This window comes from Artibeus jamaicensis, unplaced genomic scaffold (assembly GCF_021234435.1).
Source record: "Artibeus jamaicensis isolate MK-2021 breed Jamaican fruit bat unplaced genomic scaffold, CSHL_Jam_final contig_700, whole genome shotgun sequence".
In the NCBI taxonomy this organism is placed as follows: domain Eukaryota; kingdom Metazoa; phylum Chordata; class Mammalia; order Chiroptera; family Phyllostomidae; genus Artibeus; species Artibeus jamaicensis.
Window position 1 is genome coordinate 6724811 of NW_026521930.1, and position 108712 is coordinate 6833522.

Sequence of the window (108712 nt, forward strand, 5' to 3'; positions counted from 1 at the left end):
TCATCCACCAAACTTCCTTTTCCTTTTGTGGTGTCTATCTCAATGAATAAAATGACCATTTACTCGGCCTCAGCTTTATATTCGCATTTTGTGAGACTTATGCCACCAGGAATTTCACAAAGTTTGCATTTTTAAAGGCTTCAGGATTTTTTTCTCCTCAATGTCAAATATGGACCTTAGCTGCTCCACAGGAGATATTTGTGACTCAAAATAATTTGTTTGAATCTTTCTGTAATTTTTGTTGTTTCTACAATAAAACTGTATTACTTGATTAATATTTTATTTATTTGTTTGTTCATTTATTTCACTGTTGTTCTATTACAGTTACCCCATTTTCCCTGGTTGCTCTGCCCTGCCCTGCCCACCCCTTCCACCCCTGCTCCCACAGTTAATCCCCACCCTGTTGTCCACGTCCATGGGGCATGTATACTTGTTCTTTAACTAGGCCCTCCCCCTTCTTTCATGCCTTACTTCCTTCCCCTTCCCCTCTGGTCCCTGTAAGTCTGTTCCTTGTTTCCACACCTCTGGTTCTATTAAAAATATGGAAGCTCGATGAATTTGTGTGTCATCCTTTTGCAGGGTGACACCTGCAAGATTTTTTACAGGTCTTCTCTGTATCATTCCAATTTTAGTATGTGTGCTGCCAAAGTGAGCACTACTTGATTAGTTTTTAAAAGTGTTTCAGAGTATCGTCCATATGTAAGGGATAGCTCTATCTTCACCTTCACATCCAAATTCCTCAAGAAGTGTTGTGGGTCCTCACTTTCCATTTTCTCACCTCCCACTCAGCAACAATGCCCAATCCAGTACCTGGGAGTTAATCCTTGAAAACACCCTTTCCCTCCCTTTACATATTCAATTCATCACTAGGTGTCTGCAACATAAAAATAAGAACAGCTTGAGTTTGTTGGGCACTTACTGTATACGTATCAGGCACTGCTGAAATGCATTACATGTATTCATTTGTATACCATAGCACATCCACTTTTCATCTCTACCACATCCACTCTAGGACAAGGTGCCTTCGCTCTTGGCAGGAGAAGTGCAGAATCTTTTTATTTTTTATTTTTATTATTTTTTAAAGATTTTATTTATTTATCTTTAGATGGGAAGGGGGGAAGGAGAGAGGGAGAGAAACATCAATGTATGGTTGCCTTTCGTGCGTCCCCTGCTGGGAACTGGCCTGCAGGGAACCGGCCTGTAGCCCACGCATGTGCCCTGACTGGGAATCGAACTGTGATCATGTGGTTCGCAGGCCCGCGCTCAATCCACTGAGCTACACCAGCCAGGGCAAGAATCTTTTTATTTTTTAAAAATCCTGCATGCAGAGGTTGAACTAATCATTTTTAGAGACCTTCACCTGAGGATATTTCTTTGAGAAAAAGAGAGAGAGAGATCAACTGGTTGCCTCCCATATGTGCACAGACCAGGTATCAAAACCATAGCCTAGGTCCTAGGTATGTGCTCTGACCAGGTAGGGAATCAAACCTGCAACATTTTGGCATAAGGGATGATGCTCCAACTAACTGAGCCACCTGGCCAAGGGTCATTTCTCACTTTATGGCATACTATCATCATTGGGTTTTGCAATGGCTTCTCTCTTGATTTATATGTTTATAGTTTTTTATCTCTTTTTTTCTATTCCTGTCAGCTTCCCCAGTGTTATGTGGGAGTGTCTTTGGGCATGTGTTTTTAATGTACCTAAGTGGTATTGTGCTATTAACCTCACTCTATTTCTTACTCTTTCCACTCAGCACCATGCTTTTAAAACCTGTCCTCGTTGCTGTGTGTATACTTAGTCTGTTACTTGGAACAACTGTGGAATATTTCATAACATTTTAGTTATTCAGACCTGTGATGATGGACTTGTGACAATGAACACCCTATGCACGCTCCCTTGTGGCCTGTGTGGAGACTTTTTGGGGATGTATTGCAATACACCCACTAAGAGGACTGAATAATAGCCTATTAAATTGTCTCCCCTCATCCATTCTGCCTAGGGAAATCTTAAAATGCAAGTGTGTTCATGTTCATCCTGCCCCAAAGCCTCCTCTTGCAATCCATTCCCCCTTCCCAGTCTTCTTCAGGTCTCTCCCACCCGCCACATCCCTCCTCTCCTGGAGCACATTTCCCAGCACTTTCCCTCCATATCTCCTTCTCATTTCAGGTCCCCCTGCCTGGGCCAAATCCCTCTGTTATAATCTTTCAGAGCAAGTGCAGATTTCCTGCAATTGTGACAATTTTACATTTGTGATATAATCTGATTTATGTCTGTTCTAACTCTCATGTATTACATTATGAACTCTATGAAGTATCTTTAGTACTTTAGTATCTTTTAGTACTTTTGTACCTTTAGTACTTAGCCTAGTTCCTGGCAGAAAATATAAATATTTGTTACATGAAAAAGTGAATGAAGATGTAATCTTTGCCCAGGAAGGGCTATTGAGGGGAGAACATCTCAGTAGAGTGACTGCTATAGAATTTGGTCCACTGCTCTGCAGAACCAGAAATTCCGTTTTGTCAGCAACATCTCAGAATGGATGGCTACTGATGCAGCTCACCAGAAACTGAGGTATAAAACAGGAGCCTGAGTCATAGGGGAAGAGTTAGAACTTACAGAGCCGACCAGAACTTTCTTGGTCTGGGCAGCACAGTCCTTTCCTGAGAGAGAGCCACAGCATGGCAGAGAAATCTGGGACTTCCTGGCCTATTAAGTCTCGTTGCTTCAGATCATGAGACTTGGAATGCTTTTCTGAAGAGCCTTGAAAAGTCATAGGGAATCTCCACTGAAGTTTTTTCGAGAATATGAGGAGGAAGTTACATAACCTCCTAACAATCCCTTTACAAATCCTTCCATTCATCTAATTCCACTGCTGAGGGCAGTGCTCACATCACTCCCTCTTCTTTACTTTCTCTCCCTTCAGAATTGACTTTTCGAATAGTGGCTTCAGGCACCATCTGCATAAAGCCAGCTAAACTTCTCTCAGTGTGTCCCTGTTCATGCCCACCCATCATCCACTTGAGGAAAACAAAGAAGTCTCTCTTTTAGGATCTGACCTCCCATGGAATGCAGGTGGGGAAAATTGTAACTATTTACATTTAATGGTATTGTGCCTAACACATGCGACAGAAGCCATATCAGAAGGTGGCATAGTATGCATGAAACCCAGTGGAGGAAGGGGATGAAATAAAGTAACTCTTAAAAGTTGCAGCTTCCAGCCAAGATAGAGGCATTGGTAGATATACTTTACTTCCTTGCACAACAGAAAGAAGGATAACAACCAATTTAGAAGCAAAAAAACAAAAACAAAAACAAAAACAAAAAAACAACCAGAACGCCAAAAAATCAAACTGTATAGAAGTCTGATAACCAAAAGAGTTAAAGAAACATTCATCCAGACTGGTAGGAGGGGCAGAGACGGGAACCTGGAGCAGTAAGGATGCGCAAGGAGGCAGTGGCTGGCACACTAGGATATCCCACATTTGTGTATCAATAAACTGGAAGAAACAACTGGGGAGCAAGACAGACCACATAACCCAGGATTCCAGGGCAGGAAACTAAAGCCTCAAAACCTCTGGCTGTAAAAATCTCAGGGGGTTGCAGTGGTGGGAGAAACTCCCAATCACAGGAGAGTCTATTGGGCCTATAGTAGGGCCTATAGTGTCCTAGAATGTACACAAAGCCACCCATTCAGGAATCAGCACCTGAAAGTGCACAATCTACTTGTGAGAAGCAAGGGAAGTGACTGAAAATGGGGCAACAGCAAAACAAGCAGCATCATTCCCTCTATGACCCCTCCCCCATATATAGCACCACAGCACAGTGAAGTGGGTTGCCCACCCTGGTGAATACCGAAGGCTCTGACCCTGACAATGTAACACATGCACTAAGACAAAGAACTATGGCCCAAATGAAAGAACAGATTAAAACTCCAGAAAAAATTATGAGACTAGGAAATAGCCAACCTATCAGATGCAGAGTTCAAAACATTGGTTATCAGGATGCTCACAGAAATGACTGAGTGCAGTCACAAAATAAAGGAAGAAGTGAAGTCTACCCAAAATGAAATAAAACAAAACATACAAGAAGTGAACTCTGAAGGGAAGGAAATTGGGACTCAGATCAACGATTTGGAACAAAAGGAAGAAGTAAACATTTAACTAGAATAGAATGAAGAAATAAGAATTCAAAAAAATGAGGAGAGTCTTAGGAACCTCTGGGGCAGCTTTAAATGTTCCAATATCTGAATCATATGGGTACCAGAAGGAGAAGAGAAGAGGAAGAGCAAGAAATTGAAAACTTATTTGAAAACTTATTTGATTTGAAAAAATAATGAAAGAAGACTTCCTCAATTTTGTGAAGGAACTAGATATGCAAGTCCAGGAAGCTCAGAGAGTGCCAAAGAAGTTGGATTCAAGGAGAAACACACCAAGATGCATCACAATTCAATGACCCAAGATTAAAGATAAGGAAAGAATCTTAAAAGCAGCAAGAGAAAAGGAGGCAGTTACCTACAAAGGAGTTCCAATAAGACTATCAGCTGATTTCTCAAAAGAAACCTTACAGGCAAGAAGGGGCTGGAAAGATATGTTCCAAGTCATGAAAAGCAGGGACCTACAACCTAGATTACTCAATCCAGCAAAGCTATCATTTAGAATAGAAGGGCAGAAAAACTGCTTCCAAAATAAGGTAAAGTTAAAGGAGTTCATCACTGCCAACCCATTATTACATGAAATGTTAAAAGGACTTATCTAAGAAAAAGAAGAAGACCAAAACTAACAACAAACTCACAACTATCAAGAACTGAACCTAAAAACCAACTAAGCAAACAACTAGAACAGGAACAGAATCACAGAAATGGGGATCACACGGAGGGTTATCGGTGGGGAGGTGGAGGGGGGACAATAAGGGAAAAGGTACAGGGAATAGGAAGCATACTTAGTAGGCACAAAATGGACAGGTGGAAGTTAAGAATAGTATAGGAGGTCTGGCTGGAGTAGTTTGGTAAATTAAACATGGGGTGTGAACCAAAGGATCACCACTTCGATTCCCAGTCAGGGCACATGCCTGGGTTGCCGGCCAGGTCCCCAGTGGGGGCCCACTGAGAGGCAACCACACATTGATATTTTTCTCCCTCTCTTTCTCCCTCCCTTTACCTCTATAAAAATAAATAAACAAACTCTTAATTAAAAGAGAGTAGTCTAGGAAACAGAGAAGCCAAGGAACTTATATATGTATGACCCATGGACATGAGCTAAGGTGGGGGAATGCAGGGTGGAGGGGGATAAAGGAGAGAAAATAATGGGACAATTGTAATAGCATAATCAATAAAATATACTTAAAAATTGCCTTTTCCACCTACTTCTAAAATAGATATACCCTGTGAAAAAGTCAAACATTGCAGAGATCTAACATCTGTAATGGAGAAAGTAAAAGTTCTTTACAACCCTAGTCTAGGATGTAACCAGAATTTTCCACGGATGTTTAGTGAGAGTTGTGGTACCATCCCATTGCCCTCTCCTCACAGCTGCGCCCCACTCTCCCACCACCCACTCAACTTGCAAGGAGCTAGTCATCCCTAGCAAGAGATTATTTGAGTGGATTTTCCTCTGTAAGGATGGAGTAATTTTCAGACTGAATAAGCCATGAAGAAGCACTCAAAGATCACCCTGACAGACCCCAACAATCCTTTTGACATTCCTCAGGATGCACCTTTGAAGACCAGTCCTCCATAAGGGGCTATGGGACCATATCACCATCCAGGTGTGGCCTACTGAAAATCCACTAGAGCATCTGAAACCCAGATTGGCATTTATACAGTCAAAGATTTCCCAGGAAACCTTCATAAAAAATTAGTGATAAAAAGGCCCTGGCCGGATGGCTCAGTTGGTTAGAGCATCATCCTGATACTCCAAGGTTGTGGGTTTAATTCCCAGTCAAGAATCAAACAACGATCCCTGGCTGGTGTAGCTCAGTGGATTGAGTGCAGGCCTATGAACCAAAGGATTGTGGTTCGATTCCCAGTCAGGGCATGTGCCTGGGTTGCAGGCCAGTTCCCAGCAGGAGACTCACGAGAGGCAACCATACACTGATATTTCTCTCCCCGTCTCCTCCCTTTCCCCTCTAAAGATAAATAAGTAAAATACTTTTTAAAAAAAGAATCAAATAATGAATGCGTAAATAAGTGGAACAACAAATCGACGTTTGTTCTCTCTCTCTTCCCCCTTCTTCTCTCTCTAAAATCAATAAATTAAACAATTAGTGAGCAAAAGGTAAAGGGATGAAGCAAAAGAAAGAAAGAAAGAAAGAAAGAAAGAAAGAAAGAAAGAAAGGAAGGAAGGAAGGAAGGAAGGAAGGAAGGAAGGAAGGAGAAAAAAGGAGAAAGAAAAAGAAAGAGAAGAGAAAGAAAGAAAGAGAGAAAGAAAGAAAACCTCATAGACACAGACATCAGCATGGTGATTACCAGAGGGAAAGGGGATGGAGGGAGGAAGAAGAGGGTAAAGGGGGGATAAGTGGCAAAAGAAGGAGACTTGACTTGGGGTGGTGACTACACAATACAATATACAGATGATGTTCTATAGAATTGTATGCCTGAAACATCCTAATTTTATCAACCAATGTCGAGGCAGGATAGTAAGAAGCCAGGGAATTTTCTTGACAAGTGGAATAAGAAAAACAGACAGAATAATCAAACAAGGCCAAACAATTTGAGCAATTTACATCCAGCTAATGAATCACAAGTTTTTATGTTCCCTAAGCAAGGACACTTAGGAAGAGAATGGTTTACAAATTCCAGACTGTCCTGGGGCAGGCTGTCCTCTGTCTGGTCCCTCTATGAGGATATTCCTTAAAAATAAAACTAATCAGAATATAACCCTGACCCTTCAATACCCACATTTTGATTAAGCAACATAGTAAAGACACACCTGGAAAGCTAATGAGTGTTCTGTTAAGACCCTCCCCTGAGACCTCCCTTGGGATTCCTGGTGGCCAGAGAAAGATAGAAACTTCAAGACGCAGGACTCACAGTGCTCTTTCTAGAGCACACCCAACACCTTGTATTTCTGCTCTTCCCCACCCCAAACTCTAAAGGTCCCCATGAGACTTACAACCAAGGGCCCAGCAGGTGGCAGAAGCTCGTTTCCAGCTAACCCCTGAACCTGTCTTCAAGGCTCCCCTTTTTCTCTGACTTTCTAGTGAGCTAAAAGCAGCCCTACCTAGACTCTCTCCTGTTACTTCTTTTACCTTATGCACTTCCTGAATTTCACTGTCCCCAGCTCTAATAAATGTATTCTCAAAATCACCTAGACTAATGTTGTGAAATCCTTCCTACATGAAGTTAAGAACCCACAAACTACTGGCTGGCCCAGGGCTGACCCAGTCCAGGGCCAGACCCCATCTGGTAATAATGTCACCCCAATAAACTCAATTAAAAAATTAGTGAGATGTTGTCCACCCATTTTTTGACATGCAGCAGGACATCAACAAACTACTTCATGTTTACTCCACTGAGCACATGCAGGACTGCCCAGCAGAAAAGGTGAGTGAGAACTGCCCCTGTTGAGCCTGTAAAAACAGAAGGGACAGCATCAGGCACCCAGATGCCAGTGGCATGAGCTGGAGAAAGATTCGAGACTTGAGAAGATGAGACTCTTAATTGATATATGTGCTGAATTATCACATACTGGTCTATAGACGAAGAGAGACAGGTAGTATTTTATTTTTTTTATTTATTTATTTTTATAAGTAAATGACATTTTTTTAAACATTTTTTTAAATTTTATTATTTATTTATCTTTAGAGGGGAAGAGGAGGAAGGATAGAGGGAGAGAAACATCAATGTATGGTTGCCTTTTGTGCGTCCCCTGCTGGGAACTGGCCTGCAGGGAACCGGCCTGCAACCCAGGCATGTGCCCTGACTGGGAATCGAACTGCGATGGTGTGGTTCGCAGGCCCGCGCTCAATCCACTGAGCTATACCAGCCAGGGCCAGGTAGTATTTTAAAAATGGCACTGAACTGGGGGACAGGAGACTACTGCCTTAAACCCAGGGCCAGAATTCCCTTGTCCTCCAACTATTTTTTAAAAAATATTTTATTTATTTATTTTTAGAGAGAGGGGAAGAGAGGGAGAAAGAGAGGGAGAGAAACATCAATGTGTGGTTGCCTCTCACACGCCCGCTACTGGGCACCTGGCCCGCAACCCAGGCATGTGTCCTGACTAAGAATGGAACTGGCAACTCTTTGATTTGCAGGCCAGTGCTCAATGCACTGAGCCACACCAGCCAGAATATCCTCCAACTCTTGCGGTTAACTACGTGCATTGCCCTTTCCCCAACTTTGGCCTTCCTGGAACACTGTTCTGTGACTTTCTGGTCTACCTGACTTCTGCTCATTTTTCTCAGGTCAGTTCACACATGACCTTCTCTGGGAATTACTCACAACCCTGTATTAGGTGCATTTTGAAACTTGAACATGCACTATCACCCACTAACCTGTCAATGAGCCCAAAGAACATGCTGTCCTTTCACTGTTCATACTTTTTATCTTCTTTTTCTTAGATAAACCCAGTTCTGCTTACTTTTATATCCCAGCACCAAGCAAGTGTCTGCCTTATGGTTAATGCACTAAACATTTGTAGAGTGGAAAATGTTAGCCTCTGTGTTTCTTATTTTCTGGTCTGTTAAATGAGGGTGGGTTTTGTGATCTCTAGGAAGACTTCTAGTAATAAAATTTAGTATTACAGATTCTTATACTATTGTTTTATCTGGCCATCTATCTTCTTTAGTGAACAAGAAAAACATGTGACCTTTATATTATACTGAAAAAATGTGCTGCTCACATCTGTATTAGTTCAATAATTTTAATGCAAAAATTAGAATTATAGTGTACATAATGTTTTGCAATTTGCTTTTAAAAAAGTCCAGTATATATATCATGGACAACTTCCTCATCAGAGGTAGAGACATAGCTTTTTTTCCCTTTTTTTCTTTTTTTAATACATTTTATTGATTATGCCATTACAGCTGTCCCATTCCCCCCCTTCATTCCCCTACACCCTGCACACCCCCTCCCACCCATGCTCCCCACTTTAGTTCATGTCCAGGTGTCATAACTTCTTTAGCTTCTACATTTCCCACACTACTCTTGCCTTCTCCCTATTTTCTCTCCACCATCTATGCTACTTATTCTCTGTACCTTCTTCCCCCTCTCCTCCTCCTCCCATTCCCCTGTTGCTAACCCTCCATGTGATCTTCATTTCTATGGTTCTGCTCCTGATCTAGCTGTCCTCTTAGTTTGCTTTTGTTTTAGGTATGGTTGTTAATAACTGTGAATTTGCTGTCCTTTCACTGTTCATACTTTTTATCTTCTTTTTCTTAGATAAGTCCCTTTAACATTTCATATAGTAAGGGCTTGGTGATAATGAACTCCTTTAACTTGACCTTATCTGAGAAGCACTTTATCTGCTCTTCCATTCTAAATGAAAGCTTTGCTGGATAGAGCAATCTTGGATGTAGGTCTTTGGATTTCATGACTTGGAATACTTCTTTCCAAGAATACTTCTTGCCTGTAAGGTCTCTTTAGAGAAACCTGCTGACAGTCTGATGGGAACTCCTTTGTAGGTGACTGTCCCCTTATCTCTTGCTGCTTCTAGAATTCTCTCCTTCATTTTAATCTTGGGTAATGTAATAATGACATGCTTTGGTGTGTTCCTCTTTGTGTCCACCTTTTTGGGGACTCTCTGAGCTTCCTGGACTTCTTGGAAGTTTATTTCCTTTACCAGGTTGGGGAAGTTCTCCTTTATTATTTGTTCAAATAAGTTTTCCACTTAAGCTTTTCCTCTTTCCATTTTTGCTCTTCCTCTTTCTCTTTCCCTTCTGGTACCCCTATAATTCGGATGTTGGAGTGTTTAAAGATGTCTTGGAGGTTCCTAAGCCTTTCCTTATTATTTTGAATTCTTCTTCATTCTTTTCTGTTTGGTTGTTTCTTCCTTCTGGTCCACTCCATTGATTTGAGTCCCAGTTTTGTTTCCATCACTATTGGTTCCCTGTGCATTTTGCTTCATTTCACTTAGTGTAGCCTTCATTTTTTCATCTAATTTGCGACCAAAATCAACCAAGCAATTGGGATGCTCAGTTCTGTGAGCATCCTGATCACCAGTGTTTTGAACTGTGCATCTGATAGGTTGGCTATTTCTTTGTTGCTTAAAAGTATTGGCTCTGGGGCTTTGATTTGTTCTTGTGATTGAGTCATTTTTGGTCAGGTCATGCCTCTTATGTGTGAGGGGTGGAGCCTTAAGTGCTCACCAGGGTAGGTCAACTTAGTCATTGGGCTGTGATGCTGTATGTGGGGGCAGGGCCGGAGGGGAAGCAATGGCACTTGTTCTGCTCTCTCTTGGATTTCAGTCCCCTGTGCTGCTTCCCACAAGCTGGCACCTTTTCAATTGGTGCTTTTAGGCTTCATTTCCCATCGCTGGGCCCCTGGGGCCCTGGTTTACATGCTCTGTATTGCTGCCTGTTTTTGCCTAGTTTATCTGCGCTCGAATGTGTGACTGCAGTCAGCCCTGTGCTGCCTGCGCTCCCAGGGTCTGGCTGCCACTGCCTTTTCCTGCCACAATCTCTCTCCACTGGCCGCCAACTCCGCCCCTCTTACCGGTCTGATTGAATGGTTGTCGGACTTCTGTACAGTTCAATTTTTTGTCTGTTCTAGCATATTCTTCTTAATGGCTACAGAGTATTTCACAGAAGGATGCTGATCATCAGCCACCTACTGATAGCTACCTAGGTTGTTTTCTTTTTCTCACCTACAATAGGTGGGGAACATTTTGGTAGGAGATTCCTGTAAGTGGAACTACAATATCAGAGGGTATGTGGATTGAACATTCTTATCAGTATTACAAAATCATCTATTGAAAAACTACATTCATTTATATTCAAGGTGATGATATCACACCAAGAATAACTGCAAGTGCCGCTGCCAGATTTGAGGGTTTCTCTGGACTGGGTGGGGGTCATACTGACACGTCTTGCTTCACCTCACTTAGGTTTCTTGAGTCTGCCAGCTCTGCATTCAAGAGTACACCTTGATTATGTATCCTGCCTTCAGCTGGTAAGCTCCCAATCCTTTGGGCCAAAGACTTCTGCACATCCCTCAGGCTGTCCAGGCTTTCCTGACTTGGATGGTTTAACTTCTGGAGTTGGGCAGGCCTTGCTGTCCTTCTCACTGTCATTCCTGTTCAAATTTCATAGCCTCCAGGAAGTCTGCCCCAATCCTCTCCCCAACCCTTCCCCCATCCCAACTCTCCTGCAGGATAGGTTTCCCTCCTGACAGCTGCTCCAGCCCTTGTGTTTGTTTATTCCAGGCTGACCATACTGGGTGTGTCTAGCAATCTCCTGGAATGACACAAAAGTAGTCGTTAGCAGAAAGAAAGAGAATTCCTCATGGCTGATTCTACACACACCTGGAGGTCTCTTGCGTGTGGCTCTTGGCACTTCTTCCTATTCATTGCCACTCTTTTACCCTACATCCTCCCATGGCTAACGGTCCCGGTTCCCTGGAAGAACTCCGGAGAAGGCTCATGGCAGTGCTGTGACGTGGAGGAACGTGGCAAATGTGGGAGAGGACAATGCAGTCATGGCAGGAGTCCAGCCTTTCAGAAGGAGCCTTGTTTAGAAAATGTTCCCTTGGCCACCAGCATCTCTGTAGGAGAATTTATTTCAGGATTCAAGCAGGACTGGCCCTCTTATGGGAGGTAATTTAATTCCACATTGATTTAAAGGACTTTTGGTGTCCATGGTAACTTAGGAAAGTATGCCTCCCCTTAAAAAGATTATAATGTGCTTGTCAGTTCCTTTCTCCTAGGGAGCAGTCAATCAGATTGCTTTCCAAACAATTTAGTGCAACCCCTCCAATGGGGGTTACAGCACAGGGGAGAAAGCCTAGGAAAGGGGAGGAAGAGAGGCACCAAACGTGAGCCATGTTCAGACTGGGTCAGGACCTGCTCTGCTGAATTTTTTTCCTGTGACCTCATAACCCTCCTGAAATTTGTCCATCTGTCTACTGCTTCCCACAGGGACTCACATGCAGTTTCCAAGACAATGAAAGTCAAGCCTGGCTGCCTGGGGACTGCGATTCCCCAACACCATGTGCAGGTTTGTATGCACCGAGGAGGGAGGGAAAGGGGTGGAAACGCAAATTTTTCAGTAATTGATTTATTACATTCTTAATTGAGAAAAAATAATGAAGAGTAAAGATACTAAAATAATATGAAAAAGGAGGGAGGAAGGAAAGATGAGGAAGAAGGAAAAAAGGGAAATTTTTATATTCTTATCATGCAAAGAAAATTACTTTAATAGCTAGCAAATGGCTGGCTAGTCATATAAATACATACATTTTTTTAAACAAAAATAGGGGTAAATTTTGACATATCATTTTGTTACTTAACTTTATTGTTGAAAAATCTTGGGTGACTCATCTTCCTGGGTTAATTAATGCTGACATAAACCATGATTTTTTAAAAAAGATTTCATTTATTTATCTTTAGAGGGGAAGGAGAAAAATATCAACATATGGTTGCCTCTTGTGTGTCCCCTGATGGGAGCTGGCCTGCAACCCAGGCATGTGCCCTGACTGGGAATTGAACCGCAATCCTTTGGTTCACAGGCCTGCACTCAATCCACTGAGCTACACCAGCCAGGGCATAAACCATAATTTTTAATGACTGCATAGTAGTAGATAGCATGCTTTCACAGCTCTATAATCTTTTTGTTAATCAATAGATGATTTCTAAAATTTTCATTGGTAAAACTACAATGCAAGGACTATGTTGTAGCTAAAATTTTGCTCCTTTTCTTTATTATTTCTTTGGGCTATATTCCAAGAAACAGAATTTGAGTATATGCATCTATGGTTCTCTGTATAGGTATGCAGAGTTAGAATGTAACAATTTATATTTTAGTTAGTGTTACATGTAATTGCCTGCTCCAACTATGGTATCCAACTATGGTAACCAACTGTGGTAACCATTTATGAAGCTCATTTTTAGTATCGTCTTTCATTCTGATAACAATTCTGTGAAATAGATGACAAGGGCCATGTCCTGCCCCCCTGCAGAAGGAGACTAGATCATCAGTATCAAACCCACCAGGCCCACAGGCATCTTCTCTGGCTACGTGGTAAGGAATGTGTGCTCTGTCCCCTCATGGGAACATAGGGCTCTGAGAGGGGTGAAGAGGGTTCCCAAAGTTATGAATTTCCCAGGAGGTATTGGCAAGGAGTATCCAGTATCTTAAGAATGGGCTTTGCCAAGAGAAAAGACTGGCAATTCACCCCTGCCATCCTTAACCTATCACTAAGATCTTATCTGAAGAATTATGATCATTTGAATACACCTTTCCACCCACAAGAAATGTTTCATGGAAGAAAGCTTATTGCCCTTGAACTACATATGGCAGCATTTTCCCAAGGGCCCTCCTGCCCCTCATCCAAGTATCGTGTCCCTATTCTATGCCATTGATCCTCTTTAGAGCCATGTTAGACACAACACATTGAAACTTCGCCATATATTTGGAGGCATTCTTATCTTCAAAGTTTGGAATGTTAGGGACAGATGATTTAGAGTCAAGTTGCCTCACTTTAGAGGTAAGAATGAGAGACTACAAGACTCATGCAAGCCCACTGCTATTGAAAATATTTGAGGAAAACCTAAAATACTAAATCAAATAATAAATTAAGTAGTAACAGTTGCTTTCATTTGCTGTATGCATACTACATGATACTTACATTTCTAAAGCACTTCACATACATTACACTCATTTAATCCTCCCAGTGACCTTATGGATCCTTGGAGCCAAGTTGTATGAGTTCAAAACCCTACTCCATTATTTACTGTGTGAACAAGTGACTGTCCGCTCATGCCTCAGGTTCCTAACCTGTAAAATGTGTATTATAATCTCAAAGCATTGCTGTGGCTATCAAAAGGCATTACTACTTGTGAAACACTTAGAACAGTGCTATATAAGAGTATGTAAAAGAAAAGAATTGCTGGAGATCTAAATGACCACTCCCATTATACAGATGAGGAAAAGTGTCCCTCAGAGGTGAGGGCACAGCTACACCATGCACTTCTGCAGGCATTTCCTGGATGTGGTCCCATTCCATTTTCACCTGCCAATGAGGAAGCTGAGGTATGGGATTCTCCCCATTTGACAGTGCAGGAAACAGAGTGATTTATGGCCCACAGAGATAATGCTAGCGGGGGCCGAATGGTGACCAGGAGGAAGAGTCTAGGTGAGGGCCAAAAGATTTGACTACAGGTCTCAGTTCTGTTATCTGTAATGACTAATTGGCTTTGGACATGCCTCTTGATTTTTTTGGTCTTCAATACCCTTCTTTTTCAAATGAAGAAGCTAGCCATTGAACTCCTTATGTCATCTTCAAACCCAGTGACTGAGCATCCATCAGGGAGCCCACAGTCCTGCACTTGAACAAGATACAGAGATGCACTAATACGGGGTGAGCCCCCAACCTTCTCACTGTTCAAGAACAAGTGCCTCAGCTGAAAAGAGGGGCCCAGCCATTGCAGAAATATGCACACTGGTGGGGCCCTGGGGGCTTGCTGGTACGTTCTAGAACTTTCAAATATAACAGAGAAGCCAAGAGAAATGTCTAATAAACCTTTATCCCTTTAAACGGTGTCATGGAATGGAGCAGGGGTTCGGCTGACCACTGAAGGGAAGGTGGATTCAGTCAGGAAAAATGCCCTAGGGCGTGGGTGAGTGAATGCATTGATATTATCACTTAGACTGGATCCAGGGAGCAGGGAGGAAACTCTGGGAGGAATAACTGAAATAAAGGGGGAGATCCAGTGCCACCTGGGGGCTGGGGTAGACAGGTTCAGGGCAAGCCCACCATGATAGTTGTTCAAGTTGTAAAATGTGCAACCTGCACATCTGTTCATGGCAGCCCTGGACCAGGACTTAGGCTTTGCAGGCACAACGACTGTCTTTCTGTGGTCACCAGGACAATCCTGATAAGACAGCAGTCAAAACACAAGGGGATTTTTGGCTCAGAGAAGATCGGGCCGTTGGGATAAAGATGGATGTTTTGATCCTAATGGGGAAGGTAGATGATAACATTAACTCCAGTGGGTGAGCTTGGTTTCTGGGATGGGAAGGGTAATCTGGAACTTTAACCTGACTGATTCTAGACTTTGGGGTAGGCCTAGAGGTTGTATCTTCTTCTCTGAAGGGCAGGTTCTTCTACAGGTACTGGTTGGACCTACTCATGGAGCACCCTGCTGTGGTGGAAATGACCCAGACTCCAATGAAGAAGAGGTGATGTGGGAGCAGTCACCTGGGGGAGGGCAGATTTAAGAAACAAGGGCATATAGTGTGATGATGGTTAAGAGCATAGACTTGGGGCTGGACAGCCTAGGTCAAAATCTTGGACCTACTGCTTACTAGCTGTGTGACCTTGGGCATGTTACCTCGCCTCTCTGAACCTCAATTTTCCATCTGTAAGATGAAGGGTTGCTGTGATGATTAAATGTGTTGTTGATATTTGTAAAGTGCCTGTAATAAGATCTGGCACATAGCAAGCACTTCACAAGGTGTACTAATAAAGGCACTTGAATCAGAATCTGATCCTTGACCAGAAGAAAAGAGGAGGGATTTGAGTCAAAATATAGAGTTCCTGAGTCATGGGATTTACAGTGAGAATATGGGGAAGGTGAAAGACCCCTCATAACGCCAGGGCTATAAAAAAATCCAGATGGAGTGCCACAGAACTTGGTGCATGTGTGGAGAATGGTTAAGGTTCAGAGATGTGGGACAATGTCCAAGTACATTTCTGCAGGGTGCAAGTTGACAATGGCATCGTATCTCTGGCAAGTATGGGACATATCCCCATAGAAATCACAGGTGCCACTAGGCAAATGGGGCCCAGAGAGCACCCTGTACTGAGACAAGTCTGTGTGCGAAGCCTAAAGCTAAGCCAGGACATATGTGATTTCATTGTACTTTCCATGAATTAAGTATGACAATTGGATCTCCATTTTATAGATGTGCAAACTGTGGTTTGGAGAGGTTAAACAGATCATTCAGGTTTATGGTCCTCAGTCTTTTTCTTCCTCTCTTCATTTATATCTAGTTTCTTCCTATTACTCTCTATTGTCCCTGGAATATGAGGTGAGCCAGAGCTTAATCTGCAGTCATAACTGCCTATTCAGTAAACTGTTTGAGAGAGAATTAGACTCTTGGCCATTATTATCCCCAGTTACCTCATTTCCCTGGCCCCAAATATTTGGAGGTACAATTGAGAGGGTATAAAGGTGGTGGCTGTGGTAGAAGTCTTAACACTGACTTTGCATTATCCCAGGAGATGGCAATGTGCTTGATTCCTCTTCTCTTGGCCCTTATCCTCATTGCAGGTGATGAAGGCATTTGTGGTCCTGGCATCCCATGACACAGGTCAGCTCACCAGGAGCTGCAGCAGCACCTGAAGTCAGTGACAGCCCCATACGAGTATGAGAGGAAGGTGAGAGTCTGAGCTCACCAAAACTGAGGAAGCAGAGATGACCTCCTCTAATATATCCCTCCTCCAGCTGTGGATAAGGACTCTCAATTTCAAAGTTCTGCCTGCCTATGACCAAGAAAGCCCCAAAAGACCATCCAGCAACTATTATAGAGACCTGAAACTCTGCTTGAAAATCAGATGCTCCCATAAGAACAAATTCTACCCAATATCCAGCCTATATTCCCACTCTCTGCACTAAGGTGTTGCTATATTATGCAAGACTCTCTCAGCTGCAAGTGACAGATATCCATCCAACTTGAAGTTCATTGTTCACACAATCAGTAAGTTCAGGGTGAATAAAGCCTGTCATGCCTGGTAAAAAGTCATTCAGATGATGTGATCAAGGATGTCTCTTTTTGCTGTGGTTATTTGGGGTCTTTTGTAATTCCATATAAATTTTTGGAATATTTGTTCTGGTTCTGTGAAATAAGCCATTGGTATCTTGATAAGAATTGCATTGAATCTATAGATTGCTTTGGGTAGTATGGACATTTTAATGATGTTAATTCTTCCTATCCATGGACACAGTATATGCTTCTACTTACTTGTATCTTCTTCAATTTCTTTTTTCAGTGTCTTATAATTTTTTAAATACAGGTCTTTTATGACCTTGGCAGAAAAAAATTGGAGGAATCATGCTACCTGATATCAAACTATACTACAAAGCCATAGTAATCAAAATACCACGGTACAGGTATAAAAATAGACACATGGATCAGTGGAACAGAATAGAGTGCCCAGAAATGAACCCATACCTTTATGGTCAATTAATATTCAGTAGAGGAACCCTGGCTGGTGTAGCTCAGTTGACTGAGTTCCAGCCTGCAAACCAAAGGGTTGCAGGATTGGTTCCCAGTCAGGGCACATGCCTGGGTTGCGGGCTGGGTCCCTGGTGGGGGGTGTATGAGAGGCAACCACACATTGATGAGAACTCTCTTTCCCTTTCTCTCTCCCTTCCCTTCTCTCTAAAAATAAATAAATAAAATATTTAAAAATATTCAACAAAAAGAAACAAGGACGTACAATGGGGTAAAGATAGTGTATTCAATAAATGGTGAGGGGAAAATTGGACAGATATATGCAAAAAAAATGAAATTAAACCACCTTGTTACACTAGAAGCAAAATAAACTTAAAATGAATTAAAGACTTAAGTGTAAGACTCAAAACCATAAAAATCCCAGAAGAGAACAAGCAGTGAAATTTTGGATATTTCTTGTTGCAATATTATTTTCTTTTTTTTACATTTTTAAATATATTTTATTGATTATGCCATTACATTTGTTCTATTTCCCCACTTCATTCCCCTCCACCCTGCACACCCCCTCCCCCACTATTCCCCCTCTTTAGTTTATGACCATGTCTCAAGTTCTTTAGATTCTATATTTCCCATACTATTCTTGCCCTCCCCCCTATCTATTTTCTACCTACCATCTATGCTACTTATTTTCTGTACCTTCTCCCCCCTTCTCCTCCTCCTACTTCCCTGTTGCTAACCCTCCATGTGATCTTCATTTCTATGGTTCTGCTCCTGATCTAGGGCTTGGTGGTGATAAACTCCTTGAATTAGATCTTATCTGAGAAGCACTTTATCTGCCCTTCCATTCTAAATGAAAGCTTTGCTGGATAGATCAATCTTGGATGTAGGTCTTTGGATTTCATTACTTGGAATACTTCTTTCCAGCCCCTTCTTGCCTGTAAGGTCTCTTTAGAGAAATCTGCTGACAGTCTGATGGGAACTCCTTTGTAGGTGACTATCCCCTTATCTCTTGCTGCTTCTAGGATTCTCTCCTCCATTTTAATCTTAGCTAATATAATGATGACGTGCCTTGGTGTGTTCCTTCTTGGGTCCAACTTCTTTGGGACTCTCTGAGCTTCCTGGATTTCCTGGAAGTCTCTTTCCTTTGCCAGATTGTGGAAGTTCTCTTTTATTATTTGTTCAAATAAGTGTTCCACTCATGGCTGTTCCTCTTCCCCTTCTGGTACCCCTATAATTCAGATGTTGGAGCGTTTAAAGATGTTCTGAAGGTTCCTAAGCCTCTCATTTTTTTGAATTCTTGTTTCTTCATCCTTTTCTGTTTGGTCACTCTTTTCCTCCTTCTGGTCCACTCCTTTGATTTGAGTCCTAGTTTCCTTGCCATTACTATTGGTTTCCTGTGTATTTCCATTCATTTCAATTAGTTTAGCCTTCATATGTTCCTCTAATTTGTGACTAAAATCAACCAGTTCTGTGAGCATCCTGATCACCAGTGTTTTGAAGTGTGCATCTGAAAGTTTGGCTATTTCTTGGTTGCTTAGATTTATTGGCTCTGGGGCTCTGAGTTGTTCTTGAGCCATGTTTTGATCTGTTAGTGCCTGTTATGTATGAGGAGCAGAGCCTTAGGTGTTCACCAGGGCAGGGCCACCCAGGTTGCAGGTTTGTGACACTATGTGGGGGCGGGGTCAGAGAGGAACAATGACAATCCCTTCTGCAGCTTCCCACTGCTGGGGCCTGCATGGTCCATCTCACTGCTCACCCTTTCAGTGGTTTATCTGCACGCGATTGTGTGACCTCGGTCAGCCCTCAGTGGGTCTGCCTACTGCTACTCCACACTTGGGATCCACCCATGGCAGCTGGTGCACCTGGGTCGTGCACCTGGGTTGGTCTGGTGGATTTTTCCTGCCCGATCCCACTATGCTGCTGGCTCTGCCCCTCTTACAGGTTTGGCTGAAAGGTTCGTTGTTGTCAGACTTCTGTGTAGTTCAATTTTCTGTGGTTTGGTTGTGTTTTTGTTGCTAAAACTTTGTTGTTTTTTGTTGCATCTGCCGTCACAAGAAACAGAGGTTTGGAGACTTTCAGAATTTTCAAGATGTTACTTTATTGGCCAAGTTTTACCTGCGCAGGGGCGAGCTCTCTGAGTGTCCAACGACACTATGCTCAGGAGAGCTGCAGATGAGAGCCATGCCCCGGCGCTTACAGCTATGTCCTTATATAGGGGTATACAAGCAAGCTTTGAACAGAAGCAGATGTGGCTGTTAGCTATTGGCTAGCTCTAAACAGCTCTGATTGCCATTGGCTTATTAGGGAAATTCAAAAGGCTATTTGTGTAGTTGGCAGTTAGCCCTTTTAGGAAGTAAAAATTTCCCTGTTCCTGGTCAGCCTAACTTTATCCGGGGCTCGTTCGGGATTGTCCCTTTTCAACATCTGTTTTGGACCTCAACATTTCCCCACTTCTTTTGGTCGTGGATCAAACCCTTGATTCCTCGTCTATGGGTAGGATTGTATAAGGTTGGGACAAAACCATTAGCTTTCTTTAAACAGTAAGAGGGGACTTGCTATAGTGGATATTAGCATTGTCAGCCAAGGGGAGGTCTTTCAATTCCTCCCCCTGGGGTCAAATGTCCCCTTGAGACTATCGTTTCACAACCCCAGCTTTTACAATAATAGTCACTAGCCCCTCCGCAGTCCCTTGTCCATTTGCTGGGTGGTTCTGGACACCCATATGCTCCTGAGTAGTATAAGTTCTTGTTCTTCTGAGATGCATCACAAGCAGGGCCTTTTCCTAAGGCCATCACAGTTTCTCCTCCGAGTGGTCCCTTATGTCCTTCACTGCCCCTATAGCCTAGGGTAGAGTCACAGATAGAATCACCAAACAGTTTAGACAGATCAGTCTTTAGAGTGACGGGTTTACCTTCTGCCTCTGCCCACGTGTAGTTAGTAGCAACTACTGTTCCGTCAGCTGTTCTTTACCTGACACCCAACTGAGGAACAGTAGTCCTAAACACGTGAGAGAGTGAGCTTTAAGGGTTTGTCTGGGTTCCTCTCGGCACGCCATTCTCTGGATGTCTCACCTGGGTCTTCTGCTGGCTTTATATGAGAAAGGTGTATCCAGTATGGTTTCTCAGCCACACGAACAGCAGTGAGGGTGCTTAACAGTACCTGAAAGGGTCCAATCCACCACGGCTCTAAGTTGTCCCGCCTGTGGTTAAGAATCCACACCCACTGTCCAGGATCAGGTGGCTCAGGTTTCTGCGTGCCGGCCGCTGGGGTTGGTGCTGATTGGCTTCGCAGTCTTCTCACCTCGGCCCGAATTTGTTGCAGCGCCTGCAGGGACTTGAGGAAGTTATGGTTAGACACTTCTATCTCCTCTCTAGCAAGATGAGAGGTAATTCTCAGGCTGGCCAAATGCTTGAAACATGATTTCATAAGGTGTCCACTTATCCAGGTGTGGGGTACATCTTACTCTAAACAGGGCGAAGGGGAGTAGCTCTGCCCAGTTCTCGCTGGTCTCCAATCTTAATTTTATTAAAGTTTCTTTGAGAGTCCTATTCATTCTTTCTACCTGGCCTGAGCTCTGGGGCCTATATATGCAGTGCAGCTTCCATGAAATTCCTAACCTAGTGGCTAACTCTTGTGAGACCTTTGATATGAATGCTGGGCCATTGTCTGATCCCAGGGCTACTGGGATACTGTATCTTGGCACTATTTCCCTTACTATGATTTTGCAAACTATGGAGGCCGTCTCCCCTTTAGTTGGGAAAGCTTCTGCCAAGACTGAGAAAGTGTCTATGTAAGTACTAAGAGATACTTATATCCTGATTTTCCCCGAGGTCATTTCAGTAAAGTCTATTTCCCATAGCTCTCCTGGTGTTTTTCCTCTATCTCATGGGGTGAGGTAGCCTTTTGTTCTGTGCGTTCACTCTTGCACAAATGCCGCACCTAGAGACTACGGAATGGATAATGTCTCTGATGTTGGGACCTACATAATATTTCTTAATAAGTTGTTCTAACTTGTTTTGCCCAAGGTGAGTGCTGGTATGCAAATCTTGGACTATTTCTCTGACTATCCCCTGAGGTAGATAAAGCCTAGTACCAGGAAGTTCTATCCACCCCTGCTGATTTTTCTGCCCCTTAAGCTTCATCCCTTCTTGCCATTCCTCTGGGGTGTACCTAGGATCCGGAGGTAGTGCTGGTTGAGGTAGTAAGGGGAGGAGGCTTCCCTGTCCCTGGGTAGCCGCCTCCCTAGCAGCTGAGTCTGCTAGATTGTTGCCTTTTATAATAGGGGAATTCCCTTTCTGGTGTCCTTTACAATGTATGATGGCAACTTTGGGGCCCTTTGTGCAGAGGTTCTGGCTGGTAATCCTTTTTGCCACAGGACCTTATCTTCTGTGGTCACTGCGGCCCCTGCACACCACTGTCCATCCTTAATAAAACTGCTGCTGTCCGTATACAGGGTCAGGTCAGCCCTTTCATATGCCTGGTCTCTTAGATCTGGGTGAGAGCCAACCACTGTGTCCAATATCTGTTTGCAGCTGTGGACCAAGGTAGAATTGGGTACTGGCAGTAGGGTGGCTGGGTTTAAGGCCGTTGTCTTGAGGAACTGCACAGATGGTGGGTTGAGCAGTTGCGCCTGATATTGAGTCAATCGGGCATTGGATAGCCATCTATCAGGGGGTGTTCGGAGCACTTGTTCTATGTAATGTTCACCAATCACTTATATATCTTGACCTAAAGTCAACTTACTGGCCTTCTTGACCAGAATGGAGGTGGCTGCAAGGGCCCGTAGACACGTTGGCCATCCTGAGGCTACAGGGTCAAGCTTCTTGGACAGGTAGGCCACTGGCCTCTTCCATGGTCCCAGCTCTTGACTGAGTACTCCTAAGGCAACTCCCCTCTTCTCAGCTACGAATAACTGGAAAGGCTTGGCCATGTCTGGCAGGGCTAGAGCAGGGGCAGCTACCAGTGCCTCCTTGAGGGCTTAGAGTGCCTGTTTCTCCTTGTCCGTCCATATAAACTGTTCCTCCTTCCCTCTAGTCAGTTCACGTAGTGGTCTGGCCAGCTCTGCAAAGCCTAGAATCCATAACCTGCAGTATCCTACTGTGCCCAGGAATTCCCGCACTTGCCTCTTGGTAGTGGGCTCAGGGATCTGCAGGACTGCCTGGATTCACTGAGAGGATAGGGTTCTCTGCCCCCCTTGCAGGTTATACCCCAAATCACGATTTGGGCTTTCCTGGCAGAAACTCGGTATCCCATCCGCTCAAGGTCTTGTAGCAAGTCTAGCGTCGCTGCCTCGTTGCCTTCAGCAGCTATGAGGAGGTCGTCCACATATTGCAACAAGACTATAGATGGATGGGCCAAGTGAAAAGCCTGCAAGTCTTTGCTTAGTGCCTCATTGAAGATGGTGGGGGAGTTCTTGAACCCTTGTGGTAACCTCGTCCATGTGAACTCCCCCACCAATCCATTCTCTGGATCGTTCCACTCGAAAGCAAAGATCTCTTGACTTTGGGGTGCCAGTGGAATGCAGAAAAAGGCATCCTTTAAGTCCAAAACTGAGTAATAGGTATGGGTTGGGGGCAGAGAGCTAAGCAGGGTATACGGGTTAGGCACTGTAGGGTGGATTGTCTCTACCCGCGCATTTACTTCTCGCAAGTCCTGCACGGGGCGGTAGTCCTGGGTCCCTGGTTTCTGGACAGGGAGCAATGGGGTATCCAGGCCGATTGACACTCCCGGAGTATGCCCGCCTCCAGCAGGCAGCGCAGGTGTAGCGCAATATCTTGTCTAGCGCGAGACGGGACTGGATACTGCCTGATCCTGACTGGGCTGGCGGTGCTCAGTAATTGCACCAGGACTGGTGGTTGGTGGGCGGCCAATCCTGGTTGATTAGTTTCTGCCCAGACTCCAGGTACTCTGGCAATTAAGGCATCCGAAACCCCCACCTTTTCCTCCTGACCTCCTTGCACGGTGGCAAGTAGGTATTCTTCAGACAGTGGGACAGTTATTTCCAGGCTGACCTCCTTCTCCTCCTCCTCGCTCTTTGAGGGGCTTTCTTCATGTCTGAAGGTGATGGTGGCCTGGAGCTTCTGTAATAAATCTCTTCCTAGCAATGGGTAGGGGCAGTCAGGAATGACAAGGAAGGAGTGGGTAATGGTGCCTCGGCCTAAGTTAGTTACCCTTGCTGTAGCCCATGGGTAGGCCTCCACTTTGCCCATTGCCCCAACTGTTTTGGTAGTTGTCTTTTGAATTTGTCCTTGGGGTTGTTTGAGGACCGAGAAGGTGGCTCCCGTGTTGACCAGGAAGTCTATTGGCTTACCTTCGACCATTAGGGTGACCATGGGCTCCTGGGAGCCAATGGAAATGGAGCCCTGGCCCCGTCAGTCTAAGGTTTGGAGCAGGACCTCAGGAGTCTGTCCCTGCTTATAGCCGTCCGCTCTCTTCTTTGGACAGTCCCTCTTCCAGTGTCTCTCTCCTTGCAGTAGGCACATTGGTCTTTGCCTATTTGTGCCCCCCTGTTATGGCCCCTTGGCTGTCCTCCTCTGTTCTTGTTCTCGGGGGTCTTCTGTGCAGCAAGCAGGATCCTAGCAACCTCTTTAGCTCTACCTACCTCTGGATCCTCCCTGTTTATGTATACTTTCTGTGCTATTTCTAATAACTTACTCCTATTCTCTCCCTCAAATCCTTCTATCTTCTGAAGTTTCTTCCTAATGTCTGAAGCTGCCTGAGTCACAAAGGCGATGTTAACAAGTCTCCTATTTTCCTCTGCTTCAGGGTCTAAAGGGGTATATATCCTATAGGCCTCCATTAGCCTCTCGGGGAAAGCCGCTGGGGATTCTTCCCTTCCCTGAATGACCTCACTAACTTTACTAAAATTAGTTGGCTTCCTCGCCGCTGCCTTCAGCCCTCTAAGTAGAGCCTGGCGATACTGGAGTAGCGCATCCCTTCCCTCTGCAGTGTTGGGGTCCCAGGCTGGGGGTTGTGAGGGAAGGATGTCTTCCATTTCTCTTCTCCCTGCAGCCGTGTCTCCCTCCTCCCCCATTACGGCTTTTGCCGCCTCTCGATTAATTCTCTCCCTTTCTTCTGGTGTGTAAAGGGTCTGCAAAATCTGTTGACAATCATCCCAGGTGGGTTGATGGGTCCGAAAGATGGTCTCGAGGAGGGAGATTAAACCCTGGGTTTTTTTCAGAGAAGGGTGGATTCTGATGTTTCCAATTATAAAGATCACTAGTAGAAAAAGGAACATATATCAACCGGGGTGGTGCCCAGGGCGGCGCATCGGGCCCTGGTTGCACACCCAGAGGGGCAAAATGGCGGCACCTTCCTGCGGAGGTAAAATGGCGGCCGTTCCCGCCGGCGCCGTTCCTCCTCCTCCGCCGTATTGTGCTCCCCCTCGTGTGTGCGGGGGACTGTTGGGCCCACTACTGTCCTGCCTCGTCGAGTCTGGCTTCTCCCTGCGATGATATGGCAGAGGTGCATTCATCGGGCTGCCCAGGCAGGACTGGGTAAAGTCGAGGTCTGGCCGGGGGTTGTTTTGTGGCCGGATCTTGACAAGGCCCTCGGTTCCTGGCCGTTTCCTGCAGCCAGGCAGATGGCTCTCCTCCCCCTCCGATTTCCCTGTATACATTGTCTAATATAACCTGGGTGCTCCGTGGCGATATCTACCCAGACATCAATATACACAAATTGATCAGGGTGGGGGACTCGGTAGACGGTGGCTCGAACAGCGAAGAGGACGGGCAAATCAAAAAGTGCCCTCGGCCGGCCAACCGACATCAAAGGTCGGCCATTCAAGTTCGCTCAGGGTCCGGAGGAACTCGGGGTCTGGCAGTGGCCCACCATATCCCCTCGCTCGTCTCTGAAAGTCCGAGAAGTTGTTCAGCAAGCAATCTAGCGGAGAGCCAGGCACGGATTCTCGCTGACCCATTTGTGCACGCCGAAAAACCTCAGGGAGCTTGGAAACGAGAATGGTAACAACAAGGGTAGACACAAAGACAAACAACAACATATACAATACACAGTCTCTCGACATAAAGCCTAACTCTGGTTCGTGGTGCAGCGCAGTGTGGAGGGAAACAAAACCTGACGTGACCGGTCACACTTTCTCCGAACTGAACTGAAACCAGACCCCGAGGGCGGCGTCCCAACCCTGGGATTCCTGCATGGACTACTGGCGTGTCCGCCTACCACCTCAGGCTGCCTTGCTCCGGAGCTCAGAAACCAAAAGAGGATCCTCGCATTTACTTACTCAGCTCCAGCCGTCCTACTCATCTCCGACCTGAAACTCCCCAAGGGAAATCTCGCTGGGGCCTCCAAAATGTTGCATCCGCCATCAGGAGAAACAGAGGTTCGGAGACTTTCAGAATTTTCAAGATGTTACTTTATTGGCCAAGTTTTACCTGCGCAGGGGCGAGCTCTCTGAGTGTCCGAGGACACTATGCTCAGGAGAGCTGCAGATGAGAGCCGCGCCCCTGCGCTTACAGCTATGTCCTTATATAGGGGTATGCAAGCAAGCTTTGAACAGAAGCAGATGTGGCTGTTAGCTATTGGCTAGCTCTAAACAGCTGATTGCCATTGGTTTATTAGGGAAATTCAAAAGGCTATTTGTGTAGTCGGCAGTTAGCCCTTTTAGGAAGTAAAAATTTCCCTGTTCCTGGTCAGCCTAACTTTAGTTCCTGGTCAGCCTAACTTTATCTGGGACTTGTTCGGGATTGTCCCTTTTCAACATCTGTTTTGGACCTCAACATTTTTAAACTTGGTTGTGCGAGAAAGTACAGTGCTTCCACCTACGCCTTCATCTTGGCGGAAGTCCCCTGAAGTTTGAATTTTAACTGAATATTTCTGAGGATCCGTGGAGAGGTCCTATCACACAGTATAACAGTGTATTATTACTCAATAGATCATCAATAGATATAATAATTATTACAAGTTTCCCCTGTAGAACTTCCTGGGCAACAGGTTCTCTCATCCCTCTCTTCTCCCAGGGACCATACCTTTCTGCTCCCTTCTTCGGGATATGCAGGGTCTCTCTCTTCTTGGCATTAAACCTGGATCTCCTCTGTGGTTTTCTTCTACTCTCCACCTATATCCTGGGGCCAAATAGTAAAAATTTTAGGTCATACTGCCTTTGTGGTAACTACTCAACTCTGCCCTTGTAGTGAAAAAGCAGCCAATGACGATTGTAAATGAACAGGTTTGGCTGTTGTTTCAATAAAACTTTATTTACAAAAACAGGAGAAGGGCCATATTTTGCTCACAAGCTATAGTTTGCCATCCTCCCTGCTGTATTCCACAGTGATTTTAACAAACTCTTTCCTTAACAAAGTTAGTCTTGCCTTATGGCAAGTCAGCTGCTGAGATACTTTTTCCCTATCAATATCTCTATTGTTATTACTTTTCTTAAATCCCAAACCACCTAACTTCTAGACTAATGTTCTGGCAAACTGAACCATATAACCAGAAGAATTCTCTTCATCAACTATATTTTAGGATTCAGGAATACTAGAGATGGAAGTGTCCTCAATACCAAACATTCTTCCCACAGGTGAGAAAAGTGAAATTGGAGAGGTTTTTTAGTTCTGCCAAGGACACACCAACAGGAAATAATGGAGATGAAATCCAAAACTAGGTTTCTTAACTCTTAAATGTCTACTGTGTCTAGTCCAGATTCATAACCAGATTCATAGTCCAGATTCATAATCATGGATGATTTTTTGGAGTGTTTTCCGATGCTGTTAACTCAGCCTGTGTAATCTCATTCTATCCTCACAACACCTCAATAAAGTTTCTGTTATTTTCCAGTTTACTCAGTGGGAAAATTGAGTCTCAGAAAAGCCCGGTGACCTGTTCAAAGCCAGGTAAATGGTAGAGAAGAGACCTGAGCTCAGAGTCTGAGGTGAAAGCTCAGGTGTCTTACTACTGTGTCATGTCAGTTCACTGCACTGCTTCTCTGTCTTGGAGTGTGTCGGAGACCAGTTGACTGACTTATATGTCTTATTCTGGTTATTTTCTTTTTTTTTCTTGTCCCAGAGCACTTTCTGAACCTTCTTATTGCACAGGGGGCTGCTGGGGAGTTTCCCAGGCTCAGTGGTCAGTTACATGAGGGCACCAGCCTCAAGAGCTTCCCCTCACCCTGCAGCAATTCCTCAACCCTATTGAGGTCATGGATGGCCAACCCTGGACTGATTCATCCCAACTGATGGAGTTTGTCTTGGGATTGGTGAGGGCTGTCTCAGGGAAAATCCTGTGGAAGAAGCTTTGAGATAAGGAATGGAAGAGGTCTGGGCCAGCCAGAATCCAGTGAGACCTGCAGGAGGCTTTTCTTCTGGCTCTGCCCTTATTCCTCTTTGGGTCATCTGCCTTCCTATGAAGATATGAGATTCTTTGTGACAACATCTGATTTTTGTTTCTCCCTGGTTATTAGCTCAAAATCTTGCCATGTTAGATGTTGAAGGAGGAAAGTGAGGGCAGGAATGGGGGTGAGGAAAGGAGAGGGGTATAGAGACAAAGAAAAGAAAAATGAGAAAGAGAAAGATTAAAGCAGCAATTGAGAAAGAAAAAGAGGAGAAAAGGAAGTTGGATGGAGGTAGAGGGAAAAGACAAAAATAATTAGAGGAGAGAAAAAAGAGAAAAGGAAAAAGGAAAGAGGGCAGTAGGAAAGGAGAAGAAAAGAAAGAGATCAATGAAAGTAGAAACTGATAAAGAAAAGTTATAAAGACAGGAAGGATGAGAGAGAGGGAGGAAGGGGAAAACATTATTATTCCCACAAGTGGACAGATAGATAGTAACAAAATTGAGTAGAAAATTGGATTTTAGGAAGGAAATAAAAGGCCATGGGTCCTCATCTCACCCCTTGAACAGGATCTCCATACAAGCTCAAGAATGATTGATGATAGAAACCCACACCTTTAGGGGAAATCTGTGACCTACTCAAAGTTCTGCCTCTCCTCTCTCCACTCCATCTCTTCTCCTTATGGCTTATATGAAGCAATCATAATATTCAGTCAATATAGTTCAGCTAAATAAACAATGCCTTACTATGACTACAATGAAATCATCAACTTTTGTCTTCTTTAGGCTGAGATAAAGCTGGATCACCTGTCATTTTCCCTGTCCTTGTCTAGTAAAAGCCTTTAAACACCCTCAGAATCAAGAAGTAATGTTTGCCAAGTATCTGCATCACTCCCTGGACAATCTAGAGGAGGTCCAGACTAACTTGGGTATATGTTGATGGCATGTGGTGTCCCAGAATTACTGCTACTATTCACAGATAGAAGGTGGAGCTTACTCTGGAGAAGGGCAGTCTCCTCACTTACTTGCAATATTATTTCAACATCATATTCAAGTTGTGAAATGATAGAAGTGGTGGTCTTTATATCACAAGATAGAGTCCTGACTTTTTCTGGAGAGTAAAGAACTCAGTGAATGATTAACTTTTCTTTTAATCCTCACCCAAGGACATGTTTGTTTTAGAGGGAGAGGGAGGGGAAGAGAGAGAGAGAGAGAGAGAGAAACATAGACATCAATGTGATAGAGAAACATGGATTGGTTGTTGTAACAGTCCTAACAGACAAATACACCTACCCATCAGCTATTCCTCAGCACCTTCTGCATACCACATTGTTCCTTGCTAAAAAAGAACCCTGATTTTGTTCCGAACCAGAGTGAGCTTACCACTAGGGCATAAATTACAATGAGATTAAGCTGATCCTTTTCCATTTCTTTTAAATTAAGTCAATTAGAAAGTTTCTAATTCTACATCTTCTATTCCTGCATGGTAGAGTATATTTCTTTTTATAATTTTTTTATTTGCTTATTCTTAGAGAGAAGAGGAGGGAGGGAGAGAGAAAGAGAGGGAAAGAAACAGAGATGTGCAAGAGAAACATCAATCGTTTGCCTAACCAGGGATCACCACAGCCCGCATGAGTGCTGACCCAGAAATTGAACCAGTGACCTTTGGCTTTGCAGAACAGCAACAAACCAACTCAACTACACTAGAGTAGTCAAGGCTAGAGTATATTTCCTACTCAGCAAATATTCGCACTCTGCCCACCTGCCTGCTCCCTACCCCTACTCAAGGCACGAATATAGTTCTTCACTCTGTGAAGCCGAGCTTGGTCCGTTAACTTGCTTGGGCCAATAGAACATTAATAAAAATGGTGCAAACAGAGGTTTTAACCATGCTTGTGTGGTTTGCCTTGTTTTTTTGGTGCTTTTGCCATTCATCACAAGAATAACATGGTCTAGAGAACTGCTGGTCCCAGAATAAAAGGCCCATGAAGTGGACATAACCCAACCCACAGCCTGACGCTGAGCCTCCCAGACAATGTGCAGATGTGTAGGAAGAATGAAATGTGTGTTGGACTAAGTCATTGAGACCAGGGGGTTGTCTGTTATGCAACATCGTTATAGCAAAAAGGAACTGACAAAAGCTTAATTCCCCTTTTTAACAAAACAAGACCAAGATTAGTATCAAATAATCATCAGGCAACCATATCCTAATGGGATTTAAACAAATAACAATGTGTGCTTTCATTGTATTCATTTTTTTGTTTTTTCCATTGTAGCTATTAAAATTAACTTTTAAATTATAGTAGTGGTATAGTTGCATTTGGATGATTAATATTTTTGTTTTTATTTAAATTTCCAGGGAATCAAAGTTAAGAAAAATATTGAGTAAATAAGATTATAGGTAACAGTTGGTTATAGCAAAAAATTGAAAAAAAGACAAGAAAATGAAGGTGAAGCATGCATGGCTGGAGTTTGAGAAACACCAGAGAAGAATGGGGTAAAATTACAGAAGAGAAGGGAAGTTTGGGGACCAAAATGAGAATCTGAAAGAAAAGACAAGTTGTGTCATTTCGACTAAGTGGGAGTAGCCAAGGATCAAGGAGAAAAGTGTCTGCTAACCTTTGGAGTTGAAGGCTATGAGTTTGAGTGCTAGTTCTGTTACTGCAGGGGAGTGCCTGGCTCACTCTGTGTCCCGGTTTCCTCATCTGGCAAATGAGAACACCCTTATCACAGGATGTTGTAGCAACTCGTAGAGATTATGCCTGTGGAAGCGGCTCTCTGGGTTCAGGCAGACAATTAAGAGGAAATTAACATTTGAGAAGCACAGGTGTAAGGGCAGAGATAGGGACAAAAGGGTAAACGCTGCCTCCATGATCAGAGGTGCATTCAGGGTGGGCACTACAAAGTGGTGCGTACAATCTGAGCAGAAATAACCTCTGATGTAATTTTTGGTACCTTTACTAAAACGTCAGTCCACCTAGATAGCCAGTCTGCCCACAGAAAGAGATTTAGAAGGAAGGAGTGAGCAGAGAGGAAGTGATTGCTCAGAAGAGCAGGGGTATTTGTGGAAATGAAGACCCGGTTGTCACCAAGGAAGGGCTGGCAACCCAATGCTCGTGAAAGCCAATACCATAACACCAGATTTTGAGAAAGAAAAAAAAAAAAAAAGCTTTATTGTGAAGTCGACTGGCAAAGAGCAGGAGACAATCTTGGATTCCATCTCCCTGATCCAGGCTTTGGGGCATGATTTAAGAGGTCAGCACTGAATCTTCCTAGATCCAGAAAGGGCCTGAAAGGGCTCCAGCATTGAGGTCCTGGTCACGTCCCTGTCCTTTGGTACTGTGCATGTGTGTGTGTGTGTGTGGGGCAGGGATGTGGACTTTTGTTCCAAGTATAATTGGCAGCATATTTTCCTCTCCTATATGACTTGCAGTTTTGTTCTGTTGTCTTTGAAAAATAACTCAGTATCTTTTAAAAACATATTTCATCACATAAACAAAAGCAAAGACAAAAACCACATGATCATATCAATAGACGCAGAAAAAGCTTTCGATAAGGTACAACACCCATTTATGATAAAAACACTCAGCAAAATGGGAATAGAGGGAACATTCCTCAATATAATAAAGGCCATTTATGAGAGACCTACAGCCAATATCATACTCAATGGGCAAAAACTAAAAGCTTTTCCACTAAGATCAGGAACAAGACAAGGATGTCCACTTTCACCACTTCTATTCAATATAGTATTAGAAGTTTTGGCCACAGCAATCAGGCAGGAAAAGGAAATAAAAGGCATCCAAATAGGAAAGGAGGAAACAAAACTGTCACTGTTTGCAGATGACATGATAGTGTACATGGAAAATCCTATAGACTCTACCCAAAAACTGCTCCAACTAATTAAAGAATTTGGCAAAACAGCAGGATACAAAGTTAATATCCAGAAATCAAAGGCATTTTTGTATACAAACAATGAATCAGCAGAAGCAGAAATCAAGGAAAAAATCTCATTCGATATAGCAAAAAGAAAAATAAAATATCTGGGAATAAACCTAACCAAAGAGGTAAAAGACCTGTATGCAGAAAACTACACAGCACTGAAGAAAGAAATCAGGGAAGACACAAACAAATGGAAACATATACCATGTTCATGGATTGGAAGAATTAACATCATCAAAATGTCCATACTACCCAAAGCAATATACAGATTCAATGCAATACCTATTAAAGTACCAATGGCGTATTTCACAGACATAGAACAAACACTTCAAAAATTTATATGGAATCATAAACGAGCCCGAATAGCAGCTGCTCTTTTGAGAAAGAAGAACAAAGTAGGAGGGATCACAATACCTGATATCAAACTGTATTACAAAGCCACTGTAATCAAAACAGCCTGGTACTGGCATAAAAACAGGCACATAGACCAATGGAACAGAACAGAGAGCCCAGAAATCAACCCAAACCTCTACAGTCAATTACTATTCGACAAAGGGGGCAGTAACATAAAATGGAGTAAAGATAGCCTCTTCAGCAAATGGTGTTGGGAGAACTGGACAGCTACGTGCAAAAAAATGAAACTTGAGCACCAACTTACACCATACACCAAAATAAATTCAAGGTGGATAAAAGACTTAAATATAAGCCATGACACCATTAAAGTCATAGAGGAGAACATTGGCAAGAAAATCTCAGATATTCCACGCAGCAACATTTTTACTGATATGTCCCCTAGAGCAAGGAATGTAAAGGAAAGAATAAACAAATGGGATCTCATCAAAATAAAAAGCTTCTGCATGGCTAAAGAAAACAGTATTAAATTAAAAAGACAACCAACTGTATGGGAAAACATATTTGCCAATGATACCTCAGACAAAGGTTTAATCTCCAAAATATACAAAGAACTTACACGACTCCACTCTAGGAAGACATCGAACCCAATTAAAAAATGGGAAAAGGACTTGAACAGACACTTCTCTAAAGAGGACATACAGAATATCCAGAGACACATGAAGAGATGCTCAATATCGTTAGCTATCAGAGAGATGCAAATTAAAACCACAATGAGATACCACTTTACACCAGTCAGGATGGCTATAATAGACAAAGCAACAAACAACAAATGTTGGAGAGGGTGTGGGGAAAAGGGGTCCTTAGTTCACTGTTGGTGGGATTGCAGACTGGTACAACCATTATGGAAAACAGTATGGAATTTTCTCAGAAAAATAAAAATTGACCTGCCTTTTGACCCAGCAATTCCACTGCTAGGATTATACCCCAAGAATCCTAAAACATCAATTTCAAAGAACCTATGCACCACAATGTTCATAGCAGCACAATTTACAATAGCCAAGAGTTGGAAGCAACCTAGGTGCCCATCAGTAAACGAATGGATCAAAAAATTGTGGTACATATACACAATGGAATTCTATGCAGCAGAGAGAAAGAAGGAGCTACTACCTTTTGCAACAACATGGATGGAACTGGAAAGCATTATGCTGAGTGAAATAGGCCAGGCATTGAAGGACAAATACCATATGATCTCACCTTTGACAGGAAGCTAAAGAATAAAACAAACAAGCAAACAGAATAAAAACAAAGACGCTGAAATAGAGAACAAGTGGGCAGCGACCAGAGGGGAGAGGGAAGGGAACTTAAGGGGAAAAAGGGGGAGGGATTTTGAGGAACAAGTATGAAAGACACAGAGATGAGGACTGGGGGGGGGAATGGGAGGGAGGGGGGAGACTGGGCGGGGGGCGGGTGGGATGGGAGAAATAGATTAAAAAAATGTACTTGAAAAGTAACTAAATAAAATTTAATATAAAAAAAGAAAAATAACTCAGTATCTTTTAAAAACATATTTTATTTATTTTTAGAGAGGGGAAGGGAGGGAGAGAGAGAGAGAAATATCAATGTGTGGTTGCCCCTCACATAGCCCTCATGGGGACCTGGCCTGCAACCCATGCATGTGTCCTGACTGGAATCAAACCTCAACCCTTTGGTTTGCAGTCTGTGCTCAATCCACTGGGATACACCAGCCAGGGCTAACTTGGTATCTTTTAAGAAATAGGATAGGGTCAGTCTGAGCTGGTTCTGTGGTTAGAGTCATGACTTTCTTTTGTCATTCTTTTCTACCCACTGATGGGTATCATTCCATCTTCCACATCCACCTAGGGTCTTGGTACTCTAAAAAGGAGAGGGTTCTAGGATAAGAGCACCTTGGGGCCCCGAGCTGAATAAGGAGTCCACAACTCTGCAATTGGTTTGGGAGGTTCAGATTTCCCAACAAGTGTCATAGATGATATTACAGAATGTGGTATCTGAGACCAGTAAAACAGAAAGGGCCCTAAAGATGTAACAGTGAAAAATTGTAACAGTGGGGAATTCTAACCCACCCCACCATTCTTTTGACATTGTTTCTGTAAGTGTTGACTCTGACCGATACGCAGCTTCTCGACCAGGGATGTCAAACTCATTTTCTCCAGAGGCCACATCAGCCTCACGGTTGCCTTCCAAGGGCCAAATGTAATTTTAGGGCTGTATACATGTAACTACTTAACTACTCCTTAACAGTTAAGTGAAAGTTTGGTGCTGCCACCCAGTAGAAACAAGGTGCCAGGCCAGATAAAACAACACTGGATTCAGCCCGCCGGCCTTGTATTTTTCACCTGTGTTCTGGATAAACAGTATGTTTGTACAAGAATCCTAGCAACTCACTTCAAAAGATACAGACCCCAACCTTCAGGCATCCCAGCTCTGGCAGATTTGCTGACCTTCAGCTGCAGAGCCAGGGTGACGTGAAGCGGGGATGACGCACACCGGACGGTCACTTGCCTCACAGGAATGGACTGTGCTTGTCCACACGTGGAGAACTTTTCGACCACCTCCCTTGACCTCTTTGCCCTGTTCCCTTCTCCCTCCTTGTAAAAACCCCTTTGTCTCTACTACTGAGAGGAGGAGATGGGCTTTGTGACATGAATCCCCCGTTTTCCATAAAATGGACTTTGAGGCGTGAGTCCCCCAACTTCCCAGAAGGTGGGCTGTGAGACACCAGTTCCCCATATTCCAGGTGGCCGGAACCTAAAAGTAAACCGCTTTCCTTTACAACAGTACCTGCCTCTTGAGAGCTGACATATATTGGCTTTTATAGCTGGCAGGCAGCCAGACCTGCTTTCCGTGGTACACACAGCACTATCCTGAAAGAGCCTTGTTGTTTCCTTTTATCATGTAAATGTTGCCTACCTTTGCAAATGTATAATACCAAAGGCGTTCTGAAAACTGTTCATGGGCATCTAGTGGGCTGCGATGGGAGTAAAAGACAGAAAACTGTACTTGAACAACAATTAAATAAATAAATAAAAAAAAAATTCCCACGGCCAGATCAGTTCTTCTCTTTAGAGGTAAATAATGCCAATTTTTTTTGTGCATCCTTTCAAAGATACCTGGGCTGGGGGGGGGGGGCGCAGTTTCATTGCTATTGGTGTCCTGTGCAATTCCATTCATTTCAATTAGTTTTGCCTTCATATATTTGTCTAATTTGTGGCTATAATCAACCAGTTCTGTGAGGATCCTGATGACCAGTGTTTTAAACTGTGCACCTGAGAGTTTTGCTATTTCTTCATCGCTTAGATTTATAGGTTCCGGGGCTTTGAGCTCTTCTTGAGCCATTTTTGGTCTGTTCGTGCCCTTTAAGTGTGAGGAACGGAGCCTTGGACTCCCAGGTCGCTGGGTTGTGACGCTGTATGTGGGGGCGTGGTCAGAGCAGGGAAATGGCGACCCCCTCTGCTGTTTCTCACAGCTGAGTGAGGATTAGCGTTTTAGGTGGTTCACCTGGGCCGGGCCACTCAGAGTCGCTGGGTTATGACGCTGCATGTGGAGGTGGGGTCAGAGCAGGGAAATGGCGCCGCCCTCCACTGCCTCTTGCCGCAGGGACCCACCGGGCCCCGGTCCAACCGCCCACTCCGTCGCCTGTCTGCCTGCGCACAAATGCGCGACCACAGTCAACACGCAGCACCGCTCCCCCGCTGTCTCCCCCGAGGTCGCTGGCCTTGTGGCACTCTCGGTAGCTCACTAGGTCCAACCCTGAGCCTGGATTCCGCGCGTCTGGATTCCGCGCCTGAGTCCGACTGTCCGAGACCTCCTGTGCAATCCCGCTTCACCAGCCGCTGGTTTCGCTCCTTACTGGTCAGGCTGAAGAATTTGTTGTTAACGGACTTCCGGAAAGTTCAATTTTCCGTGTTCTGGCTGTGTTTTCTGTTGCTAATATTTAGTTGTCTCTAAACTTGGTTGTGTGAGAAGGCACGGCACATCCACCTATGCCTCCATCTTGGCGGAAGTCCGGTTTCTTTCCTTTCTTTAAAGGAAATGTTCATTACATTGCTCTCCACTCCCCACCCCATTAAGAGACTCAATGTTTGGGGAATGCTGTCTTTGTATTAATTTTTTATTCCTTTTCTCTTATGAAAGACTAACTCAGGGACTTCCGCCAAGATGTAGGCGTAGGTGGAAAAATTGTGCCTTCTCGCACAACCAAGTTTAAAAACAACAAAGTTTTAACAAGAAAAACGCAGCCAAACCACAGAAAAATTGAACTATATGGAAGTCTGACAACAATGAACCATTCAGCCAAACTGGTAAGAGGGGCAGAGCCAGCAGCAGAGCAGGGTCGGGCAGAAAAGATCCACCAGACTGATCGGAACGAGAGACCCAGGCGAGCAGGCAGCCATGGGCAGATCCCAAGTGTGGAGTACCAGTCGGTGGACCCACTGAGGGCTGACTGAGGTCACACATTTGCGTGCAGATAAACCAGTGAAGGAGTGAGCAGTGAGACGGACTGCGCAGGCCCCAGCAGTGGGAAGCAGCAGAGGGGACCACTATTGTCCCTCTCTGACCCCGCCCCTACATACAGCATCACAACCCAGCAACTGGGTCAACCCACCCTGGCAAACACCTAAGGCTCTGCTCCTCATGTGTAACAGTCACAAAACAGAACAAAACATGGCTCAAGAACAACTCAGAGCCCCAGAGCCCATAAATCTAAGTGACCAAGAAATAGCCAAACTTTCAGATGCACACTTCAAAACACTTGTGATCAGGATGCTCACAGAACTGGTTGATTTTAGTCACAAATTAGAGGAACATATGAAGGCTAAACTAATTGAAATGAAGGGAAATGCACAGGAAACCAATAGCAATGGCAAGGAAACTGGGACTCAAATCAAGGGAGTAGACCAGAAAGAAGAAAAAACATGACCAAACAGAAAAGGATGAAGAAACAAGAATTCAAAAAAAATGAGGAGAGGCTTAGGAACCTCCAGGACATCTTTAAACGTTCCAACATCCAAATTATGGGGGTACCAGAAGGGGAAGAGGAACAGCCACGAATGGAAAACTTATTTGAACAAATAATAAAGGAGAACTTCCCCATCCTGGTAAAGGAAATAGACTTCCAGGAAATCCAGGAAGCTCAGAGAGTGCCAAAGAAGTTGGACCTAAGAAGGAACACACCAAGGCACATCATAATTACATTACCCAAGATTAAAATGAAGGAGAGAATCCTAGAAGCAGCAAGAGCTAAGGGGACAGTCACCTACAAAGGAGTTCCCATCAGACTGTCAGCTGATTTCTCAAAAGAGACCTTACAGGCAAGGAGGGGCTGGAAAGAAGTATTCCAAGTCATGAAATCCAAAGACCTACATCCAAGATTGCTCTATCCAGCAAAGCTTTCATTTAGAATGGAAGGGCAGATAAAGTGCTTCTCAGATAAGATCAAATTCAAAGAGTTCATCATCACCAAGCCCTTACTATATGAAATGTTAAAGGAACTTACCTAAGAAAAAGAAGATAAAAAGATGAAGAGTGAAAGGACAGCAAACTCACAGTTATTAACAACCACTGCTAAAACAAAAGCAAACTAAGAGGACAGCTAGATCAGGAGCAGAACCATAGAAATGAAGATCACATGGAGGGTTAGCAACAGGGGAGTAAGAGAAGGAGAAGGGGGGAGAAGGTACAGAAAATAAGTAGCATAGACGGTAGGTAGAAAATAGGGGGCAGGGCAAGAATAGTATGGGAAATATAGAATGTAAAGAACTTGAGACACGTGATCATAAACTAGAGGAGGGGAATGGTGGAGGAGGGGTTGTGCAGGGTGGAAGGGAATGAAATGGGGGAATAGAACAACTGTAACAGCATAATCAATAAAATACATTTTAATAAAGAAAGACTAACTCAGTAGGTATATATGATTTCACTCCTTACTAATAACTGGAAAAGAAACTAAGGAAATGGGACTCTTTAGATTTTATGATAGTATAACTTCATAATCTCAAATTGACCTGGTAAATTAATAAGGCAGATGAGCTTACCGGGACTGTTGTTCATGTTATGATTCAAAATCACTTTCCATTGTGGTACTTATTATAAGTTGGTGTAGGGGATGGGTTTGATTTGGTCTGGCAAATGTGACTCAGCTCTGTATGGAAAACCTACAGAAGTGAGGTGGTGGGCAGGGTCCAGACCTTCAAACCGAGTTTTCCCATGAGAATCAGGCCTAGAAAATGCATACAGACTGTTATGGCTTGCTCTTGCCAAAAATTCCTCACCCTGGTCTGAAACAGTAGAAGTGTATGTCTATCTTCCAGGTAATTTCCAAAGCCTGTGTGAATTTTCCCAAGGACAGAGCTAATCAGCTTGCAGCCTTTTCCTTCTGCATGTGTTACTTCCATTTCCTTGATTGCACCTAAACTATAGACAATAATATTCTACGTAATAGATAATAAACCCTTCTTTGATGTAAAACCCGAGAAAAACAACAAAAGCCTGTCCAGGCAAGGGTCGGGGTGCTCTCCCCTTGAAAGAGTGGCCGTGCTGTCCCCCTTTTCTCCACAGGGTTGCTGTAGCCTGTGCATTCATTCTTGTCTTCAGTCACAACAGGTAGACTCTGCTGGCCAGAGTCTGCCACAGGATGGTTAAAAGGATGGTCTTTTTTTGATGAGTTTTGTTGTGTCTTGTGAGTAATCATTACTGTGTCCAGTATGGGAATGGAATTATCACTATGTTATAAGTGGGTGTTTGAAGTCTGTGGTTCCCTCAGTATTACAGCCTGACTTGTAAGCAGTAATAAATATTTCTTGATATTTAATGTGTGAGACATTTATTTATATTAATAAATATTTTTCAAAAGAAAAAAACAGAGTTTTTGTACTTTGATACTTTTGGTGTTGAATCTTTAGCTTATTGTGGCCAGTCAGCTAGGCCTGCCTTCTCACTTACTCCTTCCCATAAAATAAAAGCCTGTCCTGAGCTGAAAGTTCATCATGAATGAATCAATCAATCAGGAAGAGCAAGACCCACGTCTTAGAACCTAGAATTCCCCTTCAGCCATGGCAGGGGTGCTCTCAGTATTTCCAGTAACCCTTGGTGGTGACTTTGAATGGTGGAATTCCTCTCCCTGGTTCAACAGAGTGTGGGAGGCAAAATGTACTGGGAAAGTTGGATCAGAAACCTGGAGATTCCTCTTCTCACTAAACAACACACCCCAAATGGCTCCAGTAGAAAACTGACAGTTCAAGTCACTATCTGTGACAAGCCAGGCTTATTCAGTGCCACCTCAGTATCACCTTAGCGTGCACAGGCCTAGCCAGGTATTCTACAGGCATTACAGCATGCAGTCCTTTCAGAGATGCCATGGGACAAATTTATTAACAACATCCACCCCTCCCTTCATTTTTCAGATGAGAAGACCAAGGTTAGAATAGGCAAATGGCTTGCACATGGGCCATCTTATAAGTGGCTGAACCAGAATTTAAGCTCCGGACTTAGGAATTCCAAAGATCCCTCGTTTTGCTAGTACACCAAACTTTCACTTAGAATCCTAAACCGATAAAAATAGCCAACCTAGATTATGCCCAGCATTGTGCTGTGTGCTTTCACAGACAATTTCCTCTCATCCAAATTACAACAGCACAACCACAGGAGATAGGTGGCACTACTGTCATCCCCATTTTACAAATAAAGAAACTGAAGCACAGAGAAAGGAGGTCAGCGAAGGTCAGAGAAATGGTAAATGGCAGATCTGGCTTAGACTCAAGTATTTCTGCCTCCAGAGCCCTGGCTTTAGCTGCTTACTAGGCACACTATCACTTGGTTCGCATTTAAATGAAAACATTGGAGGCACACCGCTGGGCAAGGGGAGCAAGTTAGCCACAAAGAACAGCGAAACTGGTCCATTTGACTTTATTTGTTCATTCACACTGCAGGTCATCCCACGAGGAATTGGAGGTGACCTCACATAGTTGGTTTTTTTAACTGGCTGTCTCTTCATGAAGGCCTGTGATTGCTCTCTGGCCCATCCCACCTGAGTATCTTCTTCCTCCTGAATCACCTCATTCCCACCAAGTTCTCCACCCTGTCCGGCAAGAGTTAAGTTTAGTTATGTACACATTATTAGAAACTGTTGATCCGAGAGAACTTGCAAAGTTCCCTTTTTCACACCTGTTCAAGGCCTGGCCCAGCTGTTTCCAAGACAGAACTTAGTCCTAGGTAAGATGAAGGCAAATGAGAAGTGAATGACCGCTTCTTTGTGTGAGTGTGTGCGTGTGTGTGTCTGGGGACAGAGCCCTGGACTTAAAATCTGAAAACCCAATTTCAAGTTCTGGCAATGCTGCTTACAGATTAGCTGACCTTTAGCAAGTCTCTTAACCTCTCTGATACTTCACATCAGAGAAAGAGAGGGGGAGAAACATCAAGGTGTGTTTGCCTCTTTCATGCCACCCACTGCGGACCTGGCCCGCAGCCCAGGCATGTGCCCTGACTAGCAATCAAACCAGAGACCCTTCAGTTCACCGGCCAACACTCAATCCACTGAGCCACACCAGCCAGGGCTATTTTGTACATTAAAAAAAATCCTTACTCAAGGACTTTTTTTTTTTCATTGCTTTGAGAAAGGGGGGAAGGGAAAGAGAGAAACATCGATGTGAGAGAGAAGCATTGATCGGCTGTCTCCCATATGTGCCCAGACCAGGAAGAAATCCCACAACCTTTTGATTTATGGGACGACACTCTGACCAACTGAGCCACACTGACTAGGGAGGCTGTTGTCATTTTTTATTTGACAGTCTAAGGGAAAAGAGGCCAGTGCTCCTGACTCAATAGTCAGCTACTGCATGTTTTTAAAAAATGCTTACTTATTGCCCTGGCTCATGTGGCTCAGTGGACTGAGTGCTGGCCTGTGAACCAAAGGGTCACTGGTTTGATTCCCAGTCAGGGCACATGCCTGGGTTGCCGGCCAGGTTCCCAGTGGGGGCATGTGAGAGGCAACCACACCTTGATGTTTCTTTCCCTCTTTTTCTCCCTCCCTTCCCCTCTCTCTGAAAATAAATACATAAAACTATTTATTAATATTGAGAGAGACAGAGAAATAGAAACAGGGAAAGAGAGAGAGAGAGAAACATCAATTTGCTGTTACACTTATTGAGGCATTCATTGGTTGATTCTTGTAAGTGCCCTAACTGGGGATTGAACCCTCAACCTTGGGGCATCAAGACCACACTCTAACCAACTGAGCTACCTTGCCAGGGCTATTGCATGTTTTAGAAATTCTTGGGCCACATGAGTGCACCTCTTGCAGCAGGCACACGGGCTAGAAATTGCTGTCTTAGACTGTAAACTCCAAGAGGGTAGGAACTCTTGCAGCCTAATTAATCTTTGATGGTATCTGAAACCATATGTGGCATAGTAAATATGTGATGAATAAAAAATATATTTATCTGTAATTCAGACATTCTGTAAGCACACTGAATTTTCTCTTCCCAGTTTCCATCTTTTAGTTTTCTGAATTATGACAAAAAGGGAAAATATAACATTTTGTTGAGTCCCGATGTGTCAGTGATTGTGAGGAATAGGTATACATATACATATACAAATAATTATAGATATAGATGTAGTTATAGATATGATAGTTATAGATACAAATAATGATAGTAGATATCAGCATAGTTATAGTTGTAAAAATCATACTTACAAAGAGAGATATACATGTAGATAGAGATGGACATATAAGTATAGGTATCTTAGACTTTCAGTCTTCTTAACACACTGAAATTATGTTCTTAACTTGTTAATGCAGAAGGCGGACATTGCAGGTGCCCATGCTCAGGCATTTATCCCTGTTCCTTTTCATTAGACTTTAATTCCAAAGATCAGGCAGCCATTTCTTTTTCTGAAGCCTAATCATTCAGTGAGAGTTTCCCCGGAGAGAGTTTATTAACAGTAACTCCCATATCTGAAGTACTCATCTGTGCTGAGTCTGTGCTTTCGTACTTTATACAGGATGTTTGTCATTTATTAACTACCACAACTTTAGGAAACTGGTGTTGCTAATATTTCCATAGTTTAGAGAGAGGTTAAGAAATTTGCCTACGCCCTGGCCAGGTGGCTCAGTTGGTTGGAGCATTGTTCTGTACACCAAAAGTTCTCTGATTTGATCCCTAGTTGGAGTGGGTCCAGGAGGTGACCAATTGATGTTTCTTTCACACATCGATGTTCCTTTCTCTTTTTCTCGCTCTCTCTCTCCCCCCTCCAGCCATCATCCTCTCTCTAAAATCAACAAATATACCCTAGGAGGATAAAGAAGGAAGGAAGGGAGGGAGGGAGAGACGGAGGGAGAAAAAGAAGGAAAGAAATAAATTTACCTAAAGCTGTGTTATCGAGTAAAGAGGCTGCAATTTGAACCTTGCTGTTTGGCTCCTAAAGGGCATGCTCTCAGCTACACAAACTGGATGCTTGTGGTGTTTGGCCCATTCATATGATGAAGATTAGATTAGAATTTCAAACATATTAGTAAGATAATGCCTAAGTAATTTCTTTTTTATTTGATTAAAAGAGGTACATTAGTCTTTTCGGGCTGCCAGATAAAGGCCACAGACTGGGGGACTTAAGCATCAGAAATTTATTTTCTCACAGTTCTGGAGGCAAGAAGTCTGAGATCGAGGTGTCAGCAGGGTTGGTCTCTCCAGAGGTTCAGCTCCTTGGCTTGAAGATGGCCGTCTTTATGTTCACATAGCATTCTCCCTCTGTGTGTGCCTGTGCCCTAATCTCTTCTTATAAGGACATCAGTCATACTGGATTGGGGTCCATCTAATGACATCAGTTTAACTTAATTACCTCTTTAAAGATTCTTCTTCCAAATACAATCTCATTCCGAAGTACTGGGGGTTAGGACTTGAACAAATAGATTTTGAGAGGATGCAATTTAGCCCCTAATAAAGGATTAATTCATTTCCTTGTTATGCCTCTCCATTTGGTTTTGGTCTTCAGCCACTTACTGAGGGGTCATTTGACCTGTTCTTTTTAAGGAAGCTTCTGGGTCATTTGCACACCTGGGTCTAAAAATAGCAACTGAGTCTGGTATTCTTTTTTTTACCCACGGATATGCTTAATGATTTGACGGGGGTGGGGTGGGGTGGGGTGGGGTGGGGGGTGCATGGAGGGAAAAGACAGAGAGAGAGAAACATCAATTGGTTGCTTTTTGTACATGCTCTGACTGGGGATCAGACTCACAACCTAGGTATGTGCCCTGACTTGGAACTGAAACCGCAACATTTTGGGATATGGGATGATACTCCAAACAACTGAACCACCTGGCCAGGGCGAGTCTCTAGCCATTAATCAGAAACATATTCTTGCTTTAAATCAGTTCTTGCCTGTGGAGGAAATAATAGCAGGGAGGGGAGGCTTCTAGAACCACCTCTGCTACTAAACTTGCCTTGCAACTTTGGAGAAATTCCTGTCCCTCTTGGAGTGTTGGCCTAGATCAGGGTTTTAAGCTTAAATGTCCACGGAAGCTGAACAGGAGCAGTAAGTGGAGACGCAGGGAGATGTGGCAAAATGAGTGGTGGGAACCCTGTAAAGTAGAGGAACAGCCCACTTAAATGAAGCAGACAGTTTTTCCTCCAAAAACTAAGGGACAAAGGAAATATATCTGAAGACCAGGTCTGGACCAGCTGATATCTCAGGACTTTTCTTTCCTAATGGTGCTCTGGCCAAACAAAAGATGCTACTGTTGACCGACAGGCACTAAAAAGGAAGGGACATATTGTAGTTTATGCAGCCTACAGACCCATGCTGACAGGCAAACTCAAGGGGTGAGTTTTTCATGTCTATGCTTGTTTCTGCAGACGGTAACCCAGTTATTTATTTGGCTGTGGCTTTCCTACTGGGAATGTGAAGCAGGGCCCTGAGGACGGCATCACGATTAAGTGAGGCTGGGTTATTATGGGTCAAAATGGCTTGGAAACAAATCGAGTCAAGTTTTATTGACGTATTCTATGGGTCTCTTGTCAAATAGTATTATCGTACTTCTGGAACTGAGGGACAGGACGCTGAACTGTGCTTGAATATCAAAACTGTTTGTGAGGCGGCTTCCCCTCAGTCAATATTCTCATGGAAAGATTAATTCTAGCTTAAGCCAATTTTTACATTCAAATTTCAAGGAAGGCCCTAGTAAATGAGATTTTGCTCCTATTTTATGGGCATTTGTTGGGACCTTCTTTAAATAGCAAAGAAGTTTCATGGGTCAAGCCTGATGGATTGGTAGTAGCTTCCCGGAACTGGAAGCTATTCCAGGGTCTTCCCCAATAGCTGTCCTGGGGAAGACCCTGAGACCAGACCCCGGTCCAGTAGAGAATGTGCTGTGGTATTAGCCTTGTCTGTCCTGAGTATGGTGGTTTGTATTTACCAGTATCCTTATAGTCTCAAGTGACTGAAACTAATCTCAGGCAGGAAAAATCGTTGGCTCGCAGAATCCAGGACAAGACATTGACAAGAGAGGTAGAGATGCAAAGGGGTCTCAGAACAATACGAACCAACCATGGGAATGCCTCTGAGATGCCCTCTGCCCCTCAGTTCCTCATGTCTGCCCATCAGTTTCCCTCTCTCGTGCAGAGCAGTCATCTCCGCATGACAGTCCCTTAGATGTATGCTTCGAGCCTTCTGCCAGAGACTGCCTGTACACTCTTCAGGAACAAGCACAGACACAAACAGATTTGGGAGGGGAACTATGAGTAGCCCGGTCTGGATTTAAAAATTGTAAGGAGTGACTGCTCAACCCTAGACCAATCAACTTTGGGCAGGGGCTGGAATCATCTAAAAATATAGTAGCTTTCATGAGAACTACACAGTTGTCTCGCAAGAAGAGAGGTCTCCAGAGCAAGGCTGGTGTGGAGTACAGGACTTTCCAAGGGTGGGTTTCTACCACAAAGGGGCTGGTCACATGGCTGCCAACCTGAGTTTGAATTCCAGGGGGTGAAAGAGAAGAAGACCCTCAGGAATGTGTACCTACCTCAGCTAGTAGCTATAATCCCTCCCCATAATCTCTACCTTGTAGTTCCCGAGCTGGGAAGAGAAATCCTAAATCCTAAACCAGTAAATTGTACCTTCCAAATACGGGTCACCTGGAACAAAGCTCTAGCCATTAATCAGGAACCTGCCTTCATCTCATGGAGGAAACTGCTGCTCCATGAGCAACCTATTAGCCATTTCTTCGCAAGGCAGGTGGCGACCTGAGAATTCCATGCCTGCTTCCTGAGGACTGGTCCCCCTGCGGTGGCTGATGAGGTTCCAGATCCTTTAGGCTTCCTATAAATCCTACCAGGGCTTCCACCCTGCTCCTCGCCCCTTGTGCTGCCAGTCTTTATCAGCAACTGGAGCCCTGAGATGGAGTAACCATGATATACCCTAGGAATTTAACTTTGTGAGTGATGTAGTGGACTACTGGACTGAAATGGAGAAGGTGAGGAGGCACCTGTGATGGGGGTGAGGCCAGGAATGGCCTCCCTGGCTCATCTTGCTCCTAGCAAGTTGAGGGCCACAGAACAAATACAGCTTCTGCCTCAGCTTACCAATATCGTGGGAAAAACTTATATTTGGGTGTTCAATTCTCAGCCTGGGCACTTCTTCACTTCGTTGAGCCTTGGCAGTTTTATCTATGAAATGGGGATAATCTCATTTAAGAAACAAGATAGCAGATAAAAGTATCTGGTACACAGTCAAATAATTGTGACCAAATGCAAAGCTCTAATCACAAGGCCAGTCAGTTGATACTAGTCTGAATTCTGAGCTTCCACTAATGGGACTGTGAGTCTAACTAGAATTCATCACATCAAACTTGGACCTAACTTCAGGCTATACCCAGAGGGAGGGGACAGACCACCTGACTGCACACAGGAGCACCTGACACATAGAGCTAAGTCATGTCATCCATCTTCCTATGAGGACAACAAGTCCAGCTGAATCCCCCCATCCACTTGCATGTGGCATTAGACCCTACACAGAGAAACCAGTTCCTGTAGCTTCTGGAGTTTACATGTCTCTTCAGAAAAAAACAAGCACTTATGGTCCCCCCCCCAACAGACCAAAAGAGAAGCAGTGATGCCACCAGGGGCTGGGGTAGGCAGTGGGTAGTGTCCAGCTACTTAGTCCAGCTGATGATGTTCACAGTGTGAAAAGTTACCCAACATTATCTTTGTACAAAGAGAGAATTCACCTGCGATGAACTAAGAGAGTTGATAGAATTTTTTAGTTTCCCATGAACATGCATTCATGTGTTAAGATTCAAGGCTTATGTGCCCTTCATGGAGGCTTTCTTCTACCTCTTTCTTTTTCCTTTCTCTGAATTTTCATAACAACTCCAAGGAAAAGAAAGCCTTTGGTTATGAAGAGCATTCTTCATAAGCCATGTCAAGCACTTTGCATTCATTGGTCTGATTACATTGGCACTTTTATTATTCCCATTTCCCAAATGAGAAAATTGAGGCTCAAAGAGTTTTAAATAATCTACGGAAATCACTTACTTAATAAGTAAAGGAGCAGAATTTGGGTCTAGGCTGTCTGATTCTAAAATCCGAGATGTGACCTGGTTCACAATCTGATGACACCTTAACATCTCTTCCCTCAAACTGTGAAATGACTTTCATTTCTGCCCAGACCAGAAATCTAATGAAGACCTTTTGGACTGTGAGATGGCTTCACACCTCACCTCGTAAAACCTTAAATTTCAAATCCAGCTTAAGGTTATGTTTTATCTTCTCAAAAGCAGCTATATATCAATATCACTATATCAGACTAATTCTTAGCACAAAAATACATAACTGCTTAACCAATATCTTCTTCAAGGTGCAAGAATCGGGGTCTAACACACTATCTGGATTCTGAGCAACAATTGTTTTCTATTTTTTTTAAGATTTTATTTATTTATCTTTAGAGGGGAAGGGGGGGAGAGAGGGAGAGAAATATCAATGTATGGTTGCCTCTCATGCATCCCCCGCTGGGAACTGGCCTGCAACCCAGGCATGTGCCCTGACTTTTTGTTCTCAGGCCCGCACTCAATCCACTGAGCTGTACCAGCCAGGGATGTTTTCTATTTTGATATGCCAGCTTGTCCATCATTTTTAAAACTCCTACAGAAATGTTATATACTATGCTCTTCTTATATAAGCAATACACTGCTTGTCATAAATACTTATTATTATTTTTTAATCATCTGGCAAGAAGTTTTTTCATAGTGCTGATTTTTTATAGATATAAAAACACACATATGTATATGCACATATATTAATCTTATCTCAGATGAGACACACTCTTTTGTTCCAGTCTTCTGAGTCAAATGTAGTGGGATCATGTTTGTGTACCTGTGGGAAAACAATTGCTGGAAAAATATACACTAAACCATTTTCAGTGCTAATGTCAGGGAGTAAAAGTGTGATGAGAAATTTGAAGAATCGTTTTTGTTTATAAGAACTTTTTCTGCTCATGTTTCTGTATTTTGCATTGCCTCAATCTTTACTCTGAATATGTTTTGTTTGGGGAATAAAAAAGTGTGTGTGTGTGTATGTATGTGTGTTTTTAAAAAGCTCATTCTAGAAAACTTGAGGGAAATAAGACAGGCAATTTAAAGAAGAAAATAAAAATTATCCATATACATTTAAAACCACTTGTGTATGTGCATATATATGTGTCTTGTTTACCATTGTATACTTCTGGTCTAACAACAGTACCTGAGAAATCATGAGAACTTAGTAATATTGAATGAACAAGTGAATAACTATTTTTATTTATTTACTTATTTATTTATTTATTTATTTTAATTATTATTCTATTACAGTTGTCCCATTTTCCCCCTTTGCCCTAATCTGCCCAACCTAACCCCCCACTCCCACAGTCAATTCCCACACTGTTGTCCGTGTCCGTGGGTCATTCATACGTGTTCTTTGTCTAGTCCCTTCCCCTTCTTTCCACCATTATCCCCCTCTCCCCTCCCCTAAGTGAATAATAATTATTGAATTTCAATTAAAATATAAATATAGTCTTGCTTTTATAAATTGCTATTATCTTATTAACATTTTATTGCAAAGAATCTGAATTTTTATTTGTTTTATTCTATAATTTTATAGACAGATACTGTCTACAGAGAGTTGGATACTGTTATTTTTTTAATGCATTCTGTCAATCTTTGTCTTTTGATTGGGAAATTTAGTTCACTTATATTTAAAATAATTACTGACAGGAAAGGACTTAATATTAATGCCATAGCTTTTATTTTTGTCCCTCATTTTCTTTTTTTACATCTTTCTTTTGTGTTTAGTTGATTTTTTTGGTAGTGATATATTTTGATTTTATTCCCATTTCCTTCTGTGTGTATTGTGTATATTACATATGATATCTTAAAGTCTAACAGTCTAAACTAATAACAATGTAACTTCAGTTGCATACAAAAACCTCATTCCTTTCTAGGGACATCTCGCCCCCCTTGAAAGTTGCAAACGAGTTTCACTCTTTTCCTTCCGTCCAAAGGAGAGGCTGGCAGTCGGGTGGCTTTCTCCCAACCAGGCAGCACCATGGTCAGAGAAGGGGTGGTGCAAAAGTGAGCAAAAACATCACAGAATGTCCTGCCATTCTGAGTATGGCCTTAATTATTTGGGCATTTGTTGACTGCTGCAGATCCTTGGCTGTTTCGAGAGCTCCCACAAGGCTACTTTAGTCTGTTTTCACTTGATGTTTCTCTGAAGGAATGGGGGGCCTGGAGCTTCCTGGTCGGCTTCTTGTAAATTTCACCTTTAGAGGTAACTTAATTTTAAAAATAAATTCTCCCAAATATTCAGAACTTCAATCAGTCTCTTTTACTGTATAGCAATGATAATAATAGTAATATTTATTGAGCACCTACTTGTGCCGTACACTGTTATATACACTTTACTCATTTAAATAACTCACTTAGACATTACTACTTTCTGTGTAATATTTCTGTTCCCACTTTATAGGTGAGAAAACTGAAGCACAAAGAGGAACCCCCTGTCTATATGGAACTAAAGCAGACACATGGGAGGATGGAGCTTTAAATCTTCAGTTGGTGACATGAAGAATATCCACGGTTTTATGTGACTTGAGAGGAGGTGGCTACAGCAGACCAAAAGTTGGCTGGATCACACCTCACCCCTAACTCCTCTTGGCTATCTAAGTGATTTAAAGTGGGGTCTCAGTCCCTGAGCTATATTCTCAATGGAATGTGACACTATGACAGTGGGTTGGGGGGAAAAGCACCCTTTTCCTTTGGAGCAGGAGGTAACATATAGTGTGTGACCTGGACCAGGAAGGCAAAAGAGGCCCAAACCCAGTCCTGTGGTGGGTGAATGGGCAAGGAGACCAAGTAAAGTGGAGGTTCAGAGAGGTGACCAACTCAACCTGCTGTGCAGCCAACGTCCTCACACAGGCCTGTAGCCTCCAGCAGGGAGACCGGCCAGCCTGGATGCTGCCTCAAGTACCTGAGTGGTGGCTCGTGCGTGGCCCTGGGCTGCATACGAACAGGTCAGCCACTCAGAGAGACCTCTAGAGACCTCAGGAACATCCCAGAGCCAATTGGTTCTGGGACATTAGGTGCTTTTTAACCCCCTACATTCTTTCTTCTTCTCAGTCTTTTTCTCAGACTCCTTCAAATATTTTTTACTCCTTCTCACTCACTCTCTGCCTCACACTCACATGTGCTCAAATGCAATGTCGTAGTTCTCTTTCATTCTCACACACACACACACACACTGTGCAACTTTCTCTTGCACAGTCTCAGGTTTTATTACTTTTTAAAGAGTCATCAATTGTTAACCATTAGCCATATTCGAGCTCCCCACCCCCAACTGAGATATTTAAGAATCAGTTGCCACCACTGTGACACCCATAAATGCCATATAAAAACCCTTAAACACTGGGTCCCAGACACTTCCTTCACATAATCACAAGTGACTCCTTGCACAAGAAGTCTGACATTGATACAATATAGTTATCTGATACCCATTGTCAAAGTTCCTCAATTGTGTTAATAATGTCCTTGAGAGCCATTTCTTTAAGTCCAAAATCCAACTGAGGATCATTGCATTTAGCTATCATGTCTCCCCAGTCTGGCTCCCTAGCCTTTTCTTCATGACGATGACATTTTTGAAGTGTCTAAGTCAGTTGCTTTGCAGGAGATCCATCCAAATTTGTATTTCTGACTCTTGCTTTATGATTATATTCATGGTCAACATTTTTAGCAGGAGCACTGGGAGGACACTGTTGTGTCTTTTTCAGTGCATCACATTGGGGGTGCATGAAGTTGTTTTGTCCTTTCGTCACTGATACTGTCTTATCTCATTAGAAAGGTGGTATTCATCATTGCAGAGACATCTCTCCCCTTCGTAATTAGTGAGTAGTAATCTGTGGTGTCATACTTACGGGACTGAGTGAATATCCTGTTCTGACTGCCTTTCACCCTGTGGTTTGAGTGTCCACTGCTGATTCTTGTCTGAGTCGAATCTTATTATGGTGGTTTTACATGGGGATTTTTTGTTTGTATCCCCCCCTCTATATTTATCAGTTAGCATTCTTCTGTAGGGACCTATCTGGTTAAGTTAGCATCAGCGCAGGACTCATGGATTCTTTCTGCAATCGCTTCAGATGAAGCACACATTGTTGCAGGGCCGCACTGCAATCTGCTCCTGCTCTCGGTTGTATACTCTTTCTCTCTCACAAATAAAATAGTTGATCAATCCATCAAGGTTACTTGGAGTAAAAAATGACAACAGAAGCCTTGGCTGGTGTGGCTCAGTGGACTGAGCATTGACCTATGAACCTAAGGGTCACTGGTTCGATTCCTGGTCAGGGCACATGCCTGGGTTGTGGGCCAGTTTCCAGGTTGGGGGGATGCAGGAGGCAACCTGTTGATGTTTCTTTGCCTCTTTTTTCTCTCTCTCTAAAAATAAGTAAATAAAGTCTTTTAAAAAGTTAACAGCAACATCAAGGGAATATAAAGAATCCATGTCATCTGAAGAGCTAAGAGATGGTCCATGATAAATTGAGCCCTCTGGGATAAGCATAATTAAAGAGAAGTAGAAGCAAAGGAAGGGAACACCAAGAGCGGGATAGCACCTGTAAAGTTTTATAGTCAAGAGTAGCGTATGTGAGGAATGGCCACTTACTAGGGGAGAGGTGGAGCGTGGGTACTGTCTTTAGTGTCAGAATGGGTACTGTGGCATTTTCCTGGAGAGAGGGCACAGGTGTTAGGGAAGACAAGAAATGCGAAGGGGGAAAGTCAATGCTCTGTGGGACTTAAGCAGGGAATCATATGGAAGATTCAGGGCAAGATATCTGGTGGAGAGATTAGAATCCAATAGGTGCCCACAAAGGCTTGAACTGACTTTTGGTGATAGAATGGAAAGGAAGGGAAGAAAGTGCAAGGGACAATGTGTTTACATTTGGATAGAGGAACGAAGTAAAGAGAGGGACTTCACAGTGACACAGGGACTGGCAGAGGAGGAAGCGGGGAGAGAAAAGTGGGGTCAGGAATGAAGGTAGACTTGATGTCAGACACTGGCCTACTTGCGTCTGTATTCCCAGATCCCACGTAAACCTGTGCAGAGTAGGGGCCACCTGCCTACTGGCTGCATCCATCTTGAGGAGAAAAGTTCAGGGCAAGCTTTTCAAATTTGAATGTGCTTGGGAATCACATGGGGATCTTGTTAAAATGCAGATTCTGATTTCACAGGTTTGGGGTGAGGCTGGGATTTCATATCATGACCAAATATGCCCTTGCCCCAGAGGTGGACTCTGTGGCTTCTTCTAAGTGTCCTGCTCTGAAAACCAAGCTCCTGGTGTCTGACCACAGCTGCAGAGGGTGGCTGGACTTCCGATCTCGATTCAGTGAGTTTGCAGTCTGATGAACGTGCTCTCTGAGGAACAGTGGAAGAAGGCCATCCACTCCCAAGTGCTGGTAGACAAGCAACTGGTGGCAGGAAACTCACCAGGTCTGACTTCAGAAAACTCTTCCCAGCTATGTCACTGACTTGCTGTGTGATCCTGGGCTAGTTACTTCCCCTCTCTTAGCAAAGGTTGCTTTATATGCAATATAAGGACATTGCACTTCTATGCTTCTCTCACTAAAGTATGATCACCCCTGAGACTGTACAAAGGAAATGTGTAAAGTCAGAGTGTGTTGAAATACGCTGTACTGTGTTTCACCTTTCTTGCAGGTGGGGAATCCAAAATATCACTCTTTTTTTTTAGAGTGAAAGGGAGGGAGGGCCCAAAAGAGGGAGAGAAACATCAATGTGTGGTTGCCTCTTGAGCGCCCCCTGCTGGGGAAACTGGCCCACAAGCCAGGTATGTGCCCTGACTGGGAATTGAACTGGCAACGGTTTGGTTCACAGACCAGCACTTAATCCACTGAGCCACACCAGCCAGGGTAAAATATTATTCTCATATAATCATATATATGAATAAGTTGAATGAGAGATTAAAATGAAACTTCAAGGTGAAACTTGAATGAAAAATTGAGGTTGTGGCTGGCAGGGAGTTTTGGGAGCAACTCTTTTGATGGTACCATTAGGGACACCTCGCAAGAAAAGTTAGGAAAATGTTGGGGGTAAGAAAGACACCCCTTCCACCTCCAAAACTCTCACTCTGTAAAGCCTTCAGGCATTTTTTGTATCATACACACTATGCGTAAGAAACGCCCAAACCTGTAGAGAAGTTTTATTAGAGTTTATTTGAGCCACACTGACCCCATATGCCAGGGAGCAAGATCTCAAATGCTCCAGAGAATATCAGTTTTGCAGCTTCTTTGATGCATCTGAAATTAAGGAGGGGACTTAAAGAGTACAGGAAGGGGGGAGCAAGCCAGGTGGTGATCTGATTACAGGATAGGTAAAATTATATACTGTCTTGAGGGTTGATACCCCCTTCAAGGAGTATTACTTTCTGGATTTCAAGGTCGTGTTAACCCAGATGCACAAGAATAATGGACAGGGCTGGCTTAAAGCCTTTTACTGAAGAAGTGATATGCCAGGTCGTGACTATACTTACCAGGAAGTGATATACACTCACTGTGACCTGCCCAGTCAGGAATTTATGACCAGATCACCCAGTGAGGTTAGTTCCACAGAAACTCTTTTATCCATCTGCAACACGAACCATGCTGCGTTTATTTTTTCTCTTTCTTTTATTTTACTGAGGTAACATTGAATATTCTATTATGACATTTCATTGGGTTTGTCTTCTTGAAGTAACCCTTCCGTTTTTAAAGTAGAAAGCTACTTCAACCCCAAAGGGCTAACATGGCAACAAAGTCACATCTTATGCTAGATACTGAAGTCGGAGAGTTAGCTCTGCCCCTCTTGGGAGCGCATGGGCGTCTTTCCGTTGTCCTCCCCTCGCCCCCAGGAGCGTTACCTTAGCCTTTCTGTCTCCTAAGCTCCAAGGGCCCTCCTTCTGCCTCTGTGACTTGTTTCTTGAGCTCACACAGCTAGCCGGCTCACTTCTACCTCTGTCACTTGCTAAATAAACTTTCTCTTATACCTTGAAAAATACATCTCAAAAAAGCTGGATAATTAAATTTTAAAAGCTTAAATAAATAATGCTGTTTAAAAATCCCTTAAATTGCCCAGAGTCAGGATGGCAGCATTTCTCAGCAAGAGCCAGTGTTTCCTCCAGCATTGGGTTTATCCACCTGCAGTTCATCTGAACACCACAGGAAGCGGGCGCCGTCAATCATCGCAGGCCCAGGAGACTCTGAAGTTCGGATGCTCCCAAGCATCAAGGCTGACTGAGGGAACTGCTGATTTCATCTGCGGTCTCAAGTGTACACCAGGGCAGATACACACATATATTCCTCACTCTCCTTCACTTTCTTTTCCCACCCGTCATCACCAAGGTTATGGTGTTAAATTTCTGTAAAGCTAGTTTGTGTGAAAAACAAGCTCAGCAGTGTGATTTAGAGCACAGTTCATAGATCAGACTGGGTTTGAACCCTGGCTCTGCCACTTGCTAGCTGTAAGTATTCAGGCAAAGTCACTCAGCCTCTCTGAGCCCCAGGGTCCTCATTTGCAAAGTGGGTACAACAAAGTGTGAATACTCGCCTTGTAGGATTGCTCTGAAGATTGGATGAGTTCTTATCTGTCTATCATTTAGAGTAGTGGTCCCCAACCTTTTTGGCACTGAGGGGACTCATTTTGTGAAAGACAATTTTTCCACAGAAGGGGGATGGGGGTAGCTTTATAGCCTGCCACGAGATGTAGCTTAATTATCACTTGCCGCTCACTGATAGGGTTTTAATATGAGTTTGCAAGCAGTTGATATATTATGGTCTCTCTGCAGTCAAACCCCTCTGCTAATGATTATCTGTATTTGCAGCCACTCCCTTGAGCCTCAGGTTGATTCTTTTGTTTACCTTGAGGTTGGGATCTGGGAGACGTGACTTCTCTCCTTTTCTATTGAATCCCTGGGTAGATCAGCATCTTCAGATCACACCTGTATTAAGTCAAAGACCACAGACCCAGTGGTCACAGACTCAGTGGGACCACAGGCTTCCCCAAGATGGCAAAACACAACCATGGACTTGCCTTACAATCCTCCTTACCTTCATGGTAGGAAAGAGGGCACCGACTTGGAGGCTGGGTCACAATTTGGGGCAAGGTGTGTGTGTGTGTGTGTGTATCTTTGGGTTGGGAAAGGTGTTCTAAGTAGAACTAGGTCCATCCCGCTTCTCCCTACTGTTCTCTTTGGTTCAGACCACTGAGGGTCTAAGAGAGGAAGGCCTGGACTCCTAGTGTTTGTTGACAGAAACTTTCAAATGGCAAAGAAGGTCCAGCCTGAGCACCTTCATAGAAGGTGTGGAGGAAACGTGGGTGGAGGCAGCAGGCATTCTGCAAGCCACGCAGGTGACAAGCCATTGTGTGTTTTACACTGGTTCCAGGATTTGGTGGGGGGAAGGCAGAATGTTCTAGCCATGTGAGCAGAGGTGACAGAACCTCTTTTCTCCCTCATTATAAGCCAATCAGACTTGGAGTTTTCCAGACATGAGCTGTTAGGAGAAGTAATACCTGGAATCACACCACTGCCTTTAACTTAAATAATTGTAGAGGCTGAAGCTATAGCCTTGGGTTCATCATTTAATCATTTTAAGCCAAACCTCTTCTCCCTCTTCCCTCCTCCTCCCCTAATTAATAATATTCAGACAAGACCAAGTTCTATACATTTTCTATCTTATTAACCAGACCAACGGGCAGAGGAGGTGTCTTGTGGACACTGAGTATCTGTGCTGGTGATGGCACTTGAACAGGAAAACCCTGGAGGAACAGAGGTGGGAAGGGAGGGCTGTCTGCATGGTCAGAATAACACAAGCTAAGGCACAAGTAGCATTCACAGAACTGCAGAGATTGCGAAGAGCTGCTGCTCAGAGTGTCAGGCGAGGGACAAACAGGCAGAGCTAAGAAAGTGAGCTAGGCCCAGATTATACGGGGTTGTATGGGCTTTGGTGTAGAGATTGGAGTTTATTGGGAAAACAATGGGGAGGTATTGAAAAGTTTTTAGAAGGAAGAGACCTGATTAGATTTGTATTTTGAAAAAGCCACTGAATCTTTTCAAAAGAGGAGATGGAGAATGGGTTGGAAAAAACAGACTTAGAAAGACCGGTTAGAGGGTCTTAGAATATTTTAGGTGCCGGAGGTGGGTGGCTTGGACAAGGTGCTGGAGACATGAAGGAAGTTAACACATTTGAGATGTTAGGAGACAGAACAGGCAGCGTGTGCTGGCTGGATGTGGAAGATACCAGCAGGGGAGTCAAGGTGGACTTCCAGGTTTCAGGCCTGGACAGTGATTGTATTCATTGAAATACAGAGAAAAACACTGGTGAAAAATTAGTCCAGGGAGGCAGGAGAGATTAGGATTCTCTGGGTTTGAGGTGCCTGGGAGACATTTCACATTAGATGTTCAGTGGATAGCTGGGGCCAAAGCTCAGAGCAGAGGTCCCCCTGGCTGGTAAACTCCTGTGGGTGTGCACACATCCCTAAGGGAAATGGACTGCGTGGGTGTGAATGGTTCTCCAGGCCCCTCCCTACTAGTGGAAAGGCTCCTCAAAGCCATAGCCTACTAAGGGGAGAGTCGAGTTGTGTTTTTCTCAAGGACCTATGCACTCAGAGGTCCCTCAGAAGAAGAGTAGGGTAGAGAAATGCTTCAGACACAGCTGAGAAGCCTCTGGATTTGATTTTTCTTCTTTCCACCTACTAGATGTTTCTGTTATGTTTTGATGCTGTTCTTAGAAAGGCTCATCCTTTATTACCCGCAAATGGCTGCTGACATTGTCCAAGCCTATACCAGTAACAGATTCGAATCCAGAAAAAGAGCAATAGATTTAATCCAATATTCCTAGCTTTAAGTATTATTATAATTGAACCTGTTGAAATTGCATGTGACCAGGAAATAAGACTTGGCGTACCTTTGGGACCTGGGGTGGGAGTAGTCTGCAACCCCATACAAACCACAGAGGGAATGGAGGGGGAGGGGGGACACGGTCTGAAACCCAGGTTCCCCACCCCCTGATCATGTCCTCCCATGGTTACAAAGCTGAGGCCACTGCGTTGTGGAGTTGGCGGGGAATTAATGTAGCTGAAGACGTGTGATGTCTTCTGGTGCCTATCAGATCCAGGCTGGATTGTAGCTGCTTTGGGTGTCTGTTTGAAGCATGGGCATCAGGGTCTACGGCCTTCATCCATCATCTGTCCCTGTTTGACCTTAAGGTCGTTGTACAGGTACGAAGGCTACCAGTATCAAGAAACTCCCAGAAGAAACTCACATTTCAAGCTCAAAAGCTGCACCCTGCTGATAAATAGTTTATATAACAAAGAAGTCCATTAGTTAATATAACCCTGGTTCTGGGTTTCTCAAATTGTGAGGCACCGAATCAGTCATTGTATCAGAATTACCTGGAATATACACTTTGAAAAATTAAAGCAACTCCTGCAGAGCCAGGTAGCTGGTGCGTGTGTGTGTGAGAGAGAGAGAAAAATGAAATGTTTAAAAACAGTGCTCTTAGAATATGATGGTTCTAGTTTCTTCTCACACATTTGACATTTATTAGTGGTCTAATTGCCTCTCTGAATCTTAATCTCCTCCTTTGTAAGATGGGACTTTTAATAGTTACTCCCTCATGAAATTGTTGGGAATATTGAGATGATAAAGACAAAGTGTGTAAAGTGCTTAGCCCTGAGGCCTGCACCTAAAAACACTCAGTAACTGGTTACAGTTGCTGTTATTGTGCATACACCTAGGTGACAATTAAACTTGCCTGCATAAAACCCTTCAAATTACTTCTCTGCTCGTGAAAACTGTTGTTTGTGTCTCCACTCACTACAGCCTTGCTTTGCTTCAGCAGATCTGCCTCTCCACTTCTGAAAGTTCAAGCACCTCCTCACGCCGCTGTGGGTCCTGTTCTTCCCCAGGCTCTTCTATTGGAGCCCTTCTCTACTCCTCTGTAATCCAACACGTCTTTCCTCCTGTATTATCAGTCTCTCATTTTCATCAACTCTACTCTCTCAGTCCATAAACACATTCATATTCATAAACACAGTGATGTTGGTTAAGCTGAATTGGCGTGGTCAGTGCAATGACATTTAATTTTACTGCACATGACATTTATTTTGCAAAGATGTCCTCACATATGCCCGTATATGCTCTCCCATTTCATATGTTCTCGTGACAATACGTTGTCTCTCCTCCATTGAGATTTGCTTGCTTTTTTTACCTTTTCTTTTTATTGAGGTGAAATATATATAACATAAAATGTACCCTCTTCACCATTTGGGGGCATACAGTCTGTGGCACTGAGTAAATTCACAATATTATGCAACCATTATAACTATGCATGTGTAGAAAATGTTCCCCATGCCAAACAGAAACTCTGTTCTCATTAAACACTAACTACCTATGCCTCACCTTCCCAACTTTTTGTAACCTTTCATATACTTTTTATCTGTAAGAATTTGTGTATTTTAGGTTCCTCTATTAAGTAGAATCATACGACATTTGTCTGGCTGTTTCATTTAGCACAATGTTTTTAAGGCTCGCTCCTGTTGTGGCATGTAACAAAATGTCATTTCTATTAAGGCTTAATAATATTCCACTGTGTGTGTACACACACACACACACACACCACATTTTGTTTACCCTTTAATCTCTTGATGGACATTTGAATTGTTTTCACCTTTTGACAATTGTGAATAATGCTGCACTTTGGGGGTGTTTATACCCAGATGTGGAATTGCTTGATCACACAGTAATTCTATATTTAAAAATTTGAGGAACTGCTAAAATGTTTTCTACCTGTTGGATGACTACATGGGATGGTGGTAGAGATGGGAAGCTGGCTTTAACTCAGCCCCGGCTTGCTCAGCCTCCAGAGCAGAGGACTTTCTCAGCTGGTAGGTCAGCTGCTTTTGTCTCTTTGCCATCTGATGGTTTAGGGTTTTCTGGGTGTCTGTGTAAGTAGCTAAAGTTGCAGCAGTATCAACACTGAGGTGGCTGCTGACCTTGGGTTTTATCACCTTTATTTTCTATTTCTCCTTCATTGCTGTCCTCTCTAGGCTGTTTTTGGTGAGGACGGTCCCTACAAAACTGCGGTCTATGGCCCTGGCACATACTCTGTCTCACTGATGTACCTTGTTCCCCAGCACCTTGGTTGTCAGTACCCTCTGTTACCTCTCCCTGCACAGGAGGGTTGGAAAACTGTGGTTGACACTCACAGGGTCTTCACGTGTGGTGAGGTGGGAATCGTTGCCTGCTGTAGGGTCAGTGCTGTTGGGCCTGGTCTTTGGAAGCGCTCTCTGATGCCTCATTCTTTTCCCACTCTCCCTATTCTGGTCATTCTATTGGTAATTGCATGGAAGCCCTCTGTGATGTGGTTAGCATCTGCAATGGCTAGTCTTCGCATACTTGCTGCTTTACACTGGAACTCCACCAGGGCCTGTAACATTTGCTACCTCTGTAGCCTTTTCTTCTTTAACAACAGCAAACTCCATAGTATCTCCATCTTCTACTCTATGAAGATACTTTCTGGAGTTATTCTTGTTTATGGCAGTCTTGTGGACAAATACATCTTCCTTGGTGTAATTCCTGTTGATGAAACTATATCTGTTTCTCACACTGAGCCACTTTACTGTTCCTAAAAACTTCATTGCAGTGACCTTCTTGTCCCACTGGCAGATGCCATCGATGTGCGATTGATGTCAGGCTGCCCGGGCTGCCTGCTTCCTGTGGTGCTAGGCTTGTCATCTGCAGCACTGAGGGTGGGGGTGGCATGAGAGTGGGAGGGAGAGGTGGGGTTAAGGTGGCAGATGACTAATGGGCCATGACCTCACTGCTCATGGCTGTGATGGTGACTGGGGCCTGCTGCCGTAGCTGTGGCTCATCCCTGGATGTGAATGTAACTAGCCCAGCAGCAATGGTGGGGCTACTCATAGCTCTCTGGGGTCCCGTATTCACTCCCACTACAGATCGAACTTCCTTTCCTCTGTTGATGAACACAGATTGCTCCCATATCTTGACTGTTGTAAATAATGCTGCAGTGAACATAGGGATGCACGTGTCTTTTCAATTTTGTCTTTTGGGTTCCTTGAAATAAATACTGAAAGTGAAATTGTTTGGTCCTTCTTTGTCTTTTGTTATGTAGACTTGTTTTAAAGTCTGTTTTCTCTGGGATAATTATATCTATCAAAGCTTTTTGTTCATCTGTTTCCATTTTTATGAAATATCTTTTTTCCATCCTTTTACTTTCAGTCTCTGTGTTTTTCAGCCTGAGGTGAGTCTCTTGTAGACAGCATATGTAAGGGTCTTGTTCTGTTATCCATTCAGCCTCCTCTGTCTTTTTTAAAAATACATTTTATTGATTATGCTATTACAGTTGTTCCATTCCCCCCTTCACTCCCCTCGCCCCTCCCCCCTCCTCCTCCACCATTCCCACTCTTTACTTTATGCCTGTGAGTCATACATATAAGTTCTTTGGCTTCCACATTTCCCATACTATTCTTAACCTCCCTCTTTCTATTTTCTACCTACCGTCTATGCTACTTATTCTCTGTACCTTTCCCCCTCTCTCCTCCACCCACTCCCCTGTTGCTAACCCTCCATGTGATCTTCATTTCTGCAGTTCTGTTCCTGTTCTAGTTGTTTGCTTAGTTTGCTTTTGTTTTTGTTTCAGGTGTGGTTGTTAATGATTGTGAGTTTGCTGTCATCTCACTGTTCATATTTTTATCTTCTTTCTTTTTAGATAAGTCTCTAACATTTCATATAATAAGGGCTTGGTGATGATGAATTCCTTGAGCTTGACCTTATCTGAGAAGCACTTTATCTGTCCTTCCATTCTAAATGAAAGCTTTGCTAGATAGAGCAATCTTGGATGTAGGTCTTTGGATTTCATGACTTGGAATACTTCTTACCAGCCCCTTCTTGCCTGCAAGGTCTCTTGAGAAATCAGCAGACAGTCTGATGGGAGCTCCTTTGTAGGTGACTGTTCCCTTATCTCTTGCTGCTTCTAGGATTCTCTCCTTCATTTTAATCTTGGGTAATGAATTATAATGTGCCTTGGTGTGTTTCTCCTTGGGTCCACCTTTTTTGAGACTCTTTGAGTTTCCTGGACTTCCTGGAAGTCTATTTCCTTTGCCAGATTGGGGCAGTTCTCTTTTATTGTTTGTTCAAATAAGTTTTCCACTTGTTGCTCTTCCTCTTTCCCTTTCCCTTCTGGTACCCCTACAATTCGGATGTTGGAATATTTAAAGATGTCCTGGAGGTTCCTAAGCTTCTCTTCATTAAAAAAAATTCTTGTTTCTTCATTCTGTTCTGGTTGGATGTTTTTCTTCTTTCTGGCCCACTCCATTAATTTGAGTCTCAGTTTCCTTCCCCTCACTATTGGTTACCTGTACATTTTTCTTTATTTCACTCAGTGTAGCCTTCACTTTTTCATCTAATTTGTGACCAAATTCAACCAGTTCTGTGAGCATCCTGATTACCAGTGTTTTGAACTGTGCATCTGATAGGTTGGCTACCTCTTTGACACTTAGTTGTATTTGTTCTGGAGCTTTGAGCTGTTCTTTTGTTTGGGCCTTTTTTTTTTTTTTTTTGTCTCGATGCACCTGTTATGTAGTAGGGGGCGGAGCCTTAGGTGGTCACCAGGGTGTGGCAACCCATGTTGCTGTGTTGTGATGCTGTATGTGGGGGCGGGGTCTGAGAGGGAACAATGGTGCTTGTTCCACTCTCTGCCAGATTTCAGTCACTTCCCCCGCTTCCCACAAGCAGATTGGGCCCTTCTGGTGTTGATTCCTGGGTGATTGGTTTGTGTGCATTCTAGGACCCTGTGGGTCTCTCCAATGAACTGTCCTGTGAGGCTGGGAGTTTTTCTGGCTGCTGCCTCAACCCTCACAGGTGTTTTCAATCAGTGGTTTGAGGCTTTATTTCCCCTCACTGGGGCCCTGGATTGCAGAATCCATCCCGATCCCCAGTTGTTTCTCTCAGTTTATCTGTGCACCAATGCGGGACCACCCAGTCTGCAATGTGCTGCCTCTCTGGGTCTGCCCACTGTTGCCTTGCTGGCCAGCTGCAGTCTTGTGTGCCCCACTCCACAATCCACCACCTCACTGGGTCCTCCAGCCACTGCCTTGCTGAGTCCTCTCTGCCCGGCTGCTTGTCTCTACCACTCCTACCTGGTCTGGTGAATGTGTCTTCTTTAACTCCTTGGTTGTCAGACTTTCATACAGTTTGATTTTCTGTCAGTTCTGGCTGTTTTTTTGTTTTTAAATTGTTGTTGTCCTTCCCTTGATCGTGCAAGGAGGCACAGTGTGCCTCCTCCTCTGTCTTTTTATTGGAGCATTTAATTCATTGGCATTTATGGTAATGTTGACATATGTAGTTATTGCCATTTTATTATTTATATATTTTACTTTTTTTTCTTTTTCTTAAAGAAGACCCTTTAACACTTTTTGTAATTCTGGTTTGGTGGTGATGAACTCCAGTAGCTTTTTCTTGTCTGGGAAGCTATCTGTCTTTCCATTCCATGATAGCTTTTCGCTGGGTATAGTAATCTTGGTCGTAGGTCCTTGCTTTTCATCATTTTGAATATTTTATGCCAATACCTTCTGGCCTTAAAATTTCTGTTGAGAAATTTGACAGTCTTATGGGAGCTCACTGGTAGGTAGCTAACTCCTTTTCTCTTGCTTATTTTAAGATTCTTGGTTTGTTTTTAACCTTTGCCATTTTAATTATGTGTCTTGGTGTGGGCCTGTTTGGGTTCATTTTGTTTGGGACTCTCTGTGCTCCCTGGGGTGGTATGTCTGTTTCCTTCACCAGGTCATGGAAGTTTTCTGTCATTATTTTTCTCAAATAGGTTTTCAATTCCTTGCTCCCTCCACTTTCTGGCACTCCCGTGATGCAAATCCTGGCTTGAAGTTGTCCTAGACACTCCTTAAACTATCCTCATTTTTTGGATTCTATTTTCTTTCTGCTGTTCTGATTGAGTGTTGTCTACTTCTTTACCTTCCAAATCACTGATTTGATCCTCTGCTTCATCTACTCTACTGCTGATTCCCTATAATACATTCTTCATTTCAGTTATTGTATTCTTCATTTCTGACTGGTTCTTTTCCATGTATTCTATCTTCCTTTTTATGTTTCATATCTTTTTGTTAAAGTTCTCACTGAGGTCATTTAGTATCCTTACAATCAGTGTTTTGAATTCTTCACCAGGTAGATTGCTTTGTCTTCATTTTGTTTAGTTCTTTCTCTGGACTGTTCTTTTCTCTGTTCTGTTCTTTCATTTGAGCCATGTTTCACAGTCTCCTCATTTTGGCTGCCTCCCTGTGTTTGTGTGTATATGTTAGGTTGAACTTCTAAATCTCCTGGTCTTGGTAGAGTAGTCTTATGTCATAGGTGTTTTGTGGGGTGCACTATCACAGTTTCCTCAGTACCCAAGCTGGGAACTCCAGGTTTGTCCCCCATATTGGCTGTGTGCACCCTTCTATAATAGTTGAGCCTTGATTGCTGTTTTTATATCAGTGGAAAGGATTGATGTGCTAGTAAGTTGGCTGCAAGGACTAGTCTCATCTACAGTGGAGGAGCTGCTGTGAAGGGGCCACCGCTAGGAAGCAAGATTTGCTCCAGAGGAGCACTGGTGCCTGATGAGCCTGCCCCTTGAGTAGTTTGCTTTTTGAGGTTTTTGGGTTTGCTCCTGTGTGGTCTGAGGCTGTCCACAGGTACAGTGGCTCTGGAACCTCCTGGGAAGTGTAGGCCAAGGTCAGCAGTTGCCTGTGCCCTGCCCAAGGCCAGCCAGCATGAACTACAATGTGATCTCCATATGGCTTCTACTTGTGCTGGGCTTGGAGGTGCTCAGGACAGACTAAGCTATGAACCAAGGCCAGCTGCTACTAGTGCCATGCCTGAGGCCACTTAGCAAGAGGTACAGGGTATGCAAAGGCCAAATGCTGCTTGTTTGGAGTTTATGAACTTTTAACAGCTCTTAAGAAGGTTGGGAGTATGAGCCAAGACACTGTATTGAGAATCCACTGGAAGTGGCTTGGGTGGGTCCACAGTTTGGGTGGGGAGGGGTCTCAGGTAATCACCAGGGCAGGGTCAAGAGTGTTAGCCAGGTTGATGGAGACTCAGATATGGCTCTGTGGGGAGGCAGGAGAGAGTTTGCAAAAGAACAGGAACTTCCACCAGCATTTCAGTGTTCAAGAAAGCTGCCCCTCCAGCCCTTGCCCTGAAGCCAGGCAATTTATTTCCTCCTATGTCCCTGGTGCCTTTCTAGCTGCTGCCACAGCAATGGAGCTCAGAGCAAGCAAATCCGAGCAAGTCCATGCATGAGTTCTTTAAGAGGACTCCGGAAGCCCTCTGTCTTCCTCAGTGTCTATCACTGCTGGTTTTTAGAGCCAGAGTTATGGGGACTTCTCTTCCTGGCACTGGAACCCTGGCGAAGGGGTGAGGTGTAGGGTGCTGGTGTGGGGCTGGGACTCTTCACTCCTCATTGGGGGACTTTTGAAACTGAAGTATCCCTCCTGATTTTTAACCACCACATGTGAGTGTGGGGCCAGCCTGTTCTGCCTTTCCACTCCACCTACTGGTCTTGGTGTGGCTTATTTACATCCTTAGTTATTGGACTTTTGTTCAGCTAGATTCTAGGCACTTTCAATGATGGTTATTCTGTAGTTTAGTTGTAATAGTGCTGTGGTTGTGGAAGAATGTGAGTATGGTACTTACATATGCCACCATCTTGACTGGAAGCTCCTTTTGTCCTTTTTTAAAAAACAATTGTCACCTGAGGATATATTTATTGATTTTAGAGGGAGGAAGTAGGGAGGCAGGAAGAGAGAGAGTGAGAGAGAGATAGAGAGAAGCATAGATTAGTTGCTTCTTGTATGTGCCTTGACTGGAGATCAAACCCAAAATCTAGATATGTGCTCTGTCTGGGGATCAAACCTGCAACCTTTTGGTGTACAGGACAATGCTCCAATTGAGCCACCCAGCTAGGGCTCCTTTTGCCATTTTTAATGGGGTTGTTTGTTTTGTTAATGAGTTGTAAGAGTTCTTTATTTTGAATATTAACCTCTTATCAGATATATGCTTTACAAATATTTTCTTCCATGTGAGCTGTCTTTTTGTTCTCTTGATAGTAACCTTTGATGTACAGTTTTTAAATTTGATAAAGAACATTTAACCTATTTTTTCTTTTGTTTTGTATCCTTTTGGTATTGTATCATTGCCAAATCATTGCCAAATTCAAAGTTGTGAAGATTATCCCTTATTGTATTCTAAGAGTTTTAACATCTCAGCTCTTATATCTCAGCTTTGGATCCATTCTGAGTTAATTTTTGTATATGGTATAAGTATGTGGATATCCAAATATACCAGCATCATCAGTTGAAGAGACCATTTTCTCCTGCTGAGTGGTCTTGGCAACCTTGTCTCAAATCAACTAGAGATATATCTGAGGGTTTCTTTCTGGGCTTGCTATACTATTCCAATTATGTGTATGGCTGCCTTTATGACAGTACTGAACTGTTTTGATTACTGTGGCTTTGTAGTAAATTTTGAAATCAGGAATGTAAATTCTTGAACTTTGTTTTTCTTTCAAAACATTGTTTTGGCTACTTGGGATTCCTTTAGATTTTATTCAAATTTTAGGAGAAGTTTTTCTTTTTCTAAAAAAACACTACTGAGATTCTGATAGGTATTGCATTGAAATTGTAGGTAGCTTTGGGAAGTATTGCCATCTTAATAATATTAAGTCATCAATCAATGAGAATGGGATGCCTTTCTATTTATTTGTCTTCTTTCATTTCTTCAGGTAATGACTTTTAGTTTTCAGTTTCAAGCCTTTTACTTTCTTTTTTTTGGCTTTTTAAAAAAATATATTTTCCTGGCTGGTGTAGCTCAGTGGATTGAGCACAGGTCTGCGAACCAAAGGATCGTGTTTCAATTCCCAGCCAGGGCACATGCGTGGGTTGCAAGCCAGTTCCCTGCAGGCCAGTTCCCAGCAGGCCAGTTCCCAGCAGGGGGCGCACTAGAGGCAACCATACATTGATGTTTCTCTCCCCCTCTCCTTCCCCTCTAAAGATAAATAAATAAATAAATATTAAAATACATATATATATTTTTATTGACTATGCCATTACAATTGTCCTATTACCCCCTTCATTCCCCTCCACCCTGCACCCCCCACCATTCCCCCCTTTAGTTTATGATCATGTGTCTCAAGTTCTTTAGATTCTATATTTTCCATACTATTCTTGCCCTCCCCCTGTCTATTTTTTATCTACCATCTATGCTACTTATTCTCTGTACCTTCTCTCCCCTTCTCCTATTCCCACTCCCCTGTTGCTAACCCTCCATGTGATCTCCATTTCTATGGCCCTGCTCCTGTTCTAGCTGTCCTCTTAGTTTGCTTTTGTTTTAGGTGTGGTTGTTAATAACTGTGAGTTTGCTGTCCTTTCACTGTTCATCTTTTTTATCTTCTTTTTCTTAGATAAGTCTCTTTAACATTTCATATAATAAGGGTTCAGCGATGATGAACTCCTTAAATTTGACCTTATCTGAGAAGCTCTTTATCTGCCCTTCCATTCTAAATGAAAGCTTTGCTGGATAGAGCAATCTTGGATGTAGGTCTTTCGATTTCATGACTTGGAATACTTCTTTCCAGCCCCTTCTTGCCTGTAAGGTCTCTTCTGAGAAATCTGCTGACAGTCTGATGGGGACTCCTTTGTAGGTGACTGTCCCCTTATCTCTTGCTGCTTCTAGGATTATCTCCTTCATTTTAATCTTGGCTAATATAATTATTACATGCCTTGGTGTGTTCCTTCTTGTGTCCAACTTCTTTGGCACTCTCTGAGCTTCCTGGATTTCCTGGAAGTCTATTTCCTTTGCCTGATTGGGGAAGTTCTCCTTTATTATTTGTTCAAATAAGTGTTCCACTCATGAGTGTTTCTCTTCCCCTTCTAGTACCCCTATAATTCGTATGTTGGAACATTTAAAGATGTCCTGGAGGTTCCTAAGCCTCTCCTCATTTTTTGAATTCTTGTTTCTTCATTATTTTCTGTTTCTTCCTTCTGGTCATTTGTTTCCTCCTTCTGGTCCACACCATTGATTTTTTTTCCCCAGGTTCCTTCCCATCACTATTGGTTTCCTGTGCATTTCCCTTCATTTCACTTAGTTTAGCCTTCATTTGTTCCTCTAATTTGTGACTAAAATCAACCAGTTCTGTGAGCATCCTGATCACCAGTGTTTTGAACTGTGCATCTGATAGGTTGGCTATCTCTTAGTTGCTTAGAATTATTGGCTCTCGGGCTTTGAGCTGTTCTTGAGCCATAATGTTTTGGTCTGTTCACACCAGTTAAGTATGAGGAGCAGAGCCTTAGGTGTTCACCAGGGTGGGGTGACCCAGTTGCTGGGTTGTGATGCTGTATGTAGGGGCAGGGTCAGAGAGGGGCAATGGTGTTTGTTCTGCTCTTTCCCGGATTTTGGCCCCCTCTGCTGCTTCCTGCAAGCAAACCTGGTTCCCCTGGTGCCAGCTCCCACGTGTGTGAGCCTGTGCACCCTCCAGGATCCTGTGGGTCTGTCCAACAAACTCTCTGTGAGCCCGAGAGCCTATCCTGTTTTTCCAATTGGTGCTTTTAGGCTTTAACTCCCATTGCTGGGGCCCTAGCCTGTGTGGTCTGTCTCACTCCTCACTCCTTCACCTGGTTTTATCTGCATGTGAATGTGGGACCACGGTCAGCCAGCTGCCTTGCGCCCTCACTGGGTCCACCTGTTGCCACCCCATGCCTGGGATGCACTAACTACTGCCTGCACTCCTGGGTGGGTCTGGCAATTTTTTCTGCCCGACCCCACTCTGCCAGCCACTGACTCCGCCCCTGTTACTGGTCTGGCTGAACAGTTCATTGTTGTTGGACTTCTGTACAGTTCAATTTTCTGTGTTTTGGTTGCATTTTTGTTACTAAAACTTTGTTGTCTTTAAACTTGGTTGTGCGAGAAGGCACAGTGTTTCCACCTATGCCTCCATCTTGGCTGGAAGTCCCTTTTACTTTCTTGACTAAATTTATTCTTAGTACTTATTGTGCTTGATGGTACAGTCAATAGAATGGTTTTCTTAATTTCCTTTGTTCATATATAATTTGTTTTCTTGGTGCACCATTCCTGGTATAATTGCAATACCAAGTCAATGTGCAGAGTGACAGAGGAAGCCCCTATTCCATCTCCCAACTCCAAAAATCCATTTAACATAATGTCCTTGGTTAGAGTACATATCAGATATTAAACTGATAAGAACAGACACTACATTTGATGTTAGACAAAAGGCTGAGAAGCTGTGTTAATTTATAATTTTACTGCCTTCATTTAGTTCTGTGTTGATTTTTTCCTTTTATCTGGTAATTAACTTTATTTCTTTAAATGAACAATGTTTCCTGTTTTCTTTGTATGTTCCATGATTTTCTTAGTTAAAAATTGGACCTTCGCTATTGTTATAATGTGATAACTCTGGGAACCAGATTCTTCCACTTCCCTAGGGGTTGAGATTGTTGGTTTTTTGTTTTGTTTTGTTTTGTTTTGCAGGGGTGTGCTTTTTGACTGTTGAAAGCCATAGCCATATTCCTTTGCTTTGAGATTTTGTGATTTTTTTTTTGCAAAGACTATTGTTTGTCATGTGTATTCATTGAAATTCTGACCCTGTGGCTCATGTTCAATTACTATTTTGACAGGAACTCAAACAAACAAATGAAAACATCAACAACAACAAAAAAGAGAGACGAACAACCACTGTATAGATGGGCTCTGCATTTGGGCTCTTGTCACCACTCAGCTGGGCCTGCTCTGAGCCTAGGGGTCATCAGCCTGATGTGAAAGCTTAAGGTCTTCTCAGGGCTTTTCTTAGCATACATCTCGCCCAGACATGTGCATGCTTTCTAAACTACCCCACATACATGGTTGTCTTGAATATCCAAATTCCTCACGTCCACCCAGAATCTTACCCCAGCTTCTCCTCCAGATTCCTATGGTCCCTTGTGGTTCTCCACCCATAATCTCGTGCCTCAGGCACCTTAGTTTTGCAACCTGCCTGGCAGCTTCTATGAGCAGTGCCTGCTGCTCTTCCTGCCCATATTCTTACTTCTGTGAAATGAATGCCTTGCTTCAGTCCTCAAGGCGTCCCCAGACAAGTTAGAAATATGTACACAATAATTATTATTTTACTTTAAAACATTTTTTATAAAACAAAGAAAGAACAAGTAGATCTTGTATTGCAAGTGAAAAACAGTTTCATTTGCCAAAAACAGAAGGCAGTTATAACCATAATTATACTACAAAGAAAACAATATTTTTAAATTCTAGCTAAATCTTGATCCTGATAAAAGCTCTGATCTTGAAACTTAGTTTCCTCTTGGTAGTTCCAGAGTTTTAAAAAACACATCATAGAGTCTTAATGATAAAATCACAATAAAAAGGTGTATGATTCAATGTTTTTTAAAAGTGTTTTTTTACTGGAACCTTGCAAAATCATTTCATGTTCTGTAAGAGGGCCGATCCCAACACATTGCTTAGTGGTTCAAATACCAGTGCTCCCACTGACCTCACTGACATGGAGCAAGTTACTGTGCCTCTCTGAGCATCAGTTTCTTCTTCTGTTAATGTCAAGCTCACACAAAACCTGTGCACGGATGTTCATAGCAGTGTTAATCATGACACCTAAAACTAGAAACAACCCAGATGCCCTTCTGTGGGTCAATGGTTAAACTGTGGTTCATCACTTACCTAAGATACTGTTCAGCAATAAATAGCATCAGTGTATTGATGGACAAAACAGCCTGGATGAATCTCTGGAGAATTATACCGAATGAAAAAAGAAAGATGAGCCACTCACAAAAGATTACATGCTATATGATTCCACTTAGGTACCATTCTTAAAATGACATAATTATAAAACTGGAGAAAAGATTAGTTACTGTGAAGGGGTTAGCGATGTGGAGGCAGGAGGGAGAGGGAAGAGGAGGGAGGTGGATGTGTATATACAAGAGCAATATGAAGGGTCCTGGCGAAGATGGGACTGACTGAGGTGGTTGATACCCAAATCTACACATCTGATAAAATTGCACAGTTCTAAATACACTCTCTCTCACACACACAAGTGAGTACAAGTGAAACACTGGGGAGGTCTGAGTGAGATTGGTGGCTTGTAGCAGTGTCAATATCCTGGTTGTGATATTGAAGTATAGTTTTGCAACATGTAACCATTGGGGAAACATAATAAGGTGTACATGGAATCTCTCTATTATTTTTATAATTGCATGCAAATCTACAATTATCTTTAAAGTTTAATTTTAAAAGTACCAGCCCCATTAACTTTCTTTGAGGATGAGATGAGATAGTACTTGGGGAAGAATATTTGTTCAGTAAATGTTTATTGACACCTCCCATTTGTTCAGCTACTGTGTTATACTGGTATTAGTTGTCAGTGTATTTTGTGCACAAAGTGACCAGTGGCATGCACTGAATGTTTGCACGTGGAGAAAATGGACTCAGAGAGATGACAAAAGTTGCACTAGTGCCTCAGAGAGTAAGAAGCAGTATACTCACCCAGATCTGAGTCCCAGGTGGCAGCACAGCCTGTCTAAACTCACTGCCTTCAACCAGAGTGCCGTTTTCTTTGCAGAACAACCCAGTGAAGACAGCCCAAAAGGAGTATGGGGACGTTTTCAACACTGGGGACAAAGCAACTATGAATGAATAGGGCTATATCTGATTCCTGGGGAGGGATGATGACACCGTCAACCCTTCTGGGTAGGTGTGGCTGACCTGAATCCCAGAGGCATCACTTTACAGGCCTGGCGGGATCTAGCTTGCCTCATCATTCCTCCATGCATTGGTGGTGGGACTCTCAGCCTACTCTTGTGGAGCCATGTCTATGGAGTGCTGGCCCAGGGTATCTGCGCATCTCTCCCAACATCAGTATAAAGTTCAAGAAGGACTGGAAAGTGCAACCACAATAACACATCATGCAATTTAAAGAGGGGGGATAAGACCGGGGCAGGATGACTTATTTTGGCCCTTATTAGTCCCCGTTGGTTGGGGGAAATTATTCTCTATGCTCCTCTAATTGGCACAAGACACGTGTCACAAAAAACAACAAGAAAAAATGATAGTAATAGCAGCTAGACTTTATGTAGTACTTACTTGGTGAAAGTACTTATCTTAGTGTTTTGTATACCTCAGTAGATGTCATTATTATGCCCATTTTACAGATGAGAAAACTGAGTCACTGACCAGTAAAATAAGTTGCTGAAAGTTTCCAAGATAGTGTAGGGTAAAGTCCAATTTGACCTGAAGTAGTCTGGCTCCCAGCCCGTTGTCCCAAACACATGATTTAAGTGGGGGGAAATGACACAAGTAGCAACTTCTTTTGGATACACCAGAGAAATTAAGTTTGTTTTACTTTTTAAATTTCTAAATGAATTGCTGATGTTGTGCACTAGGAGGGATAATTTCTCTGAATGTTCAGGACAAAATTTGACTCTCCCAAGAGTGTAAGAGTGGGGGTTTTCCACCCCCAACCCAATGGCCCTCAGCAGAGGGAGGGAAGCAGTAAGGAGAGAAACTCTGGCAGCATGCTCAGGTCTTCACATTTTGGTTCCACTACACAGCCCTTGCACAGTTCTCTGGTTCTCATGACACTTGCCCTCTGTACCAGGGGAAGCTGTGACCATCCTAAACATCAGATTGGAGGACCCGGGTCGCTCCAGCCCTGGCATCTGCTCAGAACCAGAGCGGGAATCTTTGGTCCCACAGGTAACACACTGGGCCAGCAGAGGTGGAAAGCACCCTGGTCAAACATCTGGCGGTGGTGGGGTCAGCTGTGGTTGGCAGCCTGGACTCAATTCAAGGAGAGGTGAGGACAAGGAGGTCATTGCATCTGTGTGTGGGCACTGGAAGGCTGTGTGGAGAAACTTTGCAGAGGGTAGTTGGTGTGTGCTTTGCACTTACACTGTGGGCAGCAAGAGGCACTGGTGGCATCATCTGTGACCATATAATCCCAACCAAGAATGTTCGTTTTGATAACAGCTAATATTTGGTGGGCCCTTACTATGTGCTGGCTCATTTAACCACACAACAACCTAGTGAGTTCAAAAGTCTTTTTAATGGATACAGAGATGGGCATAAAGAAGTTAAATAACTTGCTCAGATTACACTGTGGTAGAGCCAGGATGGAAATCTGAGAACTCTGGTTCCGGTGCATTCATTGACTGAACAATGTTTATTGATCACCTACTACGTACAAGCCCCTGTGCAATTAAATGGGGACATAAATGACAATATAAAAACAATAATTTACCAACAATTATTCAATGCTCACAGGGTTCCAGGCAGAGAAGTGTACATACATTAATACTAAAAATGATGGTAATGATGAGAGTAATAATAATAAAGTTAAACCAGCTGCATATTTTATATACATTATCTTGTGGAATCTATCTATAAGCCCACTGAGAGATGAATCTGTACTGTCTGCATGCCACAAGGAAGCGATTTGAAGTTAAGTAATTTTCCATGGCAGAGTGGAAATTGGAAGTGTTTGGAATTGAACCAGGTCCTGTCCTCTTCCAAAGGCTCAAGTGTCTACTAGTTTTTCCATTTATTACATAAACATTTACTTTTCTGCATTGCGGGTGGTGAAGACTTTTATTGTCCTGGCCCCACAGTTCCTATCCCATGACCTGGACCAGCTCACCGAGGAGCTGCAGCAGTACGTGAAGTCGGTGACAGCCCCATACAAGTACCCAAGGAAGGTACGTGAGGGCAGATGATCCATGCCCTTCCCGAGCTCTGCTGCCCCAAGTCTGTTAGGGGAGCTGGGTGATGCTTAAACGGCAAATAGAACTAGTATTTTTCTCTTCAGGGGAAGCAATTCCATTTAGGGGTGGAGTGCAGCCAACTGAATGAGACAGAACCTTTACCCTGGGTTGGAAATCCCAAAAGGAATCCATTGCTAGCACGTTAACTTGAGGGGGGAAAAAAACAGACAAGTGTCCAAAGCTATCCAATAGGGTTATTTAAAATCTTTTAAAATTTGAAAAAAAAATCCAAATCAGCAGCTTCCAAACTATTTTTTAACATAATTCACAGGAAAAAGAATTTGATACTGCAACTCAATACTTATTTACATACACTGCAAATGAATGTTAACAAAATTGTATTTATCCTTACAACTTGCAGTCCATTCTGATCATTTTAATTCTACTGCATTTGTTTTAAATGTGTGCAAATAACAAAAAGTCCAACAATACAGAAATTATTAAATTATTTGTGAAATGTAATATTATACTGTAATTTAAAGTGATGTAGAATTTTAAAATTTATTTATTTTAAAATATATTTTATTGATTATGCTGTTACAGCTGTCCCAATTTCCCCCCTTGTACTCCTCCACCCAATAACCCCCTTTACTCCAGCAATCCTTCTTTTAGTTCATGTCCATGGGTTCTGCATATAAGTTCTTTGGCTACTTCATTTCCTATACTGTTCTTAACATGTCCCTGCCTATTCTGTAACTTCTTATTTGTAGTTCTTAATCCTTGCACCTTTTCTCCCATTCTCTGCCTTCTCCCTCCCAACTGGTAACCATCCAAATGATCTCCATATTTATGATTCTGTTCCTATTCTCTTGTTTGCTTAGTTTGTTTTTTAGGTTCATCTGTTGATGGTTGTAAGTTTATTGCCATTTTAATGTTCATAGTTTTGATCTTCTTTTTCTTAAATAAATCCCTTTAATATTTCATATAGTAATGGTTTGGTGATGATGAACTATCTCTTTTAGCTTTACCTTGTCTGGAAAGTGCTTTATCTGCCCTTTGATTCTAAATGATAGCTTTGTTGGTGCAGTAATCTAAGTTGTAGGTCCATGCTTTTCATTGCTTTGAATACTTGCCAATCCCTTCCAGCCTGCAGTTTCTTTTGAGAAATCAGCTGATAGTCTTATGGGCACTCCTTTGTAGGTAAGTCTCTGTTTTTCTCTATCTGCTTTTAAGATTCTCTATCTTTAACTTTTGGCATTTTAATTATGGTATGTGTTGGAATGGGCCTCTTTGCATCCATCTTGTTTGGGACTTTATGTGCTTCCTGTACTTGCATGTCTATTTCCTTCACCAAATTAGGGAAGTTTTCTTTCACTATTTTATCAAATAAGTTTTCAATTTTTTGTTCTTTCTCTCTCCTTCCAGCATTCCTATGATTCAGATGTTGGTGTGTTTGAAGTTGTCCCAGAGGCTCTTTACACCAATCTTGTTTATTTGGAATCTTTTTCTTCTTGCTGTTCTGATTGAATGTTTTTCTTCCTTATGTTCTAAATCATTGATTTGATTCTTGGCTTCATCCACTCCACTGTTGATTCCCTGTAAATTTTTATTTATTTCACTTAGTGTAAACTTTATTTCTGCCTGAGTCTTTTTTTTTTATGATGTTGAAGTACCCAGTAAGTTTCTTGAGCATCCTAATAACCAGTGTTTTGAACTCTGTATCTGATAGATTGCTTATTTTCATTTTGTTTAGTTCTTTTTCTGGAGTTTTGTTCTGTTCTTTCATCTTGGCTACATTTCTTTGTGTCCTCATTTTGGCAGCCTACCTGTGTTTGTTTGTATGTAGAGCTGCTTTGATTTTCTGTTTTAGTAGCATGGCCTATTGAGGAAAAGCACACCCTTAAGTTGAATGGGGTGGAATCTTAGGTAATTGCCTGAGAGTGGACCAACCTGTGTAAATCAGATTGATAGAGTAACAGATATGGTACCACACTCTGTAGCTCTGTGGTGGGGAGGGCTCAGAAAAGGGGCAATGGCTGCCACCTAGCCTCTGGAGTTTTGTCCGGGAGGAAGTTGTCCCCTAGCACTTGCCCTGATGCCAGACACTTCAGTTTCTCCCTATGTGCCAGTAGTGCCTTTTGAGCTGTTGCCCCAGTGCTAGAGCCCAGAGGGAGTGAATCTGCATAAGTCCTAAGTATGTTGCAGGCACTTTAAGAGGAGATGCCTGAGAATCTTGTCAGGTCAGAGTTGCTCAAGAAACCAGATGGATGCAGTGAGCCAAGGAGCAGGGTTTATTAGCAGGAAATAAGAGGGGGAAGTAGCCAAGGGAGGTTAAGACTCACTTGGTTGTTCTTAGGGCAGGGTTTTTAAGCACAAAAACCCGGGAAGGGTAACTGTGGGGTTTCAGAGTCTGATTGACTAGAGTTGGTTGCTGGCTGCTGTTTCTGCTGACCATTGTTCTTGTCAAGCCTTGGGTTAAAGCTGCATCCTGCTATGCCAGATAGGCTGACCCCAGACCCAAATCTTAGCCAAGCATCTGTTTGTCCTGGGTAGAGTCAGCAGGCAGTATCCCATAGTACAGTTTCCCACCTGGTGATTTTCCATTCCTCCTTGGCCTGCCTAGGTCTGTCAAATCCCACAGTTCCTTCCGCTGCTCCAACTCCCACTGGTTTTTATAGCCAGAAGTTGTGGGGACTTATCTTTGTGACACTGGAACCCTGTAGTGCTGGGGGGTGTGATGTGGGGCTGGGATCCCTCATTCCTGAGGTATTCCTCCCGATTTTTATCCACCACATGTGGGTGTGGGACTGCCCATTCTGCATCTCTGTGTCTCTGCCCCTCCACCCCTCCTACCCTTCTGGATGAATGTGACTTCTCTAATTCCTTGGTTGTTGGTCTTCTGTACAGCTCGATTTTCTGATGATCCTGAGTGGTAGTTATTTTGTTATTTAGTTGTAATTTTTGCTGTGGTTGTGAGAGGAGGCAAGCCATATTTGCCTATGCCTCCATCTTGATTGGAAGTCCAATGATGTAGATTTAAATTTTATTTTATTTTTTTATTATTTTTAAACTTCACCCAAGAATATGTTTATTGATTTTAGAGATAGAGGAAAAAACATAGAAAGAAAGAGAGAGACATTGATATGAAAGAGAAACGCTGGGGGGACTTCTGCCAAGATGGAGGTGTAGGTGGAAACACTTTGCCTTCTCACATGACCAAATCTAAAAACAATAAAGTTTTAGCAACAATAAATGCATCCAAACCACAGAAAATTGAACAATACGGAGTTTGACAACAACAAACCACTCAGCCAGACTGGTAAGAGGGGCGGAGCCAGCAGCAGAGTGGCAGAGCAGGCAGCCAAAGGAGAATCCCAGGTGTGGGGTAGCGATGGGCGGACCCAGTGAAGGCGCAAGGCAGCTGACCGACCACAGTCACACATTTGTGCGCAGATAAACCATCAAAGGAGCGAGCAGTGGGATAGACCAGGCAGGCCCAAGCGAAGGGAAGGAGCAGAGAGGACTGCTATTGCTCCTTCTCTGACCCCACCCCCACATACAGCATCACAAACCAGCGACCTGGGTGGCCCTACCCTGCTGAACACTTAAGGCTCCACTCCTCATATGTAACAGGTGCAAACAGAGCAAAACATTATGGCTCAAGAAGAGCTCAGAGCCTGAGAGCCCATAAATCTAAGCGAACAAGAATTCGCCAACCTATCAGAGGCACAGTTCAAAACAATGGTGATCAGGATGCTCACAGAACTGGTTGATTTTAGCCACAGATTAGAGGAACATATGAAGGCTAAACTAATTGAAATGAAAGGAAATGCACAGGAAACCAATAGTAATGGCAAGGAAACTGGGACTCAAATCAAGGGAGTGGACCAGAAGGAAGAAAAAAATGACCAAATAGAAAAGAACGAAGAAACAAGAATTCAAAAAAATGAGGAGAGGCTTAGGAACCTCCAGGACATCTTTAAATGCTCCAACATCCAAATTATAAGGGTACCAGAAGGGGAAGAGGAACAGCCATGAGTGGAAAACTTATTTGAACAAATAATAAAGGAGAACTTCCCCATCCTGGCAAAGGAAATAGACTTCCAGAAAGTCCAGGAAGCTCAGAGAGTCCCAAAGAAGTTGGACCTAAGAAGGAACATACCAAGGCACATCATAATTACATTAGCCAAGATTAAAATGAAGGAGAGAATCCTGGAGATAATGGGACAGTCACCTACAAAGGAGTTCCCATCAGACTGTCAGCGAACTTCTCAAAAGAGACCTTACAGGCAAGAAGGGACTAGAAAGAAGTATTCCAAGTCATGAAAACCAAAGACCTACAACCAAGATTGCTCTATCCAGCAAAACTTTCATTTAGAATGGAAGGACAGATAAAGTGCTTCTCAGATAAGGTCAAGTTCAAGGAGTTCATCATCACCAAGCCCTTACTATATGAAATGTTAAAGGGACTTATCTAAGAAAAAGAAGATAAAAAATATGAACAGTGAGAGGACAGCAAACTCACAGTTATTAACAACCACACCTAAAACAAAAGCAAACTAAGAGGACAGCTAGATCAGGAGCAAACCATTGAAATGAAGATCACATGGATGGTTAGCAACAGGGGAGTGGGAGGAGGAGAAGTGGGGAGAAGGTACAGAAAATAAGTAGCATAGATGGTAGGTAGAAAATAGGGGGGAGGGCAAGAATAGTATGGGAAATATAGAATCTAAAGCACTTGAGACACGTGGTCATAAACTAAAGGGAGGGGAATGGGGGGAGGAGTGTGCAGGGTGGAGGGGAATGAAGGGGGAGAAATAGAACAACTGTAATGGCATAATCAATTAAATTAAATTAAATTAAAAATTTACCAATCAAAAAAAAAGAGAAACATTGATTGGTTGCCTCCTGTATGCACCCCAACTGGGAACTGAACCCACAACTTAGGTGTTTGTGCCCTGACTAGGGATTGAACCTGCAACTTTTTGGTATATGAGATGACATTCCAACCAACTGGACCACCTGACCAATGCCTAGATTTTTTATTTTTAACATAAAAATATCATCATAAATTATTGAGAGAAAAAAGCAAGCTATGAAAGAATATTAATACATAATATTATCACATTTGTTTATAAAGGAAGTTTGAACGGATACACATGATAACAAGGTAACATTTCCTACCATTGTCTGAATGTTTATAGTCATTGCATAGTGTAAAGCTATACAGCTAATAGTTACTGGATATTTACTACATGTGCCAGGCCCTCCATTCAATGCTTTAACATAAATTATTTTATTTAATTCTCTCCACAACCTGAGATAGTTTAACCATCTGTGTTATAGAGAGAAAACTGAGGCTCAGAGACTCAACATAAATTGCCTGAGAATGGAGTTAATAAAAGGCAGAGCTGGAACTCAAACCCATGCGTACCTGACAACAACAGATTCTTGCTTCTAACGTTAGGCTCTGCTGCCTCTAGAGAACAGAACAGAGGATGCTTACCAGTTAGGACAGAGTAGATGTTACTGTGGATACAAACAGCCCCAAAGCCTTCATGGCTTATACTGAGGAAGGTGTCTTCCCTGCTCATGCCACATGTCCACCCTGGTTTTCCTGAGACCAGGATAAAGGAGCAGCTCCCCTGTAGGTACCTGCCAGGTGCTATCAGAGATGTGGGGGGGGGCAGTCTCAATGCTTTCAGACTCTCTTCTGTTAGAGGTGACACCCTTCACACCTACCACACCATTGGTCACAGCATGTCACAGGGCTACAGCCAACTTCAGGGGGTCAGGAGGAGGATCTGACCTATTTGCTTTCTCCTCAACCAGGTGGAGTTTTTCCCCAAGCTGCCCAAAACCCTCACTGGCAAGATTAAAAGAAATGAACTTCCAAAAATGAAGTTTGGTCAGATGTAATTGGCAGTAAACTCAGAATCCGCTTCTGAGTGTTATGCTGGGTAAATCCTCAGCTGCCTTGGGTACCCCATCATGGTGGGGGTAAGGATGGGGATGTTAAGAGAGTTGCTTGGGAAGGGCACAGGGCAGCCAGCATTCCAGCATTTCTGTTCTTTCAATTTAACATCAGTCACTACCCTGCCTCCAGGTCTCTTATTCCTTTGGATTGACCAGACAAGTGCTCTAATTGGGGCTGAAGGTACTAAAGTGCTGACATCGGTGGCGATCCTGTGTTGTGCATTGATTCTGTGCATGGACCTAAGTGCAGTCCCTCCACACAGTTCTCCCCAGTCCTCAAAGGAGAGAGTGCAGGGCCTGATTCACCCTCCTGGCCCGGTGTCCCCAGTGTCCCTGCACATCTGGTAGATGACCAGGACCCAGAGGTCTGGGACTGATGCTCTGAGCAGCCCCAGGCACCTGCCGTTGCTAGGTCCCAGCCTAGGCCCCACATCGGCAAGTGAGTGACCTGCCTTCCAGGGACCAGGAGTTCCATAGGACTCTCCCATCCTTCTCCAGAGGTGCCCAGTACCTCATTCCTAGGAGGGACCAAGGGGCCTATATGTCTTACCTCTCTGCTTTCTGCCATGTGCATCCACCCACTCATTCCTTCCCAGAGATCCAGGATCCTCCAGCCCCTCTCTGAGGGCCCTGAGTGCTCCCCAAATAGACCCCCTCCACACTCTATAACTCCTTTCTACCATCAGTCTTCCCCAACCACCATCCCTGGGCCTGGAATTCTATGAACTGACTCTTTACTTCACCCTGTTCCTGGGACCTAAAATGAGACCCCGGGGAGACACCAGCAAATGGGAGGAGCAGGGGCAAAAGGGGCTCAGCCTGGGGGGCAGAAGAAACACATATTGTCTCCTTTTCCCTCACCTCTAGGAGTCACTGTTAGGGAGATTGCTTCTGCAGCTGCCTGTTGCCAGGGTGCACAGACTCACAGGGAAACATACAGACACCACAAGCACAGAGACACACAGGCACAGAACACCCTCAGCCTCACCTGGGCACTCAGGTGCAGGGCTCATGTCCAGGCTCACACAGACCCACACTGTAGACATGGGCAATGACACTGCTGAGGTCTTCAAATACAGATCCCATAGTGAAAGTGTATCATAAAAGTAAAAGGACACTGGCACATGACTAGAGTCTCAGTCATTCACTAGCCAGTCCACCATCTTATCATATGAAAATACTTCACAGGGTGAGCCCACTCAGGTCTGCAGGCTGCCATTCGATCTTGACAGGTTCCCAAAGCAGGAGAGGTCTCTGCAATATATGGCCCCAGCCTTTCAGGCAGACCTGGTATGATGAAGCCAAGAGACAACATCATCTCTTGCTCTGAGCCTCTTTCAAGGTGTGGATGTAATGTTAGATTTCCCTCGTGACAAAACACAGCCCATGTTTTCATTCCCTTACCCTCAGCCACTATTTTTGCTCGTCTGCATGTACACCCAGGTTCCTGTCTTTGGAATGAACGCTGGGGTTGCCACGGTGCTGGACTGGACTGTGGGCAGAGGTGCCGGTCTAGCCGTGCCCTCCCTCTGTCCACTCTGGTTCACACAGGGTAAGGTGGCAGGTGCAGAGCTACAGGGATATCTTTGCCACCAGGCAACATAGCTGCACTTGCTGTTAATCCCAGTCTGCCAGAGGGGGCGAAGGCCCTTCCTGTTCAATCAGGCCCTTGGGGATTGTGACATAAGGTTAAAAGCACAGTCCCAGTCTCTCACTTGGGAAACATCCCTGTTCACAGCCCTTGTAGCTGCAGCCCTGGTCCTGTGGCCACTGAATCAAGTAGCAAAACAATGTAGGTGACGTGGGAGAAGGAAGAACACCAGCATCCTTCCCACCCATCTCCCCAGATCCACCAGAGAAACACAGAAATCCACCCGGTGAGCACACTCCTTGACTCTCACTCATGTTCACACTGAGTGTGAGCACGCACTTGTGAAGGCCCTCATGCCTTTATCTCCTCCATTAGATGAGCAGTGTTTTCCAGCCCCCTCCTCACCCAGGGGGTACTGAGGAAGATGTCCCTGCTGATTGTTGAACACTGTTGGCTATGACGTGTGTCCTTGACCTGCATAAATGACACTTGGCCATTCAAACTGCTACGGTAGCTTCTGATGGGCAGGTTTGTCACTGTCCTCTGAGTTTTGCATCCACCACCAGAAAGGCAAGGCCAAGGCCAGGGCCAGGGTCCATTCCTGTCAACACCCATCTGTAGCCCCTGGCCACCAGCGTCGGTCTGACTTGCCGGCTCAGCTCAGAGCCTCCCCCCAGGAACTTCGTCACACGGCCATCTGCAGTCTCTGTGTCTTGCTGACGGCGCAAGTTCTTTTCGGCACTTTGCGCTGAGAGGACCAGGTCTGCATTCAGCCCGTCTGCATTGCTGCTTCTCCCACTGTCGTACTCCCTCACCACGACTTAGCTGCACACACATGCACAGGCACACACCGAGGCAGCTCAGGCTGATGCTTACTGTTGCTCTACTGTTTCCAGCCACTCCTGGGCAGTGTGTGTGACCCCAGGGGTGGCCTCCCCACCTAGCAGAAGGGTGGACTACAGGCTCTGGGCACTGCCGGGGCAGAATGAATTTGATTGTGGGTCCTGGAGGGAACCAGATGTTTCCAAACAATTCCTTCCCCTTGCTGGTGATAGGGGGGGTCCCTACACCATTGACCCATGCCCTGCCTGTTCCTCATAAGAAAATCATGGGAGGGTTATGAGAGCTCATGTGACTCACCAAGACAACTTCTGCTGCCATCACCCCCTCAGAGCCACTTGGCCTTGAGCTTTTGGGGTGCAGCTGGGTGAAAGGCACAAAGACTGCATGACCATATCTGCCCTCACTGGTCTCCTGGAGCCACCCCTGGCCACTCATCCCTTCCTCACCATCAGAAATGGGCCATGTCCTGGGGACGGATACTGCTCCCTCTGATCACGGTCTCCCCTGAGACTCACAGGGACCGTGTGCTCAGTGAGTGTCTGTTAACTGAATGATCACAGCCACCACCAGATCTAGACACAAGGTATGTTCGCCACCCAGAACGACTGCCCAGGCCCCGTGAAGCGAATACCACCCCAAAGGGGATGCTTGCTCAGCCCCTAATGCTACAGTTCCTGCTTATTTGTGAACTGTATGTCTCGAAGTCACACTGTGCACAGTGGAGGAGGAAGACAGGACAGACACAGAGCTGTGAAAGGTTTATTAGGGTGACACTACTAGAGACGAAAGCAGAGGGGGCATGTTTGGGCAGTGACACCGTCCCGACCGTAATGCAGAGGGCAGCCTTTCTGAGTGCAACTGGCACAGCCTGGTCGTCACGGCTCCGGGTCCTCTCGAAACTTTAAACAGATTGTTCTGTAAGGCAAGGAGTTTTGGGTTATTTCAATGTGACCTTTATTTCCTAACACATTTTGTCTTCTATTACATACCTGTGGCCTCTTCTGGACACTAGTCACAGTGGCACTGGTGTGTCTGCATATGATGGAAACTCACTGCCTTCGGACCTCAGACACAGATGTGAACTCACACATCCCCAGAAGAAATTTTTCCAGCTTTAACTAGTAGGACTGGAGTTAGGGATTGCGAATATCAGAGCCCGAGCTGCTCTACCTTTAGTTGTATTAAATGTATGCCAATGAACATCTTTTGATGATCTTTGTGGAGGCATTTTTTTCAAAAGACTTTATTTATTTGTTTTCAGAGAGAGGGAAAGGGGGGAAGAAAGAGAGGATAAGACACATGGATGTGTGAGAGAAACATTGATTGGCTGCCTCTTGCACATCCCCACCTGAGGACCAGCCTGCAAACCCAAGCAGGTGCCCTGACTGGGACTCAGCCTGGTGCGACCTTCCACTTTGTGGGCCTACGCTCCACCACCTGAGCCACACTGGCCAGGGCTCTGTGGAGATAGGTATTTACTTTTCAGCAATGAGAATAGTTAAGTGCCCAGCATGTCTCGGACATTTTGCAAGGCACTCTCTTCACGGGCTTAATCTCATATTCCTCACAGTGACCTCAAACACTATTATTACCCCATTTCCAAGATGACAGAGCTGAGGTTTGAGTAGGCCCCCCTGAGACCTGGAACGAGGGGCTGGGACAGCAGGAACACAAGCCATGAGTCAGCTTCTGTGATGTACGCTGGGGGCAAAGCTGGCAGGCAGAGGTGGTGAGAGGAGTGTGGCAAGGGTTCTGTCCAGTCTAGAGTTCCCCACACAGAGCCTGACTCCAGCGGAAGGCTCAGCGGGTCCAAATCCTGTCTTCACTTTCAGTCTGTTGGGCACCATGAGCGCAGGCACACGAAGTGCCCTGGCAGAACCAATTTCCAAGGCATTCTTTCACACACATCCAGGACCTCCAGAAATCCAGGGGGAACACTTGTTTTTACTTAAATAATGAACTGAGGGCTTTATGGCAACACGGACATTTGATGAGAATACCTGCATTGGCCATAGTGTGTCATTTGAACACACAACAGCTCTATGTGGAACCACTCCCTGCTCAAACTGCTTGTCCTGCCACAGATGTCCTTCCAGCTCCATCTGTGTGAATCCAACAAGCTCCCATGGGCCCCTCCTTAACTTTTGCTTCTCTTCCACAATAGTCCTTGTATTCCAGTATGAGTCACGTCTCCCTCTTCTGTGGTCAAGGTCCTTCGCTGCTGCTTCTATTATGCTGATCACAAGCTCTGTGTCGTTTAATGGATATCTCTCTCTTCTGTAGGACACCTTAAGCTCATGAAGCCTGCGATGCGCCCAGCACGTGGTCTGGGACAGAGCACATCTGCAGAACCGATACATCTGCATTTCTGTGAAAAGCCTCTTTCATTCTCTACAACAGACACCTGCTGCCCAGCTTAGGGTGGTGAAATGACGCAGCTGACTGTGTGTGCATGCTGAGGACTCGAGGACAAGCACAACACCCTGTCCCAGGCTCGCTGTGGCATTACAGTCCCCAGTGCCACCACTGCATTTTCTCAAAACTCTCAATAAGAAAAATGATGAAAGTGCTTCACAAGTCAACTCTTCAGATCCTCCTCCCAAGCGCTGCAAGTGGAGGGTGGAAAACATGGCTGTAGCCTGTAGCCTGTGTCTCGTGACCAAGGGTGGCTCATAGGGCAGTGCATGCAGGGTGGTCCTGGGAAACGAGGGGTCTCCCTGGCCTCCTCGTTTCCCAAAGAAAGGTAAGGGGAAAGTTAAAGTTCTGTTGATGTGACAGACAAAAGCACCCACACAACAAAAGCTGAAACCTAAAGGACCAGGTGTCAGCACCTGGTACTTTCCCCTCCACCAGGTCCAAGAGAGCACCATCACTACCAGAAAACTCTCCCCCTCCCACTGGGTCCCACCTGCCCACTAGGGTGGAGTGGAGGCCACAGGGGTAAAGCATCGTTGTCGCCTGTGTCTGCAAATGTAGAAAGGCAAGAAGTTCCACCCTAGAGGAGTAACAGAGGCATTCCCCAACTAACAAAGTAACATGTTCCAAAAAGACAGGTGTCTGTGTCCAGGGCCACTCTCCCCCTCCTCAGCCAGCCTCCCCCTCCTCTGCTGTTACACAAAAGCTTGTTACTCACATATTAAGAACAGAGAGAATATGAGGGGAATCATAGTTATTCCTGGGTAAAAATGGTGTCTGCTAGGCCTCTGCCTAGGCTGCTGCCTGTAACCATCACTTTCCCCCAAAAGGCTATACCTCTCTGGAGGTGCTTCCCAAGGCTACAGAAATGTCAGGGGAGGCTGGAATTTCTGAGTCCTGCAGGGAAACTGGTAAAGGGATTCCTGTCGGAAACAACGTTGCCTATGAACATTATTTACTTAGTTTCAGCTGTGTCAATCTCACTGATAGGTAATTCTGAATTTTAAATACACTATGAGATGCAGAATAATTCATTCAATGGAGAAAATGTGGCGAAAACTCTAAATAACAGAATTAAAGCAAATGTGTGGCTTTAAAATTTCAGTTACAGTTTACATTCAGTATTATTTTGCACTGGTTCTAGGTACACATCATGGTGGTTGTACAATCAAATGCTATACAAAGTGTCCCCTGATAATTCAAGTGCCACCTGGCACCATGCATAGTTATTACAGTATTATCAACTGTATTGCCTGTGCTGTGCTCTACATCCCTATGACTTCTGTAACTACCAACTGGTATTGCTAATCCTTTCTCCTTTTTTTTTTTTTAATTTAAATTTATTTATTTTTTTGAATTGATTATGCTGTTACAGTTGTTCTATTCCCCCCTCCATTCCCCTCCACCCTGCCCCCCCAACCCCACCATTACCCCCCTTTAGTTTATGTCCATGTGTCTCAAGTCCTTTAGGTTCTATATTTCCCAACCCTATTCTCGCCCCCCATCTATTTTCTATCTACTGTCTATGCTACCTGTTTTCTGTACCTTCTCCCCCCATCTCCTCCTCCCATTCCCCTGTTGCTAACCCTCCTTGAGATCTTCATTTCTATGTTTCCACTCCTGCTCTAGCTGTCCTTTTAGTTTGCTTTCGTTTTAGGTGTGGTTGTTAATAACTGTGAGTTTGTTGTCCTTTCACTGTTCATGTTTCTTTATCTTCTTTTTCTTAGATAAGTCCCTTTAACATTTCATATAATAAGGGCTTGGTGATGATGAACTCCTTGAATTTGGTCTTATCTGAGAAGCACCTTATCTGTCCTTCCGTTCTAAATGAGAGTTTTGCTGGGTAGAGCAATCTTGGTTGTAGGTCTTTAGATTTCATGACTTGGAATATTTCTTTCCAGCCCCTTCTTGCCTGTAAGGTCTCTTTTGAGAAATCTGCTGACAGCCTGATGGGGACTCCTTTGTAGGTGACTGTCCCCTTAGCTCTTGCTGCTTCCAGGATTCTTTCCTTCATTTTAATTTTGGCTAATGTAATTATAATATGCCTTGGTGTGTTTCTTCTTGAGTCCAACTTTTTTGGTACTCTCTGGGCTTCTTGGATTTCTTGGAAGTCTATTTCCTTTGCCAGATTGGGGAAATTTTCTTTTATTATTTGTTCAAATAGTTTTTCCACTGGTGGTTGTGTCTTTCCCCCTTCTGGTACCCTTATAATTCGGATATTGGAGCGTTTAAAGATGTCCTGGAGGTTCCTAAGACTCTCCTCATTTCTTTGAATTCTTGCTCCTTGACTCTTTTCTGTTTGTCCATTATTTGCTTTCTTCTGGTCCACTGCATTGATTTGAGTCCCAGTTTCCTTTTCATCTCTATGGAATTCGTGTGGAATTCCATTCATTTCCCTTAATTTAGCCTCCATATGTTTCTCTAATTTGTGGCTGTAATCCACCAAATCTATGAGGAAGGTGATGACCAGTGTTTTAAACTGTGCGTCTGAGAGTTTTGCTATTTCTTCGTCATTTAGATTTATCTCTGGGGCTTTGAGTTCTGCCTGCGACATTTTTGGTCTGTTCTGGCCCTTTAAGTGGGACAAGCGGCGCCTTGGAGTCCCAGGTCGCTGGGTTGTGACGCTGTATGTGGGGGCGTGGTCAGAGCGGGAAATGGCGCGCCGCTGCTGCTGCCGCCGCCGCCGGGCAGGTCCAACCGCCGGGCAGCCGCCGCAGCTGCCGCCGCCGCCGCTGCCGCCGCCGGGCCGGTCTAACCGCCGGCCGGTCCAACCGCTCACTCCCTCACTAGCGCGTAACCAGGCAACCACAGTCAACTCGTTGCCACCGCCTCCCCACTGTGTCGCTCCCCCGGTGGGCTGCTTGGCGGCTTACCAGGTCCAATCCTGGGTTTGGAACCCGCGCGACTGGATTCGCGCGCCCGGTCCGACCGAGCCCTCCTTTGTAAGTCCTCACCCGACGCCGGTTTCGCCCCTTACCGGTCGGGCTGAAGAATTTGTTGTTAGCGGACTTCCGAAAAGTTCAGTTTTCCGTGTTTTGGTTGTGTTTTGTGATGCTAATATTTAGTTGTCCCTAAACTTGGTTGTGAGAGGAGGCAGGCACATCCAGCTAAACCTCCATCTTGGCGGAAGTCTTAATCCTTTCTCCTTTTTCGTCCAGCCCCAAGCCTCTCCCTTGGGCAACCATCATTGTTCTCTGCATGAATGAGTTGGTTTTGTTTTGTTTTGATCATTTTTTAAATAATTCACATATAAGTGAAATCATTATGGTATTTGTCTTTACCTGTTTTACTTAGCATAATACCTCCTGAGGCCATCCATGCTGTCACGAATGCTAAGATATTACTTTTATGCCTAATAATATTCCAATATATTTGCTATTTACATAGCTATTGCAATGAACACAGGGGTGCATATATTCTTTCCAGTTAGTGTTTTGGGCTTCTTAGGATGTAGTTCCAGAAGTAGAATCGCTGGGTCATAAGGCAGATCCATTTTTAATTTTTTTTAACATTTTTTATTTATTTATCTTTAGAGAGGAAGGGAAGGAGAGAGGGAGAGAAACATCAATGTATGGTTGCCTCTGGTGCATCCCCTGCCGGGAACTGGCCTGCAACCCAGGAATGGGAATCAAACCATGATCCTCTGGTTTGCAGGCCCGTGCTCAATCCACTGAGCTACACCAGCCAGGGCCATTTTTAATTTTCTGAGGAAACTCCATGCTGCTCTCCACAGTGGCTGCACCAGTCTGCATTCCCACCAATAGTGCACAAGGTTTCCTTTTCTCCACAGTCTCACCAACACTTGTTTGTTGACTTATCGATGATGGCCATTCTGATGTGAGGTGTGATGTGATATTTCATTGTGATTTTAATTTGCATCTCTCTGATAATTAATGACATTGAGCATCTTTTCCATATGTTTATTGGCCATCTGTATGTCTTCTTTGGAAAAATGTATATTCAGGTCCTCTGTCCATTTTTAAACTGAATTGTTTGTTTTCTTGGCATTGAGTTGTAGAAGAACTTTATACATTTTGGACATAAATCTCATCAAATGTGTCATTGACAAATATGCTCTCCTGTCGGGAGCCAACCAACACCCATCCCTTGACACAGTCAGGACGAATGAGATGCATCTGCACAGCAGAGGCAACTGTGGCTGGACTTCCTGTCTATCTCTCCTTACATGTCTGTCTTTGCAATTAACAGGTGGTGGGATTTTTAGACACCTGCATTTCAGGTCCAATGATTCGCAGAACTCCCATGAAGTTGTACAAAATGATTTCTTGGCCATAGAACAAAAGTCCCTCCTAATGGAGTAGCCCCTGAACGTCTAAAAGTTGATGGAGTAACAGTCTCTCCTCTACCTTGGACAGGAATATATATTAATAGAATTAGGTAAAGAAGCAGGAGAAGCTAGTTAACTATTACAAACTAAGCACATAGAAATGATTGCTAAGGAGTTAGAGTCCAAAATAAATAAAGTAAGATTCTAGACAAGAAGATAGCGAAGTTAGACACCACAAAGGCCTTGTAATAAATTTCTTATAACCTCTGCTCAGTCTAGAGTATCCTTTTGACCCATGCCAAATTCTAAGAACTTTAATAAACAATAAGACATTTAAAACTCTGTACATACAGCTATTTCTAATTGTCTGATTAATGACTCTCCTGGTCAAAATAACCTTTGTTTAACATAACCGAATCTATGGAATTTCCTGTACTTTTCCTAGTTACCTCTGTATCGATTCTTTCTGCTTAACCGATAATGCCATGCACCTGTTCCTTTAATGTTATATAACAATCTCTATAAAAATAAAGCTTAAACAAACTCTGCGAGTTTGGTCAGACCCACAGAGGCTGGCTGTTCTCCAGCATCCAATAGGGTGTCTGACTCTTCATTTGTCACCTGCGCCGTCCATCCTTTGGGGACCCTGAGACCTGCTGAGGCTGGACCCCGGCACTCTCTCATTCAGTAGGTTGTGTTTTTGTTTTGTTGATGGTTTCAACGCAAATGCGTTTTGACTTAAGGTTTAAAAATACTGGCATGTATGAAGAAGGAATGGACCAGTTGTAACAGCAACACAGGACACAACAGAACCCGCTCATGGGAACATAAGCTATGGGCTTTGTTGGGAATTAGTCCTGCAGTTAATTACTGATTTTCACTCTTTCTTTTATTGTTGACATTATTACAGATGTCCCCTGTTTTCCTCACCTCTGCCCCCCTTCACCCAGCCCTTGCCCCCACCAAGCGATCACCACATTTGTGTCCATGGGCTATGCATATGTGCATATATGAGGTCTGTCCAGAAGGTATCCAGCCATGTACTATGAAAAGTAGAGACACTTATTGAACAAGATACAAGAGACATTATACACAGTACAGTGATGCCTCAGTCCGCTTCAAAGTAGGCACCTTGGGACCTCACACAGTTCTCCCAATCACCATCAGCTGCCCCAACACATTTTCCTGAATCTCATCAATGGTCTGAAATCTCTTCCCTTTCAAAGGTGATTTTAGTTTTGGGAAAAAACAGAAGTCACAGGATATCAAATCTATGCTGTAGGGGGGCTGAGTCACCTGTGTGATTTGATACGTTGCCAAAAAACTCTACACGCGACGTGATGCATGAGCAGGTACACTGTAATGAAGCTGCCAAACACCAGCTGCCCATGGCTGCAGCCTTCTGAATCATCCCAATAGCTTCCAGAGAGAGATATTCAAACTTAATGCAAAATTTGATGCAGATTCATTGATCTACTCACTCAGTCATTTTGAATGTGATATCCACACAGTACACATGCTCACTCAACGGTGTCTACTACCCCTACTAAGTAGTACAGTGAAGTCATCATAGTTCACACATGTGCATTCCAGTCCACCCTTTTTGGCTGCCAGGTTACATTGATGTAGTGCAAACTGTTTTCATTATATTAACAATGGTTGGACATTTTCCTGACATACTTCAGATATGTATCTTTAGATATGGACACAATGGACAGAGATAGACAGCTGCTACAGTAATAACACTGGAATTATTTTTTTTAAGATTTTATTTATTAGAGAGGGGGGAAGGGAGAAAAGAGAGGGAGAGAAACATAGATGTGAGACAGAAACATCAGTTGGTTGCCCCTTGCATGCCTCCAACACGGGACCTGGCCTGCAACCTAGGCCTGGGCCCTGACTGGGAATCAAACTGGTGACCCTCCAATTGGCAAGTTGTTGCTCAATCCACTGAGCCACACCAGCCAGGACAATAATACTAGGATTATTATTCCAACAAAATTAATTATAGGTCATCGTTTAGCTCAAGTTTCTAAAACCGTTGAAATTTTCTTTCATTGTTTACTTTGATTCTGAATTAGCACACATAATGTCAGATTTCTAAAGTACGTACAAATTTGCATAATAGAATGAGCTTGCGTATTATGATAAAGCTATGAAAACTGAAGTTTGTTGAGGAAACAATTCCAAATAGTCAGTAAAAAAATGCAGGTTTTATTTCATAGTGTCCTACCTAAGTGAATCAATAACAGCCATCATGATCGATCTGTAAAGAACGTAGTTTCTGGAAGGCATGGGCACTAAAACAGGATACGAGTACATTGTTTTACATAGACTAGATTTACAAGTATTTTGGGAGAAAATAAACACACAATACATACCCAATCTTAGTTTTTTATTTTGTATTATTTTTTATTTTTTTAAAGATTTTATTTATTTATCTTTAGAGAGGAAGGGAAGGAAAGAAGAAGAGACATATCAATGTATGGTTGCCTCTCGTGAGTCCCCTGCTAGGAACTGGCCTGCAACCCAGGCACGTGCCCTGACTGGGAATCCAACTGCGATTGTGTGGTTCGCAGGCCTGTGCTCAATCCACTGAGCTACACCAGCCAGGGCCTGAATCTTAGTTTTTTAATACTCAAATTAGTTGATTATAATTCTTCACCAACTTTAGTTTTGTGCAGATAAAACCTCTAGAAAGTAGCCTCTGAAATCTGTAACATTTTCATCTTCAGCCTTCACAGAGGAGGCATGTATAATGTGTGCTTGTGAGAACCACACACGGTCTCTGAGAGAGTAGCCACTCTCACTCTCAGAATGATAGTTAAACACGCGGATCAAAAACGTCAAAGACCACCTAGTCAACCACTGGTAGAAGTCTCCAGTCATGGGCACTATTCTTACATATGGCAACTGTCTAGATGCTGATACCAGTAGTTGATTCCTACCCAGATCAGAGCCAATGGGTCAAATCAAGCTGAAGTTCTGACAGTCAACGGCCATGAGAAAGGATGGGGGTGGGACATGCAAAACCTCAGTGTTCAAAGATAAAGGAGGGAAAGAGAGCTTAACTCTGAGAATGCAGCTTTAATAGAGGGGGAATGTTCCAATAAAGATTATAAAAAAAATTCTTCCTTCACAGACTCAAAAAGCAAAACAGTTCCTCTTTGAGTGAGGTATTAATTTAGGATAATTCTGCCCCACTACAAGGGTTGTTCTAGACCACTAAAACTTCCAAGTCCCTTTCTAGATATCTGGTATATGCCAATCAAAACAAATCCTCTTATTCCTGTTCAGTGATCTAAGTCATTCTTTCCCTCTTCAAGAAGTAGAGGGTGTGTTGTTATTTTTAATGAGAGAGTAAAAACTTTCACAATAGGAAACTAAATTTTTTAATATATTTTATTGATTATGCCATTATAGTTATCTCATTTCCCCCCCTTCCACCCTGCACACTCCCTCCCACCCACATTCCCCTCCTTAGCTCATGTTCGTGTGTCATAAGTTCTTTAACTTCTATATTTCCCATACTATTCTTGCCCTCCCCCATCTATTTTCTTCCCACTGTCTGTGCTATTTATTCTCTGTACCTTCTCCCCCCTTCTCCTCCTCCCACTACCCTGTTGCTAACCCTCCATGTGATCTCCATTTCTATGGCTCCGCTCCTGTTCTAGCTGTCCTCTTAGTTTGCTTTTGTTTTAGGTGCGGTTCTTAATAACTGTGAGTTTGCTGTCCTTTCACTGTTCATCTTTTTTACCTTCTTTTTCTTAGATAAGTCCCTCTAACATTTCATATAGTAAGGGCTTGGTGATGATGAACTCCTTGAATTTGACCTTATCTGAGAAGCACTTTGTCTGCTCTTCCATTCTGAATGAAAGCTTTGCTGGATAGAGCAATCTTGGATGTAGGTCCTTGCCTCTCATGACTTGGAATGCTTCTTTCCAGCCCCTTCTTGCCTGTAAGGTCTCTTTTGAGAAGTCAGCTGACAGTCTGATGGGAACTCCTTTGTAGGTGACTGTCCCCTTATCTTTTGCTGCTTCTAGGATTCTCTCCTTCATTTTAATCTTGGCTAATGTAATTATGATGTGCCTTGGTGTGTTCCTTCTTAGGTCCAACTTCTTTGGGACTCTCTGAGCTTCCTGGATTTCCTGGAAGTCTATTTCCTTTGCCAGATTGGAGAAGTTCTCCTTTATTATTTGTTCAAATAAGTTTTCCACTTGTTGCTCTTCCTCTTCCCCTTCTGTTACCCCTATAATTTGGATGTTGGAACGTTTAAAGATACCCTGGAGGTTTAAAGATATCCTGGAGGTTCCTAAGCCTCCCCTCATTTTTTTTTTTTGAATTCTTGTTTCTTCATTCTTTTCTGTTTGGTTGTTTCTTTCTTCCTTCTGGTTCACTCCATTGATTTGAGTCCCAGTTTTCTTCCCATCACTATTGGTTCCCTGTGCATTTTCCTTCATTTCACTTAGTGTAGCCTTCATTTTTTTTCATCTAATTTGTGACCAAAATCAACAAGTTCTGTGAGCATCCTGATCACCAGTGTTTTGAACTGTGCATCTGATAGGTTGGCTATCTCTTTGTTGCTTTAAAGTATTGGCTTTGGGGCTTTGATTTGTTCTTCTGTTTGAGCCATAATTTTTTAGTCAGGTTGCACCTGTTACATATGAGTGGCGGAGCCTTAGATGTTCACCAGGGCAGGGTAACCCAGTTGCTGGGTTGTGATGCTGTATGTAGGGGTGGGGTCAGAGAGGAACAATGGCGCTTGCTCCACTCTCTCTTGAATTCCAGTCCCCTCTGCTGCTTCCCACAAACAAATTGGGCCCTTCTGATGCTGGTTCCTGGGTGGGTGGGCCTGTGTATATTCTAGGACTCTGTGAGTCTCTCCAACAAATTCACCTGTGGGGCTGGGAGTCTCTCCTGGCAGCTTTCCAATTGGTGCTTTTAGGGTTTATTTCTTATTGCTGGAGGCCTGGGTTGCGTGGTCTGTCTTGCTGCCTGTTTTTGCCTAGTTTATCTGCAAGTGAATGTGTGACCACAGTCAGCCAGCCACCTTGTGAGCTTCACTAGGTCTGTTCATTTCCTCCCCACACCCGTGGTCTGCTATCCCTGTGCTGCCTGTGTGCCTGGGTGTGGCAGCCACTGCCTTTTCCTGCCGGGACCCCTCTCTGAAGGCCGCCCACTCCACCCCTCTTAACAGTCTTGTTGAATGGTTGTCAGACTTCTGTACAGTTCAGTTTTCTGTCTGTTCTGGTTGTGTTTTTGTTTCTAAATCTTTGTTGGCCTTAATTTTGGTTGTGCGAGGAGACACAATGTTTCCACCTACTAGAACGGGAACAACTAGAACAGGAACAGAATCACAGAAATGGAGATGACATGGAGGATTAGCAACAGGGGAGTAGGAGGAGGAGAAGGGGGGAAAAGGTACAGAGAATAAGTAGCAGAGACAGGGGGAGGGCAAGAATAGTATGGGAAATGTAGAAGCTAAAGAACTTGTGACACATGGACATGAACTAAAGGGGAGGAATGTGGGTATGAGAGGGTGTGCCAGGTGGGGGGGAATGAAGGGGAGAAAATGGGACAACTGTAATAGCATAACCAATAAAATATATTTTAAAAATATTTATGTATTTACACTATTCTTAGTTATAGACACATGGCCTTTAATCCTCCCATAGTCTGGACCTGGCTCCTGCCCAGCAAGTGGTCTCAGGATTCTAGGAGAGCATGGTGGCTTTTGCAAGGCTTCTGAAAACTCAAGCTCTGGAATTTACACCATGTTACTTTCTCTGCATTTTATTGGCCAAGGCAAGTCACAGGCAGTTGTAAGCAAGGGATGAATAGGGATCTTATCTCAGTGCCTGGGCATGAACAGCATTCCGTTGAGGGACATTTCGAGTTGTGGTAAGAGATTTTACACAACAGACCAAGAGATGTGGAAAGAGGAAGGGAAACCTTGTATGCAGAGTCCTAGGAATAACTGGACTGCCGCTGCAAGTGCACTGGTAACCTTGTACCCTGAGCATTCTGGGAAAATAGGGTTTACTTACATGGCTGCAAAGCTCAGTCATCACCCATCCTGGGCCACCCTACTCTCCCAGCCAGAACAAGGAAAATGCAGGGAGAGTCAAAAAGAGGAGGAAACAAAATAACCTACAGCACCTTGGTAGGGGCAGGAAGCCATAATGATGTTATAAATCTCCCCTGCAAAACCCACATATTAACATATCCACATACTGCTCTGTGTGGGCTGTTTCCACTTTGTTTAAAGTAGATATTCTCAAAGTCTACTCACTAGGAAGTTCCAGTAGCTCTTAGCTTCCTATAGGTCTGTCCTTATAAAAATGTCCTGTAGGAATTTATAACTTGTTCATGTTCTTTTATTTTGAAAGAACAGCTCTTCACTGATAGTTTTTCAAAAGCTATTCACCATAATTTCCTTTTTAATGAGATGGTACGCTTGGGGTACTTTGCCCAGCATATTGGGTCGTTTACTGGCAGAATGGGGATGGGGGGCTATAAATACGCACCATTTTGCACTGACATGGAAGTGCGTATTTGGTAAGAAAACTGAACTTTCATAGTACTTTGAGTAGTCCTAAAGGACTTCCTGGCGGCATAGAATGCTGTAACTGCATAATAATCAATGCCACACTAGCTACTTATTATTTTGTATTAAGATCACATTTGCAGACAGAAGTCCCACAAAGCCTCCAGTGCCTTGCACCGTCGCTGATGCAGGCGAGGACCCCAGTACATACTTTGTAAGCACAACACTGACCATCATTATCGTCACCCTCACAGGCAGAGGTGGGAGAATAACACACGGGATCACCATGAAACGCATTGTGCTGGGGTTCCTATTGCCATTTGTGAGAGACCGAGAGAGAGGAGTGTTGTAGACAGCCTCAGAATTTGGGTTTAGAAAAAGTCTTAGCAGTCAGTGTCTGGTCTTACCCATCAATACAGCGTTCCTCTCGGAGTCCATCGGAGGGGTGGCTCCCTGAGCTTGTACTCGAGAGGTAATCCTCTTCCACACCAGCCCTCTGATTACTTCTTTTTAAATTTAGTTTATTTTGTTCTTAAAGTTGTAAAAATATTTAATAGAAATCTGCCTCTTATAAATAATTTCTACCTCTGGACCCTATTCTGTGTTTGACACCAGAGAGACCAAAACTATACTCTGCCACACAACACTCATTCAAGTAACTGAATTTCCCCCATTGTTGAATATATGACAAAAAGTTATTGCATTTTCTAGTGCAAACCCAAAGGAAAGAGTATCTTGAATAATGATATCACAGTATGTGTAAGGCATAGGGACCACATGTCTCATGGTTTTGAACTTCATGTTTGAAGATGGTGAGAGTTGACAGAGTAGGCAGGCATTTGTCAACAGCATTAATTACTTATTATTTTGAAATCCTGGTCAGCAAAAGTTCATTACAGCATCTTGCAAATATGGTCCAAGTCTTTTCAGTACTGATCTGATGGTACTTAACCACAGTACACGGAGGATGGTTTTTCATTAGCTGGGGCCAATGTGGCTCAGTGCGTTGAGCACTGGCTTGTGGATGGAAAGGCCACAGTCATTACTAGATCAATTCCTTGTCAGGGCACCTGAGTGCGCTACAGGCCAGGTCCCCAGTGGGGGTGTGTGCAAAAGGCAAGCACACATTGATGTTTCTCTCCCTCTCTTTCTCCCTCCTTTCCCCTCTCTCTAAAATAGAATCTTTTTAAAAAACAAAGAATGGTTTTCATTAGAAATTACTGACGTGAAAGGAAAGGTGTTGTGGCACTGTTAAAACTCACGATTTTCCCCCACGCCGCCCCACCCTCGCTTTGTGGAGTACCCCCCACCGTGTTGAGCACCTCCGCAGTGGGCTTTGGACTGCTGCAAAGGGACTAGGGTCTTAAAAGCATTACAGGAGCCCAGAGATGGCCACCCCCATGAGGGCAAAGGTGAAGTGGTTAAGTGATGTGTTTAATGCCATAAATGTAAACCATGAAAACCTGGGGTGAACTGTAATTCGGTGAGTAAAAGAAATTTACAGCTGACTGAAAACTTGAAAAATGGAGTATAGTGTGTAGCTGGTGGTCATCGGAAAGGAGAGCAGTCCTTTTGTCGGCCCTTGTTGAGTTTTAGAAAAACAATCTATTATTTTTGGTAGCTTTTTTTCTGAGAATAAAAAATGAATTAAAATACACCCAAAGCAGCACCTCCAAAGTCACTGGCCTGCATCTCCCCCCTCCCCTCTGCCAGGATGTCTTACTCTGCCTTCCAAAGGTTGTCAGAACACTGGGAGGCGCTGGCGGGGTTCCTTGGTGTCAGTCGCAGGTGGTGGATTTCCAGCAGCAGCCAGGTGCAAGGTGCACAGAGTTGCCGGTTCTATTCCCTCCGCCGCCGCCCAAACAGTCGCACCACTGTTAGGCGTTTGGGGAGCAGTGACCTGCTTCCAGCCTGGGGACAGAGGCGTGTAGGGGGTTGGGGCAGCGCTGCTGGGGAAGAGTCCAGCAGGTCTCCGCAGTTCACGTGCCTGTGCGTGCCAGATGGTGGCACCCCAGGCTCTACCGAGGGGACAGGAGGAAGGGAGAGGGCTACGGAGAGGAGAGAACCAAGTTAAATGGTCAGGCTCTGCTCTGTAGCTAGCAGCGCTTTGGGAGCCCACCCCCACCCCTTTACGGAATAAGTGAGCCTCTGCCAGACTAGGCGCCACCGAGTTGGAAATTTCTAAGATGAAAAAGGGCTTCCGAGGGTTATTCAAGATCGCAGGCGTTGACCCTCCAGGTCTCAGGAAACCCGGCCACTGGGTGTGGTGGTTCCTGGGGGGGTGGGGGGGGCGTCCAGCCACTGTGGGTGAGCCAGCCTCCGATCTATTCCTTCATGTCGGGTTTTGCATTTGCTGGACTCGTGTGACCCGGGGAAGGATGCCCTGAGGTTGATCTCTCTTTGGCATTCTGCACACCTCCCTGCACTAGCCGGACGCCAGAATCACCAACCCACCTGCCTCCTGAGCCTTCTACCCGCAGCAGCTGCAGCCCGGGGCCCAGGAAAGGACGCGCTCTCTCGGTGGCCCAAGCCCAGACCCGTGTTGTAGCGGACGTGGCGGCAGGGCGGTTGCCTGTCCTTAGCTACCACCAGTCACTTCTGTGACGCTAGAGCAGGAGCGGAGACGGGTGCGGCGTGCACCGGCCCTGGAGCCGGGGTCCTGCGGAGACTAGCTAGGTGCGCACCTCGCTGTTGCTACGGAGCGCGCGCCCGCTGCGCCCTGTCCCGACCGCCCGCGCAGCCTCTCTGGCCTCGGCGGGACCCCCCGAACTAAGTGGGCTCCCTGGGAGCGCAACCCAAGGCCCGGTGCCACCCGGGGTCTTCCATTGACAGCGGTGACTCTGATTCCCACTGATTTTGAAAAACTGTGGTACTGAGTGAAAAAAAAAAAAAAGAAGCACAAAAACCAAACACCTGTAGGCAGAGAAGTTCAGCTTAGGGAGTGAAGGGTCTCCAGTGAGGCAGAGCCTCAGGGGCTCTGCGAGGAAACATGCAGCAGGAAGGGAGCCTGCGCCCGGGCTGGCTCTGCAAAGCAACAGCTCGGCTGCTCCCTGCCAGACCTGCCGCACCCCGGCCGCAGGACAGCGCACGGAAAACATTTTCACCAATCGCAACTGTATTCTTTTCTCTAGAAGCTCAGATACCACGTTTAATAAAGAAATGAAGAGAGGCGAAGGCTCTTCTGAGGTTTGCTTAGGGTAGGGAGGCGGGCTGGGCAAGGCCCGGCGCGCACTAAGTGGGTTTAGGGATTTGGTGAGACAGCCCCAGCGACCTTAGTGCTACTGGCGGGTGCCGTGGACTTCCCGTGTCAGAGATCCCCTTGGCCCTCTGGATTCCAATCTGCCTTCCCGCCCTCTCGCTCCTGATGCAGTGAAGGAGGCTCGGGTCCGTGCCCTCTGAGACCTGAGCGGAGAGCTCTAGCGCCCGCCTCACGCTGCCCCTCTTCTAGGTGCCGCTGGTTTTGCAGCAGCGCTGGGCGGGAAGGGCTCGCAGTCCCTAGTGCGGAGGGGCCCCTAGTCCCAGCTCCCCGGCGCAGCCTGGGTGGCACAAACGGCCGCCTCCAAGCCGACCTCCTGGCTGTTTGCCAGAGAAGAGCGCTTAACGCTTCAGCGGAAGGCGCGGGGTCGGTGGAGCTGCAGCGGGGATACTCTCCCGGCTTCCTTCTAAGCATTTCTTTTCTGGCCCCTGCCTGCGGAGCACCGGGGTGCTCCAGAGAGAGGGTCGGGCTCCCAGCCCACGCTGCCAGTTCTGAGGCTGGTTCCCGGTGCCACCCGAGCGGCAGCTGCGTAGAGTTAGGCTTCGGCTGCCTCCTTGGATCCCGAACGGATGCTCCACGTGACAATCAGGAGAGACCTCGGGCCTCTGCGTGCAGCCCCCTTTCGTTTCCCTACCGCGGCGAGGTTCACCTGCCACGCTCACCCCACGAAAAACACCTTGTCCTTCCCTCGGGACTCACCGAAGGATGCGCTGAGACTTTAATCTGGGGGTGTCACGTGGCCCTTCTATATCTGCTTACACACAGGAAACTGACCCAGCTGGCCAGATGGCGTGACAGCACCGAGTGTTACCAGCAGTGCTCGCGGTGAAATTGGACCTCTGTTCTTGAGAGGGCAAAGAAAGGTTTCAGAGCCAAGAACTCAAATTATAGAATTTTATCTAGAAAGTTGCAGAGGTAGTAGAAGCGAGCCAACTGGGGTGCATAGGCTCAGGAAACGACTTACAGAAGCAAACGAAGGCCCTTGGGGCCCTGGCTAGCCTCGGTTAGAGTGTGTTCCCACTTGCCAAGGTTGCGGGTTCAACTCCCTCAGGGCACATACAAGAATCTGCCAATGAATGCATAAATAAGTGGAACAACAAATCAGTGTGTCTCTCTCTCAACACAATAAATGGATATTTTTTTCAAGGCCCTTGGAGCTTAGGAGAGAGAAAGGCAAAGGTAACACACCTTGACCGAAGAGTAAGGGCATGGGAAGGGCTCACACTTGCTCCCCACAGGGAGAGAAGGCTGGGAGTTTAGGGGAGGTCTTAGGGAAGATCTTCATCAGCTTTAAGCTGATGTGCCAACAGGATACCTGTGACCTTGACTTCATTAGTCCTTGGGTGTGGTTGGCACAAACGGCACTAACTGGATTTTTGTTATCCAGCTCCCTGAGCAGGGTGATTTAAGCTATTTACCCTCTGGTTGGGGAGGAGAAGTGTAAACCATTTATTCTTAAGTGTCCTTGGTTGGGGAAGATAGAATTTTGCGATTTACTAGATGGCTGTAAACTGCTTGGCAGTTTAACTACCTGTCTCAGTTTTCGTATTCGCTTGTCTTGGTTTACATCTCTCACCAGAACTCTCCCTTCTCTGTTGAGGGTTGCAGGCTATGGCGTTCCCTAAACTGAGTTTCTTTAATCCGTCTAGCCCTGGCACTGCAGGTCCCTGCTCCCTAATGATGTTGCCCCCACTCCAGAGCTGCGATTTCTCAAAGCAGAAGAGGTGGAGGGGGCGGATACAGGACAGCATTGGGAAGACAGGTGGGGGCCTGGCCAGAGAAGCACCAGAGACTCGCAGGAAAGAGAGGGAGTGGGATCAAAGATTCCAAGGAGGAGAGGCACGCGGGTCTGAGGGGCAAAGGGTACTACTGCACTCCCCACAGTGCTCTCCGTGCACACTCAAACCCATGGCTACATGCATTGGCCTCAAAGCACGATTCCCTGAGCCCCCAAATCTTCAGTATCCCAACTCACTGGAGGCACTATCCTTTCTCCCACCTGCAGGTCCTGGCTCTTCTCAATCCATTTTTTAAAATTATATTTATTGATTATGCTATTATAGTTGTTCCCCCCTTTGCCCCCTCCACCCAGCACCCCTCACTCCCTCAGGCAATGCCCACACCATTGTCAATATCTATTTGTCATGCATATAAGTTCTTTGACTACTCCATTTCCTATAGTGTACTTTACATCCCCATGGCTATTCTGTAACTACTATGTAGGTCCTTGCCCCCAGGGTGGAAAGTTTGGGAGATAATTTGGTTTAGATGAGTTCATAAGAGTGGGGCCTTAATGACAGGATTAGTGCCTTATAAGAAGAAGGAAGGAAGAGACGCCAGAGCCCACTCTCTCCACCATATGAGGACACAGCAGGAAGGCAGGGTCTGTAAACCAGAAAGAGAAATGGCACCTTGATCATAGTCTCTCAGCCTCCAGACCTGTGAGAAATAAATGTCTGCTGTTTAAGCCTCCCAACTTACAATATTTTCTCATAGCAGCCCAAATTGGCTAATAAAGTACCTAACATAGGTAAATTATTTATAAGCTGTGCACTTAAAATTCTTGTACTCTATGCACTTAACCTTTAGTTTGTGTTATGTTTCCAATACACACACACACACACACGACATCACTTCCAATAGTCCATACTTCCCTATACTTGGTTCACTGCCATCTATCTGATACTTGGCACCAAATCCAGAGTCTATAAAATATGTGTTGAGTGAACCAATGACCCATGATACTTGTCTCCTGAATATATTCTTTTTCTTTCTATGTGGATTTGTCTCCTGGACCATGACACATGAGCTCTATAAGGCTCAGGATTATTTCATCTTGCTGACTGAATACTATCCATAGGGCAAGTGTTAGTCAAAATTAGATGAGTTGAAAAAAACTGCAGTAAATTAGAATGTGCAAACCTTGGACTGACTCTGACCATCTGGTGAAAACTGGATCTCTCTTACCTTTAGAATGACCAGTGGGTCAAACTTTGACAAGAGGTGGATAAATATTCATGCTCCTAACATCCAGTGTTCCAGAAATGAGCTTAAGATGTTCAATATCCCAGCTGTACCTGATAAGGTCCATCTTAGGTCTGAGGTTTGCAGGTCTGTCCATAGACTGAGAAAAGATAGGAAACATATGTATGTGTATGTGTGTGTTTATATACGTGTGTGTGTGCGCGTGTCAGTGCATGCTGGGGTGAATGGAGCATGAGTGTGTATTCAAGTGTGGGTAGGGGCAGATATATGTGCTCAAGTGTTTGTTCACCTGAGTGTGTTTGTATACCTTGGCAGGAGTGTGTGTAAATAAAAGCTGGCAGGGGAAAGAGAATTGTTCTAACCACACATTCTGTTTCAAAAGGAGAGACTATCTGGAAGGTGTGACTCCAGCTGACATGACTTAATTGGGTCACATTCTCATTTTATTTATTTAATTTTTTAAATTTAATTATTGTTCAAGTACAGTTTTCTATCTTTTACTCCCATCCCAGCCCACTCCCCCAGTGCTCCCCACCTCCCTCCCATTTCCACCCTTGTTAGTTTTTGTCCATGTGTCCTTTATACTTGTTCCTGTGACTCCTTTCCCCTGAAATTCCCTCCCCTCTTCCCTCTGATCCCTGTCTGCCTGTTTTCTATTTAAGTGTCTTTGTTTATATTTTGCTTGCTTGTTTGTTTTGTTGTTTAGGTTCCTGTTAAAGGTGAGATCATGTGGTATTTGTCTTTCACTGCCTCTTATTTCACTCAGTATAATGCTTTCCAGTTCCATCCATGCTGTTGCAAAGGGTAGGAGCTCCTTCTTTCTGCTGCATAGAATTCCATTGTGTAAATGTACCATAGTTTTTGGATCCATTCATTTACTGATGGGCACCTAGGTTGCTTCCAACTCTTGGCTATTGTAAACTGTTCTGCAATAAACATTGGGGTGCATAGGTTCTTTTGGATTGGTGTTTCAGGGTTCTTAGGATATAATCCTAACAGTGAAATTGCTGGGTCAAAAAGGCATATTCATTTTTAGTTTTCTTAGAAAATTCCATACTGTTATTCATAATGGTTGTACCAGTCTGCAATCCCACCAACAGTGAACTAGGGTCCCCTTTTCCCCACAACCTCTCCAACATTTGTTGTTTGTTGCTTTGTTTATGATAGCCATTCTGACCAGTGTAAAGTGGTAACTCATTGTGGTTTTAATTTGCATCTCTCTGATAACTAGCCATATTGAGCATCTTTTCATGTGTCTCTGGATCCTCTGTATGTCCTCCTTCAAGTCCTTTGCCCACTTTTTAATTGGGTTGCTTATTTTCTTAGAGTGGAGTCGTGTAAGTTATTTGTATGTTCTGGAAATTGAACCCTTGTCTGAGGTACCATTGGCAAATATGTTCTCTCATACAGTTGATTCTCTTTTTATTTTAATACTGTTTTCTTTAGCCATGCAGAAGCTTTTTATTTTGATGAGATCCCATTTGTTTACTCTCTTTCCTTTATGTCCCTTGCTCTAGGGGACATATCAGTAAAAATGTTGCTGCATGAAATATCTGAGATTTTCCTGCCTATGTTCTCCTCTAGGACTTGAGTGGTGTCCCAGCTTATATTTAAGTCTTTTATCCACCTTGAATTTATTTTGGTGTATGGTGTAAGTTAGTGCTCAAGTTTCATTTTTTTGCATGTAGCTGTCCAGTTCTCCCAACATCATTTGTTGAAGAGGCTATCTTTACTCCATTTTATGTTACTGCCCCTTTGTCAAATATTAATTGACTGTAGAGACTTGGGTTTATTTCTGGGCTCTCTGTTCTGTTCCATTGGTCTATGTGCCTGTTTTTATGCCAGTACCAGGCTGTTTTGATTACAGTGGCCTTGTAATACAGTTTGATATCAGGTATTGTGATCCCTCCTACTTTGTTCTTCAGTCTCAAAAGTACAGCTGCTATTCAGGGTCGTTTATGGTACCATATAAATTTTTGAAGTGTTTGTTTTATGTCTGTGAAGAATGTCATTGGTACTTTAATAGGTATTGCATTGAATCTGTAAATTGCTTTGGGTAGTATGGACATTTTGATGATGCTAATTCTTCCGATCCATGAACACAGTGTATGTTCCCATTTGTTTGTGTCTTCCTCGATTTCTTTCTTCAGTGTTGTGTAGTTTTCTGCATACAGGTCTTTTACCTCCATGGTTAGGTTTATTCCCAGATATATATATTTTTTTGCTATATTAAATGGGATTTTTTTCCTTGATTTCTGCTGTTTCATTGTTGGTATACAAAAGTGCCTTTGATTTCTGGATATTGACTTTGTATCCTGCTGTTTTGCCAAATTCGTTTATTAGGTTAAGAAATTTTTTGGTAGAGTCTATAGGATTTTCCATATACACTATTATGTCATCTGCAAACAATGACAGTTTTGTTTCCTCCTTTCCGATTACATTCTCATTTTATTCCCAGAATGTAGTACAGTTTTTGACATGTGGTAACCACCCAGGAAATTTTACTCACAAAAGTCATCCAAGTGATTATTCTAACAAGTAACCTTACTAAGTTCAAGTTCAGCTCTGGTTGTCTTTTCTTGAAGCCTCACAAATTGCTTAAGCTTGTTTCCATTCTCTTTTGGGGCCAGAATAAAAGGTATTAGTTCTATCATAAAATTAAAATGAAAATCCAAGATGATGGAGGAATAAGTGGAAGCTACGCTAACCTCCTCCCAGGGCCAATCTGGAAATACAACTAAATTCTAGAGAAATAGTCTTCTTTTTTTCTTGGAAAGCTTTTACTTCCTTTTTTAAAAGATATATTTTATTGAGCCCTGGCTGGTATAGCTCAGTGGATTGAGCATGGGCTGCGAACCAAAGGGTCGCCCATTCGATTCCCAGTCAGGACACATGCCTGGGTCGCAGGCCAGGTCCCCAGTAGGGGAAACATGAGAGGCAACCACACATTAATATTAATGTTTCTCTCCCTCTCTTTCTCCTTCTCTTCCCCCTCTCTAAAAATAAGTAAGTAAGTAAATAAATAAATAAATAACTTTAAAAAGTATATTTTATTGATTATGCTATTACAGCTGTCCCATTCCCCCCCTTTATTCCCCTCTGCCCTGTGCACCCCTTCCCACCAGCATTCCCCACATTAGTTCATGTCCAAGGGTCATACATACAAGTTATTTGGCTTCTACATTTTCTATACTATTCTTAACCCCCCCATCTATTTTCTACCTACCATTTATCTACTTATTCTCTGTACCTTTCGCCCCCTCTCTCCCTCTTCCACTCCCCCACTGATAACCCTCCATGTGATCTCCATTTCTGTGTTTCTGTTCCTGTTCTAGTTCTTTGTTTAGTTTGTTTTTGTTTTTGTTTCAGGTTCAGTTATTAATAACTGTGAGTTTGTTGTCATTTTACTATTCGTATTTTTATCTTCTTTTTCGTAAATAAGCCCCTTTAACATTTCACATAATAAGGGCTTGGTGATGATGAATTCCTTTAACTTGACCTTATCTGGGAAGCACTTTATCTGCCCTTTGATTCTAAATGATAGCTTTGCTAGATAGAGTAATCTTGGATGTAGGTCCTTGCCTTTCACAACTTGGAATACTTCTTTCCAGCCCCTGCTTGCCTACAGGGTCTCTTTTGAGGAATCATCTGTTAGTCTTATGGGAAATCCTTTGTGGGTAAATGTCTCCTTTTCTCTTGCTACTTTTAAAATTCTCTCCTTATCTTTAGTCTTGGGTAATGTAATTATGATGTACGCTGATGTGTTCCTCCTTAGGTCCAACTTCTTTAGAACTCTCTAGAGAAATCATCTTAAATAACCAATTGGACACTAGGTGGAAAGAAGTCTTGTAATCACAGACAGACAAATAAAACACTTCACCACAACATGACTAGTATGAAGCACGGAGGAGACATGAGAGGGCTGGCTAACCTCCTGTGGGTGGCAGCTGAAGTGCCAGAGTGATATTTCAGCAGCTGAGGGCCTCCCCTCTGAGAAGTGTGAGGCCTAAACCCCAAGCTGGGCTCTCCAGCCTACAGCACCAGAGCTGGAAAAGAACTCAGATAACATCCAGCTGTGAAAAGCAGCAGGCTTTCTGTTGGCCAGGGAGAGATGGCTGGAGTTTCAGAGATCCTCTTAAAGGTCCAAAGCACAATTTTGTTTGCAGCCACTTACCCTGGGTGCCAGTAGAGGGAGGGCACAGTGGACTAGAGACACTTTAGGAGAGTCTGGGGTGGTGGTTCTGGGGAGAGAACTGAGGGAAGAGCCACCAGGATCCCAGTGCTGAGTCATCCCTCATACTGCAGGAGCCATCTCTCTCAGGATAAGCACCCCTCTCTGAATGGCATCAGCCTGAGAGGATGCAACAGCCCCACCAGCCAGAGTTACTCCATAGTGCTTAAGCCAGACTGCTGATTACAGATTGATTAGATGAACAACCAATCAGTTTAGTGGCTGATTCATTTAACATCTGAGGGGAAAAATACAAAGCAGCAGCCAAAATAGGGAGACAAAGAAACAGACCTCAAATGAAGAGCAAGAGAATTTTCCAGAGTTGTTAGATGAAATAGAGGTAAGCAATTTGTCAGAGAGTTTAGAGTAATAATTATAAGGTTACTCAACAACATGAAAAAGACATAGAAACCATAAAAGAGGACCAGTCAGAAATAAAGAATGCAATATCTGAGATAAATAACACACTGGGAGGAATAAACAGTAGATTAGATGAAGCAGAGGATTGAATCAGTGTTTTGGAAGACAAGGTAGAAAAATACAATCAGGCAGAGAAGCAAAAAGAGGGTTTAAAAGAATGAGGAGAGCTTAAGAAACATCTTGGACAACAAGAAGTGTAACAACATCTGCTCATGGAAATACCAGAAAGAGAAAAGAGTGAGCAAGAACTTATTTGAAGAAATAATGACCAAAAACTTCTCTAGTATGGTGAAGGAAAAGGTTGCACAAGTCCAGGAAGCTCCGAGAGTCCTAAACAAGTCAAACTCAAAGAGGCCTAAACAGAGACAGATCATAATTAAAATAACTTAGTCTTAAAGATAAAGAGAGAACCCTAAAAGCTGCAAGAGAAAAGCAAGTAGCTTCTTACAAGGGAACACTAATTAGACTCTGACCTAATTACTCATCAGAAACATTTTAGGCCAGAAGGGAGTGGTGGGAAATACTCAAGGTGATGAAGAGCAAGGACCTCCAACTAAGACTACTTTACCCAGCAAGGCTGTCATTTAAAATCGAAAAAGAAATAAGGAGCTTCTCAGACAAGATAAAGCTAAAGAAGTGTGTTAACACCAAACTGCTACTGCAACAAATCTTAAAGGGCTTGCTAGAAGAAAAAGAGAAAGAAAAAAATCAGAGAAGAACAGCCTGACAATAAAATTGCACTACATATGTATCTATCCATAATCATCTTAAATGTAAATGGATTAAATGCTCCAACCAAAAGACAGAGGGTAGCTGAATAAATAAGAAAACCCATATATGTGCAGCCTCCAAGAGACCTATCTCAGATCACAAGGTGTGCACAGACTAAAAGTAAAAAATTGGAAAAAGATATTTTATACAAATGGAAAATTGAAAAAAGCTGGGGCAGCAATACTTATATCTGACAAAATAGATTTTAAAACAAGGTAAGAGAAAATAAGGACTCTACATAATGATAAAGGGAACAATCCAAAAAAGAGGATATAACCCTAGCAAACATTTATGCACCCAACATAGAAGCACCTAGATATGTAAAGCAAATCTTGATGGACATAAAAGGAGAGATCAACAGAAATAAAGTCATAGTTGGGGATTTTACACCCCATTGACTTCAATGGGTAGATCTTCCAGGTAGAAAATCAACAAGGAGACAGCAGCCTCAAATGACACACTAGATCAAATGGATTTAATTGATATCTTCAGAGCATTTCACCCCAAAGTAGCAGAATATATATACTTTTCAAGTGCATATGGAATGTTTTCTAGCAAAGACCTCCCATGGGTGCTAGTACACAAAACAAATCTCAATAAACTTAAGAAGATTGAAATCATATCAAGCATCTTCTCTGACCACAATGCTATAAATTAGAAATCAGTAACAAGAACAATGAAGAACATGCAAAGACATGGAAGCTAAATAACATGTTATTAAACAGTGAATGGGTCAACAACAAGATCAAGGAAGAAATCAAAAGATACCTTGAAATAAATGAAAATGAGGACACAACAATCCAAAATCTGTGGGACACTGGGAAAGAAATCCTCAGAGGGAAATTCATAGCATTACATACCTATCTCAAGAAGACAAGAAAAGAAAAAGCTCAAGTAAATGATCTAACTTCACACATAAAGAAACTTGAAAAAAAACCCACAACGGATAAAGCCCAAAGTGAGCAGAAGGAAGGCAATAATTAAGATCAGAGCAGAAATAAATGAAACAGAGTCTTAAAAACTATACAAAAGATCAATGAATCCAAGAGCTGGTTCATTGAAAAGATAAACAAGATTGGCAAGCCTTTAACCAGACTCATCAAGAAAAAACAAAAGAGAAAGGACCCAAATAAATGAAATTAGAAATGAAAGAAGAGAAATAACAACTGACACCAAAGAAATACAAAGGATTGTAAGAAAATATTATGAACAAATGCTAACAAACTAGACAACCTGGACAAAATGGATAAATTCCTAGAAATCTACAATTTTCCAAAAATTAATCAGAAAGAATCAGATAATCTGAATAGACAGACCACATCTAATGAAATTGAAGCAGTAAGCAACAAACTCCCCCAAAACAAAAGCCCTGGACCGCATGGCTTCATAGGTGAATTTCACCAAACATTCTGAGAAGAATTAACACCTGTGCTTCTCAAAGTATTTAATAAAATTCAAGAGGAGGGAAGATTCACAAACTCATTTTACAAGGCCAGCATTATCTGAATTCCAAAACCAGATGAAGACATTACAATGAAAGAAAATTATAGGCCAATATCACTGATGAACATAGATGTTAGAATCCTCAACAAAATATTAGCAAACTGAATATAGCAATGCACAAAGAAAGTCATACACTATAATCAAGTGGAATTTATTCTGGGAATGCAAGAATGGTCAACATTTGCAAATCAATAAATGTGATTCACCACATAAACAAAATAAAGGGAAAAACAAATGATTTTTAAAAAATATTTTATTTATTTATATTTAGAGGGTAAGGGAAGGAAAGAGGGAGAGAAATATCAATGTATATGGTTGCCTCTCGTGCGTCCCTTCCTGGGAACTGGCCTGCAACCCAGGCATGTGCCCTGACTGGGAATCTAATCATGCTCCTTTGGTTCACAGGTCCACCCACACTCAATCCACTGAGCTACACCAGCCAGGGCACAGATGATTATATCAATAAATGTAGAAAAAGCTTTTGATTAAATCCAGCACTGATTTATGATAAAAACTCTCAGCAAAGTGGAAATAGAGGAAACATATTTAAAGGTAAGAAAGGCCATATATGACAAAACCACTACCAGTATCATACTCAATGGGCAAAAACTATAAGCATTCCACTTACCATCGGGAACAAGACAGGAATGTCCGCTTTCACCTTTCTTCTTCGACATAGTACTGGAACTTCTAGCTACAGCAATCAGACAACAAGAAGAAATAAAAGGCATCCAAACTGAAAAGGAAGAAGTAAAATTGTCTTTATTTGCAGATGACACGATACTGTTCATAAAGAATCCCAAACATTCCATCCAGAAACTACTAGAATTGACAAATGAATTCAACAAACTAGCGGGATACGAAATTAACATTCAGAAATCAGTTGCATTTTTATATGCCAGTAATGAACTAACAGAAAGGGAAATTAAGAAAACAGTCCCATTCAAATTGCTTCAAAAAGAATAAAATACCTAGGAATAAACTAAAACCAGGATATAAAAGACCTTTACTCAGAAAATTCTAAGACACTGAGAAAGAAATTGAAGAAGATACAAATAAATAGACACATATATCGTGTGGCTGGATAGGACAAATTAATATTAAAATGTCCATTCTACCCAAAGGAATCTATAGATTCAATGCAATTTCTATCAAGCTTCCAATGATGCATTTCACAGAACCAAAACAAATATTATGAAATAAATTTCAAAAATTTATATGGAAGCACAAAAGTTCCCATAAGGCAACGGCAATCCTGAGAAAGAACAAAGTTGGAGGAATCACGCTACCTATTATCAAACTATAATACAAGACTATAGTAATCAAAAGAGCCTGGTGCTGGCATAGACACATAGATCAATGGAACTGAATAGAGAGTCCAGAAATCAACCCACACCTTTATGGTCAGTTAGTATTAGACAGAGGAAGCAAGCACTAATGGGCTAAATGGGCTAAAGATAGTTTATTGAATAAGTGGTATTGGGAAAACTGGACAGATACATGGGGAAAAATGAAACTAGACCAACTTCTTACACACAAGAATAAATTCAAAATAGAAGAATTAAATGTTAGACACCAAACCATAAAAATCCTAGGAGGAA

The 108712-nt window shown here is 43.6% G+C and overlaps 1 protein-coding gene, 1 non-coding gene and 1 pseudogene across 2 annotated transcripts; 1 reads left to right on the plus strand and 2 right to left on the minus strand.

Annotated features, from left to right (window-relative positions):
* Positions 1-535: 535 nt before the first annotated feature.
* LOC119040965 (uncharacterized) lies at positions 536-656 on the minus strand (annotated as a pseudogene).
* Positions 657-24633: 23977 nt separating this feature from the next.
* Positions 24634-78204, plus strand: LOC119040944 (acyl-coenzyme A synthetase ACSM1, mitochondrial-like). Its single transcript, XM_053671729.1, is given in 16 exon segments — positions 24634-24722; positions 24907-25293; positions 27125-27180; positions 28447-28542; positions 45202-45404; positions 49260-49474; positions 51681-51839; positions 54419-54474; positions 54477-54555; positions 54774-54849; positions 56576-56636; positions 56639-56718; positions 70149-70276; positions 71282-71380; positions 72159-72279; positions 78118-78204. Coding segments are annotated over 16 exon segments (1992 nt in total).
* Positions 67624-67813, minus strand: LOC119040964 (U2 spliceosomal RNA). Its single transcript, XR_005080947.2, has one exon. It is a non-coding gene; the product is annotated as a U2 spliceosomal RNA (small nuclear RNA).
* Positions 78205-108712: the final 30508 nt, after the last annotated feature.